Source organism: Malaya genurostris, chromosome 2 (assembly GCF_030247185.1).
Source record: "Malaya genurostris strain Urasoe2022 chromosome 2, Malgen_1.1, whole genome shotgun sequence".
In the NCBI taxonomy this organism is placed as follows: domain Eukaryota; kingdom Metazoa; phylum Arthropoda; class Insecta; order Diptera; family Culicidae; genus Malaya; species Malaya genurostris.
The window spans coordinates 121,649,783-121,767,525 of NC_080571.1; the positions used below are offsets into that span (position 1 = coordinate 121,649,783).

A 117,743-nucleotide genomic window follows, 5' to 3' on the forward strand; every position below is an offset into this window, starting at 1 on the left:
AGAAGTACAAACATAACCCACAAATGTAACACCGCAACGTAAACAATAACCAGGATTCGAATCAATGGGTATCTCCGCAGAAACACTCCCAATCGTATACCTATGGAGTCCAAAGAAGAATAAGCCCGTTTGACTCTTCGTGCCACCCTGTTATCGAATGGATTCTCTACCATAAAATTTGGAACTTGGGATTTGGCTAAAATATATTGAAATAAAAGTAATTTCTCGAAGTATTTTAAAATATGTTCAAACAAACCATCGTCTGTTTCATTTAAGCTTGTGTAAACCACTCGCTGCTGCCGAATTTGAGAAACAGTACTTCGATATTGGGTCTGAAAAAACATTTTTTGTGAACAAGTCGTATATACAACAATTTTACTATTAATCACATCTAGTTTTTCCAACTGCAGACGGAGTGCATTGCGTTCGGCCGTTACAGTTTCTAAGGAAGTTTGCTTTTGTACCAGAGATTGTGTAAGAGACACTAGTCGCTGTTCAAGATCCTTTGACGGACTGTTCGGACGCTTTTGGAACTGGTCCTTTAACCTTACAATTTCAGCCTCTCTAAGAATACGAAACAAAGTACTTAGTGTATTAATATGATAGTATCTATTATTATAATATATACTTTTCGTGCATAATGGTTGAAAACGAAGTCCTCTGTTTCACAAGCTCTTCCCTAGCAGATGTCAACTCCTTTTGCTTCATGTTCAGGTCATCGTCTAGTTGCAAAACTTTTGTTGTTTCTAAACTTAGTTTATGCTGAAGCTCTTTTATTCGACTTTCCAAATCTAATACTGTTGTCTTTAGAGTTTGTTCCATCGTCTGCCAGAAAATTTTTCCATTTTCATATTTCTTATTTAAATTCATAATTTCTTCCAACATGCTCATCTTTTCGTTTTTCATTTGGTCCAGTTCCATTTGTGTCAGTTTATCCGCATGCTCGTGTCCTTCAGTTTTGACATTTTGTTTGAGCTGCTCAATTATTTGCTCTTTTAATTGAAGTGTTGCGTGGGCTCTAACGCGATATTGCTGTAGTTCCGCAGTTATGTTGTTTGTTTCCATTTTCGCCAGATCAAGCTTTTGGTTTAACTCTTGATGTACTTGTATATGTTTTGAAACAACAGACTCCAAATCTGATATTGATTTGATATACTTTGCATTTGATTCTTCTGATAATAGTAGCTTCGCGCTCAAATCATTTTTTTCGTCTAGTAAATTTTGATGCAACCTTTCCATTTCCTTCAATTTTGAATCAGCATCAGAATTTGATAGCAGTGTTTGAATATTATCCAGTTCAATTTTCAATTCATCTCTCTCAGATTTCACTTCCGCTAAAATTATCTTTGTTGCTGCTAATTCCTTTTCCACAGAAAAACAACTATAATCTTGATTGTTTTTCTCTAAAGAAAACCCACTTAAATCTATAACAGTTCCATCTTTCTTCGAGCTATTTGAGCTACGGCGCGATGAAACAACTCTCTCTGATTTTACTGATACGTTTTCAAGATCCATTCCTTCGTTCCATAGAGCTCGTTCATGGGAACTTGTCGAGGATGATCTAATCAAGCCCCTAGATGCTGGAGACTTGACATTTAATGATAACATCTTTGTTAATGTAGGCTTTGTTTTCACTGTGGAAACTTTACTACTAGAATAATCTGCCGTAACTTCCACCAATGATTCCATAGTTTTCACATCATCATTTTCTGCAGATTGACGATTCTGATGCTGTAGTACAGTCGCTGCATTTTGATCTATCTTAGTTAAAATATTTTCAGCTTTCCCAGCTAAATCTTGTAACCACGACATGGTTAAAACAATGACTTATAGAAACTGTTTTCTTTTATTGATGTAAAATAATTTCTGTTTCAAACAATTTAATTTAACAAGAGCCACACTTAAAAGTAAACAATAACTGAGCATTTCGGCAGGGTTACCAGATATTTTTGAAAATTATTCACATTTCAATCCTTCTTACTACACGGATCCCATGTCACAAACCACAGATTTTTTTTTACATTTTAGAGAAAAAATCACCGATTTCTACAGATTTTTATGATTATTCCTAAAAACTGACAGATTTTTTAAATATTCCACTGAGTTTAACTCAGATTGTTATGTACTTCGTGCATCACAGATGTTAAACATATTTTTCGTATTAAAACATAAGCGACCCTTACACGTGAATTATTAATGTCATTTTTAATAGCGGCCCTTACACGATCATTAAAAGTGTCATTACTAAAGAGTAATGACACTTTTAATGATCGTGTAAGGTCTACGAGTTCAGTAATGACACGAGTAATGAATGTCTTTAGAACTATACGCGAAAAAATCGACCGTTCCACGACAAAAGGGCCTAACTGCAAATGACAGTTTCTCTTTGTTTACTTTTTCTTTCACCATTTATCGAACTGATTTTATATTTGACGCTTTACTCTTCGCAAAACCTTCAAGGTAAAACTACAATCTTTCGATTTATATTGGAAACTTTAGATAATTTGCAATAATGGCTCCGTAATAATCAAAAGAGAAAGTAAACAAAGAGAGGCTCTCATTACAGTTACACCCTTTTGTCGTGGGACTATCGAAATGACAAAGTGTAGATTTAAATTTTTAATATTTCATTAATCTTAACGTTTCAATGGAGAATCAAATTTATTTTCATCTAAACGAAAATATTGCTATTGCTGGAGTAGTTACAAATACTCATCATTAATAATGAACGTGTAATGCTAAAAAGTAATGATGTACAGTAATGCAGCAATGACGAGCGTTTGAGCAGAAGTGTCATTACTTAGTCATGACACTTTTTATGATCGTGTAAGGGCCGCTAATGATCGTGTAAGATCTGCAACAGACTTTAATTCGGCAGCTCTGCGCTTTAATGATACCCATAAGCGGCCCTTACACGAGTCATTAAAAAAGTCATTACTAAAAAATAATATCATTTGAATGAACGTGTGATAACGAGTTTTCTATCAAATTTGAAATACATCATTAGCGGCCCTTACACGAGCATTAAAAATGTCAGTTTTAATGTAACTAAGTAATGATGTATTTCAAATTTGTTTGAAATCTCGTCATTACTGCACCATTACACGCAGAAAAATTAATTTTTAATTCAAACATATTGCGCTTTGAATTCAAAGAAATTTTTATTTGAATCAGCGCCTATTTTCATTTATATTTGATTCAAATACACTTGATATTCACTTCAAAACAAATAATTTTTGTTTCTACACGCAAAGAAATAAATAAAGTGAACATTTATTTCAAATATATTTTGCTTTGAATTCAAATATATATTTTTTAATTTGGATCTAATTTCATTTCACTTGGAATCAAAAAAAATTGTTATTTGATTCAAAACAAATAAGTTTTGTTTCTACAATTTTGCTTTCGTGTGATTGTGTGTATATTCAATGATATATTTTTTTAAATTCATTAAATTGTTATTTAAAACAAATGTCTGAAATCAATAAAAAATATGTACTTGATATAAATAATAAAACACTTTGAATTAAATTTTTATTTATTATTTCAATAAATTTACATTTTAAGAAAATCTCAACAGTTCTTTGTAATCTTCAATCTTAAATACATAAATCATAATATACCTTACCTATAAAAGTATTCAATATGGTATCACACAATCCGAAGGATTTTAAAAGAACGGATAGTTCAAAATCGTTGACTGATCCGAAACTTATCACTTCCTCGAATGTGTCCATTTTTTCCGTTTGAATGATGTGGCAAAATGGCCGGTATACGCAGAATTAAATCTTAGCAACATTAGTGTAGAATATATCATAATCAACTAGTGTCAATATTTGATTTAATGGTAATATTTGAAAATCAATATTCTCTGTCATTTGATTCAAGAACGAAAAATTGTACTCCACATCCATGAATTTGAATCTAAGACTCAGTATATTTGTTTCAGTTGAATTCAAAAGCCCAAATAATTAATTCTTTGAATTAATTCAAATATATCGTATTATGTATCTGAATGACGAGAATATTTGTTTGAACAAAATTTTTAATTTGAATCTGTACTACCCCATATTTGATCCAAATATATTTAATGTACTGTAACAAGCATTTGAATCAAATAAATTTTTTATTCGAGTCAATAAAATTTTCAAACTTTGAATCCATACCCTAATATATTCAAATCTAATAAGCATTGCAACACAAAATTTTATTCAAAGAAAGTTTTATTAGATTCAAATTTCAATTCAAAAATAGTTTTGTTTGATTTAAACAAATTTTTGAAGTTGATTTAAAGACTCAGTATATCAGAATCTAATGTGTTCTATTTCTCTGCGTGTACACGTTCATTAATAATTCAGTAATGACATTTTTAATGCTCGTGTAAGGGCCGCTATTACTTAGTCATCATTAAAAATGACAAAAATAATTCTCGTGTAAGGGCCGCTCAGGGATGCCAGGTCATTTTTTCAATCTGTGTCATTTTTTAAATCTGTGCAGAAAATTGAAAATCTGTAAAACACATTAATCTGTGAACCTGGCATCCCTGGGGCCGCTACATGCTCCATTGAAATTACTCATTTATTGATGATTATTCTTTTACTATACACGATCAACATTACCCAGTTAATTTATATCGAAATCATATCATTTAAATGGAATTCATTTCGAAATCATATCATTCAAATGAAGTTCGCTGCCTATCCCGGCGTTTCACCCCCTTTATCTAAAATTGCGAGAGAACGGGAAAGAAAACAGAAATTCCAGGAACATACGTTTCAAGATAATAAATTGCCCTCAGGTGAGTCCGCATCGAATCTCATACATAGAAGTAGGGGAGAGAATGTCAAATTCGTGCGCGCCAAAAAAGCAGGGCTGTGCACCCATACAATGGACATGATATGTTGAATGTGATGCCGTGCGATGGCGTTGTTGAACTGAAGATCGATTTCGCTCCAAGCTCGAACTAAACACTACTGCCCACATTATCAGATCCGAATGGATTCCGAATCAATTCCGAATCGGCGAGAAATTTTCATTCGGAATTCCATGTGGAAATCATGTGGAATTCCGAATCAATTCCAACTCCAGTGCAACAACCGATTCCGAATGAATTTCGCCTACAACCGGTTGATCCGGAAATCTGTTGGAATTGAGTGAGAATTGCGGACTGAATTGTCAATTCATCTTCTTCTTCTTCTTTCCCGATTTCGCACGTTTTCGTGCTGATTTTCAGTTTAATTTTAAACGAGAACATTATATAACTTAATATACAAATTTAAATCTTCTTGTTTTTCGGATATACAGAACTAGTAAACAACCAGTTCTTCTTAGAATTCCAACATAAACTGTTGAAATTCGCTGGAAATTAATAAAATGGCCTACCTTAGTCAGCATCATCCATTCCTCTAGCTGGAGTGTAGTGAAATGGCTTAAGTCGCCTCAATTTTTCACTAACACATTAATAAAATGAGCGAATATTCAATGACATTTATAATGTCACTGTCAATCAGGTTGATCGAGCAGCCAACTCAGGCGAAAATTCTAGCACTGAACCGATCAAGCACTAAAAAATCATGCAGTCGAGTAAGAATTCATTGCTCATTCCGTCATTTCGATAATGTGGGTGGCTGCGAAACCGGTATTTGTAATGAGTTTCCAACTTTTAATGTAATAATACGCAGGTGTACAGTATTACAAATAATATGTATTTCATGGTGTTAACTAACGTACGCGTCTTCCGATACTTGACTATGAGTTATACTGACTGACTCCAAAACATAAGTGTTGCCAATTATTTCATAATCAACCTTGTTACAGTATTTTCCCAACTTTGGCTTACATATGAACTGTGTATACAATTTTAGCTTAACAACGCCAAATCTAAAATTGACAGCAAATGAAAAAAAAACATCGATGAATGTTTCGACTTTGGTTTTAAATCCTATTTACAAATTATCATAAATTCTCAGATCGATGTTTTATTAGTCGATGAATTGTTGGTTTATCTTTAAAAGGCATACAAATTTTACCACTTTCCTTCTATATCCACTGAATAAATCAACATATGAAATATCCAGTTGCAATTGGGTTTGTTTACATTTCTTAAGTCCTCAATATGCAGTAACCAAGGTTATGGTCACTGTTATTCAAAATCAATAACTTATCAATTTGTGCTGCCAGTTTCAATAATTTTTCAAACGATTCCATTTTGACATTACCAGTTACTGAGGGGTAGGTAAATTTACGATACAGTTTGGATAGACGAGTGGCAGGTCGTGTCGTCGGTTTCTCCCTTTTTCGATTTGTTTACTTTTATTCTTCCTGTGTGAATTATGAAGTTACACCCTTGCGCATTTTTCCGAGCATTTTTCGTGAATTTGGCTAGTTTCCATGACTAAGACAAATCTGCGGGTAATTTTATCGTCGCTGAAGACTACGAAATTAAATTTTAGAGTTTGTTTACAAGAAACTAAAACATGATTATAAACAATGATCTTGAGATTTGCCTTTGAAAGGAAGATAAACATTTGGTCTAGACTTACAAGAAAATGTCTGTTAGCTAGATCGCCTTCATGTCGAAACTAGGGCCATAAAAAAGGTCAGCCTTATCTTCATGCAGAATGTATATGTTTCAGTGTTTATCCTCTTTATCGCGCTGGCTTGTTATGTCTGTCCGCTTTGGTGCAATGAAGGATCTAAGCCGAATTATATTAACCAGCCTTGGTTTCAATCGAGTGGTGAGAAGAGCATTGCACATTACTCCCCGTTTTCTTTCTCCTTTACTCTCGCTTCATCTCCAATTCTCTTGATCCGTCTTGGTAAATTCTCTTTCCTATCTGAAAATTATCCAATAAGGGGAAAATGTATACATAAAATGTAGTGAAACTAACATAGATGTAAGAAAAGTGTAAACTAACCTTATAATTTTGTAAATAAATCAGTTGTATTCCAGAACTCACAACGGACGGTTATTCCGACTGTTTTATTAAAACAAGAAAGAATAAAATTCCGAGTTGGAAAATTTCAGTCTCATTTACTATTTCCAGTAGTAAAAGTTTCGGAAACCATCTAAAATAAAGAAAATAAATAGTTTCACCCTTCCTTGCTAGCAAATGAAGTATCGCCTCGATTTTTGGCATGGAACACGGAGGACGAAACTTACGTAAACAAAAGGAATAACAATTTCGCCCTCAATAGTTCGTTGTATTACTAACAAATACAAATTATAATACGGAGTACTCCGACAAATTTTCAAGGACACATTTTGCATCGTGCGGTACATTGTCATGATACACTGTCAGAGTGACAATGTACTTTAACGAATTTCCTATAAAACTAGCAACACTGAAGGGTAAGAACAAGTTCACTATAGTCAGACCAGACTCTGTCAGCTTGGAGCGAAGTCAATCTTCAGTTCAGCAACGCCATCGCACGGCATCACATTCAACATATCATGTCAATTGTATGGGTGCGCAATCCTGCTATTTTGGCGCGCACGAATTTGACATTTTTCTCCCCTAATTCTATGTATAAGATTCGATGCGGGCTCGTCTGGGGGCGACATGCTCGCAAAAAAGGATGTTGCCAATGATTTGTTCGGGAAATGTGAGAGCTGGATATCTTGTTAATATGATGTCTTTGGTCAGACCCTGTCAGCTTTGAGCGATCTCAATCTTCAGTTCAGCAACGCCATCGCACGGCGTCTCATTCAACATGTCATGTCAATTGTATGGGTGCGCAGTGCTGCTATTTTGGCGCGTGCGAATTTGACATTTCTCTCCCCTACTTCTATGTACGTGATTCGATGCGGACTCGCCTGAGGGCGCCATGGTCGCAAAAAAGGATGTTGCCAAAGATTTGTTCGGGAAATGTGAGAGCTGGATATCTTGTTAATATGATGTCTTTGCTATAGTTACTGTTTATTAAAGTGAAAAATATGTAAACACAAGCGAAGTCAGAAGAACTATAATCTTAACCGAGGTATTGTAAAACTGGAGAGATGAAGGTAAAAGAATCGCGCGCAGCCAAATGCTCTACAAACAAGTTAATTCAATGATCAGCACAGTGCTTGTTGATCTAGAGATGAAGGAACAGGAACTGATGCAACAGGTGATTGCCGTCAAAAAACGTACTACTGATGATAATGGGCCAACAGGCGTTGTTTGCGAGAAATTGGTGCGAATCGATAAGCTGATGTCGGTTATAAGAAAAGTAAGGTTTAAAAAAACATTTTAAAGTATGATAAACAATCTCGTATGTTTTTCAGCAGATTCTAAATGATTCCCGGTTAGACCAAATTTCAAAAATCCTTTGTCAAAATTGACAACGATCACGATGGCATATCAAAGTGGAAGATGTGTGATTTGAGTGTTTCTTCTGGCGATGGTCAAACAAGTAAAAGAAACGGTACGAAGGTCGGTTCATTAACAAGTCAATATATTTATTAAAGTGAGATTACAGAATAAAAATACATTCCATCAACTGCATCATTACCATTTATTTACAATATATGTATATATATATATATATATATATATATATATATATATATATATATATATATATATATATATATATATATATATATATATATATATATATATATATATATATATATATATATATATATATATGTTTGATATGTTGTAAAACATCGTCCTTATGATGGAATTTGAACTGGTCCATGAAAATACGAAGAGCCCACATCCCCTAATAGAACAGCATCTATAAATTCTGTATACTGAAATACATAATACTAAATTGAAGTAGAATAGAAATATGAATATCATTACCATTACGAAAGCTTCTCGGTGTATTAGCCGGCGATATTTAGACTGATTGTTGCAGTTTAATACAGCAACGATAAACAAACAAGTTTGTTTTGCACCGTAGCAACTAGCATAAAGCGTTGCCACAAACGATCTCCTTTCACATTTTCACACTATCGCAACGAAAGGGAGATATTTGCTAGGCTTACTTGTTCATGCTGTGAACCAAACATTGGCGATTCGTTTATATGGGACTTAGGGGTATTGTTATTTGTTTTTGTTACTAATATTGCGGTTTTTGTAGAATCCGAATTTTTAGGCATAGGATTTTGAAGCATTTATTGATAGAAGCGAAAAATTCGATTTGTTTATTTTTGTATGATTCGCTCTTCTTTGAAAAGAGTTACCATGTTATTTTTTCAAAAATCTGTCTCTGACTCAAAAATGTATCTGGATTTGTCTGTGTCTATGTACAAGAAAATAGTGTAATTTTGTTGACCCTTCGTTTGGAAGGAAGTAAACATATGTAACCATATCGCCCAAAATATGTTGTAACATCCATTCACTTTAATGTTTTGTAAGATAAGAAAATTGCAAATTGAACAGATTCTTAGTAATAACTCCAATTGATTTTTGTTTTTCTGTTTCAAAATCCACTCGATATGCAGCTGAATATCGCGATTTTTATCACATTGCAATTTAAGATTAATTTCACATAAACAAATATTGTCATAATTACGACGCATGTAGCGATTCGACGCTTGTTGTTTTATTTCAAATAATAATTGAACTACAACTGATGGTGAACCGAAATCATCGAGGGGTCCTATTTGAATGGGACATGAGCAATCATAGACCATTCCATCTTAAGTTTATCTCTGGAAAAAGCTACTATTACAAATGCTTCTACAATTTGCATCGAATGCAGATAGCTTTTGTATTATTATGAGTACACTATCATTCTCTCAAAAACAAAAACATGTTCTTAATTGGAAAGAATAACATTTTACTGACGACACGACCAGGCACTCTGAAGAAAAATCTGAACAAAAAGTGTTCGTGAGTGGTTTACCGCCAGTTACCATCAATATAGCGACCCCCGATAATCATGAAAATAAACTTCTTGAGCAACACTGTTTAAGTTGCTATGAATTAGTTACCAAGGAGCGCTATAATAAATTAAAAAATCATTTGAGAAGTTGTGAAACTTTTATATAAATTTAAATTTTGTTTCAACGTTCTTTTTAGATTTGCGCCGACCACAATAGTACAGTAATCAAATCTGGTGCTAGAAGTAGTGTTGCGACAGAAAGGAGTCATCCTATATCATCCACAGCTACCCATTAGCTCTATCTGCAGTGTAATCATCTAACTCATCCATGATAATGGTCTTTCCTTTTAGAAATATCCAATCGAGTTTCCGAAACACATCACTTTTGCTTAACATACTGTCAACCAACCAGAAAGTTAGTACCAGTCTTTACGAAATGAAAATGAGACTTCATTGTTAAATTGTATCCGACACTCTTTACATTCGACTACTTCAACAAGTTCCAGCAGCTTTACGGTAGACCGTAGTTACAGTCTGTTCTAAATTCTGATGATCGGACTGATCAAAAGTTTCGCAATGACGGACCAGCAAGTCTTAACGAAGACCTCTATCCGATTAAACTGAATGATAGTTCCACTCGGGGCAGTTTGTTTTGTTTACATTTCCCAAGTCTTCAATATGCAGTAACCAAGGTTATGGTAACTGTTATTTAAAATCAATAATCTATCAACTTGTGTTGCCAGTTTCAATAGTTTTTCAGGCGATTTCGTTTTGACATTACCAGTTACTGAGGGGTAGTTAAATTTGCGATACAGTTTCGATAGACGAGTGGCAGGTCGTATCGTCGATTTTACTCTCAATTCAGAACCACTTTCGAAATAAAAGTTTTTAGGTTTTAAATTGATAGTTTTCACTCTTTGCAAATATTTTTGCTATACGTTGGAAATAAGCAGCTCACTACTGCCACTTGTTCGACTATTCGCCACGATCTTTCATATCGTTCTACTACGTTCCGGAGCGATAACAAAGCTCTACTGCCTGTTATAAAAATATTACAACTACAACATTTTGAATATTTCTCACATGATTTTCCTACGTGTAGTTTATAGCTTTAATTCCCAGTGGTTCAAATTACACGAAAATATAACCCGAATACAACAAAATTAAACATTTGGGGGTTGGCTAAATTTTGTGCTATGGCACGTATCCGTTTTTAAAATTTTTTTAGGTTTCGTCTTTGATTCATCAGTGCAGAGCAGTTCAATTTGAATTGATCTGCACTGATGAGTCAAATTCGAGACGTGAAAAATTATTAAAAAAATATAAAAAATATTTTGTCATTTTCACCTACAGTTAAACAGGAAATTTTGCGTGAAGTGTCTGTACCCACTTGTAAGGAATTCTGGCAACCGTCAGAAGGCTGGCTGCATTTCGGCTGCTGTCAAAATTGTCCAGGCGAAATTGCGTAATTATCACGTTTTCGTTCGGCACGTCAGAAAAGACATTGCACTTCGTTGCAAAACAAAAAGTGTTCTGTAAGTAGCAGAAACTTTACGTCTGCTTAGCGGTTCAAATTGAACTGCTCTGCACTGATGAGTCAAAGACGAAACGTAAAAATAATGAAAACGGTTATGTGCCCTAGCACAAAATTTGGCTAACCCCTAAATGGTCATTATATCGCCGCACGTGTCTTGTTTATTTCTCTTCCTTCTTTTTTCTTTTTTTTTTATTCGACTTCATTCGATATTCGTCAATCCCGCATGTACAAAAAACGAATCTTGAGACGAGGTAAATAAGATTGAAATATGGGTATGTTTGGTAGTGAGAAGCAATGTTATTGGCAATAACATTGTCCATAATTAGTATATATGAAGGGCAATAACTTATTGCCTTTCATATGTGCTTTTTATTGAAAAAATAAAACCAAGACGCTAAAAATGTAAAACCGATTCAAAACGGTTCTGCCAGTCTTGTATGGCAAGAATCCGACAGAAACAGAACCGTTAATAACCTCTAGGCGAAATTCTCTGCCGCAAACGGTTGTTGCATTGTTGCCAGACTTTATCCGGAATTCTGGCAGAATTCCGGCAAAAAGGGCTGGCAGACATAGCCAGCCGTCTGGGGGGAAATCTACCCGCCTTGTACAAGTTACCCACATTATCAGATCCGAATGGATTCCGAATCAATTCCGAATCGGCGAGAAATTTTCATTCGGAATTTCATGTGGAAATCATAATGAATTCCGAATCAATTCCAACTCCAGTGCAACAACCGATTTCGAATGAACCGGTTCGCCTACAACCGGTTGATTCGGAAATCATTCGGAATTGAGTGAGAAGATGCGGACTGAATTGTCAATTCGTCTTCTTCTTCTTCTTCTTTCCTGATTTTGCACGTTTTCGTGCTGATTTTCAGTTTATTTTTAAACGAAAACATTATATAACTGAATATACAAATTTAAAACTTCATGTTTTTCGGATATACAGAACTAGTAAATAACCAGTTCTTCTTAGAATCCCAATATGAACTATCGAAATTCGCTGGAAATTAACAAAACGGCCTACCTTAGTCAGCATCATCCATTCCTCTAGCTGGAGTGTAGTGAAATGGCTTAAGTCGCTTAAATTTCACACTAACACATTCATAAAATGAGCGAATATTCAATGACATTTATAATGTCACTGTCAATAAGGTTGATCGAGCTGCCAACTCAGGCGAAAATTCTAGCACTGAACCGATCGAGCACTGAAAAATCATGCAGTCGAGTAAGAATTCATTACGCATTCCGTCATTTCGATAATGTGGGTAGTAGCACCCAAAATACTGCCGCGATGTGAATGCTGCAATACTGCGAAATAATGTCGTTCACCTGGCTATTTTAGGTATTTTGGCCACTTTATATATTTTGACCAACCTAACAAACTTTATGGATTTAATCGATGTTAAGTAACCCATGTTGCATCAATTTAAAGCTAATCACATTAAATTACCTTTTTCGGAAGGGTAAAAAATATCATAAAATGCTCCAAAATACTATGTCTGTTTTCTGTGGATGAGTGGTATCTATTCAAAATAGTAAGCAATATTCACTTAACTATCGAGTTTATTTGATTCAATTTTAGGTTAAATTCGTTTCAATCATTTTCACTTTATTGAGTGGTTTGTTTGTTTTTTTGTTTTGTCAACCATGGAAAGACCAGAATAAAAAAATATTGTAGAAAAACAATACGATTTATTGTTATAAAACCTTCCACAATTTTTCTGTGACCATTGAAAAATATGTTAATGTATGGTTATACACTATTCAATTAATTGTGAACAATAAAATGTATCGAAACGCATAGATCTAGTTGTGAATCAATTGTTTATGCTGTAAAATCAATGGTTTATTTTTTTACGGGGAGAATGAAAAGAAAATTTCAAAAAATATCAAAAAAATAAGTTAACGTCCATAGATAATTTTTATTCTCAAGGGGCTGGGGTCCACTAGGAGATTGATAGTACCTATTAGCTCTCTCCTGACAGTACCAGCCTAAATGCCGTGTGGAATCCGGCGGAAAAAATGTACCAAGAATAGATCCACTGGGTTCCTGCTTCCATGTCGTAAAAGGCGACAAATGCAGGAGTTTCTTTTTCCTTCCAGTTATCAGATATTTTCAACGTTTCACTTCTGATTACTCTATTTTACTAAATTATCTCTTCATTCAACCTATCAATTTCCGTCTAGCTTCGGAAAAAAGTTTTATTTGGAATGTTTTCTTCTTTCATGTTATTGACTGTCTTTCAGGATTATAAATTGAATGATAAAAATCAACTATTGCGCAAATCCGTTTATATTACAAACAATATATTATATTAATAACAGAGATAACATATATCGATATATTGAATACATAGTAAAAAAAACACTTGATATTAATATTTCAAACAATAAATTAATATTTTTCTCGGTAGCCGGCTGCCCTGATCACCCAATATAACCAATTAATAATTTAAAAAATAATTAAAATAATAAAGCGGAAATAATAAAGAATCAAGACGCGCATGAAATCTGTTGACCGTTATTAGGTGATTAAAAATGATTTTAGAATATGTCAATGCAATGAATCAACTATTTTATCTAAATCCTATTCACTCGTTTATTTTGTATCACGTAATTTCATTTATAAAAAATAGGGAAGTTTTTATTCTTTACGTGATAGTATTGCAAATTTTTCTTCAGTTTCGTCGAATAAGAGCTGTGAATCAAAACTTCCCGGGATATTGTTGAACCGTTCACTCGGGAAGTCAGTGAGTTTAGTGGTGCATCCGAGCATCTTGAAACCGGAACATACTGAGTCGCCTGCGAATAATACCAATACTGAAATTTTTACTAACAAATATCCTTCTCCCGTGACACTTGTGGAGTGCGCAGTAGTATATACGGCCTCTAGTAACAACAAGTGTTGGGCTAACAGCTCTTCCCATTCCTATCTACGTTTGGGCCTGGCCGGCGCCGGTACTGATCAATGAATTCTGGGATTACCTTAAGATGTACATTGAAGGATGATTTACCAGTCCCAGGTCGGATCATCTAGAAACTCCCTGTACAATTCCAGTTAATTCCGATCAGTAACGGAGTAGCAACCAAGGGTGGTCGCTCAAGCTCAAGCAATAGATAATTTTTATTCTCAGTGCAGCCACGTAAATTTTTATTGTACTGAAACAATATTTAGTTTTTATCGTGTATCTACGAATTTATTTCATTCTTAAATGAAATTCATAAGTGTGTAACACATTTATTGTCTATCGTTGCCAGATCGTCTGATTTTTCTCACGATCAGATATTTCATGGCTCGATCAGTTGAAAACAAATGTACTTCTTAAAGGTTTTGTTTACTAGCGCATACCGTTCGTAATTTTTTTTTCTTCAAACGGTGTCAATCACTCATAATTATCACTAGTGGTTTATTCAGTTTTATACACTGATTGATAATGTTTAACGTATTCTGTTTTCTAAAATAAATTCAATCTGGCAACTGTTGTATCATTCTGAAAAAATATGGCGTTAATATTAATAACTATGCTGAAATGCAAATAAATTACGTTAATTTTGATTCGCCAAACTGGTGAATTATATCAAAATGTCAGATCTGTGTTGTAAATGTAATTTACCGAAAGAAGTTCCAAAATCTCACTCTGGGTAAGTGTCCCAACCAAAGCTCAACATTCCTTAACTCTACACGTATTCATGGTACAATTTTGTTTAGATCAGCATCATTCCGATACATTTGCCGCCTTTGCTTGATGCGTGCCGAAGACACGGAACCAATTTTTATTCATCCGGGAGACAGTACATTGGCAAATAAAATCTTTGCTTGCACCGGTGTAAAGGTTAGTAAACTTTCCTATGAAAAAGTAAATATAAACAAATTGAAGTGACGAGGGTTGTGATTAAGTTATGGTAAATATGTACAATTGACAGATAGTCTGAATTATTTTGTACAAAAACTGTGAATTGTCGTAACAATAAAACATTGTTTAATCTACCTAGTGGTGTAATGATTCTTTTTTAATATTACCTATCAACTAGAGGATATTGGTTATATTAGCTTCTAATTTGTAAACAGTGATGTCAAATTAATAAGAATGCTACTGTCTTTTGCATCGTCGCACAATGACGGTTTGAAGTTTTAAACACACTTCACCCTATAGTCCCGGAACCGGAAGTTGGACCGGAGGAAATGCAAAAGCAATCTATGAGACCTTTCATTTAGTTTGTGAAAATCAATCTACTCTATGAAAGTGTGATGAAATTCATTGGCAACCTATGCTGCCCATATTTGCATATCAGTCCCATATCGATTTTCATCAATTTTGAGTTAGCTTGAGGAATAAAAACTATCCTGAATATCGCAGAAATGGCAATAAAAGTTCAGTAATGTCTGTCCCATATGCAAAGTACCCGCATGTCAGTCCCATTCAGTGCAAATTTCAATAATTTCATTTGTTGCAATATTGGAATAGCAAAGGTGTATTACCGATATTTCACGTAATAATACCATGATTTAGCATTAGGTAGCACAATAAATAAAAAAATTTGGAAATAAAATTTTGATCGTCTTTTTTTCGACATGCCGATTTTCCATATGGGACTGATATGCAAGTATGGGTAGTATGGGACTAAAATTTTTATTTGATATTTTTTTTTTATTTTTAACAGTTAGGGTGGGAACTGGGTTAGGTTTGGCCTTAATACCGTCACTAAATGCGGCGAAACAAGAAACCTTGAATAAATTCTAATCCGAAACCTTAAATAAATTCTAATCTGGCCTCGAAACTACTCCAATCGGTAGCGGTTATCAGTAGACAACCAAACAAATCAATTTCGGTTTTCCTGGTTTCCGGTTTCGGATTCCGGAAGCACCGGAAGTAATGGTTTTATATTTCAAAGTGAATCTCACTCACTTTTCTCATCGATCACACAAACTTAGGTTAAGGTGAAAGGTCACTAAAAGCGCCGAATAAAAAATGTAAAATAATTTCTAAACTTACCTTAAAACTATTCCAATCGGTAGTCATTGTCAGTAGACGGCCAAACAAATTAATTTTGACTTTCCTGGTTGATTGATTGTAGCCATAGAATCAAAAATGGATGCCAGTCTCTTTTCTCGAACCGACTTTGATTATACCGTTTCTCGGATTCCAGTTTCGGAAATAGTGCGACTCGTGCAATAGTGAGACTCACTTCTTAGAGATGGCCTAACCGATCTGAGTACTAATTCACTCTGTGGGTTATACTAGTTTATGGACAATCCGTTTTGTTTTTCAAGAAACTAGGTGGATTAAGAAGGGTTGTTTTTGAGAATAGTGGTGTGGTCGTAAATGTCGAGAAATCACATGAATTCACTATATAATAGAAAACTAAACCAATTAATGTAATATTTTCCAGAAAATATTTTTCAGAATGCATTACACATTGAATATTTTTGTCGAGTTTTCAACAGTTGAAAGTTTGGGAATTGAATTTTTTACTGAACGCTTGATAATAACAATTTAGTTGACCTGGTCAGTCGGTGTTGAACAGTCGTTCGCACCGCACGCGTATAGCTCTTGGCTCCTGGAATTTTTTTTCTGGCTACCTAGAGTTTCATTGATTCAAGGCTTCAGTCTTTTTCAAGGCTACCTGAATCACTAACTAAGTGACTAAGTGATACAAAGAGTGATATTAGAGTGACTAAGTGATACAAAGAGTGATATTAGAGTGACTAAGAAATTAATCAGCCTTTTTTAAGGCTAGCTAGGAGTCTAATCGAAGACTAATTTAGCCTAGTTAATTTAATTTAAAATTTCATTAATTTCAAAAATGCCTGCGTCCAACCGGAAAGGCAACAAGCCTAAGGCTAAAAATAATTCAATACGGAATAAATCACAATCCGTTATTCAACATTTTTCTAATAGCATTCACGATCTTATAGAATCTGAATGTAAAAATAAAAGACAACGGACGGATTTCCCTTCCGTTGATCCTATGCCGTCTAACAATATTTACGAGATTCTTCCTGAATCCGATTGTAGCGACATAGAAGAAAATTCTTCAAAAATTCCCAAAATGGACGCTTGTCGTTCTGGGAAGAAACATCAATCTATGCCACCAGTGACGGTGATGATTTCCGACTTCAAAGCATTCCGTACTGAGCTTTCTACTTTTCTCCCGGAAGTAAAAGTCTCATTTCAAATCGGACGAAGAGGAGAATGTCGAGTCTTGGTGGATGGATTGGAAGATTATGAACGTCTTATTCGATATTTGTCCGAGAAACTTCATAAATTTTATTCATATGATATAAAATCAGACAGACCCTTCAAGGCTGTCTTGAAAGGATTATCAAATGATCAAAGTATTGATGAAATTAAAAATGAACTAAAAGAATTGCTTGGTTTTGCCCCTTCCCAAGTAATACTTATGAAAAAAAGAGCGAATGGTACTTCTAAACCACGCTCTGGAATTTCCCATGAACTTTACCTAATACACTTCAATCGAAGTGATGTAAACAATTTGAAAACTTTAGAAAAAGTACGTTTCATTTCCCACATTAAAATTCATTGGGAACATTATAAACGGCATAATCGTATTGCAAACTTAACGCAATGTAGTCGTTGCCAAGGCTTCGGTCATGGAACCAAAAATTGTCATATGGATATACGGTGTTTGAATTGTGGTAAATCGCATTCGAAAGACGCTTGTCCAATGAATGAAACCACTGATAAATTTTCATGTTCAAATTGCAATGGAAATCATAAATCCAATTATTTGAAATGTCCTGTCAGGGAAAAAATTTTAAACGCTCGTTCGCTTAGACAACAAGTCAAATCAACGACCTTAAATTTACAGAACATACCTGAAAATTCTTCTAAGGCACCTGCCAATTCGTCTTCTAACGAAAACAATTTATTGACAGGTAGATCGACCTCGTCATCATCTTCTTCTAATGTCAGTTATGCTGGTATATTAGGTAGAAATCTATCTCCTATTTCTTCTAATGTAAATAATCAAAACACAGGACCGCCTTGCAGTTCTTCTTCTAACGAAAACAATTTATTAATAGGTAGACCGGCCAAATCATCTTCTTCTAATGGCAGTCTACCTACAAATATTCCTTCAATGCCATTCGCTTCTTTAAATGAAGTCGATTTAGGCGATATAACTGAAAATAAAATGATCTACCTACAAGATCAACTTTTTCAAATGATCATCCAAATGAATTCGACTTCATCACTTTTTGAAGCATTTCAAATCGGATGGAAATTTGCAAATAATATTATAATGAATTTAAAATTTAACAGTGATGTTAAATAATTATTTGAATATTTTAAATTGGAATGCTCGATCTTTGAAATCGAGTGAAGATGAATTTTATAATTTTCTCAAAGTTCACAAAATTCATATTGCCATTGTGACAGAAACTTTTCTTAAACCAAATGTAAAATTGAAAAGTAATCCACATTATGTGGTTCATCGATTTGACAGGTTTACTGGAATTGGTGGTGGAGTTGCCATTTTTGTCCAACGGCAAATTAAACATCGAATTTTACCTTCTTTCAATACTAAAGTTATTGAAAGCTTGGGAATCGAAGTTGAAACCATTCATGGAATTTATTTCATCGCTGGAGCATATTTGCCATTCCAATGCACCGGCGAACAATTAAATTTCTTTAAAGGCGATTTGCAAAAACTTACAAGATATCGATCGAAATTTTTCGTAATAGGGGACTTAAATGCTAAGCATGTCCAGTGGAATTGTAGGCAAAATAACAGTAATGGTAAAATACTTCATAATCAACTCTCAGCTGGTTACTTTACAGTTCTTCATCCCAGTAATCCTACTTGTTTCTCTTCCGTGAAAAACCCGTCTACAATTGATCTGGTTCTAACAGATCAAAGTCACATTTGTAGTGAACCGATTACTCATGCTGATTTTGACTCAGATCATCTTCCTGTAACATTCAGACTTTCCAACGAAGCTATAATTAATCCAATTAGTTCTATTTTCAACTATCATAGAGCAAATTGGTTGGATTACAGATCTCACATTGAAAATCATGTGGATCATGAAACTATTTTAGAAAATTCTGCGGATATCGACACAGCAATTGATAATTTGAATCATTATATTATCGAAGCTAGAAATCTTTCAGTTCCCAAAGCTCAAACTATATTAAATTCTCCTATCATCGATGACAATCTTCAACTGCTCATTCGGTTGAAGAATGTTCGTCGACGACAATATCAACGTTCTCGTGATCCTGCTATGAAAAACATAGTTAAGGATTTACAAAAAGAAATTAAACATAGATTTACTCTTTTGCGAAATGAAAATTTCGCTAAAGAAGTTGAACAAATTAAACCATATTCTAAACCTTTCTGGAAACTTTCTAAGGTTCTTAAGAAACCTCAGAAACCTATTCCTGCTCTCAAGGAAGGAAATCAAATACTTCTTACAAATGGCGAAAAAGCTCAAAAACTTGCTCAGCAGTTCGAGAGTGTCCACAATTTTAATTTGAACGTTGTGAGTCCTATTGAAAATGAAGTCTCACTGAAATATGATCATATTTCAACCCAAGTGTTATCACACGATGACATTATTGAGACGAATTTTGATGAAATTAAATCAATTATTAGAAAACTTAAAAACATGAAGGCTCCTGGTAATGATGGAATTTTTAATATTCTTATTAAAAATCTTCCCGATGTTGCCTTGAGACTCCTGGTTAAAATTTTCAACAAGTGTTTTTCATTAGCTTACTTCCCAAAAAGATGGAAAAACGCTAAAGTAATTCCTATCCTAAAACCTGATAAAAACCCAGCAGAAACATCAAGTTATCGCCCAATTAGCTTACTTTCTTCTATCAGTAAACTTTTTGAAAAAATTATCTTGTTAAGAATGATGACTCATATAAATGAGAATTCAATTTTTTTACCAGAGCAGTTTGGATTTCGTCATGAACATTCAACTACTCATCAACTTGTCAGAGTAACGAACATGATAAAATCAAATAAATCTTCTGGGTTATCCACTGGAGTTGCTCTTCTAGACATAGAAAAAGCATTCGACAGTGTTTGGCACAAAGGTTTAATAGCAAAAATGTCTGATTTCCAGTTTCCTATTTATTTGATCAAAATGATTCAAAATTATTTAACTGATCGTACTCTTCAGGTTAGCTATCAGAATTGTAAATCTGAATTGCTACCCGTACGTGCCGGTGTTCCGCAGGGTTCGAGTGTAGCTCCAATCTTGTATAATATTTTCACTTCTGATCTTCCAAATCTACCCGTTGGTTGTCAGAAATCGCTATTCTGTGACGACACAAGTCTGTTAGCCACAGGTAGAAATCTAAGAGTGATCTGCAGTCGCCTACAAAGAAGTTTAAATATTTTCAGTGATTATCTGTCAAAATGGAAAATTAAACCAAATGCAGCAAAAACGCAATTAATTATCTTTCCTCACAAGCCAAGAGCTTCTTTTCTTAAACCAAACAATAATCACATTCTCAAATTGAATGGCTTGGAATTGACATGGTCTGATCAAGCTAAATACTTAGGTTTAACGTATGACAAAAAACTCACTTTCAAGGATCACATTGAAGGAATCCAGGCAAAGTGTAATAAATATATTAAATGTTTATATCCTCTTATAAACAGAAATTCTAAGCTCTGTCTAAAAAACAAATTGTTAATTTATAAACAAATTTTCAGACCAGCCATGCTTTATGCGGTACCAATTTGGTCAAGCTGTTGTTCCACCAGGAAGAAAACGCTTCAAAGGATTCAGAATAAAATTCTGAAAATGATTCTGAAGCGTCCTCCCTGGTTTAGTACAAATGAGTTACACAGACTCACAAATATAGAACCATTAGATGTAATGTCACATAATATTATAAGCAAATTCCGACAAAAATCGATGCAATCTTCAATTGAATCGATTCGCTCTCTGTATTAGTTAGTAAGTTAGTATATAAGTTCCTTTTCCCCATTACACAATACAAGTAGGTTTAGAATTTTCCCTACACAAAAATCTCAGAATTGCGGAAGCAAATGATGTCTTCATGGTAATAACCAAATCATATATATATATATATATATATAACAGGGCTGAAAAGTCACCACTTGTGGCTGAACACCCAATTTAAATCTTAATAATTTAATTTTAACTCATATTCCAATAAATAGTTATTTAAAAAAAAAAAAAAAAAAAGTTGACCTGGTAAATAACTACTTACTAGTTCTGTTAACCAAATGAAATCATATAACATATAATTCGTTTTTTTTTGTTTGTTGGTTAAAATTGTAAATTTTCGAATTTCACGAATTTTCGTTCGATTTTGTTTTTCGGATTTGGATATTGGGAACACAAATTAATCCGTTTTTTGGGTCAAATATGCATTTCAAAATAAAAAGAATTTAAAAATCAATCAAAGTATCGCTCATTGCTACTTTTTTCCACCTCTCAGCCATTTTTCGAAAATTTTTCACCACGGAAAAATGTCTCGTCTTTTAAGGTTTAAGCCAAGTTTTAAGTCAATTATCGATTTCTGCGAAAGTAGTAAACCGATGGCCTGCCAGATCGTGCTGTATCCGTCGGAACAACCAGTAATCAGGAAGAGCAATGTCAGGAGAATACAGCGGGTGTCCCTGTCTGTGCTTGTATTCCGACCGTTCTTCTAGTAATGCACGACTCAAACGTATCAATTGTAGCCTATACCGATCGCCCGTTATAGTATCGCGTGGTTGTCGCAGCTCATAGTGCATAACACTCTTTTGGTCCCACCAGATGCGCAACATGACCTTCGAATCATGAATATTCTTCTTTGGTCTTAATCGTACAGAAATTTCTTGTTGAGTCACTTCCAATGATTCTGCAAGCTCCTCTTGCGTTGGACTCGGATTTACATCGAATAATGCATCCAACTGTTTGTCTTCGATTTTTTTGGTTTTCCAGAGCGAGGCCCGTCTTCAACGCTGAAATCTCCATTCTTGGAACGTCGAAAACATTCTCTACTTGATTTATCAGTTGAAGCATTATCACCATAAACATCCAAACAATATTTTTGACAGAAACGAAAAGAGAAAATTAGTACCAAGACTCTGAATTGGTCCGGACTATTTATAAATTCAATATACACGAGAAGTAATGAATATAATATAAAGAACCTCCGGTTGAAATTTGCATTCTTTAAAAAAAATCGTACCGTAATATCGATTGTTTTTATGATTACCGTAAGTTTTCTTAAGAAAAATTACCGAACAGCGAAGTAAAACCTTATTCCAGAAAACTAAACCCCTTAGGGCATATTCAGTAGTGTTTTAGTTCTAGATGCATAATTTATGCCAGTTACAGAATTTAAATCTGGATTTTATAGCAAGAAAAACTGGCAGCCCCAGCAGTGTTTTACTCCTGTTTCAAATATACAAAAAATAGAACGGCATCGTAGACCAGTTTTAAATTTGACAGAAGAACTGGTCGAATAATTAAAACTAGAACGGCTTGCTGGGGATATGTTTGTTCCAGTTTCTGCTCTATTATAGATCTTCCATATAGAACTTCTAGCTGCTGAATTTGCTCTTAATATACTATCTCCCAGAAAAACATGTAAAAATTCAAATACACGTATTTCATAGAAAAAACATTTAACAGCCTTATACAGCTTCCCCGCGCTTTCATGGATAAAACCGGGTTTAAATAAATAGGGATGGGTATCGATACTGCGATACTTCAAGGTATCGATACTTAAGCCTAAAGTATCGATTATCTAGATCCCACTCTAATAGTCAATCAAAGAGCAACCAGCGTCACCAAAAGCGCCCATTCTGTCTGGCAACCAAAGAAATGTCCAAAGAAAAGTATACAACTCTTAGTAAGATCATTCCCATTGTTCGAATGATTTCTGATGTAAGTATGTATCGAAGTTCTGTAAGAGCATATAATATAAAATAATCGACCTAACTATTAAAACATATAATTTGAATGAAGGTTTTTTTAACAGAAACCCGGTATCAAGAACTTCCAACCCTCTGCATACATGGGGATCGATTTGCCATCAGTTTCCTCATTAATATCAATTAGCCAATAAAATACTTCAGTATTAGGGACCTCAGTACTATTCGTACGCCTATTTTCATTAGCCAGTAGGATAATGTGCGACAAAAGTTGTCATTTGACGTCTTTCACTTTCACTTTCAATGAGTGTTCTTATCCAGTTTGGATATCGAATTTTGGTTTTCATAGAAGAAACAGACTCAATCAACTAAGAAGTGAGATGATACCGTTTTTAATAACTCCACAAGCGCGAACTTGTTTGATAAAACTCATCTATATCTCGTTGGAAAGGTTTTCTCGCGAGGTATTGAAATATAAAAAAAAGTTCTTGATCAATTGCAAAAGATATTCTCAAAAAACTGAAATTGTCTGTAACTCAAAAGGTGAACAAAGGATCTCAAAACCAATCAACAGCGTTTTGGATCTTTGGGGAGGTCATTATTTGAAGACTAGTTTAATCAAAACCGGCCTAGCTTGCATTTTCGATCGATACCGATACCGATAATAAGTATCGATACTTTTTCCTATAGTATCGATACCGATACTTGAAATTACAAAACGGTATCGCGATACCAAGTATCGATACTTTACCTCTCGATACCCATCAATAAACACTCCAAAAAAAGCTTCCCTGCATAGTTTCGATACACGTATTACCAGGAATCTCACTACTGCGCATTCCTATGGTAGATGTACTTAACTATGGTGAATACACTTAGCTTGGGTGTGATATATCCATAAAACCCACACGCATTCTGGACCACACACATATGACGAAGTTTTAAAGAAATCCTTCGTTTTGCCTTTCTCATATAGAAAGGCTATGCAATCACTGTGAAAATCGACTTTTTAACCGAGGCCCGGAGGGTCGAATGTCATATACCATTCGACTCAGCTCAGCGAACTGAGCAAATGTCTGTGTGTGTGTGTCCGTCTGTGTGTGTCCGTCCGTCCGTGTGTGTGTGTGTGTATGTGTGTGTGTGTGTGTGTGTGTGTGTGTGTGTGTGTGTGTGTGTGTGTGTGTGTGTGTGTGTGTGTGTGTGTGTGTGTGTGTGTGTGTGTGTGTGGGTGTGTATGTGTGTGTAAGTAACAAAAATATGCACTCACTTTTCTCAGAGATGGCTGAACCGATTTTCACAAACTAAGGTTCAAATGAAAGGTCTCATGGTCCCATAGCCTGCTATTGAATTTCATTCCGATCGACTTCCGGTTCCGGAGATATAGAATGATATGTACCAAAAAAATGAAAAAAAATATGCACTCACTTTTTTCAGAGATGGCTAAACCGATTTTCACAAACTAAGATTCAAATAAAAGTTCTTATGGTCCCATAGCCTGCTATTGAATTTCATTCTAATCCGACTTCCGGTTCCGGAGTTATGTGGTAATATGTGAAAATTTGAGAAAATGTTTACACTCAATTATCTCTGGAACTACTCAAGCGATTTTCGCAAACTGAGATTCAAATGGAAGTTCTTTCAATATCCTAAAAATTTGTAGAACATTTTATCTGAATACGACTTTCGGTTCCGGAACTAAAGCGTGATAAGTGGAAAATTACCAATTTCATTAGTATTTTTCCACGAACGATGGTTAAAAACAGGTACAAATCCCATAAAACTGTCTGATAAATTCTTCTAGTTTGCAGAGCTTGTTAGTTTGTGGGCATACAAGCTTAATTCGGCACTACTGGTCCCCTATTTTCCTGTTCCGAAAGCACCGAAAGTGGAGAAGAAAAACTCCTGAAACTAAATTCACTTCGATTTCTCTGTAATGCTTGAACCGATTTTCACAAATCTTGATTTGAATTGATGTTCATACTGTCTTTAAAGCTACTGTAAAATTTCATCCGGATCCGACTTCCGGTTCCGCAGTTACAGGGCGATGAGTGTCAAAGTTTTCAAATCGCCATATAGAGTGACAATATGTACAACACCGAAAGAAGAAGAAAACACAAAACGAATAATAATAATAATTATAATAGCAATAATAATAATCATAATAATAATAATAATAATAATAATAATAATAACAGTAACAATAATAACCCTTCTACATGTTTTATGCTGCTGATTCACGCTAAGCTTGACTTACATATGCAGAAGTAACAGAGACGCAGGTTCGTTTCATTTGTTAAATTTCGTTTAATTGGTTCAATCGAAATAGAGCATGAGATAGGTTTAACTACGTTTAAAACTGTTCCAATTTGTAGGTCATATTTGTTGGTAGCAAACGATCCAACTTCGGCTATTCCGTTCATCTGAATCCGGTTTCGGAAGAAACTGCAAAAAGGATTTCACTCACTTTTCTTGGAGATGGCCAAATCGATTTTCATAAACTTATAGGTTCGAAAGAAAAGTCTTACAGTTTCATATGGAATTCCTTAATTTGTTGTGGATACTACTTTCGGTTTCGAAACTACAGGGTAAACAGGATTTGTAGAGTTTGTGAGATTAGGTCCGAGCAAATTCTCCTATTTCTATTCAATAAACACTTGTTTTTGCGAATTTCACTGTTATATTTATGACGTAATGAGTTATATGAGAAAGGCATCATTACACCACTAGGTGGATTAAAATAGGTTTTTGTTGTACTTTCGCTCTAAATGACAGTTTTAAATTTTCAACACATTTCGCCCTGTTGTTCCGGAACCGGACAAAAGTCTAAAGTAGTCTTTTTTAAAGTCCTCTTTCCTGAGTCTAAGTTTGTGAAAATTGACTCAACTGTTTCTGAAAAAATGAAGAGAGTTCCAGAACCATGCACTATGATCCGGTATACCCAAAATCTACGTATTTTTTCATCAACTAATCATACCTGCATAATTGAAGAATTATACGGCTATTTGAATGTATTTGGCTTAATTTTTCCTTGTCATGTGTAAAAACACGCTCCTGAAAATGTAGTTTTTTCTTATCAGCCTGTAGTTCAGGATCCAAGAGTCGTATCCGGATGAAATTCGCTAGGGTTATGTGTAAATTGTAAGACCTTTCATTTGACCTAAGCTTGTGAAAATCGGATGAGCGGTCTCTGAGAACAATGAGTGCACTTCTGTAGTTCATTTGGCAAATTTTACCCCGTAACTCCCGAACCGGAAGTCGGATCCAGATGAAATTTAATAGCACGTTATAAGACTACAAGGCCTTTAATTTGAATCTAAGTTGAAGAAATCGAGTGCACTTTTTCTTCATTTCTTTGCACATTTTACCCCGTTACTCCCGAACCGGAAGTTCGATCCGGGTAAAATTCAACAGCAATCTATTGGACTAAGAGACCTTTCATTTGAATCTAAGTTTGTGCAAATTGGCCCAGCCATCTCCGAGAACATCGTATGCACATGTTTGTTACATACGCACATACATACAGGGATAATTACGAATTTATTAGCTGTGTACGAATTCTTCTTCCCGAAAAACAAAAGCTTGTCGAGCAAGAAGATGTTGAAGCAAAAAAATTATCTTCGCTGAAATCTGTTCAACTTTCAAAATCACATAATTGGAGGAAATTTTATTTTCACTGTTACATTTTCCGTACATCAGAGAATACATATTTACATTGAAAAAGATTAAGCATAGAAATTAAATCGTTTTCATGGGGTAAAGTGTTGTATGCGGACTTATTTATTGTTTTTATATGAAAAACTTATGCAGATTTTAAATTATTTTCAAGTTTATTCTCAAGCTCTGCGGTAAGAATCACCTGCATAAAAATAGTGATGTAAACGCATCGCTCGAATATCGCGCTTTTTAGTTTTCGATTTTGGATTTCGCGCGTTTTGATTTTAAAACTTTTCGTAACAACCCTGGATTTTTTTTCTGTCCTCGGCATCTCAGAGCTAAGACAGCAATACATTGTTAAATGAAAAAAATGATTAGCTTTCTGAAGTGTTACTGATTTCCTTAATTGAAATTAGCGCTGTTTTCTTCCGACATACTTACCAGGTAAAGACAGGGAGAGCAATGCTTGTGTCGTTTCTGATAACTTACTTACTTTTACTCAGAGTTTGTCTTTGAGGTGTTGGACGGGTATCTCTGTCGTACAAGACAGTAGCGATGATCATGATGTGCTTCATGTAAGACCATTCCACAGCGATTTTGGTCTTTAATTGCTCCACTAATGCACACTAATAATTACATTTGTCTGTTTTCAAGTAGTCCTCCAAATGCATACCATGACCAAACCAGAAAACCGACATCATGATCTTCCGACTTGTGCCGACTTCAATCCATTGTCGGATAATCATTCTGTTCTCTGGCGTATAATAATACATTCAGCCAAACATGTATTCGAAGTGCGCTTGCGGTCGCCTTTTTAATCCTAAATAAGTATGTGAGAGATAATAATAAGGATATCCTTCTCACGCACTTTCTCTTTCCGATAATCCAGTACAATTTAATGTATTATTATTATTGTCATTTGTTTTGCTCCGATGTTAACCTCCATTTTATGCAATTTTAGCATTGTGGACCCTGCCGCTATGTGCTTCATCGGCAGTGGAGTTTCCACCATCACAAAACTCTCAAAACCTCTATCTCTTTTTGTGTTTCTGATTTCGAACCAGGACCCCTCGTAAAGTGTAATCGATACGGATGTGATAGTTTTATTAAATTGAGAATCAAAACAACATCTATAAATAACACGTGTATATCAGTTATTGATTATATCCTTTTTAATTAGGTTCAAAATTTATCGTTCTAGGTAGATGAAAATGCCACAATTGGACCGAACTCTATTTGCATGTCATGTAAGACAACGGTTTACAAAAGTTTCCAATTTTTGGAGCTTTGTCAACGTAATAATAAAATAATACAGAACCTGCTAAATCAAAACAAACCAGATATCGAAAATATTCCATCAAGGAACGAACTGCGCATGGTAATTCGTGCCACGCCAGGAATAACTTATCCTAGCTCACCCAACAAGAGAAAACGAACAATATCACGACGTAAATCAACTCGTAGCAATCTGGAATCGTCCACAAGCGCGAGTGATATCACTTGGAGTGAGTGTGATACTGACAGTCGAGATGAGCTGGGTGAAGACGATGTAGACGAAAATCATCCATTCCGTCAAGCTGCCTACGAAACCGATACGCAAGCAGAATCACCGAAGAGGCAAAGAATAAGTTATAACGAGAATAAAGTCCCCACTTTGGTAATACCAATCGCACGAATAAATGGAAAATTTGTTCGAAATTCGCCGTGGGCTGGCTCAGATGGGCGAACATCGCGTTCCTCAACGATTGATCCGGTTGGTGAAAATGATTTATTTCAGTGTGAATTTTGTGAGGGATCTTTTCCTTACCGTATTCAAATCAGACAGCACATTGATCTCTATCACGCTGATCGAAAGCACGAATTGGCGTGTAAATTTTGTTCAAAAACTTATTTTACAACTGAAACACTTCGCAGGCATGTAACACAGAAACACAGTTCTGCAGTTTTAATAGAATGTAAATTATGTCAAAGGACATTTACTACTCAAAAAGGATTACATCAGCATTACCGTTCGCTTATACATAGAGCCGCTACGGGAGAAGCTGTCTATCCACGAAGACGATCGTCGTATCATAGTAATTCCAGTCGTCGAGAATCTTTCAATTCAGAATTCAGTGATGATTGTCAACTGAGAAACCCATTACGTAGAAAATCGACGCAGTCGCGAAGCATACTTGATGACGATTACAATCCCTATGCAAACGTTTGTTACGACGAATTAGCCACTTACAAGTGCGACTATTGTGACGTCAGGTTCGATGACAGACAAAGTCTTGCAAAGCACACCGCTGTTCAACCTTGCCGCGTAGAGTTGGAGCCCCTTGATCTCGATCTATTACTAGAGAAGATGGATCTAGACGAGCTACTAAAACCACTAAGCAACGGAGACGACGTAGCAATAATCGAGCCACCTATCGAAATAGTCGATCTTACGTAGCATACCGTCATCCACAATAGATGTTCTACAGCAAAGCGTATAATCTTACGTTTTAAATTTACCAAAAATTCGGTGCGCTGCAATCTTGAAGAAATATTTTGAATATTAATTTTAGCACATAATTTTCTATAGGCTTAAATGTGTTAGACATTTATATATTTTTTATTTGAAATATCAAGAGAGATGAAGATCAATTAGAAACATCATTCTAGAAATGAAAAAATATAATTTCGCATGTTCGTCGTGAAGACTGCGTGTTTTATATCGGTATGAGTTGAGTTGAAACAATCAAATTATTACAAATGCTAATTAAATAGCATCTCCATGAACAAATAAAGAATCAGACCAGAATAATAAGATGTATTTTTATGAATTTTAAAAAGGTATTAACCTTAGTACAACGCTCCATCCTAATGGAGCTCACTTCGAATGACCGATTCGTGTGAAATAAATGTGCAAACTTTAAATGTTTCATTAATTATTCATGTTTATTGACTGATGACATTATTTATTCATTGTGCAAGTCAATAGACACACTGTGATGTTGATCATTTCAAATACTATGTAAAATGTTTGTCTTTGTTGCGTTGCGTGATACATTGAAGTCGAACTCAGTTCAAATTCGAATAAACGATCTCTGTAAACTAAAAATAGCACCATTTACTTCATAGTTGGTAAGACACAGAACTTTCGGACTTTCGGAAGATCGTGCCACTTATGTTTATCCTCGCTCTTCGTATCACACCTTCCAATTTTGAACAAGATACAAGAGAGTCTATCACCTCGCCGTAGCCCTCTCCAAGATTCGAAGGGACTCGAGAGCGTCTCAAATACTCGGACGTAACACATCACTCTATCCATCGTTGCTTTGACCAATCGCGTCAGTTTATCCGGAAAACCGTATTCGTGCATAATCTGCCATAGCTGTTCTTTATCGATTGTGTCGTATGCTGTCAATGAATATGTGATGCATGGGTACGTTGTATTCACGACACTTCTGGAGTGGTGTAAATCCCGCTTGGTACGCCCCTATGAATTCATTAGCTATTGGAGATAGACGACGGCAAAGGATTTGTGAGAGTAAGTTTTAGGCGGCGTTCAGCAATGTGATTGCGCGGTAATTGCAACAATTTAACTTATCACTCTTTTTGTAGATGTTACATACCACTCCTTCCATCCATTCCTGCGGTAGAATCTCCTCCTCCCAAATCTTAGAAATCATACAGTGCAGCGTTCTAGCCAATGCCTCTCCTCCATGTTTGAGCAGCTCGCCGATCTCCTCACTTATCTCCGACAGATCAGGTGCTGGGAATCTGTAGTCGGCTAAGCGTACACCCAGATTGATTCCTGCGTCGTTCTGTGTATCTTGTGCTTCGCCATTTAGATGCTCATCATAGTACTGCTTCCACCTGTCGATCACCTCACGTTCGTTCGTGAGAAGTTTACCACTGGTATCTTTGCAGATTTCAGCCTGTGGCGTGTAGCCTCTACGTGAGCGGTTCACCTTCTCATAGAACTTGCGTGTGTCATTTGTACGGTACTGTTGTTCCATCGCTTCGCGATCTTGATCTTCCTGGTGGAGCTTTTTCCTCCGAAAAACCGAGTTCTGTCTGTTTCGCGTCTGTCTGTATCGTTCCCCGTTCGTTCTCGTACGGTGTTGCAGCATTCTTGCCCTTGCTGCATTCTTCTTATCGACCAACTGCTGACATTCGCCGTCAAACCAGTTATTTCCTCGATTCGATAACCTAGTACGGTTGCAGCAGTGCTACTCACAGCAGATCTTATATTCCTCCAGCTGTCGTCAAGAGTCGCCGCGCCAAGCTGCTCTTCCGTTGGTAGCACTAGCTCCAGTTGTTCCACGTATTCATCTGCAGTACGAACATTACGTAGCTGCTCGAGTCCCGGCGTTCCTGTGCAACGATTGTTGTGCACCAGATGACATCGGAGAAGAATCGCTCGTCGATGAGAACGTAGTCGATTTGATTTTCCGTTTGTTGATCAGGTGATCACCAGGTGACTTTGTGGATATCTGCGGGGAACAAGGTGCTTCGAACCAGTGTTTTTGATTGCCGATAATTTGACAAAAGCTGCTCGATATTTATCTATATTGTATACAACATTTTCAATCCGGTAGAAGATGCTACAAGAACTCGTGTCTCTCAATGCATGAACCGTGAGAGAATTTTTATCTTCGCTCCACTTCATACTCTGAGTATTTCACGGCCCTTAAAAAAATTACAGTCTGATAATGATCGGTGCTGTGTGGAATTTACCAAGAGAGAATCGCAAGTTGACAATTATCGCAGAAAATCGAATCAATGATTTGACTTGATGATTTTTATACTAGGTTGCAATATTTCAAAACCCTTTTGTGGAGCATTCACATACACTTTCATAGACACAACTTATACAAAGGTTATATGCACATAGTTAGAATAAGCGGCAATCGTAAAATGATTCTATCGCAATTATCAACTGCTCATACAGAATCGGATCGCGAAACGAGAATAAGCGATCGTTTGTTGCTTCAGAGAGAATCCCCACAGCAGCGAGCTAACCTTTGATTCTCAGACAGGTCAACTCTCGCACTGGTGTCTATTCTATGTTAAATGAACCATGCCGGTTTTTTGTTGCTGCGAGATTATCCGTCTCTCTTTGATGGCACTGGTTGAATCCTGTGAAGAGTTGCTTGAGAGCGTTCTTTGATACGATAAAAGCCATCCTTTTTTTTTTATTTAAAAGATATTTTATATTCAGGCCTATTTGCGTACAAGCTTTACGTAGCCGATTGAGCCGATTTTTTAAATAAGTTTTTTTTGAGTTGGATCTCGTTGTCACCCTTTTTCTAGGGGGAGAGGAGCTTCCATTTCCCTCCTGCGAGGATTAAGGGGCACTTCGTTCGTGGTTCGTCTCGTCATCCATTGCCGCATCGATGGTATTGTTGTTGGTTTCATTGCTGGAGATGAGCCTTGTTGTACTTTGTTCTATAGGGGATGGATGGTTTCGTTGAAGGGGATGCTTCACTGTTGTTGGTGACTGTTACAGGTTTACTAGGGTTGCTTTGGGTTGGTGTGAAGGAAGCACCATTGTCCTTTGGTGTAGTTGTATCCTTGTCCAGTTTATCACATGGCTTACCGTAGTGAACAACTTTCTGGCAATATTGACATGTGGCCATCTGATTGTCATAGGTAACAAGTGATTTGCACGGAATTCTTGTATCTTGACCGAAAATCACATAAGAAGGTATAGGCTTCTTCAAGTGTATGCGTAATAAACGTACGCCATTTAGAACACCGGGGAAAAAACTCTTCCACTTTTCTTTTTCGATAGAGAGAATCTCTCCGTATTGGGACATAGTTTTGCGAATATAAGAATCGGTGATGCTTGAGTGAAGATCATGCACACGCACTTCTATAGCACTATCATCCATATATACTGGAATGTTGTACCTAATGTTCTCGTGCTCCACATAGTGCACATTGTTATTGTCTTTTGCGAATTGAATTGCATCCAACTCTTTATAAAACTGGATGTAAACAACATTATTTGTCTTATTGCATTGAAGTAAATGCACACGTTTAATGTCAAGATGCATTTGCTCCTTAATCAAACCTTCAAGTTCTCGTATCGAAGGTCGAATTTTGCACTGCCTTTTGTTCGTTTGGTTCACTCATTTTCGAGGTCTATTGTTCACTATACAATACTGTACTTGGTTTCTTCTGTCCCCAACGTAAGCGGTTTTGTTTTATCGACTGACTTGGATGAGATGTAAAACCGAACTGAGAGGCCATCCTTGCTTCGAACTACCATTCCTCGAGAGGCTACAAAGTTCACGCATCATTGGCCGTGGTCGTTTGTTCCCGCATGCAGGCTCTCCAGACCGATCACGGGCTTGTAAATTGCCTCCCGGCCTACCTGAGCATTCATGTCATCGATGACGAGTTTTACATCCCGCCGTGGACAGCTATCGTAGATTCGTTCGAACTGCGCTTAAAATGCTTCCTTCTCATCATTCCATCACTAATTGACTCCCATCCCATCACTGATTGGCTGCCATTCAATCACGCGCTGGCGCATCTTGCCCAACACTATGATTCCCGTTCCTAGAACGCTGGTTGTACCACAGCTCTTGTAGAAGGTAGCCGCTCGATGCCCACTTTTCCACACCATCGAAGTCGCGAATTTGAGGCTCATCATGCAGCATTCGGTCGTATCATGGGAATCCAAGCGATTTGCAGTTCTGTGTGCCCAGCTTCCATTCGTAGCCCGAAAAACGGTGAAACTTTTTTTTTTGTTGATTTATTCAGTGGATAGAAAGGAAAAGCGGAAAGAATATGCATACCTTTCAAAGATAAACCAACAGTCCATCGATTTATCAAAAATTGATTAGGGAATACACCATAATTTCTAAATAGGAATTGTAACCAAAGTCGAAACATTCATAGATGTTTTTCTCCATTTGTTGTCAATGTTAGATTCACCCTTCTTTTTAAAACAGCTGAGATATATCTGTATAAATGGCACCTCTATGCTGGAGCGACAATAATGTGGGGAGTTGCGTTTCAGTGTTACCCGCTTGCATGTGCCTTTCAGATTACCCCCCAGAAGCCTAGCAGCGTCTGCTAGAATGTTGGCAGAGTTCCGATAAGAGTCTGGAATTCCGGTAAGAGTTTGCTTTTCTGTTTTCGGCAGAGAATTTCGCCTAACGATTATTAACGGTTCTGTTTCTGCCGGATTTTTTGCCATACAAGACTGGTAGAATGGTTTTGAATCGTTTTGAATTCATTTTTAGTGCCTTTGGTCTATTTTTTTATTAGAAGTTTAAATAAAGGCAGACTCTGTCAGCTTGGAGCGAAATCAATCTTCAGTTCAGCAACGCCATCGCACGGTGTCACATTCAATTCATTATTTTGGCGTGCACGAATTTGACATTTCTCTCCCCTACGAGATTCGATGCGGACTCGCCTGAGGGCGCCATGCTCGCAAAAAATGTTGTTGCCAATGATTTGTTCGAGAAATGTGAGAGCTGGATATCTTGTTCATATGATGTCTTTGATAAACGGCAATAACATTGCTTTTGCACTGCCAAATATGACATGTCAAGATTCATCTCTCAATATCAGAGATGCCAGGTCATTTTTTCAAAAATCTGTGATCAAACCAAAAACCTGTCTGTGAAAATCTGTGCACGTTTCCCGTACCATAATAGCAGATCGGAATCAATTTGGTGAGCAAAACAAAGGTGATGGTGAGCAAACAAAAAAGTCTTACTACCAACAACGCTGTACCGTTTTACTCAACCGTTTTGTACTTTTTGGTGCTAAACTGTGATCGATTTCAAAAATCTGTGATTAATTTCAGAATGTGTGGAAATCTGTGATCATTTTCAGAAATCTGTGCCATTTTTAAAGTCTGTGTGAAAATCTGTGAATCACAGATTAATCTGCGAACCTGGCATCCCTGCTCAATATACCATAGTATTTTCACTTCATTTACCTGGTCTCAAAACGTTTCGTTTTCATTTTTGGATGTACATGCAGGATTGACGAATATCGAATAGAAAAAATCCATGAGCGATCTTGCAAGACATTACGTGGTGAGAGTACGACCATAAATCAAATAAACATAGATTTCCCAGTGTAATAGTAATGTAGTTGAGCAACCTGTGACACCAAAAGCACCGTCTGGTGGAGAATGGGTGCGTAAATGCTCCTAAAATGCATGCAAAAAGTTACCTGCTCATTTAACCCAACCACAGTAGCTAATGGAAGAAAGTACACCCGTTTGTCACTAGAGGTGCTGTTAGTGTCACCGTACAGTGAGAAATCTATGTTTATTTGATTTATGGTACGACGCAATTTCGCCTGTAAAATTTTGACAGTTGCAGGAATCTTGCCAGGCTCTGTTAGTTTTCAGGATTTCTCAATGCATACCAGTTCCAGTGTACGACTGAAGTTTGAGGAGGTTTTGGATGAGAGTGTAGTGAATTCTTGGTGCGCATTTTCGTTTCCAATTCCACCACTTTTACTCGTTGACAGACATTAAATTTTAGCTTAGCGGCAACGCATGTGTTTGTGATTGTGTGAAAGTGAAACATTTCAACAGCTAAAGTCATATCACTAGGCAGTAAGTAGCTCTTCAATATTTTCATCAGAATATTATTATTTTCATTATTTTGAGGTCGTATATGACTCCATAATCAGGAATCGCTATTCACCCATCGAAAGAATTTGATTACATATAATGGTGAAACGCCGAGGAAAGGCCAAAAAGGCCCTTAAGAAGATTGGTTCTTTAGCTGTGATGAAGCCTTCACATGTCATATCGAATACCGCAAAAGTTCATCCAAATGATACAAATGATTGCTACCCGTGAGTAAAATATGGCTCATAATTTTAATCGAGTTAATAATAATTCTGTTTCAGACTAAATAAATTATGTCGTTTATGTTTACTATCAAACACAAATATGGAACCAATATTTTCTTTTCCTGGGGATGAAAGACTTGTTGATAAAATATTTCAATGCACTAATCTGAAAGTAATTATACATCGATCGATAGGGATGACTTTTCGCATAAACTATCTATTTTCTTAGATTACAGAGAATGCTGACCAAGGAATTCCGACGTCTATATGCGGTCAGTGTAAGAAACAACTTGATCAATGTTACGAATTTCGTTTACTTTGCTGGAAGAACAATGAAGTCCTTTATAATCTTCATGCTATTCTTAGTCCTCGAAACACTGCACAAACTGTAGCACGTCCTGATAATACGATTTTGCCTAATCCTGTAGTACAATTGAGAAAGCTGAACATTAATTCGAGTTCATCTCAACCTGATGAAATCGATCTTTTAAAACTGTACACTCCACCCAAGACTGGAAAAAGATCAAATTTGTCAAGACGAAGCTTTGGTGAAATTTCATTAGATCAGCTTTATACACCGTCCCGTCGTGGCCACAAATCATCAACATTTCCACGTTTTTTAAAGGAGTTAGTTGTACAACTTACTCCTCTTTCTACAACATTTATCAATAAATATCGCAAGACCGTTGGAAGTACGAAAACAAAAGCAGCCGTGAAATCTTTTGCCCAACTAACGAGTCCTCGTGGAAGATCGAAATCCTCGCAGCCGGCTACAAAAGCAAAACCTGTTGCTAAACAGTCACCAGCTGTCAAAACAAAGATTGAAAAGAAAATGTCAAACATTAATTCAATCAAATTTTCGAAAACTAAACCTACTCCGGCCGTGAAGAAAAACAAGATTAAACGAATCGAGATTGCCGTACCACCCAAGAAACGAAAGGAAAATTTTACTACAGCCGTTCCGACAACGGTGACGTGTTTGCTGTGCTCGCAAACCTTTATCAGTCAGAAGAATCTTAGTCGTCATATGGCCACTCATGAAAATGTAAGTTGAGTTTCTATTAATCACAATTGACAGTTGAAATCTATGAATTTGAATAAAGGAAACAAAACAAACAGGAAAATAAGAATTGAATTATATCGACTGAACAAATTGATGAATTGTTTTTTCTACTTTATTTTTGTTATCTTTGTTGAATGTTACGATCTCTGATACAATATTTTCCTAAAACTTAGGACTTGCTAATAGATATGTTGGTGAGTGCAAATCTGTCTAAATTAATCTTGTATACATACTACGAAATTTCAATTGTGTGTAGACAAAAAAAAAGAAATCCGGCTTTTGATATCGAATGAAAATCACTGTCAACTCAATTGAAATTTAATACAGACACTGTTTTTTTGGATTTGAAACGCTCATTCGAACAAGCATATCTTCAAAATACGAAAGCAATTGGGTCCATAAATATCATGTGCGTCTGCATTTTCACAATATAATTCATATGCACGTCAATTCAGTGCTACTACAAGTTCAATATTTAATGCCCAGCGCACAGCGACATACAGGGTAGTATTTATTTGAAAATTACTATATGATTTTAATGTCTGCTTGTGTTGTACACCAAAACATATATGCAAATAGAAAATATTGTGTCCGATCGTTATTGTTGCAAAAATGGTTGAGAAAATTTTCTATTTACTGAAGCGTGTTTGTTCTAGTGTGTATAAAAAAACTTTCGTCATTATTTCACGCTTTGTTCTATTTTTTTTTGATATATTGAAAAATACCTATTCTTATTAATAATTTCTAGGATTTTTTTTATTTTGATGGTCGTACTAATATTTCAATGACTACAGTATATCTATTTAACTAAGTTGTTTCAAATTGTTTCAGAATCGCAAGCAGAAACGCATATTCAACTGCGATGTATGCCATAAGGAATATCTAAAACCACAACAGCTTGCTGAACATTTGTCCAGTGCCGAGCATATTGTAAACGTTGTTCCGAATGCACCTGATGAAGGCATAGAAGAATCAATTCTTCCTGATAACGATGAAGGGGACTTGATTACCGATGACAACCCACCAGTGGTTACTTGTGATATTACTAACGATATAGCAGAAGTAGAAATTACCGATCAGTCTAATCATCAAGAGCTTGATCGACAGCAACAATCTCCTGATACGAACGATATTTCCCAGAACAGTGATCACGTTGTCGAGAATGAAAGGCAACAACCGGCAGAATCAAATGAGATTGAAGGCGAAGAACCGTCAGCAAGCGAAAGTGCTATAATTCGAGATGCCAGTCCTATTCCGTTGGACAGTGAATCATCACGGTCACGGGATGGTGGCGTACAGTATAGCGATGTGTGCTCGACAAATAACGAAGAGAACTTGTTTAATGGTAGCAGTGGAACAGATGTTTTCAACACATCACGCCGAGTCACGTTTTCGGATATTACGGAGGTGGTTGATTAACTGTTGCATTAGGTGCCATTCAATGAATATTGGTGAAATTATTATTCACGATCTTTTATTTGAATTTTTATCCTATTTCTTTTTAATTGATTTTAAGATTTTGAGAAGTTTCAGTGTTTAATTATAACTACCACATGTACATGTCCAATAGAGTGGATCATCAAATTGTCGATTTTTTTAAGCCGCATCAGCAAGTGAAAATCCCATTTGGTTAATTTTTTTGTTACGATTGTAGAGGTCATCCGCCATCGAGCAAAAACACTTTCCAATCCCTCGTTTTTTTAGATACGAACCAATAAGATAGCTGTCAACATCTTCCTTGACATAACCATAACAGAATATGAATTTATACCCTATTAGTCATTATTCATCTGCAATTTCTAAGTGGATATTAACCGTTGTCCAAAAAACAAAAACAAACCCCCATCGACTTACCCCTCACGTTCCTCTGTTTGACTTTTCTTCAATTCAAATTGCAACGCTATTATTTATGGAAATTGTCATACATTTCAATGTTTTGATGGAATGTTTAAAGACTTAACATAAAAAGAATACATAAACAAAGCATAGCTTAATTTAATTTCCCGAGATTGATAAAATAAAAACCGTTGAAACTGCATACTGAACCAAATGCATGATATTTGGGAGTGGTAGATCAAGCTCAACGTGCAACCTAAATTTATTTAAAACATAAAAAGATCCATAAAGTAAATGATCATACCCGATACGATGTAGCATTTGAATTTAGAAGAATTATGTAAAATAGAATGCATAGAGAAATGTGGAAAAATGTATACCAAGGTAAACTTGGAAATGTACAAGTAAAAAACAAAAGAGCAGCTGTCACATGCTGATGCAGCTTTTTTGAAAAACAAAGTTAACAAGAATCGTCTCCCAGTCGGATTTTTTAAAGATTTGCTGTAAAGTTTCTGGGCACATAATGACTGACTACCGATTACATTTTGTTGAGTTCGTTCGTGCTGATGAATTATAATTTCTGATAACGCACTCCAAAAAAAAACTTCTAGATCTTACTTGTTCTAGCCCTACCGGATTGTAATTTTACGCTTGGAATTCACAGGCTAATTTTCAAAATAAAAACGATAGCAAACATTTAGGAGTTTTGTACAAAAAAGCACATTTTCTTCAAGCTTTCTTTTACTTTTTTTTTTTATTTTTTTCCCGGGCGCCAAATTTCCTCGGTACGCCACTGTCCATATGAAATGTGGCAAATTAAATAATCCTTTCTTGAAGCTTAGCCGTTAGTCATAGAGATGGGCAATTCGCTCCTGAGCTGTTCCAGTGAATCGAATCATTGAAGTGAGCTGACAGCTCACAGCTCTTTTCAAAAGAACCGCAGCTCATCAGCTCACTCATTTGCTACCCAGTTCACTGCATTATGACGAAGGGAACACGCTACGAGCTGGTCGGATCTTTGGCTCTTTAAGAGATTCAATTTAGTCGACATCAATTAAAGATAAACTAATTCGCATTGCATTCATTGCAAATCAATGATTCAATTTCGATCATGCATATGAAAGAAAACCGGTGCATGAGAAAAACGGCGTACAAAATGAACCTTATGTTCAAACTAAAAGAGCTGATGAGCTGATACATCGAATCGATTCACTTTGGTGAGCTGATCGGTTCGGAGCTGTTCACCAAAATGAGCTGTTTTGCACACCTCTAGTTAGTCATAATTTGCTTTGGATGATCGATGAATGCTGCAAATTAATGGCCACCAGACGGCTACCAAAATTGATTCAGTGACGGTTGTCAAATCCAATTTGACAAAACCACTCATCTGACACCGGTATGTGAGCACCAGCCATTTGAAAGTATACCGATTACGTTGAGCCCCTCGCGTTTCGAGCCCCAAACACTGCGATGATTTGATACTCATCGCGACACTCGAATTGTGAAAATTATCTCCACTTGATGTCCCAAAACACTGTCTACTGTATTTTAGGTAAACCGACAAGTTATTGTGAGAGAGTCGACCCAAAATTCACTAATTTTCGTTCACTAATGCCCCGTTTACACTTCTGCTGGCTGCCAGCATGCTGGTGTCAGTGTACTGCCCTCTTAGGAAAAAACGTTCAACTGTGGTCCAATGATCCAATGTATTAGACCAACGAAGGACCACCGTTGAACGTTTTTTTTCCTAAGAGGGCAGTACACTGACACCAGCATGCTGGCAGCCAGCAGAAGTGTTAACGGGGCATAAACAAGGTAAACGCATAAAACAAATGTATTACCGTTTGTTCGTTTACGTTACAAACAGCTGATTTTGAAGTTCCGATTTTGATCTCATCAAGATGGCGTCGTGACAGAGGGCCGGACAAAACAAAGTCGCCTGTATCTAAGTTAGCCGAGCGTTTTCATCTTCTCACCTTCGCTGAAAATGTCAAAGATTTCAATGTGGAAAAATCCTGGTGGATACGGTTGTATCGTTTGAGTTATATATCTGCCAGCGGTGAGGCAGTCGCTCACCAGAATGTCAGCCAGCCATATTTTTCCAGCTGGCAGCGTTTAGTCAGCCATCTGGCAGCCATGCGTATTCGGGTTGACGATAAACTCTACCATGACAAAGTACATGGTGGCTGGTAGAGAACGGGGCAGCTCAAACGGTGTAGGATCCGAGTTGGCAAAGACAAATAGATTTTGCACGAACATAACATAACCTTACAGAATTCACTGAATGAACATAATTTAACGGCTAACGGTGTTTGGTGAATACGTGTTATTGTAAACAAACTCCGGTACAAGTTAAACGTGGTTTTTATACATCACGAATTCATTTGTAATGTCATCTTGTAAAACATAAAGCGACCCATACACGCTAAGTTTTCCGGACAGTCCAAATGAACCTTGGACAGAATAAAAAGCTGAACGATTAACTGCACTGAGCGTGTATGGTGACCTTTCAGATTTTTCTGAAAACACATTATTCTGATCAAAAGAAAACTGACGAACTGAACGATTAACTGAAGAACTGATCAGTTAACCGGATGAAACTAAGCTCAAGAGCTTCAGTCAAAAAACCAGACGTTTGACCGGATGAACTCTTCAGTCACTTTATTTCTTTTTTTTTGTTAACCCTCAGCTCTCCCCCACCCCATAAGGCTCGTATTTGAGCCCCCTGGTAATGGGCTCCATTTTCAGTCATTGGCAACAACAATTATAAAACAAATATTGAATTAATACTATACTATATCTAAAATGGCTGAAAAGATTAAATTTCTTGAAGTAACATTAATGAATAGAGAGCTATACCACAGACTAACAGACATGACAGTATGAGTAAATTCTTATAAAAATCATTTTTCGTGAAGCACTAGTTCCACCTATATTGTACTGCGCGAACTATTTACTATCGGTACACCCCTTGTGTTATGTAAAAGTTTTTTTACTAGTTGGTTTCCCCTCGTTTGTCAACACCGATCAGCTGCTTGCAGGGTTGCCTGATTTCATCATAATATTTGATAATGAATCGTCACAATAAATTATTGGATTACGTTGATAATATATTTAACTTTTTTAGCGATGTTGGAAGGTTTTATTTTTTAGCGATGTTGGAAGGTTTTATTTATTTTACTCAACGTTGTTCATCTAGAATATTTTGAATTGTGTTGGTAATTTAAGTGACGGCAGACCAGAAGCAAGTAAATATTGTAACAAAACGGGTTCGATTTTGTATTGCGTTGTAGGATGAGAAGTAGGAACAATTCTATATATAGTTTTGGCAATATGTAATTAATCTGTATCCTGCATGAAATTCACATGGAGGTATACAAATCAATATATTACAGGTAATTCTGTATGAATGGCAACTCGGTTGGTAAATGAAAAAAATAAACACAGTCTAGATGACAGACAGGATGTATTTGATAGGGTAACGTGGCGCTATCATGACATATGCGAGTACTGTCCCAACTAAAGGAATATTCGAAATGACCGTTTATATGGTTAAAGAATCTAATTTGAGTGTCCTGCCTGTTAGTCTGTGGCTATACGTCGTCGGCTATACTAAATATGACCAAAACGAAAAGTGTGCTTCTAGTGGATTATTTGTCCTTTTAAAGAAGCACATCAGCTGTTTTTCGAAGAAGGGCGAATCTAACATTGACAGCAAATGGAGAAAATCGTCGATGAATTTTTCGACTTTGGTTTCAAATCCTATTTAGAAATTTTCGTATATTGTTAGATCAATTTTTGATTAGATGATGAACTGTTGGTTCATCTTTAAAATGCATGCAAATTTTACCACTTTCCTTCTATATCTACTGAATAAATCAACATAAAAGGAATTTCGCCTTTTTTCGATTTGTTTACTTTTATGCTTCCTGTGTGAATTATGAAGTTATGCCCTTGCGTATTTTTCGTGAAATTAGTTGGTTTTCGCGACTAAGATAAATCAGCGAGTAATTTTATCGTCCCATTTACCATTTCCAGTAGTAAAAAGTTCGGAAGCCAACTAAAATAAAGAAAATAAATAGTTTCACCCTTCCTTACTAGCGATTGAAGTATCACCCTGTTTGTTGGCATGGAACACAGAGGGCGAAACTTACGTAAACAAATGGAATGACAGTTTCGCCCTTTATAGTTCGTTGTATTACAAATATTGAGATTTTTGTAGAATCCGAATTTTTAGGCAAAATTGTACACACTTAAATTGGATTACCGACCTCAGCTGTTCAAATCTCGGTAGGTGATTTTATCGGTAAAATTTACGTTTTATAACTGCGGTATCTTGAGGTACTGCTGTCAACAAATGTTCATTTGTGCTGATATATCAGTAGAATGGAAATATTCGGTAGTTCGGCTGTTCAAAACTCGTCGCAAGAGGCAAGATTTACCGAACGAAATTAAGTGTGTAGGATTTTGAAGCTTTTATTGGTAGGTGAGAGAAACTCGATTTGTTTACTTTTGTAAGATTCGCCCATCTTTGAAAAACAGCTGACATATATTAACAAGAATAGTTAAAATTTAGGTGATTCTAACGCGTTGAATTAATAATTACATTTAGCTGTTTGTAGACGGTTTACATATAACACGTAGGAATAAAAGACACAAAATACATAATTTGTAACTTATATTAGTAATTGGCGTATACGAGTTCTTAAGTAGTTTTTGATGCTGGATTTGAATGAGTGGTGATGTGTAATGTTCTGTATTTCTCTGGGCAGTTTGTTTTATATTGCTGGACCAATGAATGTAATTCGTTTCTGACCAAAATTTGAAAATGTTTTTGACCAAAATTTGAAAATGCACGGGATTGCGATAGATGATTAACTTGCCTTGTGTTGTGAATTCGAGGTGTTGTATTTATTGTTATATTGTGAAAAGTCTCCGGATTATGTATTATGTTGTGGATTAAGATTAATGTTTGTTCATCGCAGATACCTAGAATGGGTAAGATTTTATGAGGAAGATCTGTATAAAGCTGAACTGTAGGAAATAGAAAGGGTAGATCGAATATTATTCTGATACAACGATTTTTCAAAATTTACAATCTCTTCAATTTTGACTTACAGGCTCTACCCCAGACAATAATGAGGTAACTCAAGCGAGATTGAATATGAGCGAAATAGAACAGAATAAGTGTCTTCCCTGGTAGAAAATGACTTACACACTTAAATTGGATTACCGATCTCTGCTGTTCAAATCTCGGTAGGTGATTTTATCGGTAAAATTCACGTTTTATCACTGCGGTACCTTGAGGTACTGCTGTCAACAAATGTTCATTTGTGCTGATAAATCAGTAGAATGGAAATATTCGGTAGTTCGGCTGTTCAAAACTCGTTAAAAGAGGCAAGAATTACCGAACGAAATTAAGTGTGTACACGTTTTAAAATTGATGAGATTTTTTCCCGATTTTTTTTTCTTTATCTGATGTTTCCAAGACAACGTAGAACCCAGATGGATTCCCAAATATTTGAAAACTTCCACTCTTTCGGTTAATCGTTCAGTTTACGAGAAACTTTCTGGAAAACTGAGCGTGTATGGGCCTCTTAACATAGTTGCATTCTTTAAGGTGCGTATATGTACATATATGTTTTTCATAAACAAGCAAAACATGAATAAAAGCTTTGTTTAGTATAAAATGACTAACAGATTCGAACCGAGTAAATCCGTGATTCCCAAACTGGTCCCTACAGTCTAACTGTGAGCACTAGCTTATTTTTGGTAGGCAATAAACTCTAAATGATTAACATAAGGGCAATAAGTCACAAATAGTGGGCGTTACCATTTAAAAAATCTATCTGAGAAAGGGCCAAAGCAAATGTATTCATTACAAGTTCAAAGACTTTTCCAGAAAGTATGGACGCAACCAAAAACCGCTGCCATTTCGCAATGGTTCAGAATCTGTCAATTTTTATGGCTGCGTCCTGTTGTTTACACTCTTCCCTAACCACTTGTGCAGTTGTTTATTTGTTTTCATTAGTTTGTTTCGCAATGCGTGGAGTTTCAGCAGAACAACGTCAAAAAATTGTGTACAAATGGTGCACAGAACGCGGACTGTCACTGAGAACGATAGCAAAAATGGAAGAAGTAAGTGAAAAAGCCGTGCGAAATGCAATCAGGATGTTCGGTGAGGATAACACCTTTGAGGATAAACCGAAAACGGGTCGAAAAAAGGTCCTGCTAACCCTCACTTGGATAAACGTATACTGAAGGCATTCGAGCAAAAGAAGTAGGTTTCAGTTCGGGATGTGGCCAAAAAAGTGGGCACTTCGAAGTCAAATGTTCTTCGTGCTAAAGAACGTTTGAATCATGGAAGAAGCAAAAGAAGAAGCAGAAACAACCAAAACGTAGTCCGAGACAAGAAGCATCGATCAGGCCGAGGGTTCGAAAGCTGTACAATACGATTCTATGCTGGAAATTTGAACTGCATAATCATGGACGACGAAACCTACGTGAAACTCGATTACAAATCCTTGGCGGGACCACAATATCATACGGTGCGAGAAGGGCAAGTGTTAAACCAGTCCGAGACATCGATTGAAGTCGATAAATTTGGTGAGAAAGCTATAGTCTGGTAAGCAATTTGTAGTTGCGGTAAGATTTCGAAACCCTTCATCACCACTGCTTCAATGAACAGCGAAATATACATCAAAGAATGTTTACAAAAACGACTTCTACCCATGATTCGAAGGCACAAGGATCCTGTTGTCTTCTGGCCAGATATTGCTTCTTGCCACTACTCGAAATCAACGGTAGAATGGTATACTACCAAAAATGTCACTTTCGTCCCAAAAGACATGAAACCACCAAATTGCCCACAACTTCGACCAATTGAGGAATTTTGGGCATTAAGAAGGCACATTATAGGAAACATGTCTCGGCAGCCGAAACCATTCAACAGTTCGAAAAAGATTGGAAAAAAAGTGTCAAAACTTGTCGCCAAGAAGTCTGCACGGAATTTTATGAGGAACGTTCGCAAAACGGTGCGCCAGCTAGTCTACAATGGCTAAGTAGCAAATTTTGAGAATAATATTCTGTTGTTGTAGTCTAATATTATCAGTATATCGAAATATATTTTTGCCTTAGAGCTATACCAAATTTTTCGCAAAGCTATTCCGCCCCTTGGAAAAAAAACACACTCAATGTTTAGCATTAATGTATTACTAAAACGGAAAAGAAGACCGAAAAGTGAATGGTAAAATAAAAATAACGAAATTCTAGCGACCTCAATTCTCGAAGACAGTTCCTAATTCGCAACGATACGGGTAAATCGTTCTGCCAATCGAACTACTCTTTATGTGATGAAATACGACTTAAAAGACACCCCGGTAAAAAAGAAAGACTCGATTACCCAATAATGACTTGGCATATGATCTGACAGTGACCGGTCGGTGTGGTTATCGGGTAATCGAGTCTCTCTTTGATTCTCCGACTGTTAAATTTTTATGTGTCACAGCGTCGTCAATTTTTCTTCCCCCACGTTTGTTTGGTAGGATCTAGATTTAACATTACATTGTAACCTTGTAGCGTTGAAAAATAAAACTTGCCATTTTTACCAATTCTCTCTATTTTACATTCGAAACTCAAGTTAACTACAAAAAAACTTGTTGTTTACCCATCAATTCAAAATTTTAAATTTTTTTAGCTTGGTAGTATAAAGAGTTATGTATCCAAAGTGGACATTTGACTAAAAAAGTTTGGGAACCACTGTTAAAATTTATGTACGTCACATTTTCATTTTTGGCATTAAAAATGCCTTACTCTTCGCTATACGGGGCCGGGTGTCAATTAAAAGTTTCAAAAATAGCCGCGTAACCTTTTTCTGTCATAACTTTGAACGTTAATAACTCAGTCATTTGTTGATGGTTTGATATAATTTAACAACCAATCGATTCGGAAACTTTTAACTTAAACATGTATGGCATCGTCGTTTCAGTATTTCAATAGCATACTATTGAAAAAATGGTTAGAATCGACCTATGTTTTCATCCACCAATCCCAGTTGTAGAAAATGACGTCAATTTCTTGTTCGGCATAGGAGGCTTTGCGTCATGCATAAAACACTGAATCGTTCTGCGTAGTATGAAGAGAAATCTATAAATATATGCTGCAAAATAATTCTTTGATTAGTTGAAACAAGTAGCTCGCCCAGTGAGGTGATGACTGGATTGTATATGCGTTCGCTCCTCGGATTGTCGCTTTTGCTTACTTTTCAGTATACGAGGCTGGGTGTCAATTCAAAAATGCAAAACTAACCGCGTAACCTTTTTCTGTCATAATTTTGAGCGCTTATAACTCAGTAATTTGTTGATGAATTCATCCAGTTTAACTACCAATCGATCCGGAAACATTTAACTTAAACTTATGCGGTAACGTCATTTAAGTATTTCAATTGCATACCATTGAAAAATTGGTTTGAATTGACCTATGTTTTCACGAGCCAATGACAGTCGCAGTGAATGATGTCAAACTTTCGTCCGATTTGCGCAGTATGATTTAGCACAAAAGGGAATCTATAAATATTTACCCGAATACATTGCTGCTTTATTTTACCCATGGCTTCCAGCGAGGAAAGGTGAGTGGACGACAAAGCTGACATTCATTCGCTCCCGGGATAGTTTGTTTTTATATGTGTGCGGTGTGTTGGTACCATATTCATTAGTATTGAATACACGTTAGTTTTTTTTTTTTTTTTTTTTTTAAATAACTATTTATTGGAATATGAGTTAAAATTAAATTATTAAGATTTAAATTGGGTGTTCAGCCACAAGTGGTGACTTTTCAGCCCTGTTATATATATATATATATATATATATATATATATATATATATATATATATATATATATATATATATATATATATATATATATATATATATATATATATATATATATATATATATATATATACTAAGAAAAAAACCATAGTAACCGTAACCTGTTTTTCATTGTCATTTCAACTATACGCTTAAAAAGTGTCAACAATCATGATAAATGACTATTCACCATTTGTATTGTATAAATTACTTGACAACAAAGACTACGACTTGACTGAACTATTTGTATTTATGACTTTTCTGGCATGGTCATCCTGACAATGGTAGTCATCTCAAATATAAGAACAAATAGTTAAAATCACAATTTCTAGTAAGGTGAAATTGCTCTCGAGCCTTGATATATATGAGAAGCGAAATAGTTATTGCTACTAGTAAATATGTTCACAATATAATAATGTTACCATAAATAGATACATGGTTTAAAAGACGATTTTGAAGTTTGAAAACGCTATTCATGTAGTCCATATCAACAGAATTTATGTAGTAAGCACATTATCGTACAGTGTTTTTCAACCTACTATGTATTACATTTGTGCTGACTATACAAATTGTCAATGAACAGGTGTACTGTTATTGTCACATAAAGTTACAATTTAGCAGAAAATTTCGTACTTGGGTAACACATCAGTGATGGATTTGAACAAAATATTCTATATTGTGACTGTGTACTTTGGTAGGTCTTGCAGGTGGGTAAAGTTTGTAGCCTTACTATAGTTTCCGTCGTTGAAATTCAATTTTTCAACAATTTTTCCGTCAACGGCTATGTTTTCTAGTGAAATCAACATCACGTATACGGTTTATTATTCATTATCGGTCGCTGTAGAAACAACATCAAGCGATTGATGAAAAGGAAGATTATCATTTGATTCCCGGATTCAATTCGCTCGAATCCGACGGAAAATCGCAGGTGGGTATCGAGGTTTGCATCTGGACTTGGCTAATAATTTCTTTCCTGTTGCCAATTCCTGCTTCAGGAAAAACTCCACCGGACAGAGCCTTGGATCAACTGATGCTATCAAGCAATGCTAAGCAATATTTCACCAGGTATATTATCATTTGATTTGATGCGAAAATAAAATAGAGTTTAATGAAATTATTTTGTTGTTCTTATTTTAGAATTTAAATTCATAAAACTTTTCAACATTAGCTCACGTTTTGCTGATCTTCAGCATTGTTGAATCAAGCACTGCTTTTAGTTTCAAAATAACTAGAAATGAAATGTCAAAAATACCATGACTCTGGTTATAGCAAAAACTTCAATGTAAAAAAAATATTCGGTCATGGTTAGGCTAACCATCTCAATCGTATTAGTTATTCATACAATACACTGTTCAATATTACTATTCTAGAGCCGATACCATTCATAGTAAACATGAACTTAACTATTGTTGAAATTATCTGATTTCATAGTCGACTGAAAACCACTATACGCTCATGGTCAAGTTGGCCCGTTTTATAGTAACAGTTACCATACTATTTTTCTGAGTGTATATATATATATATATATATATATATATATATATATATATATATATATATATATATATATATATATATATATATATATATATATATATATATATATATATATATATATATATATATATATATATATATATATATATATATATATATATATATATATATATATATATATATATATATATATATATATATATATATATATATATATATATATGATTTGGTTATTACCATGAAGACATCATTTGCTTCCGCAATTCTGAGATTTTTGTGTAGGGAAAATTCTAAACCTACTTGTATTGTGTAATGGGGAAAAGGAACTTATGTACTAACTTACCAACTAATACAGAGAGCGAATCGATTCAATTGAAGATTGCATCGATTTTTGTCGGAATTTGCTTATAATATTATGTGACATTACATCTAATGGTTCTATATTTGTGAGTCTGTGTAACTCATTTGTACTAAACCAGGGAGGACGCTTCAAAATCATTTTCAGAATTTTATTCTGAATCCTTTGAAGCGTTTTCTTCCTGGTGGAACAACAATTTGACCAAATTGGTACCGCATAAAGCATGGCTGGTCTGAAAATTTGTTTATAAATTAACAATTTGTTTTTTAAACAGAGCTTAGAATTTCTGTTTATAAGAGGATATAAACATTTAATATATTTATTACACTTTGCCTGGATTCCTTCAATGTGATCCTTGAAAGTGAGTTTTTTGTCATACGTTAAACCTAAGTATTTAGCTTGATCAGACCATGTAAATTCCAAGCCATTCAATTTCAGAATGTGATTATTGTTTGGTTTAAGAAAAGAAGCTCTTGGCTTGTGAGGAAAGATAATTAATTGCGTTTTTGCTGCATTTGGTTTAATTTTCCATTTTGACAGATAATCACTGAAAATATTTAAACTTCTTTGTAGGCGACTGCAGATCACTCTTAGATTTCTACCTGTGGCTAACAGACTTGTGTCGTCACAGAATAGCGATTTCTGACAACCAACGGGTAGATTTGGAAGATCAGAAGTGAAAATATTATACAAGATTGGAGCTACACTCGAACCCTGCGGAACACCGGCTCGTACGGGTAGCAATTCAGATTTACAATTCTGATAGCTAACCTGAAGAGTACGATCAGTTAAATAATTTTGAATCATTTTGATCAAATAAATAGGAAACTGGAAATCAGACATTTTTGCTATTAAACCTTTGTGCCAAACACTGTCGAATGCCTTTTCTATGTCTAGAAGAGCAACTCCAGTGGATAACCCAGAAGATTTATTTGATTTTATCATGTTCGTTACTCTGACAAGTTGATGAGTAGTTGAATGTTCATGACGAAATCCAAACTGCTCTGGTAAAAAAATTGAATTCTCATTTATATGAGACATCATTCTCAACAAGATAATTTTTTCAAAGAGTTTACTGATAGAAGAAAGTAAGCTAATTGGTCGATAACTTGATGTTTCTGCTGGGTTTTTATCAGGTTTTAGGATAGGAATTACTTTAGCGTTTTTCCATATTTTTGGGAAGTAAGCTAATGAAAAACACTTGTTGAAAATTTTAACCAGGAGTCTCAAGGCAACATCGGGAAGATTTTTAATAAGAATATTAAAAATTCCATCATTACCAGGAGCCTTCATGTTTTTGAGTTTCCTAATAATTGATTTAATTTCATCAAAATTCGTCTCAATAATGTCATCGTGTGATAACACTTGGGTTGAAATATGCTCATATTTCAGTGAGACTTCATTTTCAATAGGACTCACAACGTTTAAATTAAAATTGTGGACACTCTCGAACTGCTGAGCAAGTTTTTGAGCTTTTTCACCATTTGTAAGAAGTATTTGATTTCCTTCCTTGAGAGCAGGAATTGGTTTCTGAGGTTTCTTAAGAACCTTAGAAAGTTTCCAGAAAGGTTTAGAATATGGTTTAATTTGTTCAACTTCTTTAGCGAAATTTTCATTTCGCAAAAGAGTAAATCTATGTTTAATTTCTTTTTGTAAATCCTTAACTATGTTTTTCATAGCAGGATCACGAGAACGTTGATATTGTCGTCGACGAACATTCTTCAACCGAATGAGCAGTTGAAGATTGTCATCGATGATAGGAGAATTTAATTTAGTTTGAGCTTTGGGAACTGAAAGATTTCTAGCTTCGATAATATAATGATTCAAATTATCAATTGCTGTGTCGATATCCGCAGAATTTTCTAAAATAGTTTCATGATCCACATGATTTTCAATGTGAGATCTGTAATCCAACCAATTAGCTCTATGATAGTTGAAAATAGAACTAATTGGATTAATTATAGCTTCGTTGGAAAGTCTGAATGTTACAGGAAGATGATCTGAGTCAAAATCAGCATGAGTAATCGGTTCACTACAAATGTGACTTTGATCTGTTAGAACCAGATCAATTGTAGACGGGTTTTTCACGGAAGAGAAACAAGTAGGATTACTGGGATGAAGAACTGTAAAGTAACCAGCTGAGAGTTGATTATGAAGTATTTTACCATTACTGTTATTTTGCCTACAATTCCACTGGACATGCTTAGCATTTAAGTCCCCTATTACGAAAAATTTCGATCGATATCTTGTAAGTTTTTGCAAATCGCCTTTAAAGAAATTTAATTGTTCGCCGGTGCATTGGAATGGCAAATATGCTCCAGCGATGAAATAAATTCCATGAATGGTTTCAACTTCGATTCCCAAGCTTTCAATAAGTTTAGTATTGAAAGAAGGTAAAATTCGATGTTTAATTTGCCGTTGTACAAAAATGGCAACTCCACCACCAATTCCAGTAAACCTGTCAAATCGATGAACCACATAATGTGGATTACTTTTCAATTTTACATTTGGTTTAAGAAAAGTTTCTGTCACAATGGCAATATGAATTTTGTGAACTTTGAGAAAATTAAAAAATTCATCTTCACTCGATTTCAAAGATCGAGCATTCCAATTTAAAATATTCAAATAATTATTTAACATCACTGTTAAATTTTGAATTCATTATAATATTATTTGCAAATTTCCATCCGATTTGAAATGCTTCAAAAAGTGATGAAGTCGAATTCATTTGGATGATCATTTGAAAAAGTTGATCTTGTAGGTAGATCATTTTATTTTCAGTTATATCGCCTAAATCGACTTCATTTAAAGAAGCGAATGGCATTGAAGGAATATTTGTAGGTAGACTACCATTAGAAGAAGATGATTTGGCCGGTCTACCTATTAATAAATTGTTTTCGTTAGAAGAAGAACTGCAAGGCGGTCCTGTGTTTTGATTATTTACATTAGAAGAAATAGGAGATAGATTTCTACCTAATATACCAGCATAACTGACATTAGAGGAAGATGATGACGAGGTCGATCTACCTGTCAATAAATTGTTTTCGTTAGAAGACGAATTGGCAGGTGCCTTAGATAAATTTTCAGGTATGTTCTGTAAATTTAAGGTCGTTGATTTGACTTGTTGTCTAAGCGAACGAGCGTTTAAAATTTTTTCCCTGACAGGACATTTCAAATAATTGGATTTATGATTTCCATTGCAATTTGAACATGAAAATTTATCAGTGGTTTCATTCATTGGACAAACGTCTTTCGAATGCGATTTACCACAATTCAAACACCGTATATCCATATGACAATTTTTGGTTCCATGACCGAAGCCTTGGCAACGACGACATTGCGTTAAGTTTGCAATACGATTATGCCGTTTATAATGTTCCCAATGAATTTTAATGTGGGAAATGAAACGTACTTTTTCTAAAGTTTTCAAATTGTTTACATCACTTCGATTGAAGTGTATTAGGTAAAGTTCATGGGAAATTCCAGAGCGTGGTTTAGAAGTACCATTCGCTCTTTTTTTCATAAGTATTACTTGGGAAGGGGCAAAACCAAGCAATTCTTTTAGTTCATTTTTAATTTCATCAATACTTTGATCATTTGATAATCCTTTCAAGACAGCCTTGAAGGGCCTGTCTGATTTTATATCATATGAATAAAATTTATGAAGTTTTTCGGACAAATATCGAATAAGACGTTCGTAATCTTCCAATCCATCCACCAAGACTCGACATTCTCCTCTTCGTCCGATTTGAAATGAGACTTTTACTTCCGGGAGAAAAGTAGAAAGCTCAGTACGGAATGCTTTGAAGTCGGAAATCATCACCGTCACTGGTGGCATAGATTGATGTTTCTTCCCAGAACGACAAGCGTCCATTTTGGGAATTTTTGAAGAATTTTCTTCTATGTCGCTACAATCGGATTCAGGAAGAATCTCGTAAATATTGTTAGACGGCATAGGATCAACGGAAGGGAAATCCGTCCGTTGTCTTTTATTTTTACATTCAGATTCTATAAGATCGTGAATGTTATTAGAAAAATGTTGAATAACGGATTGTGATTTATTCCGTATTGAATTATTTTTAGCCTTAGGCTTGTTGCCTTTCCGGTTGGACGCAGGCATTTTTGAAATTAATGAAATTTTAAATTAAATTAACTAGGCTAAATTAGTCTTCGATTAGACTCCTAGCTAGCCTTAAAAAAGGCTGATTAATTTCTTAGTCACTCTAATATCACTCTTTGTATCACTTAGTCACTCTAATATCACTCTTTGTATCACTTAGTCACTTAGTTAGTGATTCAGGTAGCCTTGAAAATGACTGAAGCCTTGAATCAATGAAACTCTAGGTAGCCAGAAAAAAGCCAAGAGCTATACGCGTGCGGTGCGAACGACTGTTCAACACCGACTGATATACACGTTAGTTGTTTATTTCGATTCTCCGGTTACTAGCGGGCCAATTTAGAACTATCGGCGATAGATTTTTTGAACCTAATTTGAAGCGCTTGTATATTTGTTGACGAATTTGCCTCATTTAACTTTATTCGAAAAAGTTTGAAAATGTTTTAATTTGTCAACGAGTAGTGTGCATACTGAAATCTCCATTTACATACTAATAACACGGTGGCGCGCAAATAGATTCAGTATAAAGTTGTTTTCTGATGATAATCATAGGTACTTCTTTACATTAAATGTTCCCAAACACAATGAACTATCTCTCAGCATAATTCCTCAGGCCCTATTATTGAACCAAACAATAATCGTGTAACTTAACTGCATAGTCAGAAATTGATTTAGTCTTATAAAGCAGAATGTTTAGGTGTAATCTTGCTTCCAAGAATCTTATAAAAGGGATCCAGACTAAGTGTAGCAAAAACAATGCAAAAACTATATATATATAAATAAATATATATATATATATATATATATATATATATATATATATATATATATATATATATATATATATATATATATATATATATATATATATATATATATATATATATATATAGAGAGAGAGAGAGAGAGAGAGAGAGAATTACCAGATGCAATAAAATATACACCCCGATTCTGCAATCCGACGGATTTGTGATACGAACGGATCTACACTTTCGTTCGAGTTCGAATTTTGCATTCTTTTTTCCGTTCGACTTGTATGATTCGATCGACTCTCGTTCGGAAAACATTTGAAATTTCGAACACTGACCATCAAAGTTGTCAACTTTACTTACACGTTCTATATTATTTATATTATTCATTTCTTAGTAAACGAAACCGTCACACTTGTATAAACAAATTAGAACGATTCTTAACCGAACAGAAGTAATACGTACGTAAGTCGATCGATCAATGTTCGAAAATTGAACAACTCGAACGAATGATATTCGAGTTCATACCCAACTCGAACGGAATGCAGAATGGAAATTGCACATTCGATCGGAATATTTCGAATCGATCGACGTACAGAATAGGGGTGAATATGAACGAAATTAAGGAATTTGGTTGCGTATGCATTGGTTCCTTAATATGCAAAAGTGAAAATCAATTAAAGTAACAAAATATGTTCTGCGGACTGTGTGTCACATATTTTCTTCCTTGTATTGCTGCCATTCTATTTTCAGACACTTTCCAAAGATTATCGACGCTTTTTACGAAGGATCATTAAAATTACTTTATTACTGAGTTTATTGGTTGACGGTTATTCGATTTTTTCACATTTACATTTTTCGATCAAAATACATAATCTCTAATCGCTGTTTATAAAATGATTGAGTTTGTACGTTCTCTGTCTTGAAAATTATTATGATATAAAATCGTTTCATTTGTCCAGATTTATATCTTGAGTTGTTCGTATCCAAAATTGATTATTTAAGTAACTTTGAAATCATCATAATTGACATCCATTCAAAGGATATTTTCCAAAAAAATTCAAATGTAAAAATTTGTTGGTGGCATCAAAATAGCGTAGAATCAGTTGTTCTGAAAGAATCTAATTGTCTATTTGATCAGTTGCAAGTAAGTTTGTATTTTGTCTCTGTTTAGTGATTCCATCATCATCTTTATTTTTGTATTTATTACCTCAGAATTATTTTATTTTTAATGTAATTGTGATCGGTCGTGTCTTGCATACAACCCTCTAATTTTTTTTATTTGACGAACATTTATGTTGTGGAAAGCTTTGATATTGTACTTTCGAACAGAATGAAATAACAGCGGAATATTGCATTGCTGATCAGAAATACATCCACAATCCACCACATAAAAGTTGCCAATAATGAAACATAGTGAAACCAAACATTTGTTTGTCATTTTTCGATTTGAGTTTACCGAGCCTAATTATTAGCACTAGACAAAATTTCCAAAATCTTGGACAGTTTCGTTTTTGTTGTGTTTATATCACATCAATAGTTCGATCAAGTCTATCAGCTAAATAGAAAAGTTTCAGTTGTATTATTGTATCTCTCAACCACAGTTTATCATCCTCATTCTTGTTTACGTCCGTACCGACCATACGACGAACGGGTACTTTCGAACGAATACGAATAAGCCATTCTTGTTTTCACTCGAATTAATTCGAACGCAACTCGTTTGCCAAATATTCAAATATCAGTAAACTTCTTCAATTTAATGCTAAGCCTTGATGAAATCAGTCCAATTCTTGTGATTAACCATATGCGAAACGCTAGAATGTATGCCAGTTTAGCTTGCGGTCAAATTTTACATCTATTAGGTACTTCATGGAAAATGCACCATGGGTAAACATGCTTTATTTGATATTAAATACATGGTTTTACTAATGTAATAAATATGTAGACTATCGAAAACATGCAAAAATTCTAAGAAAAATGCAACATTATTTTTGCAGATACTACTGATCGGACTGCTATTTTAAATGTTTTTTTTTACTTTGCACGAAGTTTAACTTGAAAATTTCATTTATCGACTTGAATTGGTCCTGGGTACGACATTTATTTGCATGCAGCATTCGTCACTTCCTTGATGCTTGGAAACTTCCTAAAAAACTACCTGCGCTGCCGATTCTTCATTTCCAAAGGAATCACGTTTGTACACATTCGAGTGAAAACAAGAATGGCTTGTTCGCATTCGTTCGAAAATATGTGTTCGTCGAATAGTTGATACGGACGTAAGCAAGCATGATGATACAAAATCAGCGAAAAAAAAACAAGTCAAATAACAAATGATATCAAACATTTTTAATTACAACTCAAATCTGTACCAGAGCTAATAGTTTAAAGTTGGTGATATGTACACACCAATACAATAATTATACATGGTCGATATGTTAAACTATCGACAGTGCTGCCAATCGCTGAAACTAGAGAATAATGTAAAGCAAATGAAAAAGAATATACTTCTATCTGGATATTCGTAGAGAACAGTTGAGTTTTCCTTTGGTCGTCCGAAAGCGTTTCCTGAAAAGAAAAGAAAATTAAATTAAAAGTATTATATATATTTAAATATAAAAGTGGCGACGAGGTGAAATATTTTAACGCTCGTTTGATGTGAATAAGTTTTTTATGAGCGGAAAAAGTGGTGGATAAGAGGAGTTTCCTGCAAAGTTACGGAGTACATGCGATCGGCGTCCTTGTACGGGTTAGGCAGCCATCTTCATATTCAACGAGGTTGCATCAGGAGGAGATAATACCGTTGTTTTAACCGCTGAAGAAGCATCAAGAAAAAAAAGAGATTACAGCAAGGAAGGCTACAGAAATTTAAAGCATTGGCACTGAGGATTGCGGAATTGATAATCTGGTTTGAGGGCCAGAGGAATTGATCCAGTTTGGAAGCTACAACTGGAAAAGTTCGGTTGGTATAAAACAGCGTAATTTCTGGGATTTATTATCAGCTGGCAAAGGCCGGGACAGTGATTTTGGTGAGTGTTTTTTTAACTTTTATTTATAAAAGTAAACTGATCGATTCGTTTTTTTTCCATTTTGTATTTTTTATTTTATTTTATTTTGATTTCCTTTAAATATTATATTATTTATTTTATCGTGGTTTAACATAAAGTGTTTCCTTAATATTTTTTTCTTGAGTAAATTTTCAAACAAAATGAGTTTGGTATCTACTATAGAACCATACCGTAAAGGTACCTCTTTCGGGGATTGGGCTGATCGGTTGGCATTCACATTTGAAGCCAATGAGGTGGCTGATGCAAAGCAAAAGTCACATTTAATGAATTTGTGTGGACCTTTTGTGTATGCACAATTAAAAATGATTTTCACTAAAGATGCTCTTATGGCAGCTACTTATGGTGATATTATAAATAAACTGAAACAAAAATTGGATAAAACGGAGCCGGATTTGGTTCAAAGATTTCGTTTCAGTCATCGCGTTCAGCAACCGGATGAATCGGCCGAGGACTTCGTACAGGCAGTGAAACTGCAGGCGGAGTTCTGCGGTTTCGGAGAATTTAAAAAATTGGCGATTCAAGATCGTGTTCTTGCTGGATTACGAGATGAGAATTTGAAACAACTTTTACTGAATGAGGAGAAGTTGACTCTCGAGTCAATGGACCGATTTATTACGACTTGGTGTATGGCTAAAGATAATGCCCGCACTTTGAAGGTAAATAGTTTCTTTCCGGATTACGGAACCGTCTCCAATCATAGTCCATATGGACCACCGGAAAACATAAACTTTATTAAGAGACCGGTTCATGAGCGTTTGGGTGACAAGGGTTATAAATATCATCAAGATTGGAAAACACAACATATTAACAAACCCAGCACTAGTAAGCAGTACACAAATACGAAACAGACATACAGATACAATAACAGAAATGATTACAATAATAGAAATACTAACAACAGATACAATAATCACTACAATAACAGACATAATCAATACAATAACGATCATTTGGACAAAAAATTTAAACGAAATTATACAGAGATGATATGTGACTATTGTGGAATTAAGGGGCATTTAAAAAGGAAATGTTTTAAGTTAAAAAACATGAAAAGAGAGGCAGTAAAGTTTATAGATACGACTAAACCGGGATCCAAAGCAGAGAAGGAACTGACCTCACTGATGAGTAAAATGACGTCTACAGATAACAAAATGGACACGGACAGTGAAGACGAATACAACGAATGGAATCCAGGTGAATTACAGTGCATGCATGTGAAGTCCTCTAATAAGATTAGTAAGCCTTGCTTGATTGATGTTTCGATTGAAAATATTAGCATAGAAATGGAAGTGGATTGCGGGTCCACAGTAACAGTAATGGGTTTTAACCAATATAAAAAGCTTTTTGTTAAGGGGTTGGACAAATGCGATAAAACATTATTAGTAGTCAACGGTTCTAAGCTGAAAATAAAAGGAGAAGCAAATGTTTCGGTAAAACTGAATGGGTGTGAACACGATTTGATTATTTTGATTTTGGATACTGAATACCATTTCATACCATTATTTGGGAGAAACTGGTTAGATATTTTCTTTCCTCAATGGAGGAAAACCTTTTCGAATAGAATTATTATGAATGAACAAATTAACAGCATGATTACACCAAATGGTGATAATTTCTTGAAAGAAATAAAAATCAGATATTCGGAAGTTTTCAAAAAAGATTTTTCGACACCCATCAAGGGATTTGAAGCAGATTTAATTATGAAAAGGGAAATCCCAATTTTTAAAAAAGCTTACGACGTACCCTTCAGATTAAGGGAGAAAGTTTTAATATATTTGGATAAGTTAGAGAAAGAGAATGTGATAACGCCGGTAAAGACCAGCGAATGGGCATCACCTGTGATAGTAGTTATAAAGAAAGATGACCAAATTAGACTAGTAATTGATTGCAAAGTTTCGGTAAACAAAGTTTTAATACCGAATACTTATCCCTTGTCTTCTGCTAATGATTTATTTGCTAAATTGGCAAATTGCAAGGTTTTTTGTTCACTTGACTTGCAAGGCGCATATACACAGCTAGCCTTGACAGAACGATCTAAGAAATTCATGGTGATAAATACTATTAAAGGTTTGTTTACTTACAACCGGTTACCACAGGGTGCTTCTTCTAGCGCCTCAATATTTCAACAAGTTATGGATCAAATACTGAATGGTATTACTGGAGTATATTGCTATCTAGACGACGTACTGATTGCGGGTGAAAACCTAAACGATTGTCGTAATAAACTGTGTTTAGTTTTGGATAGGCTTGCGAAGGCAAATATAAAAGTAAATCTAGAAAAATGCAAATTCTTTGTTTCTCAATTAAATTATTTAGGACACATAATAAGTGAAAAAGGGTTACTACCTAGTCCAGAAAAAATATCTACTATTCAAAGAGCAAAAGTGCCAAAGAATGAGAATGAGTTGAAATCCTTTTTAGGATTAATCAACTATTATAATAAATTTGTTTCTCATATGTCTTCTAAATTGTTTTATCTTTACAATTTGTTGAGAAAAGATGTAAAATTCGTTTGGGATAAAAATTGCGAAAAAGCATTTCAAGATAGTAAGCAATCTTTGATATCAGCGAACATACTAGAGTTTTATGATCCCAGGAAAGAAATTGTGGTCGTGACCGATGCCTCAGGCTATGGTCTGGGAGGTGTTATTGCACATGTGATAGATGGCAGAGAAAAGCCAATTTGCTTTACTTCTTTTACGTTAAATGACGCGCAAAAGCGATACCCAATTCTTCATTTAGAGGCTTTGGCTTTAGTTTGTACAATAAAAAAGTTCCACAAATACCTTTATGGTCAAAAGTTCATAGCTTACACTGATCACAAGCCATTGATAGGAATCTTCGGCAAAGAAGGCAAAAATTCAATATTTGTAACAAGACTTCAAAGGTATATTCTTGAATTATCAATTTATGATTTCGAAATCCAGTACAGGCCTTCTGCAAAAATGGGTAATGCGGATTTCTGTTCGCGATTTCCATTAGAGCAGTCGGTTCCCGTAGATTTAGATCAAAATTTTATAAGAAGCATAAATTTTAGCAATGATTTCCCAATTGACTTTGTTATTATTGCCAAAGAGTCAAATGACGACATTTTCTTAAAACAGATTATGACTTTTATGCGTGATGGTTGGCCGAAAGAGTTAGACAAACGCTTTTTAGACGTTTATGCCAATCAGAATGATTTGGAGATAATTGACGGATGCGTATTGTATCAAAATAGAGTGGTGATTCCACATAAAATGAAAAGCGGGATACTTAAACTTTTACATGCCAATCACGCCGGAATGGTTAAAATGAAACAGTTGGCAAGAAAACAAGTTTACTGGTTTGGGATAAACAAAGATATTGAAAATTATGTTACAACATGCGAAGTTTGTAGTAGCATGATAGTAGTGCCAAGGACAAAGGTTTTGTCTCATTGGACACCTACTACAAGACCTTTTAGTCGAATTCATTTCGATTTTTTTCATTTTTCTCACCACACTTTTCTATTGATTGTTGATTCATTCTCAAAGTGGCTGGAGGTAGAATGGATGAAAAAAGGCACGGATTGTGCGAAAGTGGTGAAGAAATTGGTAGCGTATTTTGCGAGATTTGGATTACCAGATGTTTTAGTATCTGACGGCGGTCCTCCATTCAATTCTTATTCATTTACAAACTTTTTAGAAAGGCAAGGAATTAAGGTGTTGAAAAGTCCACCATATAACCCTTCAAGTAACGGCCAGGCCGAGAGACTTGTTAGAACAACAAAAGAAGTTTTAAAAAAGTTTTTATTAGAGCCGGAATTGGCAAATGTTGATTTGGAGGATCAGATTAATTTATTTTTGATGAACTATAGAAATAATAATATGACAAGTGATGGGCGATTTCCCACAGAATATATATTCAATTATAAACCAAAAACTATGCTTGATTTATTAAATCCTAAAAATAACTATAAAAAACATATTTCAATACAAAAAACCCTAGATGATGATAATATGGAAATTATTCCAAAACAAAACAATAAAAAATTGAGTCGAAAGGATGACTTAAGGTGAAATGTAGCGTCATATAATGCGCGCCAAATTTTATCCGCTTCAGTTGAACGAACCGTCGCACAAAGCATACCAAGAAAAACGGCCACATAGAAACAAGAACTTTTTTCAATGATTGAGCGCAGTGGGTTTACCTCTCGTTATATTGGCTTGTTAAAAAGACGGGACGTAATGGATTTTAGAATTCTTCACACTTTGAATATATGCTGATTCAATCATCATTGTTAGTGTTTACTCTTACACTAGAGCTATAAATCATGAGTAATTATGAATGATTAACATGAGGTTATATGTATATGTATTGACTAACTTGCTAACCATGTATATGCCTGATTTTAGTAGCAAGCGTCGATTCTCCTTCAAAAGAACGGTTGAAGACAAGAGAACATTCAAGTATTTTCGATATCTTTGCCAGTCGTTCACCAGGCCCTTCCCGCCGATGAGATAGAATTTACGTAAAAGTTTTTTTCGGAAGCGACTTTCGGAATTGTATAGCATGATGAGTCTAGAAATGTCTGTTTCAACGATAACGAACCGAAGACCAAACAGCCTCTGGCCTCCGGTGCCAGAAATCATCAATAGTTTAATAATTTCTTAGATTACATTATTGGAATACATTCCAATTATAACTAATAGTTCATCATACCATGCAGTTAAAATTATTTAGTGAATCTTTTCTCAAGCACATATTTGGGGCACGAAATTGAATATAAAGTTATTTCGTAGTTCCTTATTATTCAATCGATTTTGAAAGCAAAATCAAGCGTTGATTCATTGTATTCATAATAATTGAAAAACCAATGAATTCCAATAAGTTTTCCATGCTGACTGGCTCGACACTGGCCCTCAATGTTTATCACATTGTTTGTATAAATGACAGCTACTTAGAAAATAAACGATTTCTTACAATACTCATTTTATTGTATTCAAGTCGTTTTTATTTCAACACAAAACCCAATGCTGCATAAATTCGCGTCATTATTTTATATCTATTTTTTGCTCACGATATAATGCCACCGTGCCCACCGTGCATTTCTCACACCACCTCAATACGAAACAGCAGCACGCAAGCAATAAAAAAAATGCAGAAAAGTTTATGTAAACTTTTTCTATTTTCGGTTGTTTTCGCTAAAATTTTATAATTTTGAGTTGCATTTTCAGATTCTTTGTGAAATTCTGCTACAAATACTACTTTTCAGTTCTGAAACCATCCCCGTGGAACGGAACAGTGACCGTTTATACATTTCAAAAACCAATTACGGCTCGGCAAAGCAAAATTTCAAAATTCTAAGAATACTTAGTTATGATAAATTTGATTTCGAAAACTTAAGTGTTTTTGGTTTTTCGAAAATCGGTCTAGTTTTTGAATAATTGATCTAAAACGCGATTTTCGCATTCCGCTACATTTCACCTCAAGTGATCTGATGGAGGGTGATACCGTTTGGTATAAAAACCACGATCATCACTTACCAAATAGATGGGTAAAGACAACATTTTTAAAACAATTTTCATTAAATACATTCCAGATCCAGTATGGAAACGCGTTAATAATGGCGCACAGGGATCAAATCCGACGCAACACTAATCAATTTTGGGAAATAAGGCCAAATGTAATGTTGGCACCAGACGCGCGAGACATACAAGAGGATGTTTTGGAGGAACAAGAAGTTTTGGTGGGAGCTGGAAGCGGCTCGGAGGAGGAGTTGCTCAGGGGATTCCCAGAGCAAAATCCGGCGAAGGTTGGAAGAAAAAGGAAGGCTTCAACGGCGAACTTGCCGGGAGGCTGTCTTAGACGTTCGAAACGTCCTCGGAAAAAGAAAGATGATCCAGTTTATTCATACAATTGATTATATTTAAAAAAAAATTGAATTTAACACAATTATTTAATAATTGAATAATAATTTAAATTCAGGATATAACAGTCCAATCTGAAAAGAAAAATATTAGAATTAAAATATCTTTCGAAGTAACGATAAAATGAATTAAAATGTAAATATGTATATATAGATTAGTAATATAACTTCTAAAAAGGGAAGAACTGATATGTACACACCAATACAATAATTATACATGGTCGATATGTTAAACTATCGACAGTGCTGCCAATCGCTGAAACTAGAGAATAATGTAAAGCAAATGAAAAAGAATATACTTCTATCTGGATATTCGTAGAGAACAGTTGAGTTTTCCTTTGGTCGTCCGAAAGCGTTTCCTGAAAAGAAAAGAAAATTAAATTAAAAGTATTATATATATTTAAATATAAAAGTTGGATGGGCGTTGTTTTTATGCATGTACGATTTTTAAAAGTGTGATCGATTCGAACGTAAACGGGAATACGAATTTGATATATTTTCGAACGTATCGCATACGGCCGTATACCAGAATGAGGGTGTATAGGGGAGAGGTGGCGATTAGTGCGCACCTAAGGTTTTTGAAGTATAACAAATAAAATATTACTTTTATCAAGATCATAAACACGTCTAAGAAAATATAAAACCTTGTTTTTCAATATCCTCAAATGAATGGTTACAATTATTCACCCCTATTCTGTACGTCGATCGATTCGAAATATTCCGATCGAATGTGCAATTTCCTATCTACATTCCGTTCGAGTTGGGTATGCACCCCTATTCTATACGTCGATCGATTCGAAATATTCCGATCGAATGTGCAATTTCCATTCTGCATTCCGTTCGAGTTGGATATGAACTCGAATTTCATTCGTTCGAGTTGTTAAATTTTCGAACATTACTCGATCGACTTGCGTGCGTATTACTTATGTTCGGTTTAGAATCGTTCTAATTTGTTTATACAAGTGTGACGGTTTCGTTTACTAAGAAATGAATAATATAAATAATATAGAACGTGTAAGTAGTGTTGACAGCTTTGATGGTTAGTGTTCGAAATTTCAAATGTTCCCGAACGAATCATACAAGTCGAACGGAATAAAGAATGCAAAATTCGAACTCGAACGAAAGTGTAGATTCGTTCGTATCACAAATCCGTCGGATTGCAGAATAGGGGTGATGAACTCGAATATCATTCGTTCGAGTTGTTCAGTTTTCGAACATTACTAGATCGACTTGCGTACGTATTACTTCTGTTCGGTTTAGAATCGTTCTAATTTGTTTATACAATTGTGATGGTTTCATTTACTAAGAAATTAATAATATAAATAATATAGAACGTGTAAGTAGTGTTGGCAGCTTTGATGGATAGTGTTCGAAATTTCAAGCGTTCCCTAACGAGAGTCGATCGAATCATACAAGTCGAACGGAATGAAGAATGCAAAATTCGAACTCGAACGAAAGTTTAGATTCGTTCGTATCACAAATCCGTCGGATTGCAGAATCAGGGTGAATATCTATTATTATTAAATAGTGGTAAACATTAACAGGTGCTCACGAGTCGGTGTTGAACAGTCGTTCGCACCGCACGCGTATAGCTCTTGGCTCCTGGAATTTTTTTTTCTGGCTACCTAGAGTTTCATTGATTCAAGGCTTCAGTCTTTTTCAAGGCTACCTGAATCACTAACTAAGTGACTAAGTGATACAAAGAGTGATATTAGAGTGACTAAGTGATACAAAGAGTGATATTAGAGTGACTAAGAAATTAATCAGCCTTTTTTAAGGCTAGCTAGGAGTCTAATCGAAGACTAATTTAGCCTAGTTAATTTAATTTAAAATTTCATTAATTTCAAAAATGCCTGCGTCCAACCGGAAAGGCAACAAGCCTAAGGCTAAAAATAATTCAATACGGAATAAATCACAATCCGTTATTCAACATTTTTCTAATAACATTCACGATCTTATAGAATCTGAATGTAAAAATAAAAGACAACGGACGGATTTCCCTACCGTTGATCCTATGCCGTCTAACAATATTTACGAGATTCTTCCTGAATCCGATTGTAGCGACATAGAAGAAAATTCTTCAAAAATTCCCAAAATGGACGCTTGTCGTTCTGGGAAGAAACATCAATCTATGCCACCAGTGACGGTGATGATTTCCGACTTCAAAGCATTCCGTACTGAGCTTTCTACTTTTCTCCCGGAAGTAAAAGTCTCATTTCAAATCGGACGAAGAGGAGAATGTCGAGTCTTGGTGGATGGATTGGAAGATTACGAACGTCTTATTCGATATTTGTCCGAAAAACTTCATAAATTTTATTCATATGATATAAAATCAGACAGACCCTTCAAGGCTGTCTTGAAAGGATTATCAAATGATCAAAGTATTGATGAAATTAAAAATGAACTAAAAGAATTGCTTGGTTTTGCCCCTTCCCAAGTAATACTTATGAAAAAAAGAGCGAATGGTACTTCTAAACCACGCTCTGGAATTTCCCATGAACTTTACCTAATACACTTCAATCGAAGTGATGTAAACAATTTGAAAACTTTAGAAAAAGTACGTTTCATTTCCCACATTAAAATTCATTGGGAACATTATAAACGGCATAATCGTATTGCAAACTTAACGCAATGTCGTCGTTGCCAAGGCTTCGGTCATGGAACCAAAAATTGTCATATGGATATACGGTGTTTGAATTGTGGTAAATCGCATTCGAAAGACGCTTGTCCAATGAATGAAACCACTGATAAATTTTCATGTTCAAATTGCAATGGAAATCATAAATCCAATTATTTGAAATGTCCTGTCAGGGAAAAAATTTTAAACGCTCGTTCGCTTAGACAACAAGTCAAATCAACGACCTTAAATTTACAGAACATACCTGAAAATTCTTCTAAGGCACCTGCCAATTCGTCTTCTAACGAAAACAATTTATTGACAGGTAGATCGACCTCGTCATCATCTTCTTCTAATTTCACTTATGCTGGTATATTAGGTAGAAATCTATCTCCTATTTCTTCTAATGTAAATAATCAAAACACAGGACCGCCTTGCAGTTCTTCTTCTAACGAAAACAATTTATTAATAGGTAGACCGGCCAAATCATCTTCTTCTAATGGCAGTCTACCTACAAATATTCCTTCAATGCCATTCGCTTCTTTAAATGAAGTCGATTTAGGCGATATAACTGAAAATAAAATGATCTACCTACAAGATCAACTTTTTCAAATGATCATCCAAATGAATTCGACTTCATCACTTTTTGAAGCATTTCAAATCGGATGGAAATTTGCAAATAATATTATAATGAATTTAAAATTTAACAGTGATGTTAAATAATTATTTGAATATTTTAAATTGGAATGCTCGATCTTTGAAATCGAGTGAAGATGAATTTTATAATTTTCTCAAAGTTCACAAAATTCATATTGCCATTGTGACAGAAACTTTTCTTAAACCAAATGTAAAATTGAAAAGTAATCCACATTATGTGGTTCATCGATTTGACAGGTTTACTGGAATTGGTGGTGGAGTTGCCATTTTTGTCCAACGGCAAATTAAACATCGAATTTTACCTTCTTTCAATACTAAAGTTATTGAAAGCTTGGGAATCGAAGTTGAAACCATTCATGGAATTTATTTCATCGCTGGAGCATATTTGCCATCCCAATGCACCGGCGAACAATTAAATTTCTTTAAAGGCGATTTGCAAAAACTTACAAGATATCGATCGAAATTTTTCGTAATAGGGGACTTAAATGCTAAGCATGTCCAGTGGAATTGTAGGCAAAATAACAGTAATGGTAAAATACTTCATAATCAACTCTCAGCTGGTTACTTTACAGTTCTTCATCCCAGTAATCCTACTTGTTTCTCTTCCGTGAAAAACCCGTCTACAATTGATCTGGTTCTAACAGATCAAAGTCACATTTGTAGTGAACCGATTACTCATGCTGATTTTGACTCAGATCATCTTCCTGTAACATTCAGACTTTCCAACGAAGCTATAATTAATCCAATTAGTTCTATTTTCAACTATCATAGAGCAAATTGGTTGGATTACAGATCTCACATTGAAAATCATGTGGATCATGAAACTATTTTAGAAAATTCTGCGGATATCGACACAGCAATTGATAATTTGAATCATTATATTATCGAAGCTAGAAATCTTTCAGTTCCCAAAGCTCAAACTAAATTAAATTCTCCTATCATCGATGACAATCTTCAACTGCTCATTCGGTTGAAGAATGTTCGTCGACGACAATATCAACGTTCTCGTGATCCTGCTATGAAAAACATAGTTAAGGATTTACAAAAAGAAATTAAACATAGATTTACTCTTTTGCGAAATGAAAATTTCGCTAAAGAAGTTGAACAAATTAAACCATATTCTAAACCTTTCTGGAAACTTTCTAAGGTTCTTAAGAAACCTCAGAAACCTATTCCTGCTCTCAAGGAAGGAAATCAAATACTTCTTACAAATGGCGAAAAAGCTCAAAAACTTGCTCAGCAGTTCGAGAGTGTCCACAATTTTAATTTGAACGTTGTGAGTCCTATTGAAAATGAAGTCTCACTGAAATATGATCATATTTCAACTCAAGTGTTATCACACGATGACATTATTGAGACGAATTTTGATGAAATTAAATCAATTATTAGAAAACTTAAAAACATGAAGGCTCCTGGTAATGATGGAATTTTTAATATTCTTATTAAAAATCTTCCCGATGTTGCCTTGAGACTCCTGGTTAAAATTTTCAACAAGTGTTTTTCATTAGCTTACTTCCCAAAAAGATGGAAAAACGCTAAAGTAATTCCTATCCTAAAACCTGATAAAAACCCAGCAGAAACATCAAGTTATCGCCCAATTAGCTTACTTTCTTCTATCAGTAAACTTTTTGAAAAAATTATCTTGTTAAGAATGATGACTCATATAAATGAGAATTCAATTTTTTTACCAGAGCAGTTTGGATTTCGTCATGAACATTCAACTACTCATCAACTTGTAAGAGTTACGAACATGATAAAAACAAATAAATCTTCTGGGTTATCCACTGGAGTTGCTCTTCTAGACATAGAAAAAGCATTCGACAGTGTTTGGCACAAAGGTTTAATAGCAAAAATGTCTGATTTCCAGTTTCCTATTTATTTGATCAAAATGATTCAAAATTATTTAACTGATCGTACTCTTCAGGTTAGCTATCAGAATTGTAAATCTGAATTGCTACCCGTACGAGCCGGTGTTCCGCAGGGTTCGAGTGTAGCTCCAATCTTGTATAATATTTTCACTTCTGATCTTCCAAATCTACCCGTTGGTTGTCAGAAATCGCTATTCTGTGACGACACAAGTCTGTTAGCCACAGGTAGAAATCTAAGAGTGATCTGCAGTCGCCTACAAAGAAGTTTAAATATTTTCAGTGATTATCTGTCAAAATGGAAAATTAAACCAAATGCAGCAAAAACGCAATTAATTATCTTTCCTCACAAGCCAAGAGCTTCTTTTCTTAAACCAAACAATAATCACATTCTCAAATTGAATGGCTTGGAATTGACATGGTCTGATCAAGCTAAATACTTAGGTTTAACGTATGACAAAAAACTCACTTTCAAGGATCACATTGAAGGAATCCAGGCAAAGTGTAATAAATATATTAAATGTTTATATCCTCTTATAAACAGAAATTCTAAGCTCTGTCTAAAAAACAAATTGTTAATTTATAAACAAATTTTCAGACCAGCCATGCTTTATGCGGTACCAATTTGGTCAAGCTGTTGTTCCACCAGGAAGAAAACGCTTCAAAGGATTCAGAATAAAATTCTGAAAATGATTCTGAAGCGTCCTCCCTGGTTTAGTACAAATGAGTTACACAGACTCACAAATATAGAACCATTAGATGTAATGTCACATAATATTATAAGCAAATTCCGACAAAAATCGATGCAATCTTCAATTGAATCGATTCGCTCTCTGTATTAGTTAGTAAGTTAGTATATAAGTTCCTTTTCCCCATTACACAATACAAGTAGGTTTAGAATTTTCCCTACACAAAAATCTCAGAATTGCGGAAGCAAATGATGTCTTCATGATAATAACCAAATCATATATATATATATATAACAGGGCTGAAAAGTCACCACTTGTGGCTGAACACCCAATTTAAATCTTAATAATTTAATTTTAACTCATATTCCAATAAATAGTTATTAAAAAAAAAAAAAAAAAAAAAAAAAAAAAAAAAAAAACAGGTGCTCACAATGAGATGCGCACTAATATGTACCGCACTAATATGTATGTAGGTAGATTGAGTCTCGCTGTCCATTCACCACAAACACGTAATCTCTATTTGCTCAGCAGCGTAAATAAAAACAATTGCAATATTGGATCCTTGATTAGAAGGTCTGTTTATGAGAGAAGAAATAACTTGTCATCAGTTGCTTATAAAGCAAAACAAAAATGTGGTAATTCTTACTTTGACATGCATTGTACATCTTATTAGCTTTTATTTCTTTCTTTCTTTGAATTCGCGTAGTACATTTATTTCTCTTTTAAATACCTTCCATAGTTTAAATTAAATTTGCATTCTTGATTTTTACTGTTCGACGCGCAATTTCCATTGGTACACGAATATATTTAATTGGGTTTTGTTAATTTTTTAAATTATTCTTTCTCAACTCGCGTGAATAATTGTGAATGTTTATATATATATATATATATATATATATATATATATATATATATATATATATATATATATATATATATATATATATATATATATATATATATATATATATATATATATATATATATATATATATATATATATATATATATATATATATATATATATATATATATATATATATATATATATATATATATATATATATATATATATATATATATATCCCAAGTTACGAAGTTAAGAACTTTTATTTATTCATTTGATCAATATTTAAATCCATTTTAGTCTGTTTTGTTGTCCATATCAACATTTGACTTGTTCTTGTGAATCATGTTTGTTTCATTTTTTCCGAAACAGAATCATCCAAGAAACACATTGTTTGCAGCAGAATGTTCCTTTTAAGTGTATGATGTGAATAATTCTTTGTTAGTACTTGTGGTTATTTATCTTTTGTGGCTAGCTTTACGAATTCTGACAGTTACAATGTGTTTATCACTACCAGCTACTCAATAGCTTCTGTACGCAAGTAATTGTGTATAGTACAGCACGTACATTCACAGATTTTTATAGCGCATTTAATAGTCAGAAATTTTAACTGAAGACAGGGTGTACTGAAATGTGATTTGAGAAGAAAACAAGATGGAATAGGTAACGCGAATTTGTTTCAAGAGGAAAACTACACCGATAAACGGAACAGATCTTGAGAAAATAGGGCTAGTCGATGAAACTTTGCTCGACACAGGCTTTCACTCGCTTTTCATACTCTCGACGATTCTCCTTGTAAAGTTGTGCTGCCATCGAATTCGCAGGTGAATTTGGATTAGGATCGCTAAGTAATGACTGCAATCAAAAGAAACACATGTGTAAAATGAAGAAGAACGCTGAACATATTTTGTTTAGTTACATACCTGTATCGAGGTCAGAATTGCTGACACATCGTACGTAGGACTCCATCTGTTTTGTAAAATATCCAAACAAATACCTCCATCGGCATATACGTTCGGGTGGAACATTTTCGACACGAAGCGAACTGTTGGTGGCTTGTTTGGATACTCTTCAGTGAACTCTATCGTCAGCTTAAAGGTACCATCTTCAAAAGGTGTATCGTGAGGGCCGAAAATCACAGCATTCCATATCATAATGTTGTTATCTGTAGGGGCTCCGGAAACGCCGGTCGGTGGATCTTCCTGGAGTCTAAAAATAAATTCAACAAACATCTTTTCTGTACATTCTGTTGTTATTTTCCGTATCCTAAAAATAACTAGAAGCCAGATTACCCAAAAGATTCTTCTAATGCTTAAATGTCTGAGACTAAATCGGATTTTCTTTTCAGTTAATCAATAAGGTTTCTCATTTGATACATAAATATAGTTTTATTTCAACAGAGAAATATATCGAGAGTGATATTTTTCTCAATTGAATCATGACCACACAGGATCACATTCAACGGTATCCCAAACGTTTTTTTACCTTTCTCATACAGGAAGATTCTCACAAAGTTAGATTAAAATGAAACGTTTATACCTTATATGTCTTATACAAAGTTCCTGAATTTCATTTTAATCCGACTTCCGATTCCGGAGGAGTGATCAGTGTAACAATTACAATTTCTAATTATTGCATCGCTTTGCTCAGAGATAGCGTGACCGATTTTATCAAAATTATAGTCAAATGAAAGGTCTGATAGTCCTATACAAAACTCCAAAGTTTCATCCGGATGCGACTTCCGGTTTAGGAATTATAGGGCAAAGTGTGTTGAAAATTTGATACCCTCACTTAAAATGGCGAAACAAAAACATAAAAAAATTCTAAACTGACCTCGTGACTATTCTAATCGGTAGCAATTATCAGTGGACAAATAAAATAAACTACTGGCTATCCTGATTCCCGGTTCCCGATTCTGGAAGCATCGGAAATAGTTATCATATATTCCAAAATGGATCTCACTCACGTTTCTAAGCGATGTAGGTTCAAATGGTGGTCCCATATTGAATTTCTGTTACACTTCGTATATTGCCGAATGTAATATTAATGGAATTCAATGGTATTTCGAAATAGTACTCTCATGTTACATTCCATCAACAGTTCCAGTTACAATTAGCTCCAAGATATACTTCTACGAACAATCGTATAAAACAACTGCAAAACTGAGGAACAATTTTTTTGGCAGATGTCTTAAAAATTCATGAAACACCGAAATCTGGTGGTATCTCGTAATTTTTTTTTAAACCTAGAGTCCCCAGTAGTCGAACAAAACTTTTTTTGACGGGAATACGGCTCAATTTACTTTGGGGCACCTTTTCGAAATTTACCCTCTTGAAGAGTGATAAGTTTTTGGAAGTGAATATCTTTTGTTGTATCTAACGTATCTACATAATTTTTGCTACAAGCCATCGGAAATATGATCATCAATTAAAAAGATGAAATTTCAGTTTTATGACAATCACAAATAATTCAAAATTAATGTTTTCTGAAATGTTTGGTATCAACGTGCATCAAAGAGAAAAATTCATGACAGGTGTTTGCCTTTCTCATACCCGTGACGACGGTTTTGATTACTTCATTACTGCGTTATGTACTTGGTAAGTATAAAAGGTTCACACTTATATACCATTCTAGCCTGCGCAGCTGACAAGTGAAGCAAATGCATCTTAACCACTTCATTTCGGTTGTTCCAGTTCCAGATACAGAATCAAGAATTCTGTTCCAGGTTTCAGTTTTGAATGGGAAAGGAAAATTCCGGTGTTCCTGCGTTGTATGTCCGAGAGAGATGATATCAATATTACTATGATATTCTCCATCTTTCGGTATTAGTAAATCGGCATTTTGCATATTGCCTTGGTACACCGTTTGCGTTCACACAGTGCTTATTCGCAGTATGAGTTTCGCTTTAAACAAGAGCTATTACATAAGCATTCAGCTGTTGGTTGTTAGCATTGGAACAAGTACGGAGTAAATACAATACTCGACGGAGTAAATACTACAAATCAGTCCTTCTAAGGGCTTTAAATGTTTACAAAAGAGCTATAAAACTGACATCTGTTGAAATATGCAAATCGGAAGTGGAAATTTACATTGTAGTGCCCCGTTAGAACTTTGCATCAAACGAGTGCAAATAAGAACCCAAAAATTGCTTCAGTATTCAATCAATCCACACTGAGAGCAGTTCTGCTGCGGGACGGATTTGTTTTGTGCGTCGTTCGTAGTGTGAGTTTCGCTTCAAACAAGGCATGTAGCTGACGGTCGTTTTCAATGGAGCAAAATGCACCGAAAAATGAAAAACGACGAAGAATATTCTACGAATCGGCTCTTTTAAGAGCTATAAATGTTTACCAAAAATCCATGAAAATTATTCAACTGTTGTCGTTTCGAAATATTCCGTGACAAAAAAAAGAATTTTTAATGATTATATTCGGTTCATGCAATCAGAATCTTCTCTGGTAGTTTATAATGAAATATTGTGTTTTCAAGAAATTCATCAACAATCGAAATTCCTGAAAATTGCGGAATCAATCAACAATAAAATTTTTGAAAATGTCTTTACATGGGGCCGAAACCAAAATGCCAAGTATTAAAAATAAAAAATCTGTATATTTCGAAAATAAAGATTGATGAAACCCTGTGCCATGCCGCAGTGAATTTTAATTTCACCTTAGCAACACTATAAATGCATCCTAATGCAATATCTTTATTGAAGTATTAGGCGAAAATTGAAAACTCGGATTCATCAGACTTCGTAGTCGATTCTTAGCGTACATAATCATGGAATAGCTAGTACTACGATGCTATTGACACTAAGACCTCTTCCAGATCGGGAGTTAAGCATACGGCAACTGGCTTCTAAGATCGGCACTCTATACATCGAACCGACAACCCGGGATTGCATTACATTAAAAATGCAGTAAGTCAAACATTAACGAAATTATATTAATGATAGAGGTCACGATTCTAGATTCTATTTATGTATTATTCTTCACAGATTATTTCCACTGATTCGCAAAACAACTTTAGTTTATATGTTTATTATGAGGAACTATTTCTATTATTTGGTTGTGTGTTATCAATTACAACTTATTACAATTCTAAAAATTTTAACATGAATTTGTCGTTCACCGGAGTTGATATCGTGTTTTATGAGAGCACAGTTTGAGTTTCAGCGAGCCAATGTATTCACGTCAACCCAGTTATGTCTTTGACCTACTCATCTTTTTCCGAGATAACACTAGATCTCGACGTTTCGTGCATTTCTAAGGCGAAACAAGAAAACTGCATAGCTCTGAAAATTCACAAAAAAATCCGCTGAACTTAGAAAATTCACATAAAATTACAGGGTTGTATGAAAGATACGACCGAGCACAGGTACATTAAAAATGAAACAATTCAAAATTAATAAAAACAAAAAAAAACATGATAGTGAATGCACGAATTCAAGTGACCAATTAGAAACTTAATCTAGTTCAACCGCTTAGATTGTTTGCGAATGGTAAAATTGACAAATGAATTCTTTCATAATAATTGATTTTTTTAGCCCTTCCCACAGTTTTTGTATTGTGACTGATAATGATTTCAAAGTTACTTAAAATATACAATTTTAGATACGAACAACCTCAAGATATAAACCTGGAGAAATAAAACGATTTAATTTTACAATGATAATTTTTTGTCGTGAATACGACTTACTTTACTATGGGGTGCCTTTTCAAAATTAGTAATATGGAAGAATGGGCAGAACTTAATCGTGAATATCTCGACTTGTATTAACGGCAGCAACATAATTGTTTAACCATTTCATCAGCAATATAATCAGGAATTTAGGATAATATTTTGAACAGTGTGAGATAACCACAAACAATTCAAAAATTAGGGTTTCTAAAATTTTGAAAACAACGCGGAAAACTCTTTACTTTTGCTTGGCTTTTTCGCGCAAGGACGACGATTTTGAGGTAGTCAGGCACATATCTTCATCTGAATGCATATAAAAGGGGATCCGTGGTCGAAAATCGATCGTTTCTTTTTGTGTGTTGGATGCAAGCAGACGTCGTGAGAATGATTTATCAATTGCTTTCCGGTCGTCGAGCAGCGACGGAGAGTGCACCTTCTGCGTGGTTGAAACCTCAAACGCTCAGGTCGCAAATTTCATTCGCATTCTGAAAATGGGATTCTGGAACTATATTCCGGAACTGATTTCAGTTTCGAAATTGTAGTTCTAGAATTGCAACTAAATTCTGAGTCTGCTCTTAGTTCTACATTTAGTTCTTGAACTCAGGTCCAGTTCTTTATTCCAGAATTCTTCTATTCGGTTCTTTTTAGAATCATAATAATACTCTAAAATAATCATGCGAAATTTTACTTTACTGTACCCTATACAACCCATTTTGGTAGTCGTGGCGAGAATTCGTCTTCAAGTTTCAGAGCTTAGTTCCGGAATATGGGGTTAGAATTCAGAGCCTGCGTGCTGGACTAGATTCTGGAAAAAGATTTCGGAACTGATTTCAGTTTCGAAATTGTAGTTCTAGAACTAAAATCCAACTGAATTCTAAGTCTGTTCTAAGTTCTGAGTTTAGTTCTTGAGTTCAGGTCCAGTTCCTAATTCCAGAATTCTTCAAATCGGTTCTTTTGTCGTGAATACGACTTACTTTACTAAGTGTGGCTTTTTCAAAATTTACCCTGTACAAGAATGGGCAGAACTTTACCACGAATATCTTTTGATGTACTTATCCCAACAATATATTTTTTTCTACAAGCTATCGGAAATATGATCAGAAATTTGTGATTAAATTTTCAACAGTGTGAGAAAACCATAAATAATTGAAAACCAAAGTTTTCTGGAACTTTTGGAAATAATGAGATAAATTCATAACACTTGCTTGCTTTATTTGCATCCGGACGACGGTTTTGAGGTAGTCAGGTACATATCAGAACATACTGAACAAATATAAAAGGTATTCTTTGATTTATTCAAAGACTGTTCGTTTCTTCTATTGCGACAGACGGAACTGGATGTCGAGGTGAAGTTCTCCCACCAACATCAGTAAGAACAAACCAAGTATAAAGCATGAAACGCTCGGGTCGTCTTCTCATTTGGACTTCGGTCGTCAGGAGGAGCAGTCGGCAATGACAGTAGACCTTTTGCAAGGTGTACAACCTCAAACACTCAGGTCACAGAGCCAGTTTTCATGGTATTTTGATTAGCTTTGTGCAATTTTCGCAATGCAAAATTCGCCACATTGTTTAATATCTTACAGAATTACACAATTTGGCCCTTCTGAATGCCAGATCTCGTACGGAAATTGGATAACTTTTTTCACTGAAATATTTAAATCCGAAAAAAAAATTGACATCAAAATTCTGTATGTTGCTATTCAGAACAATAATTGTACACCCAAAGAATCATGCGAAATTTTCTTGACTATACTGCCCATTTTTCAACCACTTGTAGTTTGTAGTAGAACATTCTGCTGATTTGCTATATAAAATGCATAGCACCGACTTAGAAGCCATTAATGAAAGGCTCCTTTCAGAACCACTATTATTTTATCATAATGAACTATACTGGTTATTTCGTAATATTTAATTGTGTGTCAGAATGTTTAAGGTGAAATGTAGCGTCATAAAATGCGCACAAAATTTTATCCGCTTCAGTTGAACGAACCGTCGCACAAAGCATACCAAGAAAAACGGACACATAGAAACAAGAACTTTTTTCAATGATTGAGCGCAGTGGGTTTACCTCTCGTTATATTGGCTTGTAAAAAAGACTGGACGTAATGGATTTTGAATCCTTCACACTTTGAATATATGCTAATTCAATCGTTATTGTTAGTGATTATTCTTACACTAGAGCTATAAATCATGAGTAACTATGAATGACTAACATGAGGTTATATGTATATGTATTAACCAACTTGCTAACCATGTATATGTCTGTTGTTTATCAATGTTCATCACATTGTTTATATCACGATAATACTTGGTTTGTATTTCATTCAGTAGCTTGTCAATGATGAAATTATAGTTTTGCTATAAAAATTGCTACAATCTAAAATAATACCTGTTATACGATATCATGCATTGAACTCAACAGAATTGGACATTATTAGCATTATAAATTACAGTTACTTAAAAATAAACAATTTCTTACAATACCCATTTTATTGTATTCAACTCGTTTTTATTTCAACACAAAACCCAATACTGCATAAATTCGCGTCATAATTTTACATGTAATTTTTGCTCACGATATAATGCCACCGTGCCCACCGTGCATTTCTCACACCACCTCAATACGAAACAGCAGCGCGCAAGCAATAAAAAAAAATGCGGAAAAGTTTATGAAAACTTTTTTAAATTTCGGTTGTTTTAGCTAAAATTTTATAATTTTGAGTTGCATTTTCAGATTCTTTGTGAAATTCTGCTACAAACACTACTTTTTAGTTCTAAAATCATCCCCGTGGAACGGAACAGTTACCGTTTATACATTTCAAAAACCAATTACGGCTCGGCAAAGCAAAATTTCAAAATTCTAAGAATACTTAGTTATGATAAACTTGATTTCGAAAACTTAAATGTTTTTGGTTTTTCGAAAATCGGTCTAGTTTTTGAATAATTGATCAAAAACGCGATTTTCGCATTCCGCTACATTTCACCTTAATGTCTACTTTGTACTTTAGTTTAGGTGTATCTAGTTCAAATTCTAGTAGTAAAAAGAGGAAATTCACACAATCGATCAACTAATTGATATTCGAAAGTATAAAGAAAGAGTGTCAGTTTTATTCGTATTCACGACATCCAGTTATGTCTCTGACATTACACACCCGTACTTTTTTTATTTGTATCAGTGAATCGATTCATAAGAAGATTTCATATATTTTGATAGAGAAATGTTGAATCAGTAACCGAAAACCAGTTAACTCAGTAACAGTGTAATTTGATTGATCCTTCGGTAAAAAACTAACTAAGCGAATCACTGGATACGCGGAAAAATCTCACAATCTCATATTGTAACTTGATGTTAATATATAAACGAATATTGTCATAGTTACAACGCACGAAGCGATTACACGTGCGTTGTTTTGATGCAAATGATAATTGAACTGAAGCTAACGGTGAACTGAGTTCATAGAGGGGTCCTATTCAAATGACACATGTAAAATCACAGATAAACCTTATCTTGAGTTTAACTTTGATACTATGATATTGCATGTAATAATACTATATATGAGAGTATATGAAACTCATTTGTACTAATCCGAGGAGGCCGCTTTAAGATAACTTTCAGAGTTTTATTCCGAATCTCTTGAAGCGATTTGATCAAATTGGTACTGCATAACTATTTAATGTTCTTGTTACACTTAGTTTGGATTTTACTTGATCAGACCATGTCAGAGCACAAGCACAATCGGAAAACCTATAATCCAAGTGCTTTCAACCTTTTAAAGTACTCCCAGAACAAAGCGAACTTAAAGAAAATGTGCACAATTGAAATTATGACAAATGAAACAGTATGTCTTTTTATTTTATTCCAAACGACATTATGCCACACTGATTTATGCCAAACAAAAGTTATGCCAAATAAATTTATGACATTTACGGGACACGCCAAACTGCCTCTAATATCTACTTCAATGCAATTGATTACTATGAAATTTAAGGTAATCGATGCTCTGCCCTAGGACATTAACAAAGTTGTATACTCGGCTGAGTGCAACCCATTTTCAGCCTTTCATCCAAAGCAGTCTTTTTAATACAAATGAAAAATTGATGTATGCTATTAATCTTTTTGAATTTCTTTAACAAGAATATTACAAGTCTTTACTCATTGATACTGCCCATACTTGAATATTCGCCAAGTTGAGAAAAAGATGATTCTAATTTTACTTATTTTTTGTGCTACAAAACATTAAATCTTAGTTACCTTAATGCTGTTTGCACTAGTTGGGATTGATATGCGAGTACTTTTGTATGGGATATATAAGAGTTATCTTATCTTCTTCAAATTCTACTGAACAAACCCGTAATTCATTCGTCAAACTAACTCAAAAATGTCGAAAATGCTAACCTCAATCGGATGAACACATTTTGACAGTTCAGCGGTACTGTTTGTAAACAGACTTTTTTGTTTTTTGGATGAGACCGTTCACGTTCCGTATCGCCTAATTAGAGTTTCAAAACATTTGTTAACGATTCGATACGGTTCGTTTCAGAGATTTATTAAAAAAAAGTGGTAAGTTGTGAAGTTTCAAGATGATTGTTTGAGATGTGATTCTCGACTTTGTATAAAGTCTTGGCATTACATTCCTTTTGTGGAATTTGGCCTTTCTGTTTAAACCACCCCCTGCTATGGAAGCTGGTTCCTGAAACCGACGCATTTTGTATTGGTTTTTTTGTTCGAAAGTTCTCGGATCATGATCCATTTGGACTGATTTCGGTAAAAGTAGAGCATTTCAAATTTTGCATGGATGAATAATCGAAAATAAAAACATGAACATGAACTTACAACACTGAGATGTTCAGCAGCTGATTGGGATAACATGTCTTTATCCCTAGTTTGTTTAATCAATTCTTCCATGCTTGTTACCCGTAATTCAAGCCGACGACATTTTTGCAAAAGCATACGAGTTTTCTGTTTATATTTATCCCTAGGACAGGACCAGACAACTGGCTTCTTTTTCCAGAAAAATATTTCTCTTCTTATTCCGGTTGGTCCCTGCTGTAAATAATAAATGCCTCGGGATCACTGTTGCCAGTAGAGATAATTATTCATTCTGAAAACTTTCTCCCCTTATAACATGCAATTATTTATCATTTGAAAAAAAATAAGACAAATGTTATATCGGTCAAAAATATAGCTCTGGATTCATTTTGATCAGATGTTTGTTTTGAAGAAAACGTTTAGTTGAAACAGCTCAAGGGGCAAATCACTCTAAACTTTGTCTGAACTCAAACAAGTTTTACCGGGAGTAAAAAGGTTTAGCAGGGATCTTGCTGGATTAGAATGGGATTAGAAAAGTTTAGCCGAGATCTGGAAAAGCATTATTTTGACATAAGAAGCTGTCAACGTAGTATTTGTTTCTTTTCTGTTTTTTCTTACTTTTTGCAACTGCTCAACGCAGGCAAAGACATCATATTAATAAGATATCCAGCTCTCACATTTCCCGAACAAATCATTGGCAACATCCTTTTTTGTGAGCATGGTGCCCTCATCGAATCTCGTACACAGAAGTAGAGGAAGGAAATATCAAATTCGTGCGCGCCAAATTAGCAGCACTGCGCACCTATACAATTGACATGATATGTTGAATGTGATACCGCACGATGGCGTTGTTAAACTGAAGATAGATTTCGCTCCAAGCTGACAGGGCCTGATGCAGGTCAACTCTTTGTCTACTTGTCATACACTTTTTTGCGAGGAGAGATGCCAGATATTTTCATAGAAAATCTGTATTGCTTTGTATAAAAAATCTGTATTTATCTGTATTCTCTAATCAAATAAAATTTTGGAAAAGTTTTATACTAGCTTGGATGTCTGTTCTGTATGAGCATGTAAAAATCTGTATAATACAGATAAATCTGTATAAATGGCATCTCTGTTTGCGAACTCGAATGACAGATACACTTCAAACAAGATGGGGCAAAACTAGGTTGGATTACCTTAAAATTACCCAAACTTATCTAGACTAGTTGGGATTAAATGAGATTAGAGAAGATTATTTTGGAATGGAATGAGTTTATTAGTATGAGATTGTCTAGAGTTAAGAGTCATTTGCCCCTTGAAACAGCTTAATAAAATTTTTCTAAAACACTCAATTTTGGGTAATTAATTTTTGCAGCTTTATTAACTAAGTATTCAACATATTCTATTTGAGAAAAATAATAACATACGGAAGTATCCAAAGATTCGGTGCTATTCTCAACCAACATAATCAATATTCTCGTCCATATCACACTTCGTGATTTCAGGCTTTCTCTTTGTATCATCCAGTGATTGTTAAATGTACTCGTATACTTTCCGCATTGACAGGACTTAAAAACAAATTGAACTTAAATCTTATTGAAATTGATAATTTTGAAAAGATGACCCGAAAAATAAAATATAACATTGTTACCGACGATACTGACAACACAGCAATACTTTTAATTCACTGATGTTAAATACCCTAATTACTTGAAACTCAATTTTACCACTCTATCACTGAGAATTCAAACAAGAGGAAACAAAATGCGAAGCGTATCGTGCGCATCCGATATTAAACTGTTGCCAAAAGTTAATTTTGTCAAACCCAATATAAATATAACTCTAGTCTAGTATTCTCTGCAAAACAAGTAATTTGACCTCTTTTTGAGTAAGAAAAAAAGTGGTTTGTTACAGTTTAATTATATTCCATCGAAATCATTTCCTTATGTTGGTGCAACCGCATGAAGAAAGATGTGAACACTGCTGAAACACAGCATTTGACAGCGAACTAGAACCAAAAGAACCAAAAATTTCGGCTTCAAGCCAATTGTATGCAGATGACAATCGCACCACCGGGGTGGTTTAAACAGACTTCGCAGCCGATTCATAGTGTACAGAATCATTGCATGACCTACTGGATCTATGGATCCTACTGACACTAAGAATCCTTCCAGGTCGGGGCTCGAACTTACGACAACTGGCTTGTAAGACCAGCGTCCTATGCATTGAAGCGTCAACCCGGGAAGTATCAGCTTGTTTGTAAACAGTACCATTGAACTGTCAAGGACAAATTGTTGTTCATTTGTGATGTCACGATAAAAAATATAATACCTGTCAAATAATGTTCATTCGTTGAACTTTGTGAGGTTATTTAAACTGTAAACAAACCACCAGCGGCTGTCAAAAAAAATCATTCTCATTCTTGTTGTGAAAAATCCTGAGGTTGATTCGAAATCATGTCTTGTTTTTCAGATAATTTTCCAAATAAATATTTGGGTTTCTTCAGAAAAAAAATTATCAATGAAGACTAATTCGCAAACTGCCAAAAATTATATTTGACTGGCAAAGTGGGTTCCTGCTTCCATGTCGTAAAAGGCGACAATCGTAGGAGTTTTTTCCTTTCAGTTATCAGATATTTTCAATGTTTCACTTCTGATTACTCTATTTTACTAAATTGTCTCTTCATTCAACCTATCAATTTCCGTCTAGCTTCGGAGAAAAGTTTTATTTGGAATGTTTTCTTTTTTCATGTTATTGATTGTCTTTTAGAATTATAAATTGAAAGATAAAAATCAACTATTGCGCAAATCCGTTGATAATACGTTGATAATACATAGTAAAAAAACACTTCATATTAATATTTCAAACAATAAATTAATATTTTTTTCGGTAGCCGGCTGCCCAGATGAACCAATATAACTGCAAATTTTTCCTCAGTTTCCTCGAATAAGAGCTGTGAATCAAGACTTCCCGGGACGTCAATATAGGATATTATTCAAACGTTTACTCGGGAAGTCAGTGAGTTTAGTGGTGCATCCGAGCATTTTGAAACCGGAACATACTGAGTCGCGCGCGAATAATACCAATACTGAAATTTTACTAACAAATATCCTTCTCCCGTGACACTTGTGGAGTGCGCAGTAGTATTTACGGCCTCTAGTAACAACAAGTGTTGGACTAATATCCCTTCCCATTCCTTAGACGATCTACGTTCGGGCCTGGCCGGCGCCGGTACTGATCAATGAATTCAGGGGTTACCAGAAGATGTACATTGAAGGATGATTTACCCCTCCCAGGTTGGATCATCTAGAAATTCCCTGTAATTCCAGCTAATCCCGATCAGTAATGGAGCAGCAACCAGGGGTGGTCGCTCAAGCTCAAACTCTGACCTTCCGCGTTATTCAAAATGGCCCCTATTGAAAAAATCGAGTAGACACAAAAAAAACGAAAGAAGTGAAAAAAAAAATATTTTTGCTAGGCGGTTCAAGTCGTTAAATTGTCATCAATTATCAGCAGCCCCAAATTTCTGTTGTGAAACGACATCAGATTCCGAAATGCGATACAATGATATTCGGGTTGTGAAAAGTGTCGGTTGTAAAGGATTGAATTGACAAAGCGATCCAAATTACTGATCCAACCAGTGGGGAAAGGTCTAAGAACTGAAACGATTACAGACACTGCGAAAATCACGGATGTCATTTATCTAGAGCCCTATTCCTCCTGATCCAGCAATAGTTGGAAAGTTTTTAATCGAAGCTGGTTTTAAGAGATATAAAGAAATTACGAAAATTTGCATGTTCAGATTCAAGTTAGAACTGGATGGGAAAATAGACGTAACTGAACTGGCTCAAAGTAATATTGAAGCGATGAACTTAACAATTTTCAGAGAAAAGACCATCAAGGAAAACTAACGCCGACAGGAAACGTTAAAGTAACAGTATAAGGGAAAGAAGTTCCCAAATCCGTCAAAATCTATGGAGTAAACTTCAGATCGAATCTATACATTTTTCCGGTAAAACAATGCTCGTTATGTTGGAAGTTTGGCCACAAAAGTACCAGATGTATCGGTAAAGCGAAATGCGAAAAGTGCGGAGAAGGACATGACAACGAATCTGATTGCAATAGTCCCCCGTGCTGCGTTAACTGTAAACAAGAACATGCATCAAACAGCAGAACATGTCCGGGAACAGAAAGAAAGACGAAGATCGTAAAGGAAATGCAAATCAAACAAATCCCTTATGCAGAAGCTGAAAAAAATTACCCGAAAATTCAAAACCGTTTTGCGGCACTGGAAGAAGCGGATGAATTGCCAAACCAGCCTAAATTAAATTTCGGAATTAAGGAAGGGGTAAAGAATTGCTGGAAAGTCCAACTTTTATTCAGAGAAAACCTAGTGTTACACATCATTCGACTCAGCTCGAAGAGATCGAAAAATGTCTGTGTGTATATCGGAGATGGGCAAAACCGATAATTTTAAAGAATCGCTCAGAACTTGATAGGTCGGAACAAGTCGAAAGGAACAGATAAAAGCAAAAGCATGGAAGACACTGCCGAAGTACTAGGTTCGCAAAATTCTGCGAGCGATCGAAAAAGAGACAATGAGTGAAGAACAAACCCGATCAGGACCACAGAACTGGAAAGGTTCCTAGCGCAATTGAGACAAGAATTACTGCATTATTCTCAAGTTCAACCCTGGCTAAAACCATTGATCGAACTGCAGTGCAAGCTCAACCAGGAAATTCAACAAGAGAGATCAAAAATAGAAACGGACCAGCTCCTAATCGAGGTCAGCATGGACTTACAAAGAATCATTTCTGAAGGTTATCAAATAGGACCTCATAATGACACTACTCATAACAATAATGAACACTAAAACTGTAAGCATTTATCAACATAACATTCAAAGCATACTTTAACGCACACCATCCATTCTGGAGCCCAGAATACAACGCATGCATTAGTGTAAAAACTTTACGAGGCCTTATCGACGAGTCCAATCTTATACTTCTCAATGATGGAAGCCCAACGATGATAAATTCTCCAGGTGGTAGAGATTCTGCTATCGATCTCACACTAACAACAACCGGATTAGCGCGGAAAACAACTTGGATGGTGCAGGAGGAAGAGTAAAACAGCAATCATATGGTTATCCGAATCGACATCACCGATATCGTCCCAAGAAACTTTCGAACCGTCACCAAAATTAACACAACCAATCTTACGAAACGACTAAACACGATACGACCTCAGTTCATTTACAGTCCAGAAGAAATGGTATCGATATTGCAAGATGCAATAAACGATTCCACCTACACATTTAAAAATAAGAAGATAAACTTTCTAAAAACCTGATGGACTGGAGAAATTGGAAAACTTTACGAGATCAAAAGGGAAGTGCTACGGAAATACAACCGTGAGTAATCGCTATTGAATTTTTTACAGCTTAAAAAACAAAGAGCACGTTTTAAAAAGGAGGTAAGAAAGACGAAACGGAGCTACATAAGATAACTGACCGGGAAAATTGACGAAACCACGCCTAGAAGGCAGCTTTGGAATCTCGTAAAAGGAGTAGACAACTGTCTCACTGGAAAACACAAACAACTGATCGATCTAACGGAAAGGATGGCAAAAAATTCATGAGTCTCTATTTCAGTAATAAGTTGCGATAAATTCAGCTACCTGGAACGATCGTCGAGAAAGATCTGGAAGGATACGAGATGGTGATAAAAGACGAAGAGTTGCTAACTGTACTCAAAAGCAGAAAAGATCACTCCGCTCCTGGACCTAATGGACTCTCATATAGAGTACTCAAAGATGTCAACTCGGAAATGAAAGGAACATTTTTTGAAATGTTAAGCAGAGTATTCGTATCTGGAAAAATACCTGAATCCTGGTGAATTACGGAAGTTAGACCGATCCCGAAAAAAAGGTGCACGAACAGACCCAAACAACATGCGGCCCATTGCCCTGATGAACGTAGAAATCAAGCTCATCAAAACTCCGTTATGAAAGACCGGCTTACGAAAATAGCGACAATCAAGCAGCTGATTCCAAGTCTTTCGTTTGGTTTTAGGAAAAGAAGAAGAAATGGAACAAATAGTACGATTTCTAAAAACAAATGACATTCATATATAACACCTAATTCGACCACCGAAAATAAGAAAACGTGTAACAAATTACACAGAGGTTTTTTTTATGCGGTTTTTTTATGCGACTTTTTTATGAGAATTTTCAGAGTTATGCGGTTTTTTTATGCGAAGTTTCAGAGTTATGCGGTTTTTTTATGCAAATTTTCAGAGTTATGCGTTTTTTTTATACGGTACGTGAACTCGCATAAAAAAAGACTTCAATATATTACTAACTACACAACGATGGCAAGATGGACCGACCATGGTCTTAGCCAGTCTGGAGGGAGGTAAAATTACGTTGATCCCCTCGGGTTTCGGGCCCCAAACCCTGCGATGTTTTAATACACATCGCGACTCTCAAATTGTGAAAATAACTTAAACTTGATGCCCCAAACCTTGTCTGCTGTATTTTAGGTAAACCGACAAGTTATTGTGAAAGAATCGGTCAAAAAATTTGTAATTTTTTTTTGTGTTGTCCTGGGGACGGCTAAGACCGATCACGGTCCATCTCGCCTTTACGGTTGTCTTGGTGTTGTGATATTTTGGAAGTGTTTGTGGGTGTAATCTTGTATGGATTCAAATGTGTAGATTTGTAGCTTTGAGGAATGATACTATTTGTTTTAGTTCGATTTCGTTATTCTCCTTGAGTATGGTTGTAAGTGGCTTGCAATATTCCAGGGTATCGAACTCGGATCTCTCAACGTTGTATTTCGGGCAGTAATATAGAAGATGATTGATGTCTTCTGGTTCATTGCAATAGTCGCAGTCACCGTCGGATTCGATTCCCCATTGGTGTCTTCTGGCTTTTGTATTCGTGTGTCCAGATCTAATACGGCTTATGGTGATTTTTTCTTCTGTGTTTAAATCTAGTCCGTGAAACCAAATGATTCCAGGTGGTTCCTTCATTAGGATGAAGTTCCATATTCCTTTTTCTTCTGAGGTGGTTTTATAAACTATTTTCCAGTCTTCGGTGATTTCTGACTTGGCCAGACCGATAGCGTCCGATAGGGTGAGAGTGTTAAACACAGATTGTGGCCCTAGAGTTGCACTAACTGCTGCTTCATCGGCGATTTCGTTTTCCTTGATGCTCTGATGGCTCGGTATCCATTGCAGTAATATGGTTTGCGTTTTAATCTCTTTCAGTGTTTTCGGATTTGCCATGCTAAATAGTTTTCTTCGCTTTTTGTTTTGTTCAGAATAGTTTGGCAAGCCCCTCGCGAGTCAGTGAATATGACAGCCTTCTTATAAGACTTCGTTTGGATTATTCTTACCGCTGTTAAGATTGCCAACAACTCAGCGTTTGTGATGGAGTAATTCGGGTTGATTTTCTCGGAGATTGTTTGGTTTTCTGAGGCATCATAAACTGCCAGTGCTGTTCCTGACGACGTTTTGGAGGCATCTGTGTAAAGGTGATTGTATTCTCGGTAGTAAAGATCCTTAACTTCCAGAAATTTCTGTTTCCAGAATTCTTTGCTGTGTTTATCTTTTCCCTCGTTCTCCTCTTTGAGGTTCAGCACGATGTATCTGGATAGATTTCGGTCGGAGTATTGGAGTCTGCCGTAGTACGCTAATGAGGGCTCTTTCGGGTGCATCTGGCATATTATAGTTTTATTTTGCAGCTGTTTCTGTTAGAAAAGTGCCGTTTACAGAGTTTCCTAGGACGGCTCGTTCGATGAATTCTTGGAGTTGACTACTGTGAAAAGAGCTCTTCAGGACTTCTTTCAGAGTTAGCAGCTCTCGTCGAATGTCCAAGGGAATCTGTCCGGTTTCGGCGAGTATGACGAGAATCGGGGTTGTCTTCATGAAGCGCATAGCATATCGGAGGTAGGTGTTATGTACAGTTTGGAGTTTCTGGAGGTTTGTTTTGGCGGCACTACCGTAAATTTGTGCTCTGTATTCCAGTCTGCTACGAACGATGGCGTTACCAACCTTAATAAGGGTGCTCGGGTTGGCATTGCTGTTCCTTTTGCCTAGCAGTTTAACTATTTTTAGTTTCTCTGCTGCTTTGGTGCTAATCCCCTCTATGTGTTTGCGGCGTGTTAGGGTTTGTTGACTGTGTGTCCTAGGTATTTGTGAGTGTTGCTCAGATCTATTCTCTCTTGTCCGATTTTGATTCTTACCCCGCTTATGTCTTTTCTCGTGAAAGCTATTGCGGCGGTTTTGGGAACGTTTAATTTGAGGTCCAGCGAATCTAGAGCGGTGTGTAGAAGAGATAGATACTGGTTCGCTTTGTCAGCTGCTTCTTCCGGATCCTTGCCTGTAGCTATTACTGCAAAGTTGTCAGCAAACTGGATCAGCTCGCAACCGTCAAGTTTAATTTTGTGCAGATTGCATGTGTAGAAATTGAACAAAATAGGAGAGAGCGGACAACCTTGTGGGAGCCCTTCGCTAACATGTCTACAGGCGTCACCCTCTGCCGTATTGAGAACCAGTCGTCGACGACTGAGATAGGTGAAAATCCAAGAAATTAGTTTATCCGGAATTTTCAATTCTTCGAGGGCGAGTAGAAGTTTCTGGAGGTTTACGGAGTCGAAAGCCTACGACATGTCTAAGAAGATGACAATGGGATGTCCACCGGCTTGTTGGATGTCCTTGATTTTGTTTACAACGTAATTCACGCAGCTTTGAGCGGAGCAATTTTTCCGGAAACCGAACGAAAGTGGAGGATGAATCTTCCTTATCTCGGCTATCTCAATCAGTCTTCCGTTCACTACAGAATTTATGAGTTTGAGGCAGACGTTTATGAGGGCGATGGGCCGATATGAGCTTGGCTCTAGTAAATCCCATTTGGTTTCAAGTATGGGTTTGATGAGCGTTGTGCGCCATCTTTCGGGAATGTTTTCCCTTACGAATACGTCATTTAGGAGCTCGCAGATTTTTAGCTGCATGTCCAATCTGAGTTGTTACAATATGTCGTACGACATGCCGTCCTCTCCTGGTGCGGAGTGCTTTTTTCTTTTTTGTAGAGCTCCAAATGTTTCTTCGATTGAAAGAGCCATCTCGTAACCTTCGAGATCTGGAAGGATTTCGGACATCGGTATATTTACCCATTTGAGTTTGTTGTCGTAGAAGTGTGACATTAATTCGTCAGCATTAATCTCCTTGGACCACCATCGTTTTAAGTAATTCGCCTTCTTGTTCTTTACGACAAAGCTAGCTTTTTTTATGCTTTCTTCGAAGACGCTTTGCATTTCGTCGGGATTGTACAGATACTGCGGTTTAAGTTTGTTGATTTCAATTGCGACCTTCTGTTTGTTGATAATGGTTTTCGCTCCTGATATAATTGGGATGTCGCTACTTATCCCCATCATTATGGCCAAGTTGTTACTTCCAAATTCATGGGGAATTACTTCCCATGACGTTTTCGTTGCTAGACCGGATGTCGCTAAAGTGAGATCGATTGCAGTGCTGTTGTTGTTAATCGTCGACATGCAAGTGGGCGACCCGTCATTCAGGAGGACGTATTTGAAAGACTCTAGTTCAGCATTAACAGCGTTTTCTTTCGAACATGGGGCTGATCGAGGGTCCCAAGTGTGGTGGTGTCCATTGAAGTCGCCTCCGATGATGGTCTCTCCTTCTATGTTGTCTGCTTGAGCGAACAACTCCTTTATTTTGGGTATTGCTTGTAAACAAATGTCGTGTCCTGGAGGGACATACACTGAGATCACAGAAATTGGATCGAATCCTTTTACTATTTTGACTCTAACTACTGCAATTGGAAGTAGATCATCGAACGTGAGTTTTTCATAGTCGAGTGATTGGTGGACGAGTATTCCAACGCCACCATAGCCTTGGTTTCTTCTGGTTGATTCTAATCTGTAGTGGGGTAATCTGAAGTGTTCGTTTTTTTTTGCCCATATTTCCTGCAGCAGTCATATTTTTGTATCGCTTTCTTCGAGGTAGTGACTAAGTTCCACTCGTGTATCCATTGACCGGAGACTCTGTATGTTGTGTTGCAGAATTTTGAGCATCTTACACACCACTGTGCGTGTAGGGCAGGGGTTCCCAAACTATTTTAGGTCATGGACCCCTTTACTAAAATTAATTTAGGTCTCAGCCCCCCATCAACAAATTCCTTTAAAAATTCAATTTCTTGCTTGCTTGCTTGTAAAATACTTACCAATTTCTGCGGATAGTCAAATAAACGCAACATTCTTAGCGTAAATATTTCAAATAACAACTTATATCAAACAATAGGGGGTCGATTTTTAGACCTCGTAGACCCCCATAGTCAGTTTATGTTTACGTCGACCCCCGTAAAAAGGATATCGAACCCAAGGGGTCTATATCGACCACTTTGGGAATCCCTGGTGTAGGGGTTTGATCTGATTTCTTGTTCTGGGTGAGAGTTGTTTTCGTCCAGGATCTCTTGCACGTCGTGGCCGATTTCTATGAGTAATTGATCTCTAGCAAGCTCGGTGTCCGCTGTTTGAATTCTTTGAACAATTTTATTATGAAGATTTTTTAATCCCATCATCCATCGTTTGACTCTTGCTTCAGCTAAGAATTCCTGTCTGAGCCAGTGAATCAATCGCTCGAAGTCGGTAGCCCTGAAGGGATTTGCCGAACAGCTGCAGGTATTAGTATTGGGGTGGGAGAAAGAGGCTGTATTCGGGCCGTTGTCTTTTGTATTGAGTTCTTGTTCTTGATTGGGAACGAATTGGCTGTCGGGGTAAATTTTCTGTTTTGTTGAGTTTCGAGTTGGTTTCTTGTATTTCGTATTGAGTTCTGGGAACGGGTCTCCCTCAGGTTCTTCATTTAGTATGTCAAACCGGTTTTCCAGCTTGGGATACAATGTTTCCGCTTGAGTAAAGGTAATTTGTTTTTCTCTCATTGTGGATCGAATTCGCTTTTGTCGATGCATTTCAGGGCATTCTATGTCATTAGCTCTGTGTGTCCTCCCGCAGTTGGGGCATTTTGCGTCTTCATTGCAAACTTTTACGTCGTGGCCTCTTCCACATGCGGCACAGCGTGTTCTAGAGGTGCAAAATTTAGCACTGTGACCATACCTCCAGCAATTTTGACATTGCCTGATTGGGAAAATATAGAGTTCAGCTCGGAAACTACAGCCATAGATTATAATCCTATCGGAAATTTCTTCTCCATCTAACGTCACTTTTATGTTGAACGTGTCAATCAGATCCTTATTTGTATTACGTTTTTTTATACGCTGTACGTCTATAACGGGGAGATTTGCCTCCATGTTCTCCTTCATTTCTTCCATCTCAAAATTCAAGGGAACACCTCGGACGAAGATGATGGTTTTGTGTTTGTATACTGGTTCATAGATTCTGAGGTTGCTCTCGTCCAGTTTAAGCCTTCGGATTGTTTGGTCGTCGGTAACGGTTATCTTGAATCTGAAGGGAGATTTCGGTAAAGCTGTTACATCCTTTTTGCTTCAAGAGTTTTCCGACTTGAGAGGGATGGTTCGGGAAGGCTTTGTTAGTGTCGATGAGTTCTAGTACCAATGATGTAGGCTTGGACAATGCAGGGTTGGTGATTTTCGGCTGAGTTTTGTTATTCGTTCCTCCGCTCTTCGATTGCAGCCTAGTTGTTTTCGTGTTCGCATTCTGACGGTTTCCTAGGATACTTTGGGATCTGAGGTTTTCAGGCTTCACTGAAGCCATATTCGGTGTTATCGCTTACGATTTTGCTTTTGGACGATTTTAGAAAGTCAAATTTAGGAAATTTTCAGTGGTAATTCTCAGCACCATCGGAGCGGAGTAGAAGCTACAAAATGGCGGCCTCTCAACTTTTCACTGGTGCTATATTAAATTGCATTACTGGTTGTTTATTTACAATGCAATCAACTGATTTTGAAGCTTCAATTTTGATCTTAACAAGATGACGTCGTGATAATGGGCCGGTAAAACCTAATTAAATAGGAATGGATATGTAAACAAACCACTTCTGGGCACTGAAGCAAAAATATTGTGTTTGATTTTATGACATTATGTCAATTGAAAGTCGAGTAATCCGCAAAATAACGTGGTGACTCTATTAATCAAATAATTGGAGAAGCGTATAGTGTGATGGGTTAATCGATGCCTTTTACACAGCGCACCTGGAATCGATTCTCAACCCCTGCACATAGGGTCAGAAAGTTTTGCTGGTCCAAAGAAACAAATGATTCTTTCAAATGAGTCTCAGAATGCTGGTTTTGAGAGAATGTGCTACATTGACGGGTAACGATCTAACGATGCTACTAGCTTTGGTATTTACAACAATGATTTATCCATCTCCCCTAAGTTTAAAAAGAGTACTTCTGTTTTTTCGCTCAACTAGTCTTGCAAGTTCGTTATGCGACTGGTCTTAAATAAGCAATTCCATTTTACTTGCCAGGTTTTATGAAAACAATTTTTAGATTGTCATGCGTGAGATGTGCACGTTGTTTTAACACTAATTACATTCATACGAAAGAATCCATTAAAGCAGCGTCTTTCAAGTAACGCTTTGAAGGATAACGTTATAAGAATATAAATAAACTTTAATTTTACACATCGCTTGTCTGCATCTAAGCTTCTCTATACACACATGTGATTTTGCATTTGATTTAGATTTAGAGGGCCATGAGAACAAGAAGACCATTATCCATATGACTTTAGCCGATGCATTCTGTATCACTGTGTTTTTATTGACAGTCTGCGTAGTCGATATCAAGTTTGATATGAAAAAATAAAATAAGAAATTGTGTTGGAATGATTTTTTAGAAACACAAAGTTTTTGTGTACAACAAGCATGATACTTTCTCCTTTTACAAAAAGAAAATTCTCCATAAGTGGAGACTGGTATAGCGTGATGGGCTAGTAGATGCTTTTCATGCAGCCCTCTTGGGTTCGAATCTCGACCCCGAAGAAAGGGTCAAAAAGTTTTTCTGGCCCTAAGAGGTGAACAAAAATCTCCGGAAGGTCTGTTTTGCATAATTTTAGTCGTCTGTTGTATAAGAAATGAAGTTTCAATTATTGGTTTAAGAATTGTTTTTGCTGTAGACTTTGGTAGTAAAGTAAAAAACATTATCTTCATCACATATCTACGACAATCGCAAAATATACTATAAAAAACCTGAATCCATATTCGAACATCGAACGACTAATTAGAAAAACAAGTGCAAATTAGAAAAACATTGTGTTTTTTATGATTAAAAAAAACAACCAAGCCATGCATTTATCCGTGATCTCCATCATCAATGCAAACGTTAAAAATACCCATGGGTGTAATAGTTAGCTTCCCAGGTTATCGCTGTTTATCCTTTCTGTATTGTTATTTGGCAGCACTTCCTATGGGTAAAATACGAATGAATACAAGGTCGAATGTATGCTTTTGCGATGTGTAGTATATGGCTCTGAACAATGTGATGAAAAAAAACACTATTAGTGTTTGATCGTTAGGATGTAGTCATCTTTTAGTGGTCATTGCCATATTTGCGGAAAACGACTTGTCATGATCGTAGGATTACGAGGCTTTTGTTTTTGTTTGTTCAGACCAAAATCTATTTGAAAACAATTTCACTTCCGCAAAAAAATAGTTGGTTTACCAAGTCGTCGGATTAAAGAAAAACTTACCTTTTGAAATCTCTCATTAGACGTCTGCGAGCTGGAGTTGACATTTTGTTTTTCCTAGCAGCTACTGTCGACTAGTTCTGGAACTATCCCTGGTTGGTTTAATCGAATGAAAATGATATTCTGTTACTCGACCAAAGTTGCTCAGCTGATGATCCTTTTGTTCCAAAAACGTTCGCAAATGATATTAAATTTCTTTTTCTTTATGTAATTTTTGGCTTTGCTCCTCAACTCGCACACACTGAAAGAATCTGACCTAAGCTTTTTCTACTTTGCACAAGGCACCGTAAATTGTTTCTCATACCTTTCTAGCAGCAATATATAGGTTTAGCGCAAAGCAATCACCTTTACGCAAACAATATCAGCACATTTTGAGAGTCATCTATTCCACAAAGAGTTGTGAATATTTTAAAATTAGGAAATTCTGGAAATAAAGTTTGCAGTACCGTACTGTTGAAAAATACGCAACAAATGACGTTTCTATATCAGCTCTTGCTACCTTCGGCTCACCAGTTCACCACCCATATAACCAGAATGAAGAAAAAATAGTTCAAATCCCTGCGGGAAACACGATCGCTGTCAAACTAAGTTTACTAAGAAGAGATGCCATTTATACAGATTTATCAGTAATATACCGATTTTTACATGCGTATACATATTTCATACAGAGTACAGATTTCCCAAATTTAATACAGATTTAACGACTATTTACATCTTTTAGTTCGGTTCAGTTCCGTGACGTTTCAGTGAAAGTGGTTTCGACCGTCCCACGACAAAAGGGCCTAACTGCGAATGACAGTTTCTCTTTGTTTACTTTTTCTTTCGCGATCTACCGAACTGATTATATATTTAACGCTTTACTCTTCGCAAAACTTTCAAGGTAAAACTACAAGCTTTTGATTTATATTGGAAACTTTAGAGAATTTGCAATATTGGCTCCGTAATAATCAAAAGAGAAAGTAAACAAAGAGAGGCTCTCATTTGCAGTTGGTAATCGATAATCAGCTCTGAGTTATAACGATATTTATAGTTGAAACAAAGACAAATTTGAATTGAGCATTATGAAATTTTATCAGAATGAGTGTTAAATGACATGACAAGGTTCCACGATTTGCGAAGACAAAATTAAGAACATTTAATTTCGTCTTGTTAGAGTGAGATATGGATATTGAACACTCATTGACTTTCTCATTCTAAAATCATAAATTCCTGCAATAACATTCTCTCAATATAATTTCATTGTATAAATTTCCATTCAATTGTGAATCAGATAAATCAGATAAATACAGATTTTGTGTTCAGATAATACAGATTTTATATGAAACTATCTGGCATCTATGCGTTACTATCAGGTTTGACGTATAATAGCACATTGCGGTACTAACTTGCGATTAGGGCATAGTTAAGAAAAATAATGCTTATTACTCGAGTTTTTAATATGGAATTAATACTTATTACTGATAATTTCGTAGATTGGGCTTCTATCTACATGATTATACCGATTTTTGTGTAAATGAAGATTGTAGAGACGAGAACTGATCATAATATTTTGTAACGTTCGCAGGGCCTATCGTACACTCAAATAAAAATTCACGTTCGATTCACTTGAAAAATCACGTAAACTGGTTTCAAATGTCAAATTGAATGTTTTACGTGACGAAATTGAATGTTAAACGAACATCCCCTAAAATGAATAGAGTCATCACATAAGGTTTACGTGAATTGACCAAGCGTCAAACAATCTACGTGAATTTCCAGTGTGAAAAAATCGGCTTTGAAAATGGCGAACAGTGGCCCTCGAAGTGTAAGTAGTGTAAATATTTGCGAGAAATGTTATTTAATTACAATTTTTTACTACATCGACCGGACCATTCCAGTATGAAAGTTTCCATGTGTTCGACTGGACCGAGTGCCAGTGTGAGTCCGGAAATGTGCCCGATCCTACCGAATGCTTCAAACAGGCCGTTGGTCCACCGAAAAACGAGTTCAAATTCGGTATGAAGCTAGAGACACTGGAACCATGTAATTCGACCTCAACCTGCATCGGTAGTGTTGTGGAAGTTCTCGGATCTCGACTTCAGCTTCGGTTGGATGGCAGTGACAACAAAATGATTTCTGGAGGTTTGTCGATTCGAGATCCCACGACGTTATTAGTTGCTTTTTATTTTCACCCGTTAAAATTCTATGCTAATTTTCTGAAATAAATGTTTTATTTTTCATGGCATTTTTCATTTCCTAGATTTATATAAAAATCTGAAATCTTCCTTTTGACTTCAACCAGTATATAAATTTGATTATGAACTGATAGGTAAATGTGATATGAGCAGTACATTATATTTTACTTATGAAACACGTAGCTTTTACTGGATTATGCATTAAGCAGTTTTTAAATGCCAGTCCATTAAAACCTACGTGAAAAGTAGGGTGGAAAATATTCACATAACTTTTCACGTAACTATAACATGATTATTATTTTGAGTGTACGATATGCCCTAATCACAAGTACCGAATGGATCTATAAAATCAGCTGTTTTTTCAAAAAAAGGGGGAATCTTACAAAAGTAAACGAATCAAGTTTCTTTCTCCTACCAACAAATGCTTCAAAATCCCACAATTTTGCTATAAAAATTCATATTAATGCAAAGAACTATAAAGGGCGAAACTGTTATTCCATTCGGTTGCGTAAGTTTTGCCCCCAGTGTTCCACACACTTAAAACAGATTCTTGAACTCGGCATAATGAAATACCGAATTAGATTGGCAACACATTTTACTGATTGTTCAATAATCCTTATGCTCTTTTTCGAAATTCGTTAATGTAATATTCTGATATTTCGGTAAAGCGCGTTCTTCTGCCGAAGTTTGGAAAAATATTATGCTGAGCTTGTCAGTAAACAACAAATATATCGAAGTAAGCAAATCCGTTTGCCGAGATTTCGAACAGTGTGTTAGCTTTTACTGAAACTCGGTGAAACACTTGTCATTTAATGTCTCTTGTCGAATGTGCAAAACACCACGTAGCCATTGCTGGTGGAGCGGGAAAGATAAGTGAAATAAAAAACTTTTCTCCATTTACTGTCAATGTTACATTCGCCCTTCTTCCTTTTCTCGTACCAACAATTCATTAGGGCATATCGTACGATAGTCCCATGCGAAAAATACAAAAAATATGCTAATTACTCGGGATTTCAGTATTGAGTTCAAGCCTAATGTGCATAATTTCGTAGATTGGGTTTGGGGATCAACTACAAGGTCTTATCGATTATACAAAGATCAATGTTTGGTTCATTGAATAAAAAAGCTGGCCTAGTCCAATCCTCAATTCCAGACAGCTTTGAAATGTCAAAAAAGATAGTTTCTGGCAACACAGCAAGCTAGTTGCTACGGTGCAAATCAAGTTTGTTTATTTACGTTTTTAAATTCAAAAAAGATTAATGACATTCACTCTTTTTCGAAGTTGTTTTAGATGGCGATTCAATTTCAGCGATCGATAATATGCCAAATTAGAAAGTGAATAATTTGTGTTTTGGTTAGATGTGGTCATCATTACTACTGATGATCACAATTTCGAAATGGTACCAAATACAAATAATAATACCCCTAGGTATCATACAAACGAATCGTCATGGATTGAACAAGTTGGCCTAGCCCGTACCCCTGTTTTGATGCGACAGTTTGAAAAAGTGAAAAGAGATCGTTTCTGACAACGCTTTAAGCTAGTTGCTACCAGGGCTGCCAGGTTCACAGATTAATCTGTGTTTCACAGATTTTAAAAATGACACAGATTTTCACAGATTTTTGAAAATGATCACAGATTTTCATAGATTTTTGAAATCAAGCACAGTTTAGCACCAAAAAGTACAGATCGGTACAGGAAAAAGGTACAGAGCGTGTTGGTAGTTAGACGTTTTTTTTTATTTTGATTTCGATTTTGACATTGATTTCGATCATCATCCCTGGGGATGTCAGGTTCACAGATTAATCTGTGTTTCACAGATTTTGAATTTTCTGCACAGATTTTCAAAATGACACAGATTTTCACAGATTTCTGAAAATGATCACAGATTCTTGAATAAATCACAGATTTTCACAGATTTTGGAAATCGAGCACAGTTTAGCACTAAAAAGTACACAGAGCGGTAGAGGCAAAAGGTTCAGAGCGTGTTGGCAGTGAGACCTTTTTGTTTTTTTTTTTTGGTCAGCAAATTGATTTTCAACTGCTATTGCGGTACGGAAAACGATCACAGATTTTCACAGACTGGTTTTGGATTTGATCACAGATTTTTGAAAAAATGACCTGGCATCCCTGACCTCAGCTCGGTGGCAAGGATAGGGTGCTTCAGCAAGTGCTATCGTAGCCAGTGGTGGTAAATTGCGAACCGAACGCCGATGCTTCTGGAAATTTACTCAAAAATGTTCACCGAGCGTAAGCATGCGATAGTTTCGAAAACTATTCCCTCGGTTAATGCGAAGGTGTTCTGTGCTCGGTGTTTGGCGAAGCAATCTGATTCGAACCGTTCGGTTGGCGGATAATCGGCGAGGACCGAGTAAACTGCGTTCGATACGATGGTTTGTTGATTTCAGTTCTCGCATCCTGGTTTTGAAATTATCAATGCACACGTGATCAACACAAAAAAATTGCTTTGTTCGATTGATATTTTCCTAGCAAAAATATGCAAAAGCTGTTTATTCGGTTTATGGTAAAGTTCGCTCGCTGTTCTAATATTCCAATTGCTATCATTTAAGCATTGAATTAGCAAAAGGTAAAATATTCCCATATATTTATATTAAGCCCACTGAAAATGTCAAAAATTATCCTATTCGAATTTAATTCATTCTCCAATCAATAAAGCAGTGGATCTGCAAATTCAAATACTAACATTTTTCAAATAGGACCACTACGCTCGCTGTAAATTGGAAATCCTATTGGAACCAATTCACCAATTAATAGGACATTGAATCGACATTAGTCAAAAATTTTAAATTTTTTCAAATAGCACCCCCCTACGCTTGTCGAAAATGTCCTAAATTATCAAATTTTTATTGCTCTTGATTCATTATTAAATGGAACATGAAATCATCAAAAGTCTAAATATATGGAAATTTTCATATTGCACCACACTACGCTCGATAAAAAAGTAAAAAATTATCCAATTCGAACTGCTATTGTTTCCAGAATCAACAGACCATCGAATTAGTCTAAGATTCAATTTTTGTCGATTTTTCAAATAGAACCACCCTACGGTCGCTGAAAATGTCCTAAATTTTTAAATTTAAATTGCTTTTGAATCAATATTTAATAGAACATCAAATTAGTAAAACTCAAAAAATTTACAAATTTTCATATTGCGCCACCCCCGCTCGCTGAAAATGTAAAAAATTATCCAATTCGAACTGCTATTTATTCACTAATCAATAGAGCATCGAAATGAGATTAGTCAAAAAATTTCCTATTTTCCATATACAGGCACCCTACGCTCGTTGTAAATGCCCAAAATTACTCAATTTTAATTGCTATTGACTCACCAATTTATTCAATATCGAATTTGCAAATGTTAAAACTCAATTTATCATATTGAGCCACCCTACGCTCGCTGGAAATGTGCAAAATTACCATACTCTGCTAAGCTACCCAAAAACTGAAACGTCCAGCCGCAGCTGACAAAGTTCGGTTCATCCGAAGCAACAGCCTATAGTACTCGAATCGGATGTTCATGAACATACTAGTAACGATAGGCTCACAAACTAGAGCATCGGTTCCTTTGCCATCAACATCGGTTCTTGGTTCGGCGATGCTTGCTCGAACGATGGTATCGGCAAATTTATACTCGCGATGGTGGTTCGCTTTTTGGTTCGGAACGAACACGTTTTGCGTGTTCGGAATCGATGCTTTACCACCACTGATCGTAGCCAACATCTGGGGCATTTGGTGGGCAATCAGAGCGCTCAGAGTCTGGTAAACAAACATTAGAGCATTTCAAATCGAGTAAAATCTTAATTTCCTTATGGTAGTGATGATATTCTGATCGATAATTTGCGGTGAAGTGCGCTAAAGGGTACTGAATAAACGAGTAGTTTGTAATATCCAATTTTTTGTTAGCTATTTTTCTTCATTGTTTTGGTTTTTGCAGAATGATGCTGGCCACAGTTTCATGACGTCATAGCAGGAGGCTGGATAACCTTCTTTGGTATATTATAAAAACTTTTCAACTACTACTGGAACACGATTTCCAGATTTAAAATTGCTTGCTTATTCCTATTTCGTTCGATTCACATGTGACGTTGATCGGAATCAACAAATAATTCCAATAGTTTCAACTTCTTTGCATTAAAAGTGTAATTTGACAAAGCCCCATCGGCCAATTGGTTGTACGTGGGTGTCCTTAGGCTCATCATTCAAACCCCAAGGCTTCAAGACTCGTATGTTTGTTATAATATAGAACCATCATTGTCTTCCTAGTATTTAAATTTACCAGCATGTAACCTTCGTTAGACATTTAGACTAGGTGTAATAAAACATTGGATAGAAGTCAGAGATTGTTTCATTCAGTATGTTACTTTTTCTGAGTCTGTCTCGAAAATGCTCCGCGATAGAGAGCAGGACGATGATCAACACTATGTAATTCGAAATAGTGTGCTTTCAATGATTTACAAGAATTAAGTGAACAACAATTCCAAAATATATTGTCTTATATTTCATGGACGGTCAACATTAGCGTTATTTGTTTGATCAAAGTTTTAATGACAATTCGCAGTACGTGAATAATATTCTAAAATATTGTGCGGAATGCTGTACTACAAATGCTCTCGAGATTCCTTATCAGATGTAGTTCTAAAATATTTTATATTCTATATATAAAAATTACTAAAATTGTCTGAATTTAAGGCATTAATAGCTCGATATTTGGCGATTGCATTTCGACAAATATTTGATATTGCGAATAAACGCACATCCAACAGTAAATCTAGAAGAAATCAATATGAAGAAAACATGTTAAATATTATATAATTTTGGTACTTACATTATAAGTCATCCAAACCCATAAAATTAAGGCAGAAAGTGTTTGTTGCAGCTGTAATGAATTGAATAATAAGTTATGGCTCGAGATCGATTGATTGAAGTAATCATACATAAATATAGTATCCACCAATTAACCACAGTCCGAATACGAATTGGAACAGAATGGCCACACCGAAAAGCGTTAACCAAGGCAGCATCCATCCTCGAGTAGTTGTTTTTAGAGAATAGCATATTCCGATTGCTGACAATATCAACAATAAAAAATATGCTATGAAGAAACCTCCAACTACCTGCATAGAGTCGCGAATATCAGTTTCAAATAGAGGGCTGTATAATTGAGAAGAGTCTCCTCCTGTTAGCATGTAGACAGTCTAAAAAATAAGAATATTTAGCAAATATTGATATTTTGAATTTTTCCTTCATTGTTGGTTTACCATCGTGATCAGAACTACACATATAGCTACGGTGTAAGCAGCTACGGCGTAACTGCCTGTTTTTACAGAATTTGTCCATATACAAGGGGACCAACAAGATTCCATCCAAACCATGCTGACAACAAATTATTATATATGGATTCTGAAATGATTAATATGTATCCCATTATAAATAAATTAAACAAATGTCGACATAACGCTCATCTGAATCGCTACGTGACGCCGATCATTGGCACACCCATTTTCATTAGTTATTTGTTTAGCAATTAGTCAACTCCATTCATTCATGCAATATACACTTTCACATAAACATTTAGAGATTCTTTCTATACTTACAATAAAAAGGCGTCTATTTTGATTTAAACAACAAATATCACAAGACGATAGTATTAAATTATGATGATTTTGTAAATAAACATTTACATGTCCAGATACCTGATCCAGCGATGCCAGTTAATCTTTGCAGGGCTACATTTGCAAAATAAATGAACAATTTGATGTGGGCATTTTATTACATTATGTTAAAAATAACGAGAGTTTATTTTCGTTTACTTCCTTCTCTTTAAATAACACATTAGATTTCATTTGGCTTGCTTATTTTTATTCGAGTAGAATGATACCCAAAATGTCAACTTTGCTATTGGTAGTAAAAAGCCATGGAAATTTGTACAACATGCCATAATTCACTGAATGAACATCATTGAATAGCTAATGGTAGTTTGTTTACATGTTATTCTAATTTAAATACGTGTTATATTATCATTAAAAGTGTCATAACTAATCATTTTAATCAACGTGTATGGTACAGTAATGACGAGTTTACTATGCAATTTTGAAATATCATTACTTAGTCATAATTAAAAATGACAAAAATAATTGCTTTTCCCAAATGAAAACATCTGGCATCTCTGTTTAGGTATTTCATTCATGTTTTTATGGATCAGTCGACTTTGCATCAGTCGACTTTAGCTTACTATAATTATAGCAATTGAAGTTATACAGCCCACTGAAAACCCAGCTGTTTTTCAAAGAAGGGCGAATCTAACATTGACAGCAAATGGAGAAAAACGCCCTCTTAGGGCATGTTCAGCAGTGTTCTAGTTCTAGATGCATAATTTATGTCAGTTTCAAAATTTAAATCTTAAGAATTATTTCAAAATAAACTGGCAGCCCCAGCAGCGTTTTATCTGTGTTTCAAATATAGAAAAAATAGAACGGCAATGTATACCAGTTTTAAATTTGACAGTAGAACTGGTCGAATAAATAAAACTAAAACGGCTTGCTGAGGTTACGTTTGTTTCAGTTTCATTTAGCTTTGAAGCATGCAGCTGCTGAATTTGCTCTTAGAAAAAACGTTCAACGGTGGTCCTTTGTTGGTCCAATACGTTGCAATTCATTGAAGAATGTTGGGTCAGCAATCGTGAACCAGTTGGTTCAGTAATGATATAGTTTTATTGACCCTCTGTTAATAAGCGTCGACTAGTTCGGACAAAATGCTATAGAAACAGTATAAGTTAGGGAAGAATCATAATGATTTCTTGCCTCAACTTACTTTAATGCTTCATGGGATGAGGAATTAACAAACTAAATAAATTCTAGGCAATGGTTATAAGTAGTTATTACATTCTTATTGGAAGAATCACAAGATATGAAGCCAAATTGCATACTGTACTTGATATTTTTTCAAGCATAACAATCATTGTCATAGATACGACGCATCTAGCGATCAGACGCTTGTTGTTTCGCTACAAAAGACTGAAACTGACAGTGAACCGAGCTCATCGAGGGGTCCTGTTCAAATGATACATAAAAAAATCGCAGACTACTCCATCTTGAGTTTATCTTTGGTTGGTTCAATGAACGTCTAATCAATCGTTCAACGGGAGGCCAACACGGGACCTTCGTTTGCCGACATATTTTTCGTTCAACAAACCCGGACAGAGGTCTATTGTTGAGTCATTTTTAATATTTTTTTTAAAATTTTTTCGAGCCCCGTTGGACTAGTTAAACGACCAGCAAAGCCACTCAGCAAGCGACTATATTAAATTAAACATAAAGTATTTCTCATAATTTCAAGTAATCAAATTTCTTGACATTTTATGATTTGATAACAAAAATTCTAGATTTTCCAGAAACAAAGAAATGTTTACTTACTTAGCTGGTTTGATACCTATACCCTAGACAATATTGTTATTTTTACTACTACGAGATCAGACTCATAACAGCATTTGTTACGAAAATTACCTTTTGATATAAGCATCTTTTACACATGACAATACTGGCTTGGAAACATGAGTCCGAAGTTTTCGAAAAAATTAAACGCTTTGAACTTAAAATAATGGTCTCTTCCTCTCTTGTTACTATTTGGTGAACGAGTATTGATGGTACGATTGGCTATTAGCGGCCCTTTCACTAGTCAATATTATTGTCAATACAAGGAGCATTGACAATACTTTTGAACTTCATCGGATTTACGAGAATGTTGTCAAAAAATCAAAACTGTTCATCAATCCGACAATACTTTCTCTCCAATTGGTGAAATGTAATATCTGAAATTAAAACTAATTAGTTATGAACCTTTCTCACAAATTTTTTTCACAAAATCAATTAAAAAAACTTTTTCACAGATTCCTCTGGCGTCACCGTAAGCCGCTACAAAACATGTCACACATTGGTTCCTCTGTATCAAATTGATACAATCCATACAAGCAGTATAGGGACCGTGCACGAGGGCGTGGTTTAGTGCCCGGCGACGACAGCGCACGAGGCGGCGAGTGGAAAAAATAATGCTACCATAGCAAAACTTGTAAACTGAGTTTGAAAATTCTTTCTAGCGTATTTTCTCTGCGGATTTTTTCCGAACCCTATGGAACTTTTCGCGTGTGGTGCAAACGATTGTTCAACATCTACTGACTATAAAATTTTGAATCGAATTATTCATTCTGTATCTAAATACGGCCACGTCATTTTCTGTCATTGCAGTTGGATTTGTGTATAATATTCGTCAAACTCAAACACTGAAACGATATTATCAGCGCATTAAATGATTTTTCAATCGACTTGACCGGAAACACTGAAAAATATCTTGCTAAAACATTCTAATTTCAGACCTTTTGTAAAAATTGCTTCTGTGTAATTTCTTTTTATACTTTCACTCAAAGAAAATACCCCAATAAAAAGTTTAAATATTTTTTAAATGAAGTAAGTTTATCTCAAAGTTATTCTTACTTTCGCTGAATTGCAATTATTAAACCACTTGCTATTACTTTACTTTCAGAGCAAAATAGGCCCAAATAACTTTCCATCCGTCAAACTTTGAAATAGGCTACAGTTTTAGGTAAATGTAACTAGTCGATACAAAATAACTGCCCGACTGTCAAATTTTAACTAAAAGTTCAAATAATTCGCAGGATGGTCCATACTCTTAGAATGGAGGAAGAAAATAAATTGTGATCGTGAAAATGCTAGCAATCTCACGAGTAGCCAGTTTGACGTATATTGAAAATACGAGTCACGAAGCTAACAACAAATAATCATTTTATTGAAACGCTGAACTGTTTTGCCTTTCTCATATAGAAAGGTTATACAATCACTTGAAAATCGGCTAGTAAAAATTGGCCAAGTGTCATATGCCTTTCCACTCAGTTCGTCGAGCTGAGCAATCTATCTGTGTGTGTGTGTTTCTTAAAAATGACTTAATCGATATTAACCAACTTAGATCTAAATGAAAGGTCTCATGGTTGTACACGGAATTCTTGAATTTCATCCGGATCCGACTTTCGGTTCCGGAACGATAAGGTAAAGTGTGTTAAAAATTATGTAACGTCACTTGAAGAGTCGAAACGAAAAAAGTAAAAAGTTTTCTAAATTGCTCTCGAAAGTATTCCCGAATCTCGAATAACGACGGCATTAAATAGTCATACACTCAAGAAAGGATCTCACTTACTTTTACACTTAGTCCGGTATTACTAATCTTAGGTTCAAATGAATGATCTTATGCTCCTACCAAAAATTAAACATATTTTCGGTTGCAATTAAAATCATGTTAGTTGATGGCCATACGAACCAACTTCGATTATACGTTCTCGGGTTCTAGTGCCCGAAATACCTACAATAGTGGAACTCACTTCGTTTTTTCATCGATGTCAGAGAACTGATTCATTCTGTAGGTTATACTATTTAATGCACAACAAATCTCTTTGGTTTATTTTAAGAATCGGAGAGAAATATTTTAATAGTATACCACAGTATTATATATGAGAATATGATTGATGTGAGAAAAGGATCATTACCACACTATGTTGTATTAAAACGGGTTTTTGACTATTTTATTCAGCGTGAACATATGGTAACAGTGTAAAGCTATAGTAGAGCTTTTTCGCCTATTCGCCACTAATGACGCTACTTGTTATCGTGCACGGTCCCTATACAGCGTTGCTATATAGGCTATCTGCGCAGCTCCGGAAGCGCCACCATGTGGCGCATAGCGTCTTCAGCGCGGTGCGCTGCATCGAGCGTATGAAATGTCCAACAAAGTGTGAAAGCTTACAAAGTTTACAATGGTCTCTATTTTCTTCTTTTACATCAACGCAACTGAAATTTTGACCACTTTTGTTCGCAGTATCTGCAAAAAGCAGATTTTTTTGGTGAGCTTTCACAATATTTTTGTAAATATAAAAAATTAGGTATGGGATTCGCTCGAATTTTGGAAAAATTACCCGATGCCCGGAAGGCCAACCGATTCAGCTCGACGAACTGAGCAAATAACCGTGTGTGTGGTTAGTTGTGTGTGTTGTTCACAAAGAGGTCTCAGAGATGGCGAGACTAGTCGCAAATGAAAAGTCTTTTCGTCAGCTAGTACGCAACCGATTGGTTTTGCGATTTGATGTTTACTTTTTAAGTTTTTTTTGTAATTGAAATAATTGGATTGCCTAGTTTCAAGTCATAGATTGTAAACATCCATTCACTTTTAACAGAGTGCTCAGTGGTCCCAACCACATCAAAATACGTTCTCTGTTTATGTTTCAGAGGTTGATTTTGGGCTTCATTGCATTCAGAAAAACATTTGTTTGGAACTCTCTTCTTCTTTGAATAAAATCAAAGTTGTCATTAAGTTGTGAGTTATAAGTTTTAAATTGCATACATTGCGTGGTAGTGAATTCAAGCCTTTTGAAGAAATATATAACATGTTACTATAAAAAAATATGCCGAACACATGGGCCCTTTAAAATGCATCGGTGTCGATATATAATTGATATGAGGCTCCCAAAATGTAGTTTTTCCTTCATAACTTTCTTAAACACACATACGTAAAAGGAAATTGAAGGAACCACGTGGTCGATTCACAATTTATACGCGACCCACTGTACTTAGGCCTTAAATAAATATGAAAATACACTTTTAGAAATGAGTGTCTTAAAATTCGTTACTAAACGTAGCACTCTAATATGCGTTAGTTGTCCCTTAGTTGTTCCCAAAACCTGTTGGGAAGTGTAAAAATGATCCTTCATTATTTCTATCTGAAACAAATGATAACGAACGAGTCTAAAATAAAACAATCACTGGTAGATAAAAACTGACCCGTCGTTTACGTCACTTATATCATCAAATCTCTGAAACGGGTAAGGATAGCCACTTGATCTTCAAACTTCACCAATAACTCAATAGTAGCTTTCAAACGAATCTAAGTTTGTTTCAATTGGTTTAGCCTTCTACACACACAAACACACATACACACACAGAGAGAAAAATTTTCCGATCTCGTCGAGCTGGTCGTCTGATCGAGCTGGACCAAAAGTCGTTTTTTCAGCAATTCTACACCCAAACCTCCATTTACGTAACTTATATATGTATATATGTATTAATATATGTACGCATGTGTGCAAATATTTGTATTTCCTAATACATATAAATATTGGTGAAGTAAAAGCGATCATTTATATGTATAAATATATACACATATACGCAAACGAGTGAATGTGTAAGCATACATACATACATATATAAGGTTCGTAAATGGAGGTTTGGGTGTATTACCCTTTATATAAGAAGGCAGAAACATTGATGCAAGAATATTCAAATGTATGTAGTGAGATTTAATGTGGTTAATCGCTTTTCTACGCGAGTTTCCTTGATCGACAAGAAGTAAAGATACCTAAAAACGGGATAATGCAAATTTTTGCGTTTTGGCGAGCTATAGGCTATCTGCGCAACTCCGGAAGCGCCACCATGTGGCGCATAGCGTCTCCAGCGTGGTGCGCTGCATCGAGCGCATGAAATGTCAAACAAAGTGTGATGGCTAACAAAGTTTACAATGGCCTCTATTTTCTTCATTCACATTAACACAACTGGAATTTTGAACGCTTCTGTCCGCATTATCTGCAAAAACCAGATTTTTTTGGTGAGTTTTCACAATATTTTTGTAAATATAAAAAATTAGGTATAGGATTCGCTCGAATTTTGGGAAAAATTAACCGATGCCCGGAAGGCCAACCGATTCAGCTCGACGAACTGTTGTGTATTATGTGTTGTTCACAAAGAGGTCAAAGAAAAGGTCTTCTCGTCAGCCAGTACGCAACTGATTGGTTTTGCGATTTGATGTTTACTTGTTAAGTTATACATAGTTAGATTTCAGAATTTTCAGTTTTTGTCTTTCTGTTATAGAAATGTTATGCAATCACTGTGAAAACCGACTTTTGAACCGAGGCCCGGAAGGCCGAGTGTCATATACCATTCGACTCAGTTCGTCGAGTACGCAAAATGTCTGTGCGTATGTGTGTATGTAACGTTTATTTGCTCTAACTTTTCTCAGAGATGGCTCAACCGATTCTCACAAACTTAGATTCAAATGAAAAGTCTTGTGGTACCATACAAAATTCTTGAATATTATTTGGATCGGACTTTAGGTTCCGGAGTTATGGGGTAAAATGCGCAAAAAAAATGAAAATATGTGTTCTAACTTTTCTCATAAATGGCGCGACCGATTTTCACAAACAAATGAAAGGTCCTGTGGTCCCATACGTAATTCCTGAAAATTTCATCCGGATTCGGCTTCCAAATCCGGAAATATAGAGTGAAGTTTGTTAAAAATTTTATACCATCACTGAAAATGGCGAAAAACCGAAAAAGTTTTCTAAATCGACCTCGAATTTTCTCCAATTGATAGTTTTTATCAGTAGACGGTCAAACAAACCGATTTCGGTTATTCTTTTAAGAATTGAAGAAAATTATTTTGAAGAATACCACAGTATTATATATGATAGTAAGATTGATATGAGAAAGGCATCATTACACCACTAGGTGGATTAAAACAGGCTTTTGTAATTGCAATAATTGGATTGCATAGTTTCAAGCCATAGATTGTAAAAATCCATTCACTTTTAACAAAGTGCTCAGTGGTCCCAACCACATCAAAATACGTTTTCTGTTTGAGTTTCAGAGGTTGATTTTGGGGCTTCATTGCATTCAGAAAAACTTTTGTTTGGAACTGTCTTCTTCTTTGAATAAAATCAAAGTTGTCATTAATCCACTTAGAAGTGAGTTATAAGTTTTAATTTGCATACATTGCGTGGCAGTGAATTCAAGCCTTCTGAAGAATTACAAAACATGTTACTACAAAAAAATTTGCCGAACACATGAGCCCTTTAAAATGCACTGGTGTCGATATAAGAAGCATAATTGATATGAGGCTCCCAAAATCTAGTTTTTTCATCATAACTTTCTTAAACACACAGACGAAAAAGGGAGTTGAGGGAATAACGTTGTGGATGCACAATTTATACGTGACTCACTGTGCTCAGGCCTTAAATAAATATGAAAATACACTTTTTGAAATGAGTGTCTTAAGATTCGTTACTAAACGTAGCACTCTTATATGCGTTAGTTATTCCTTAGTTGTTCCCAAAACCTGTTGGGAAGTGTGAAAATGTTCCTTCATTATTTCTATCTGAAACAATTGATAACGAACGAGTCTAAAATAAAACAATTACTGGTTGATAAAAACTGACTTGTCGTTTACGTCATTTATATCGTCATATCTCTGGAACTGGTAAGGATAGCCACTTGATCTTCAAACTTCACCAATAACTTAATAGTAGCTTTCAAACGAATCTAAGATTGTTTTAATTGGTTCAGCCTTCAACACACACACAAACACACATACACACACAGAGAAACATTTTCCGATCTCGTCGAACTGGTCGTCTGATCGAGCTCGTTTTTTTTCCTGTAATTCTATTACCCTTTATAGAAAAAGGCAGATTAGGTGTGGTTAATCGTTTTTGTACGCGAGTTTCCTTAATCGACAAGAAGTAAAGATACCTAAAAAACGGGATAATACAAATTTTCGCGTTTTAGCGAGCTATTGGTGCGCAAAACAGTTTCCTGGAGAAACCCATTGTCATTTCGCTCTTCCTTATTTTATTCTCTTCCTCTACGATTTACTAAGGAATTTTACGGTTTGAAAGAAATTTTCAATAACCGTGCTCATACTTCATCTGATTATGCAAATAATATTAATTAAAATAGTCGAGTTTAGCTTGGAAAACCATGGTTAAGGATATTACAGAGTACCGCGCTGACGACGCCAGCCCTCACAAGGTGTCGCTTTAATCGCTATTTCGAGATATGCAGTTAGCCTATTGGTGCGCAAAACAGTTCCATGGAGAAACCCATTGTCATTTCGCTCTTCCTTATTTTATTCCTTTCCTCAACGATTTATGACGAAAACTAGAAAATTTTACGGTTTGAAAGATGTTTTCAATAACCTTGCTCGTACTTCATCTGATTATGCAAATAATATTAATTAAAATAGTCGAGTTTAGCTTGTAAAACCAAGGCTAAGGATATTAAAGAGTACCGCGCTGACGACGCCAGCCCTCACAAGGTGTCGCTTTAATCGCTATTTCGAGGTATGCAGTTAGCCTATATGAATGTGAGTCTATCAAAACTACTTGAACTCGTTTCTCTATGCTTGCGTAACCCGCCAGTACAGACAATACTCTCGTCTCAGAGGAGGTTCAAGAAGTATTTTCAGGGGAAAGATGTAGCAAGTGTACCTCACAAGGGGGAAGAGAGGTCAAAGGTCGAGTTGATCTGATTTTCCGTGAAACGAGCACCTCACGAACACAAATAATTCTTGCAAATCAGGTTGTTGGGTGTTACAGGGGAAGAGGGAAGGGGAGAGGTGGAATGTGGGTAGGTTGTCTAAGATGAATATTGTCGAATTAGGCGTGAAACAATAAATCTTGTAAATCACAGGTACTACTTGTTTCTCAGAAGTGGTTGTAGTATTCTAGGTAGAGGATGCAGTCTATTTCTGTAATGACCAATTTGTAACTCCTTTCAGTACATTCCACATAAGAAAATTTGTTATTGATGCTGGCAAAATCCATTACTATATAAAAAAATGGTCAGGATTTTGAACGTGCGAGTGCGCAATTATTGGTTATCTCGCATAGTTTCGTTATCCAGTTGCTATATTTGAAAATATGTTACTCGTTTCTGTATTCAGTGCATTTGTGCAATAGAATTTAGCCATCTTTATCTAATCTTATAAAAATAGAAAAAAAATTGTTAGTTTGGAATAATGTTACAGCATCCTGTTGTTTTTGGTGTGAATTCAGTGCATTCCGATGGCATGTATCAAATTAATTCATTAGAACCTTTGTGTTACAATTTTTGAGGGTCGGAAGCGGTGAGCACGTCGGTCCGATAATCTTGGTTGGAGCATATCCATTTCAAATTGGATCTACGTCGCGATGTACACTGAAAATAATTTGCACGCTAGCATCATGTGCAGAGCATTTGAACTTCATGAAAATATACACTTAACTTATAAAACGAATGTAAAAACTGTTGATATTTAGTGGAAATCATGCTACGTTTATCTGAAGTGCACACTAAAACGATAAGAAATATCGTTGCCTCTAGATTCTACACAAATTTCATACGAATGTCACATTGTTTTGGATATAGATATCAATTGAAACACAGTTGACCGAAACAAGTGTTTTGCACATACATTTGTGATGTACTCATTTACACTAGAAAATAAAGTGTTTAACACATGTACATAGTTCGATTCAACAGCAAAACACATCACATCCAAAGGAAAAACACATCAAAGCAAAGGGAAAAATGATCTAATATCGCATCTTAGAGAATTTGCACATGAAATCTTAAAACAAATCGCTTTGGTAATGTATTGAAATGAAAAAGCATGTTAAATTAAAATTTTGTTTACATATGAGTCGATCGTGCAAATTTTTACCAGTGTAAACAGATCCCATCATTATCACACACTTGCAGAGAAATGGAGCTTGTTTAAAATAACAAATTTTAATTTTTAAATCTGATTCACAATGATTTCCAGCTAGAATATGATTGTTTCAAACCATTTTCTTCCATCAACATAAAAAATGATCTCTGTTTAGTCTTGCCAAACGAAAAAACAAATGTTCCAGATGATTTTATTGTTGAAATAAATCAACTATTTATTACGTATCAACAAAAGTGGAGTTGATTTTATTGGCAATATCTATAGTGATTCAATTCTACTTTACCTCTATTTTAAGAAAAAAATTGATTCATTTTACCTGTGGTATTGCTTGTGTAATGATACAACAAAGTAGTTTATTGTTCAAATGAACTCTATCAGTTTAATTTCTTATAAAACAGAGCTGTTTTCCAACCGTGAATGATCAGAAAAGTTTGAATGCGTTTCGAAAGTAAAATTTTCCCTGCAGCATTTCAAGCGAAAGTATTGTTAATTAATAATATTAGACTCTGCGTAGTTCTCCATAACACGTTTTCTTCACAATAAATATTTGATGCAGGTTATCTCTGTCTCGACTGGACTAAAAGGGCTCCCAATCAATGGATACTATAAAAAGTTATATACCAGGGCTTGATTGTAGTATGTAAATATTTTTAATGTTATAAATGTGAGTAAATAACAGTTGTAGTTAGAAATTGCTTACAAATATAAATAGTAGAATAATTTACCAAAAACAAGCCGTCAGATTATTTCGAAAGAAATAATTTTACTCTTAAAAACAAAACAAAATTATTGATTCTAACAAACGAAAGCGTAAGTTGAAATACTAATTATTTTAAGCTAATATTTTATCATTTATTACAACTGCCTAATTTTTACAATCAAAGCACTACAAATATTAGTTTGTCTAAAGTTAGTTCATGTCAAACTGATTTAGCAAGTTGAATTTACTACGAATAGTTTGTCAAGAAATTGACAAGAACGCGTAAGTAAAATGTTTGTTAGTTTTATAAAAATATTTTTTTAAACAAATTAATCCACTGAGAAATATCAAATATCTAGTTTTGTTGTTCCAACCAACAATATTTGCTATATTAGATCACTTTCCTTTTGTCAATATTCCAATAAAATAAATCGTTGCGTGAAACCCAAATTTAGTTACATTTGCAATATTTTCTCTGCGTGCAGCATAACCTTAGATAGGACCTGATTACTGTTAGCCCAGATCGCAAGCGAAAGTTCCGGACCAGCTCGTGATTGGTTGTGGATGACATAAGCAAGTGTAAGGAGTTAGAATGGTTAGAATGAATGTTACTGCAGGGTGGTATAAAAAGTGCTGTCGCTCACATTTGTTGTGTGCGAGTGACTTTTTGAATGCTCGGGTTTGTTTGCTTGTAAAGTATCACACTAGAGGCAAAAATGAAGTAGAAACCAGAAAAATTTGGCTGTAAGTATACTCAATATCCCCCTCCACCTCCCCAAAAAACCCCAACCACCGATACAATACCCGGCGAACGACCGAAAAGGTTAAAACTGGGTATAAACAAATGACATTAATAATAATATAAATATACTCAATATCAATTCTCCCCACTGATAGTGAAAAATAAGTAACAAGGCAATTTTAAACAAGTAGATTATAACATCTTTTGACAGATTTATTGGAAATCTGAAGTTGAATCTGAAACATAATCTTTAAAAGAATATTCGTTTCGATCACACACTTCGAAAAAAAACCATGTGATGTTACATCTTATTAGATGCACACAAAGACATCATATATATTATCCAGATATCCAGCTCTCACATTTTCCGAACAAATCATTGGCAACACCTTTTCCGAACAAAGCATGGCACCCTCAGACGAGTCCGCATCGAATTTCGTAGGGGAAAGAAATGTCAAATTCGTGCGCGCCAAAATAGCAGCACTGTTCACCCATAAGCAGCCCTTACATGATAATTATTTTTGTCATTTTTAATGATGACTAAGTAATGATATTTAAATTTTGCATCGAAAACTCGTCATTACTGCACCATACACGTTCATTAAAATGATATTTTTTTTAGTAATGACAGTAAAATTCATGATAATCGAACATTAAGTCATTACAAATGAAATTTTTCGTCATTTAACAAATTCGGTTTGTATGAATTACATCGTGCGAGGGATTAAGTCACCTGTAAAATTCATTTTTTTTGTGTGTACCTGTCCTTTGAGGGGGCGGGAGCCCAATAGGTGATTGATAATTCCTATTATCTTTCTCCGAACTGCAGGAGTTTCTCTTTCAGTTAACGGAATACTATCACTTCGAGATTTTTTGAAATATTTTCTCGAGCTATTGAAAATAGTCTAATCTAAAATGTTTTTCATTCTTAATGTTATTTTTGATTATTGAGCCGAATTTACACGCATTTCTCATCGTTTATTCTCACGTGGTGATTCGATAGCGAAGCGTTTATTGAAAGTGTTTCGCGTTTATTGAAAGTGTGTCGCCTTTTTAATAGTAGTTTTTCTAATTTCACACGCTTTTTCACAAAGTTTTTTTTTTTTAATTTAGTTTTCTAATGCATATTTTAAACCTATGGTGGTGAGCTCAGTTTGTTCGCATCCTTTGTTCCTTTTTCGAATCTGACTTTTCGCCAGCAAGAAAATTGTTCCACTAACATAATTGGCCTTCATCTCTCTGTAACCGCCTGTCTAGAGATTGAGGAAAAAACTATAGGTTTAAAAACGAACATTTCGTTACAAATTTAACAATGCATATCGGCTATTATCAATCAAACGGCTATTGTGAATAAGTTGCCATTTTTGAAGATTGTTCTTATTACGAGGTACGATTGGAGATTTGGTTAGTTTCAAATTGTTTGACAACCGTCCCAAGAAATTTAAATGTACATGATTCATTCCACTTCTAAATAAAAATGTTGCTTCATTAAAATATTTTAAGATTGGTTACAAATGAGCATTTAGGCTACGAATATTGCGTGTAGGTTTTCAAATAACAAGTTCGTGTTATCTACCGAGATAAATTCTGATCGTTTTCTCGTCCTTCTAATACAACTCCATCCTGTGACACTTGTGGTGATGCAGAGAATTCCTCGGTCACCAGTAATATTAAATGCTGAACTAACAATCCTTCCTTTCCCACAGTGACCTGCATGGGCGTGGCCATCTACGTTATTGATGGTTTCATGCTATAAGCATAAATTAAATAAACATATATTTCTCACTGTACGGTGGCACTGACAGCGCTTCAAGTGAGAAATGGTTGTACTTTTTTCATTAGCTACTGTGGTTGTGTTAAATGCGCAGGCAACTTTGTACATGCATTTTAGGAGCATTTACGCACTCATTTTACACCAGACGGCGCTTTTGGTGTCACTGGTTGCTCAACTACAGTGGGGAATCTAGGTTTAATTTATTTATGCTATAAGTCAGTTTGGGTTGCACGTTGAGCATGATTTACTTCTCCCTAGTATCATGCATTTGATACAATATGCAATTTCATCTGACAATATGCAATTTCATCTGATCAATGCCGAGAAACTCGCGGGTGGTCAACTAAGCTGAGCTATCCCATTGCATTGCAGGTGCTACGACACTAACAATCTTTCAAGGTCGGGACTACCGGCTTGTAAGACCAACGCTCTATGCATTGAACCGCCAACGCTGGCGCATTCCCTTAACTTATGGCTTACTTTAGTAGTCAGAATAAAACTTCAGTGACGTAACGTTGGAGCATGGCTTCCGGTTCGCTGGCGCCTCGACGACCCAAGTCTGGTCTACGTCACGAACTACTCGGCTAATCCCCAACAATGGATCTAGCCTACACCGACGGAAAAATTCCCCAACGATGGAAGTTTCCCCGGGACTGACGCTCTCGAAACCCGTGAACGGTTAGAACGGCAGGATGTCTGGGTCGGTCCAGTGATTCCGGTTGGAGGATGACTTCCGGTTCACTGGCGCCCCGACGACTCTAAACGCGTGTGGCGCCATTGAAATACCTATCCATTCCCGAGCTAGAACTACAGGCTCATGCATTATGGCGATAAGAAATGTTATGGCAAGAAGAGGTCGCCCAATACTAATATATAGTGATCGTAGAACTAATCTAATATCTTTTGGAAACGCTGGATACGAGATTATTTACCAATAATAACTCGTAGATCTAAATGGTTCTGCAATGTAGTCAATAGACGTTGGTGACGTAGTAATTGTCGTTGATCCCGATCTCCCTTGTAACTGTCCTGGAATAGATCAGGATGTATTTGGAAGGAGTGTCATCGCCAATCACTCACTCACTAATACTTCTTCTTACCTATTAAACTGTCATTGGGAGAAAATCTCAGTAACGTGGTTTAGCTAAAGTTGGATTCGTGAAAAAGTAGTACAATTCAATATATTTGATGAATTAATTTAAGCATTATCAGTGTATCGCCCGGTTTATTATTAAATCTCTACAAAAAATGTATAATAATAAGTGTACTTATATTCTGAAATCAATGATTGATTTATTTTTTTGAAATTAGGTTAAGATTATGTATTGAAGCGCGGTTCTGATTAAATTCATACGATTACCTGTGAGTAATATTGAATAGATCAAATTGCATCCTATTCGTAGCATATACGCGGCGGACAGCTAATAGAGAACGCACTCAAAGTAAGTTAACGATTGATGATGTGGCTCTAGGCTAATTGTTCTATAATTTTAGAAAATTTGTAACCGTTGAATGAATAAATTAAATATCTACGAGCATTACACGGTTTACGAATTCAAAAGGCGTTACAAGATAAACCGGCGACTTCACAGATTAGTTATTTCAACTTAGCGCAAGTTGTTTGTTAAAAACATATATTTTTGTTAATGAGAAAAACAAAAGATTTCTTTCAACCTATTTTCCAAGTAATTTATTAAACTACTTTTTTACGATTTTTATCCATTTTCAAATTGCCAAATGCTTTCAACAGCAGTTGGACCCTTTTGTCGTGCGACGATGGAATTTGCCATATACCACAATCAAGCCCCTGGTATATTAATTTTTATTGTATCCAATGATTCGGTGCTTAGACATACACACTTAAAAATTTCACAGAATTCGGTAATTTTTTTACCTAATTTTCAGCAGCGTTTGAACGTTCGGTAATTGAATTGATTACTGATCGTTCGGGTATTGCTGAATTGTCAAACAACTACCGTAAACTGTAAACCAAACCAAAAAGAAATGGATCTAACGAATAGTTTGGTATTCTTTTTTGTTTACTTCTGGTTAAAATTCTTAATTTGAATGGATTTTCGGATTTAATAAAACAACACACATATTAAACTTATGATTAGATTTATCGGATTTGAATATTTTTCATAGGAACGAGTGAAAAGATTCGAACTAGCCGTGACTATGGTGCACTAGATATTTACGAAAAAATATAAAAAATGTTTAAAAGAAATGTAACTTCATTTCCCGGTTGATCGGAATTATGAGCGCCTTTCGGAGCATTGCACAACCCGTCAAGTCCACCAGAAATAACTCTCGAACGAAATGTATTGGCTGCAAGTGAATATAGTGATATGAAATTATTTTCTGCCAATGATTCGGTGCTTAGACATACACACTTAAAAATTTCACAGAATTCGGTAATTTTTTTACCTAATTTTCAGCAGCGTTTGAACGTTCGGTAATTGAATTGATTACTGATCGTTCGGGTATTGCTGAATTGTCAAACAACTACCGTAAACTGTAAACCAAACCAAAAAGAAATGGATCTAACGAATAGTTTGGTATTCTTTTTTGTTTACTTCTGGTTAAAATTCTTAATTTGAATGGATTTTCGGATTTAATAAAACAACACACATATTAAACTTATGATTAGATTTATCGGATTTGAATATTTTTCATAGGAACGAGTGAAAAGATTCGAACTAGCCGTGACTATGGTGCACTAGATATTTACGAAAAAATATAAAAAATGTTTAAAAGAAATGTAACTTCATTTCCCGGTTGATCGGAATTATGAGCGCCTTTCGGAGCATTGCACAACCCGTCAAGTCCACCAGAAATAACTCTCGAACGAAATGTATTGGCTGCAAGTGAATATAGTGATATGAAATTATTTTCTGCCTATAAGCAAACAATAAGCTTTGAGTAGTTCTAATGTTATAACAACTTGTAACACCTGTACCTCATTCCATTTGACCAACCCTTCAAGATTTTTTTTCGTTTGGTTAATGAAAAGAGACTTACTGAAAATTTTAATAACTGTTTGGCAGTTAGTTTTCAGTTAGTTCAGTTATTGGAAGATAACTTTACCATACGGACGGTATGGTTTTTACCGTACTCGACGACTATTCAGAGTTACCGAATGAATTGTATATCTATTTACAGAATGCTGTAATGAAAACTTGCGTAAAACTTATCGCCCTGTTTTTGTGCATAATTGTAGTAAAATGAAATTCATGTACCGAAATATCGGTTATTTTTATTGATTACCGAAAATTTTCGTCAAAAAAATTACCGAACAACGGAAACAAATCTTAGTGTGTACAGGGTCCGGCACTCGAAGTGTAACCAATTAAAAAGGCCATAAATTCAGTTTGGAAAATTACTTTTACTTAATTCAAAGTACAAAATGTGTAAAAATAATACAAAATTCAGAATCAATTCACTTTTGCTCGATATGACCACCTTTTGCCTTGACTATGGCCTTGCGACGGTCAAAAAACGAATCGCAAGCTGCCGAATTTGACTTGCAGGTATTTAGGCCCACTCGCGGACAATAACTTTGAATTCGAGAGCCATTGTGTGGACGTGATGAAGTTCGGAACGTTGTTTTTCAGCCATTCTTGGTTCACTCGAGCTTTGTGAGACGGTGCCGAGTCCTGCTGAAACGTCCAGAATACTTTCCCGATAATATGTCGCATTTACCTTGACGCCAGGCTCGATGAAAACGATTGGAGAGCGCCCATCTGCGGTTACAGCGGCCCAAACCATTATCTGTTGCGGGTGCTGCCTCCTGGTGGCCAATCGATGACTCAAATTCTCGTATGAACG

At 35.5% G+C, this 117,743-nt stretch overlaps 5 protein-coding genes and 1 long non-coding RNA gene across 10 annotated transcripts in view; 3 read left to right on the top strand and 3 right to left on the bottom strand.

Moving 5' to 3' along the window:
• The window catches only part of LOC131431672 (golgin-84), a 2,155-nt gene extending 151 nt beyond the window's left edge, over nucleotides 1-2,004 (bottom strand). The window contains exons 1-4 of the mRNA XM_058597524.1: nucleotides 629-2,004; nucleotides 390-564; nucleotides 257-332; nucleotides 1-196 (exon numbers count right to left, since the gene is read on the bottom strand). The exon at nucleotides 1-196 is cut by the window's left edge and continues 151 nt beyond it. Coding sequence (XP_058453507.1) covers nucleotides 1-196; nucleotides 257-332; nucleotides 390-564; nucleotides 629-1,812 — 1,631 coding nt within the window. The 5' untranslated portion in view covers nucleotides 1,813-2,004. The remainder of the gene's footprint in view (nucleotides 197-256; nucleotides 333-389; nucleotides 565-628) is intronic.
• A 12,820-nt stretch (nucleotides 2,005-14,824) lies between these two features.
• LOC131430514 (uncharacterized) lies at nucleotides 14,825-29,798 on the top strand. 2 transcript variants are annotated; one of them, XM_058595563.1, is made up of 3 exons: nucleotides 14,825-15,001; nucleotides 15,069-15,192; nucleotides 28,089-29,798. In XM_058595563.1, the coding sequence occupies exons 1-3, from the start codon at nucleotides 14,943-14,945 to the stop codon at nucleotides 29,322-29,324; spliced, it is 1,419 nt and encodes a 472-aa protein (XP_058451546.1). In that variant the 5' UTR covers nucleotides 14,825-14,942; the 3' UTR covers nucleotides 29,325-29,798. The 2 variants fall into 2 exon arrangements, with proteins under 2 accessions (XP_058451546.1, XP_058451547.1); XM_058595564.1 differs by having other exon boundaries at nucleotides 14,862-15,001; nucleotides 15,074-15,192.
• A 5,505-nt stretch (nucleotides 29,799-35,303) lies between these two features.
• On the top strand, nucleotides 35,304-38,326 carry LOC131430869 (uncharacterized). Of its 2 annotated transcripts, XM_058596109.1 has the most exons (6): nucleotides 35,304-35,450; nucleotides 35,505-35,695; nucleotides 35,750-35,864; nucleotides 35,922-36,737; nucleotides 36,929-36,949; nucleotides 37,587-38,326. In XM_058596109.1, exons 2-6 carry the CDS (start codon nucleotides 35,568-35,570, stop codon nucleotides 38,172-38,174), a joined length of 1,668 nt encoding a protein of 555 aa, XP_058452092.1. In that variant the 5' UTR covers nucleotides 35,304-35,450; nucleotides 35,505-35,567; the 3' UTR covers nucleotides 38,175-38,326. The 2 variants fall into 2 exon arrangements, with proteins under 2 accessions (XP_058452092.1, XP_058452093.1); XM_058596110.1 differs by lacking the exon at nucleotides 36,929-36,949.
• A 9,947-nt stretch (nucleotides 38,327-48,273) lies between these two features.
• On the top strand, nucleotides 48,274-48,573 carry LOC131427085 (uncharacterized). The gene is made up of 2 exons (XR_009229235.1): nucleotides 48,274-48,387; nucleotides 48,455-48,573. It is a non-coding gene; the product is annotated as an uncharacterized LOC131427085 (long non-coding RNA).
• A 21,468-nt stretch (nucleotides 48,574-70,041) lies between these two features.
• LOC131429795 (ubiquitin-conjugating enzyme E2-17 kDa) lies at nucleotides 70,042-93,490 on the bottom strand. 3 transcript variants are annotated; one of them, XM_058594163.1, is made up of 5 exons: nucleotides 93,413-93,490; nucleotides 93,271-93,348; nucleotides 92,970-93,207; nucleotides 70,734-71,019; nucleotides 70,042-70,665 (listed from the first exon to the last, which is right to left on the bottom strand). In XM_058594163.1, the coding sequence occupies exons 3-5, from the start codon at nucleotides 93,011-93,013 to the stop codon at nucleotides 70,540-70,542; spliced, it is 456 nt and encodes a 151-aa protein (XP_058450146.1). In that variant the 5' UTR covers nucleotides 93,014-93,207; nucleotides 93,271-93,348; nucleotides 93,413-93,490; the 3' UTR covers nucleotides 70,042-70,539. The 3 variants fall into 3 exon arrangements, with proteins under 3 accessions (XP_058450146.1, XP_058450148.1, XP_058450147.1); XM_058594165.1 differs by having other exon boundaries at nucleotides 92,970-93,217; nucleotides 93,413-93,475; XM_058594164.1 differs by having other exon boundaries at nucleotides 92,970-93,217; nucleotides 93,271-93,472.
• Nucleotides 93,491-99,622: 6,132 nt separating this feature from the next.
• LOC131429436 (uncharacterized) lies at nucleotides 99,623-100,864 on the bottom strand. The gene is made up of 5 exons (XM_058593549.1): nucleotides 100,757-100,864; nucleotides 100,421-100,562; nucleotides 100,097-100,357; nucleotides 99,988-100,038; nucleotides 99,623-99,930 (listed from the first exon to the last, which is right to left on the bottom strand). The coding sequence occupies exons 2-5, from the start codon at nucleotides 100,532-100,534 to the stop codon at nucleotides 99,847-99,849; spliced, it is 510 nt and encodes a 169-aa protein (XP_058449532.1). The 5' UTR covers nucleotides 100,535-100,562; nucleotides 100,757-100,864; the 3' UTR covers nucleotides 99,623-99,846.
• Nucleotides 100,865-117,743: the final 16,879 nt, after the last annotated feature.

Excerpts from the sequence above, each read along its gene's own strand:
- LOC131430869 (XM_058596109.1), top strand. The coding sequence starts at position 35,568 with ATGGTGAAACGCCGAGGAAAGGCCAAAAAGGCCCTTAAGAAGATTGGT. Across the intron at positions 35,696-35,749 it reads GATACAAATGATTGCTACCC|ACTAAATAAATTATGTCGTT; the intron begins GTGAGTAAAATA and ends ATTCTGTTTCAG. Across the intron at positions 35,865-35,921 it reads TTCAATGCACTAATCTGAAA|ATTACAGAGAATGCTGACCA; the intron begins GTAATTATACAT and ends CTATTTTCTTAG.
- LOC131429436 (XM_058593549.1), bottom strand. The coding sequence starts at position 100,534 with ATGGTTTGGATGGAATCTTGTTGGTCCCCTTGTATATGGACAAATTCT. Across the intron at positions 100,039-100,096 it reads TTGGTGGATACTATATTTAT|CTGCAACAAACACTTTCTGC; the intron begins GTATGATTACTT and ends AATTCATTACAG. Across the intron at positions 99,931-99,987 it reads GGGTTTGGATGACTTATAAT|ATTTACTGTTGGATGTGCGT; the intron begins GTAAGTACCAAA and ends GATTTCTTCTAG.
- LOC131430514 (XM_058595563.1), top strand. The coding sequence starts at position 14,943 with ATGTCAGATCTGTGTTGTAAATGTAATTTACCGAAAGAAGTTCCAAAA. Across the intron at positions 15,002-15,068 it reads GTTCCAAAATCTCACTCTGG|ATCAGCATCATTCCGATACA; the intron begins GTAAGTGTCCCA and ends AATTTTGTTTAG. Across the intron at positions 15,193-28,088 it reads TTGCTTGCACCGGTGTAAAG|GTAGATGAAAATGCCACAAT; the intron begins GTTAGTAAACTT and ends TTATCGTTCTAG.
- LOC131429795 (XM_058594163.1), bottom strand. The coding sequence starts at position 93,013 with ATGTCAACTCCAGCTCGCAGACGTCTAATGAGAGATTTCAAAAG. Across the intron at positions 71,020-92,969 it reads CTAATGAGAGATTTCAAAAG|ACTCCAGGAAGATCCACCGA; the intron begins GTAAGTTTTTCT and ends ATTTATTTTTAG. Across the intron at positions 70,666-70,733 it reads CAATTCTGACCTCGATACAG|TCATTACTTAGCGATCCTAA; the intron begins GTATGTAACTAA and ends TTTTGATTGCAG.